Raw genomic sequence first — 144,179 nt, 5'->3', positions numbered from 1 at the left:
CCGGCTCCCGAAAAGCGGCCTACCCGGGAAGTATGCCGTGCCGCGTATCCCCTATCTGCGGCCGTCGCTGGAGGCCCGCCCCACCGGCCAAAGTCCCGATGGCATATTTCTAACATAGTCCCAGCCGTTCGGGAAACTCACGAGGCGGCTGCGGACTCGGTCCACGGCCGCCATGGTTAGGGAGGGCAGGGGGGGCCTCATATGGGACCGGGCTATTTTCATGCGGGCGGTCAGGGTCGGGCGTGTGGCCGATGGGCGGCACTATTTGGGAGGTCCAACTTTGCGGTCTGAGTCCACCATGGAGCACAGCGCGGCCGATGGAGGCCGCCGCCCTGCGCATGTGCGACCTGTGACCCGGATGTGCGGGGACCCGTATCAGCAGCAAAAGCTGGGAGCTTCACGACGGGTCCCTGCTCGCCCCCTGCAGGGCTGTGACCATGTGACCTTTTAACGGCAGCTTTTCTGGCATAAAAGGCCACAGTTGTACGACGGCGTGGGGACATAGTCCCTGAAACGGAGAATCCAGCCCCTGGGTTCAACTCCAGCCTTGGGTGTCTGTGTGAAGTTTTCACGTTCTCCCGGTATCTGCGTGGGTTTCCCCCGGGTGCTCCAGTTTCCTCCAACAGTCCAAATTTGTTAGGTGGATTGCTGAATTCTCCCTGAGTGTCCAAAGATATGTAAGTTAACTGGAGTTACAGACATAAGACGGGGATTTGCGCCGAGGTAGGGGGCTCTTTCAGAGGGTCGGTGCTGAATCGTTGGGCTGAATGGCCTCCTCCTGCACAGTAGGGATTCTACAGACTCTTGCACATGACTGCTGGTCTCACCCGCACCTCTGGGTCAGGGGCCGCGCATGTGCACGCTGATATAATCAGTATCTCGTTACCATAACTATTCTTCTCCCACGACGGCTGCTTGGGATCGGTTTATTGTCTGGTAATGTCCTGACACCAAATGGGGAGAGGAGCTTCTTTGCTGGAGCTTCAGAATTGTGCGTGAAGTTGCTGCACATTTACAACAGGGGTCTATTGTATGTTTAACATTGTAAATCTGATGCATGTTTAATGTTGTAAAGCTGCTGTACATATAACTGTGCAGACATGTGTGTCTAAAATGTGGACCTGCTATACATTCAAAAATGTCAAACTGCTGTACATCGAACAAGGCATGATTAAGGTGGTGCTGCACCGCGGTGATACAGCATTTTAGATAGTTCATTTTTCAGTTTACTTTCTTCAAGTTCTTCATCAGTTTTAATGCGGTTTCTTGTGTGGGACAGTGAGATCAGTACACTCGTGAAGTTGATGGTTTTGTGATGATGCAATTTTTCTTTTCCATTCTTAATTGTTGAGTTGTCTGCGTGTGTGTTTCTTTTAATGAATGATGAGGATGTCAGCAATGAATTTCCAAATGGACAAATAATTTGATCCAAATTGAAGACTCATAAATGAAGCACCAAGGCAGGGTGTGGGCAGCAAGGTTCTCAGACACAGCTCTGCTGGCCTTGGTGCAGGAAGTGGAGAGAACGGAACCCCAATCCTCTATTCAAGCGGTCAGTACACCCTCCTGGCCAACCCATAGAAGACAGCTTGAGCAGATAGCTGTTGATGTGTTATGTACTCTGGGATAACACAGGCTGCAACTCGATGCAGCTTTGACCAAAAGATACTCCAGACTTTGAAGTACGTTCAATGTGATTTATTGAACCATTAGCACAGTTCTCTATGAGTTCGACTCTCCTGCTAATCTTGCTATAGTAACTCAGTCTAACTAACCAGTCTGCTCTAAGCCACGTGGTGGGTGTGATGCATCTGATCTGCCCCTGTCCTACTCTCTAAGTGTTGCCTGTGGAAAGAGCTGGAGTGTGAGTGCCTCATGACTTTTATAGTGAGATACCACCCCTGAGTGTCCTACCTGCTCATTGGTCATGTCCTGTTCTGTGTGTTCATTCGCTGCCTGTCTGTGTATCATTATCTGCATGTCTGCATATCATGACAGCTGTCATTGTCAATGCAAGCAGTCGACCCAAAGGGTTAGATATAATGCTTCAAGTTGTTTCCTGACCTCACACGAATTCAGAATGCCCAATTCACCTCACGTCTTTCGGGACTTGTGGGAGGAAACCGGAGCACCCGGACGAAACCCACGCAGACACGGGGAGAATGTGCAGACTCCGCACAGACAGTGACCCAAGCCAGGAATCGAACCCGGGTCCCTGGAGCTGTGAAGCAACAGTGCTGACCATTATGCTACCGTGCCTCCCTTTAAATGGTGGTATAAAGATTTGTGCCCGTGAATTTTATGTCTCCACGTAAAATTGTATATTCATACTTTGTCTCGAACATAAGATGCGTCGCTTCAATCAATTTGATTTATTCGAGACCTGGCATGTTCAGGTTGCACCAGAGAATACAATAAATGATAAAAACAGCCCTCTTGATCACTAAGATCTATGAAGAGCGCGGGGAAGAGGAATACTTAAAGATTTAGCAGCTGCCACGGAAAATAATGTCTTACGAACATTTTCAATACTTTGAATGTTCAAATATTGCCTTCCTCAAAACTTTAGAATGTAAAGGTTTATGCACTAGCTTCATGGTACTTTGTGCTCATGTGTCTGCTCACCCTTTCCTGTGGGCAGGCTGCTTTCATCTCAACACTGATGTTATGTGAGCTGCCTCGAATTCCACCATCTATTCCCTACGAGGGAATTAAATATTAAATTTGTCAGATGTTTCAACCTCAAGTATCGCTTTTTCATTAAGAGGTTAGGCAGCTCGTGTTAATTCAGTGTTGACCCCGCTATTTATTCAAGAACGCAGAGTAATTACATGCACATTATATGGTATGCATTTCACAGTATGATTTTCCTGTCCTTATATAGCAGTGCTCTCTTCGGCCAGCCACGAGCAGTGTGACAAGAGATTCACTCATTGAGCATTAGAAAGCAAAAGTTGTACAGGGGTGCCTTGAGAGTTCTACGTGACTCAGTCTGCAGGTCAAACCCACTCTGCACTCGGTTGCAATGGGTTCCCATCGACGCTGACAGTTCCCAGTGATCTTTATAAGAAGCCTTGCTTGGCTTCATGCAAGTTGTACCGTGTGGCCCTGTCAAGGTGATCCTCTTTGTCGGGTGATCACACACTTCCCTGACTCAGAACTCATCTATCGCGGGTCCCACTGGGAAGAGGCGGGATAGAGGGGAGGAGGGTTTACTCGGGTGAAGATGACGAGGTCCAAGTATGACACGCTGCCTGCAACCTCAGAGGAAGAGGCTGTGAATTTGAAAATTTGCATCTCCACAATTAGATCCATCGGCTCATAGAAAAATCCGGTGCTTGTTGCAATGGTGCACATTCAGGGACTTCATTAGACACACGAAAGGTATTCATTAATCACAAAAACTGTGCAGAGACCAGCAGCCGCACAGCTGCCCTAGAGCAGCCCTACACCCAGCTGCCTCAGTCCCTTCATGTCTTCTGCCGATGAGTACTCCTCCATCCCTTGGGGTGATTACCTGCCCTCAGTCCCAATTGGTCTCCGGAGACAGGTGACCCTCTTCTGCTATAGTTGCCCTTAAAGGAGCAGTCACCACACTCGTGTTGCCCTGTGTAAGTGCATGGTATGAATGTCAAATAACAAATGGTTTCCCATTTCACACTTTTGTGCAAGGAGGTGTTGGTAATTTGCAAATTGTTCTTGTACCTTTAGCTGCAGTGACTAAATATAAAGTGCAAACATAAAATCCTGAAGATTGATAAACTACTCAGTAATACAAAAGAAATTATTGTAATAATAATATTTATTGTCACAAGTAGGCTTACATTCACGCTGCAATGAAATTACTGTGAAAAGCCCCGAGACGCCACATTCCGGCGCCTGTTCGGGTACACAGAGGGTGAATTCAGAATGTCCAAATTACTTAACAACACGTCTGTCAGGACTTATGGGAGGAAACCGGAGCACCCGGAGGAAACCCACGCAGACACGGGGAGAACGTGTGACTCCGCACAGCCAGTGACCCGAGCCGGGAATCGAACCTGGGACCCTGGACCTGTCAAGCAACAGTGCTAACCACTGTGCTACCGTGCCGCCCTTCCGACTGACTGGTGGCAAGGCCAGTCTCTACTGTCAACACTGGACAGTCCTCAAACCGAACAAACCTGCCACCAAATGCCACATGTAGTCACTGGAGATGTGAATCCATTTCTGTTGTGTGAAGAGGTGGGCTCTTCCCAACACCCACCATCCCACCACCCTGCCCACCACTCCCCCCTCCAAATAAAAGGCCCTTCTGACCTTCCAACATTGTTCTGTTGATGTGGGTGGGAAGCAGAGGAAAGTGGGCACGTGACTTTGCATGTACTGGCCGACATGCCAACACCATCCCACCCCTGAGCAATTTTGTGGAAGTCCGGATTGGGAGGGAGCAGCTATCTGTCTGGAAGTGACTGCCAGCTATTTAAAGTAACTGACAGACTAATTAAGGCCTTGGATCAGAGGCTGACTGAAATTTCCCAGACAGCTGGTTGGCCTCCTGCAGTGTTGGTGGCATTCTGGTGAAAGATCAGGGATGGGGTGGGGCGGCATGGTGGCACAGCGGTTAGCACTGCTGCCTCACAGAGCCAGGGACCGAGGTTCAATTCTGACCTTGGGTGACTGTGTGGAGTTTGCACGTTCTCCCCCATGTGGCTTGGGTTTCCTCCCGGTGCTCTGGTTTCTTCCCAAAGATTTGCAGGTTGGGTGGATTGGCCATGTTAAATTGCTCCTTAGTATCCAAAGGTTAGGTGGGGTTACGGGGATGGGTGGGGGACTGGGCCTAGGTAGGGTGCTCTTTCGGAAGGTCAGTACAGACTCAATGGGCCGAATTACCTCCTTTTGCAATATTGGGATTTTGGGGTAGAATCATAGAATTTACAGTGCAGAAGGAGGCCATTCGGCCCATCGGGTCTGCACCGGCCCCCGGAAAGGACACCCTACCAATGTCCACACCTCCACCCTATCCCCATAACCCAGTAACCCCACCTAACACTAAGGGCAATTTTGGACACTAAGGGCAATTTAGCATGGTCAATCCACCTAACCTGCACATCTTTGGACTGTGGGAGGAAACCGGAGCACCCGGAGGAAACCCACGCAGACACGGGGAGAACGTGCAGACTCTGCACAGACAGTGACCCAAGCCGGAAATCGAACCTGGGACCCTGGAGCTGTATCCACAATGCTACCGCGCTGCCCCACTGTAGCCTGCGACCCTTCCCTCCCCCCGGCTATGTGGACACTAATGTAATCAAGGGTATGGGGATGAGGTGGGCAAGAGGATCTGAGGTGGGAGGGTCAGCCACGATCTTATTAACTGAATGGAGAAGTCTAAAGGGGCAATAAGGCTCACATGCGCTCCATTGTCTGACATCTCAGGGACTGGTGATGGGTCAATCGTGGGAATTAAAAAACACAGATAAGTTGGCAAAATGGGTTAGTATAGTTTAATTGCTGACGTCAAGCCATTGAGAAAATTATTGTTTGTTCAGAAGGTTTGATCTGGATATACTCCCCCCACAAAATATTTCCTATCCCTAATTTTGCCGCAGGCACCGGAGGGGGTTCCTAACTTCAGGCATTTCTGAAAACTGGGCTCCATGTGAGGTGACTGTCAGGACCTGCTCGGAACAGTGAAAACCTACCTGCTGCCAGGGTATTGCTGCTTCCAGGGTGGAGCATGGTTTGTTCAGCTGGAGGAGTTTCAGGACCTTCTATATTATTGGAAACAGGGCAATGGGACGATAGCTGCCTGGGTCATCCACTCATTTCCCTGACTTGGCAGTGGCCACGATATTAAATTTGCAACACATGCTTGGAATGGTGCCTCTGATCTGATGTTCTTCAAGTATTCTGGATAAATGCCTTTGGCTCCTTGCTGTTTCGACTGACTTGATAGTGATCAGGGCCAAAATACCTTGGCATCACTCTTGACCTATTGGCAACTCTCGAGGAGAGGACAGCACAGTGGTTAGCACTGCTGCCTCACAGCGCCAGGGACCTGGGTTCAATTTCGGCCTTGACTGTCTGTGTAGAGTTTGCATTTTCTCCCCGTGTCTGCGTGGGTTTCCTCCGGGTGCTCCGGTTTCCTCCCGCAGTCCAAACATGTGCAGGTTAGGTGGACTGGCCACGCTAAATTGCCCCTCAGTGTCGAAAAGGTTAGGTGGGGTTACTGGGTTATGGGGATAGGGTGGAGGCGTGGGTTTAAGTTGGGTGTTCTTTCCAAGGGCCGGTGTTGACTCGATGGGCCGAATGGCTTCCTTTTGCACTGTAAATTCTATGATTCTATGAACACTGTAACCAAGGTGAGGATGAGGGCGAATCTCATATAGAATCTGGTGGGAACCACGTGAAGCAGCAGAGCCAACACATTACGCCCTGCTTCACCATTCCCGGTTAGCCAATAGCAGAGCATGGCTGTTCAACCTGGCTCAGGAGCTGCCACTCTCCACTGGAGTTTAGAAGAGTAAGAAGCAATTTGATTTCAACATGTAAGGGGCGTGATTCTCCCATCCCGTGGCAGAGTGTCCACGCCATCGTAAACGGCGTCGCGTTTTACGATGGCGTGAACGGGCCGCTCCCAGGACTAACTCTGGCCCCTACAGGGCCTTGACAGGATGGATGTGGAGAGGATGGGGACACTGATTTCGCACTGAGAGAGATTTCCTGCTGGTGAGTTAGACCAGAAGACCACAAGATATAGGAGCAGAATTAGGCCACTCGGCCCATTGAGTCTGCTCCACCATTCAATCATGGCTGATATTTTCTCATCCCCATTCTCCTGCCTTCTCCCTGTAACCCCTGATCCCCATATTAATCAAGAACCTATCTATCTCTGTCTGAAAGACACTCAATGATTTGGCCTCCACAGCCTTCTGCGGCAAAGAGTTCCACAGATTCCCCACCCTCTGGCTGAAGAAATTCTTCCTCATCTCAATTTTAAAGGATCGTTCCTTCAGCTGTGCCCTTGGGCTCCAGTTTCTCCCACCAGTGGAAACAAACTCTCCACGTCCACTCTATCTAGACCTCTCAATATCCTGTAAGATTCAATAATATCCCCCCCCCTCACCCTTCTAAACTCCATCGAGTACAGACCCAGAGTCCTCAACTGCTCCCTATATGACAAGCCCTTCATTCCAGGGATTATTCTTGTGAACCTCCCCTGGACCCTCTCCAAGGCCGCACATCCTTCCTTAGACACAGGGATCCAAAACTGCTTGCAATATTCCAAATGGAGTCTGACCAGAGCCTTATACAGCCTCAGAAGTACATCCCTGCTCTTGTATTCTAGCTCTCTTGACATGAATGCTGTCATTGCATTTGCCTTCCTAACTGCCAAATGAACCTGCATGTTAACCTTAAGAGAATCCTGAACCAAGACTCCAAAGTCCCTTTGTGATTCTGATTTCCTAAGCCTTTCCCCATTTAGAAAATAGTCTATGCCTCCATTCTTCCTACCAAAGTGCAGAACCTCACACTTATCCACGTTGTATTCCATCTGCCACTTCTTTTCCCACTCTCCTAGCCTGTCCAAATCCTTCTGCAGCCTCTCTGCTTCCACAATGTAACCTATTCCTCTACATATCTTTGTGTCATCAGCAAATTTAGCAACAGTGCCTTCAGTTACTTTCTCCCAGATCATTAATGTATATTGTGAAAACCTGTGGTCCCAGCACAGACCCCTGAGGTACACCACTAGTCACCGGCTGCCATCCCGAAAAAGACCCCTTTATCCGCACCCTCTGCCTTCTGCCAGTCAGCCAATCCTCTATCTACCAGTACCTTATCCCTGACATCAGAAGTTCTTATCTTATTTAACAGCCTCCTGTACAGCACCTTGTCAAAGGCCTTCTGGAAATCAAATAGATCACGTCGACTGGTTGTCCGTTGTCTAACTTCCTCGTTACCGCGTCAAAGAACTCTAACAGATTTGTCTCCCATTCAACTCAGCTCCCCCTGTGATTGCGAGCTCTGTGAGCTACTATAGTGATCCTGCATACACACCATGGACACAATAGGCAGGGCGAATATTGAGTCAAGTGACAGCTGTGCCAATCAAATGGACTGTTCTGTCCAGGATAGATATTATTGAATGTCCCACTTGTTGTTATGACTATGCTAATCCAGCCAAGTCATAAGTTTTCAACTGCACTTCTAACTTGAGCCTTGTAAATTATGTGTCTAGTATTCAAACGATGCGAACAACAATGGGTGTGATTTCCCCTTTACACTCTTCTTTCCATGTATGGTTGGGCACATTCTGTGCCTCCAGGCTCTGGCACCAGGAAACAAAGGGATATCGAGCAACGGCAGAGCACGCATGTAAACTCTTTGCCAGCCCTCCCTCCAAATCTGCCAAAGTCAACGCGAGTGGCTTTAAACACAGTGGAAAAGTGCTTATTTTTTAATTTTAACAGGATAAATGTACAAGTGAAGAGCAAGCTGAACCATATGCTGCTCAAATATTTCAGATCTGCTGGAATCCTTTCAGCAACATCTGACTGGGAACTTTAAATAAGTGACATGTAGTGTTGTATTACTGAAATTTGTTATTAAACAGTACTCCCACATGTTGGAAGATTTCTATATTTTACACAATTCATTGCTACAGCTCTGAAGTGCTGGGGCACTTTCTGAGAACGTGACAGTACATTTCAGGGATTGTTAATATGATAATTGTAGTATCAAGGTTGAAGCTGCACAGGTGAAGGACATTGGATCGATTCAATAATTTGAGCACACACAAGGAAATGCTATCACCCGTTGAGGAAAGGGTGGGGTGGGGTGCAGGGTGTTGGGAAGAGGACACCCTCCTGAACCTGCTCCTGGGACTGGACAAGTTCTCCATCAACAGGTCCAAGCAGCGGGCGACGAGGGGGGTCATCCGGCCAACTGTTTGCCCCTCTTCCATGGCAACCTTGGTGGCCAGGTATCCTTGGAGAGGGAGCACGCCGTGTCCGCTGACACAATCAAGACCAGCCATGCACAGTGGGCACCACAGGCACTGGGGTGTTTTATTAACCCCTTTAATCACCTTTTGTTTTCATATTTTAAGTTTCCTTTGAGATTCTTTTTATTTTGACGCAGAATCCCTCCAACGGGCTGGCTTTGATTTGTCCTTTAACTTGTTAATTTAGTTTTACTAACTTGCCCCAAAATAGTAATAGGAAAGACTCCTGGGCCACTCGGTGTTACTAGGTAGGAAACAGTCAAATGCAATGCTGTACTACAGTGTTTTTCAAACTTTTATTCCCGGGTTCTATTTTTACAGTCCACCAACCTTCGGGAACAATGCTGGTTGACCTTCGTGACCCACGCCGGAAGACCTTCTCGACCCACCATTTTCGCTTACCTTAATGCGACCGGTGAGCCTGCTTGGTCCTTACAATCTCACTTGCTTCGTCATTCGATGTTACATTTCTTCCAAGGATTTCAGCTGATGATTTAAGAGCTCACTGCATCCTTTGAGGAAAATCAAGCGGTTTGTCCTTGAACCCACCACGCTTCATCTTCAAATGCCTTTGAAGTTTTGAGGGTTTTAAGCTTTCATTTGCCAGTACTTCCCTGCATATAACACACATGGGCTTTGCATCCTGATTGGCACTGACACAATTAAGAAAGCCATACCTCAAGAAATTATCCCTATACTACTTTGTTCCCGATTTCAGTTTCTTTTGAATGGGTTGTTCAGCAGAGGCGTTGAAGCTCTGCATACAGCTCACACCAGCACGTCTTTGTCCTACCGGGAAGTCACCTGAGAAGCTCTCTCTAGCAGATTCAACTGTGAGTTCCCGGTCTGTTTGTGTCTCTGGCCCTCTCTTCATTGTTACAAAATGATCCACCTTCAGTTCTTCACAGTCCTGTTGCTTGCTTGCTGGTAGCTACAAAATGGAGGAATCTATCCTCCGTGATTTTGTGCCCAAAGCACAGACATACAGGGGGCATGACGTCAGTGTACGTGCCGGGCACGTGACCAGCTCTCTGACGCTGCTCCTCGCAGGAAGACTCCACCATTCGCATTTAAAAGTCGGTCGCGGTCCGCATTTTTAAAAGCAGGTTGCGGCCATTGGGCGCTTCTCCCGTGATCGGGAACACCACGACCGTTTGCTGCGGTACCCTCGAGATTTACGTCTAGTTTCATGTTCCACCATCTGGTTTGGAGTCAAAAGATCAAGAATGAACATTCAGTTCATGTGTGGTACACCTGAAGATTGTATCAAGGTTGATTGAAGCCAGTTGCTGTCTGTTCCAATATGTAAACTTTCGGAGTTGATCTGGTCTTGTTATTGCCAACACTAATTTCACCCACCAGCCAGTTAATGCACCAGCTGATCGAAATGTTACTCTGTTCACGATGCTGGGAGAGCGTGATCAGAAATGTGGGCACCGATATCACTGAGACCAATTTGGAGGGAATGCCAGAAGATGAATAAGGAAGAGGATGCAAACAGAGCTAAATCTCCCTCCTTGCCTTCACCTTGCTAACTGCAGAAGTCCAGCAGTCTCTAAGAGCAGAGGAAACTTTAAAGAAGACAGTGCTGTGTTATCACTGTTAACATTAAAAAAGGTAACAGGTTATTACAATTAACTGATCTCCCTCTTGCACTCTTTGATAGGTGAGCATTTCACTAGTGTCAATATCAATGCACTTGGTGATCAGCATTACAGGCAGGTAATGGATGATAAACATATGTAAGGTGCTTACTATCAAGGGGAAATATTAAGCACCCCCCCCATTTGCCGATGAGTGCTAGTTTGATAGCGTGATTCTGATATTCCGAGCCACTTTTGCAATGAGGACCCGTGTGTTTTGCTGTTTTAGCTGAAGTGGCTGCCTGGTTTGCCTGTCAAGCACGAAAGTAAATAATATCCAACCGTATAATGCAGCGGCTAATTATCTTTATACAGTGCACACAGTATAGCTGACTATTTTGCACCGAATGTATTGCTTGTAGCTCCTGCCTCCCTCTGGCAATCTGGACGGAGTGCACACACAGCAATGGATCTCCTGTCTGTTGAGCAGCGTGCTGAGTTCGGCACAGCAGGTGTTGGCATGTTCCTTTCCCCGACGCTCTAAAAAGCCAAAAGGTGGTTTGCAAAAAAAATTGTACGCTGTGCATCGGTGTTCAAGTATTTTGCATTTCTTGCTGTACAACCCACGTGCAACAGTGGTAAGGGTGGTTTTGAGCAGATTTAGGTGCATTGTTGAGCTGATTTGCTGTCAGCAGAAATTTCTAGCAAGAATGAATGAATATTCCACCATCGAAGCAGATAACAAGAGCAGCAAATTCCAGCCTTCAATAACACAGCTATCCAGAGGAATTATGTGCAACGGGAAAATGAAGACACCGGGCAAAAATAGCGATTAGTTCACTATTAAGCTTTGCAGCTTAATAAATTAGATCAGAGAATTGATTAATGGTTAACTTTTTTTCTCTTTAAATAAAGTACTATGAAATGTTGGAGATGCATCCTTATCTCTGAATTATCCCTGCCAGAATATATTAGAATTCCTGCTAATGAATTGCTGCTAATCACAGAGTCTAGGTTTCCGTTTTAAAAAAAGATGGAGACACAGAGAGCTGATTGTGTACATGCAGCACCAAGAATAATTTTGCTAATTAAAGAAGCGTCTTGCCGGCAGCTGTAGTCACCCCCTCCTCAGTGGGGTTGGCCTGAAGCCATCCACTCACAATGACACTGGTGGGTGGATCAGCATGGTGCACGTTTCAATCCAGCTCCTTACCAACCACTGAGACGAACCTTTGCCGCCTTCTCGCGATTGGCGGGCTGCCACGAGAGCTGGGCTAGACGCTGCAAAAACACCACTTAGAAGCGCTGGAGCAAGCAAGCAAGCCTACCAGCCTGTTACTAAGCAGAGGAGGAATGCAGGCACGGACATAGCAAGGTGGTCACTTTGGTAGTAAACAGATGTGCAAATCCTATCAATTATTGGAAACGTGATGTTTGTTTTTGAGTTGCTCAACTGCAAGTTTTCCTCTTTCTAACCTTGTGCAAAATTCAGAACAGACAATTCCACTTTCAATGTTTTCTTCTCATTGCCCAAAGCTGCAAATTCTCGTCTCACAAACTCTCCCTCCTCTCTGTGGTAAGAACCAAACCAAAGAGGTGGGCACCACGGGAGCAGTGGGCGACACAGTAGCACAGCGGTTAGCCAGGGTCCCAGCTTCCATTCCCGACTTGGGTCACTGTGCGGAGTCTGCAAGTATTAAGAATAATGACAATTGTCACAAGTAGGTTTACACTAACACTGCAATGAAGTTACTGTGAAAAGCCCCTAGTCGCCACACTTTGGCGCCTGTTCAGGTACACAGAGGGAGAATTCAGAATGCCCAGGTTTGATTCCCGGCTTGGGTCACTGTCTGTGCAGAGTCTGCACCTTCTCCCCGTGTCTGCGTGGGTTTCCTCCGGGCGCTCCGGTTTCCTCCCACAAGTCCCGAAAGACGTGCTGTGAGGTGAATTGGACATTCTGAATTCTCCCTCAGCGTACCCGAACGGGCGCCGGAGTGTGGCTCTAGGGGCTTTTCACAGTAACTTCATTGCAGTGTTAATGTAAGCCTACTTGTGACACTAATAAAGAGTATTATTATTAAATGTTTGGTCAATGGCTTGCTGTGACATTAAACCGGCAAGGTGCCTTCCCTTATGCCTTTTGTTAAAACAAGTCAGCCACCTGATTCTGCTCTCTCGTAGATTTTTAACTGGGGAAATAATTACAATGAATATATTTGGCACCATAATTCAAGAAAATTTATTGATACCGTCGGGTGTAGTAGTGTAGCATCACACCAGTGGGAAAGGAGTTTTCATTTCTTGGATATAACTGTACACAGCCATCAATCATCTTTCAACAAAGTAAATGCCATTGAATAACAACACGGCATGTGAAATATATTCAGCGATCCTGGCTAAATTTATTTTCTCGTGAGTCACCAACATTTAAAAATAAATCATAAAGCTGCGAACTTGTTCCCATTATCAGCTGTAGCCATGGCAACGTCTTCACTGACCGCCCCAAACATTCAGGGACATAAACACAATAATGGGAAAATAAAAACCTTGTCGCTACTGCACAGCTGACTCACCAAGTACCCGGGATAAAATGGTAGTAAGGACCAGTCAAATCAACCTGAAACAAAAGTGCACCTCAAGTAAAGAACATGCGATAAATTGCATCTGCAGAGCCCAATGACCACGTGGTAAATGTCCCAAGAAGAGAGGAATTGAACATCGAATTAAGGATGTTATGCTTCAGTTATGCTGGGCATTGGTGAGGCCACGTCTCGAATAGTGTCTTGAAGATTTTGACTCCTTATTTAAGGAAGGATGTAAATGTGTTGGAGGCGGTTCAGAGGTAGTTTACGAGATTGATACCTCGAGTTGTCTTACGAGCACAGGTTCGACAGACTGGACATCTTTCCAGTGGCATTTAGAAGAGTGAGGGGCGACTTAATTGAAGTATCCGAGACCCTCAACGGCACTGACGTGGAAAGGATGTTTACTCTTGTGGGTGTGTCCAGAACCAGGGGGCACTGTTGTAAAATTAGGAGTTGCCCTTTTAGCACAGCGGTGAAGAGAATTTCTTTTCTCTCAGAGGGCTGTGCAATTTTTAAAATCCCGGCTCCAGTTTCAGTGACAATCTGATTTTGAGGGTTGTCGGGAAGGATGCGGTTACAGAGAGAAGGAGGCCTGGCCCAAGTCACAACACTTCAGCACTATGAGGTAAACGTCATTGCCTGGACATTAAGTAATGCCTGCCTGGAATGCCGGAAGGAAATTCTTGCCAGAGGAATAGTGCACTTGTGACAGACCCTGCTGCATGACTTCAGTGACAGTAAAACCAGTCGCGTGTTCTCGCTGTGCATTTTAGACAATCTAGTTTGCAGCTATGGATCAGATCAAGCCTGTAGGGTGGAGGGAACTGTTATAACCTACACGAGACCCAAGGGGCGGGCCGATTAGGCTCCCCGTGATTCCCGTGGAGTACGAGTTCCCCCACTGAGGGACGGAGCCCCCTCATCAGCAGGACAAATTGGAGAGTGAATACCTGTCCGTGTTGGGCTGGGCACGGGGGTAGTCCCTTCTGGGCCCAGTCTTCGTTTTTCTGTGAACTAATCTTTCGTTCCTTACGCTTCCTGTGTGGCAGCCCCTGTGAACTCAACACTGGCGATGAGGATCAAGTCCAACTGCTGACAGCACCATTTTCGCTATACCTGGCTGCCTCTCCAAAGGCCTCTGGAGGCTGTTTCACCTGCCACAGCGATGCCACATTTCAGGAATCTGGAAGCATCTGCTGCAGATATTGAAGATCGGTCACAATATGTGGAGCGGATGTGTTATTTTTTTCGGGCCAACGCCGTTATCGGAGATGAGCGCCAGACCATCATGACCTCGCCGCCCTGGACTGTAAGTTGTTCGCGGATCTGGTCACGCTTGTGGCAGATCACAGCAACACCAAACCATTGGTCAATCTCTACCGCTATCTTTACAAGAATGGATCTCTGGGAAGACTGGAATGGATTTGTTTTGGCGCATCTTCGGAAATGTGCGGAATTCTGCGAATATGGCGCCACCCTGTCTGACGTATTGCGAGACTGGTTGGTCTGCAGCGTCCGTAATGCAGAAATCCAACCGACCCTTGCTGGAACTCAGCTGGATCTCAAGAGGACCGTGGAAATCACCCTGTCACGGGAAAGCGCAGAACAGGGTATACAAGAATTGCAGATGGAAGTCCTCAGCTTAGGCCGCACACCAACCCAGAGTGAGCCGCCGCCTAGACCAGATAAGCCTGGTTCGCCGCCATGAGCGGCAACGCGCCCGAGGTTGGGCCAGTGGCCTAGGACCCCATCAACTGGACGGGACAACTCCCACGATCTAGGCGAGGATGACCCTGGGTGTTGTGGGACGTGTGATAGGAATGGTCGTGGGGAGCGTGGTCCCCGGGATGGTCCATCTGCCCCCCTCGCCTGTTCGACCTGGTCGCCTTTCCCGGTCCTGCACCGTTTTCGTAGAAGTGCCCGCAGATGCTTGCATGCAATTGAACTGCGTTTCCAACCCAAAGTCACCCCCATTAAAGCCATGGTTCAAGCCAATGGTCACCCATTACTAACAGAGTTGGCACAGGTGACGCCATCTCGGATGTCAGTCGGCACACATTTGAGACGCTCCCGATGGGAGTGTAGGTCCTGTCATTGCAGGACACAGAGGCTCGGGTGGCTACCTACACCAGAGAGCCGCTGGCCATACCTGCGACCTGCATGGCCTCGGTGGTCTACGGGCAACAATCTGCTTGTCTACCATTGGTCGTGGTGAAAGGTGACAGCCCCAGTTTGCTCACCTGCGACTGGCTACAACGCCTCCGCATTGACTGGCAGCAGGTTTTCCGAGTGAGCTCGGGTGGCCTCAATGGTATTGGCAAAGTACCCCAAAGCTATTGAGACCGGGATGGGGACGATCGGCGGGGCCATGGCAAAGATCCATGTGGACCCTACGGCACAACTGAGAAATTTTTGCGCTCGCCCAGTTCCTTACGCACTGTTGCCTACGATAGAAATGATAATTCCTGATTAGTAAGTTTGCAGACGACACAAAGGTTGGTGGAATTGCGGATAGCGATGAGGACTGTCAGAGGATACAGCAGGATTTTGATCGTTTGGAGGCTTGGGCGGAGAGATGGAGTTTAATCCGGGCAAATGTGAGGTAATGCATTTTGGAAGGTCTAATGCAGGTAGGGAATATACAGTGAATGGTAGAACCCTCAAGAGCATTGACAGTCAGAGAGATCTAGGTGCACAGGTCCACCAGTCACTGAAAGGGGCAACAGAGGTGGAGAAGATAGTCAAGAAGGCATACTGCATGCTTGCCTTCATTGGCCGGGGCATTGAGGAGAAGAATTGGCAAGTCATGTTGCAGCTGTATAGAACCTTAGTTAGGTCACACATGGAATATAGTGTTCAATTCTGGTCGCCACACTCCCAGAAGGATGTAGAGGCTTTAGAGGGGGTGCAGAAGAGATTTACCAGGATGTTGCCTGGTATGGAGGGCATTAGCTATGAGGAGCGGTTGAATAAACTCGGTTTGTTCTCACTGGAATGACGGAGGTTGAGGGGCGACCTGAAAGAGGTCTACAAAATTATGAGGGGCATAGACAGAGTGGATAGTCAGAGGCTTTTTCCCAGGGTACAGGGGTCAATTACTAGGGGGCATAGGTTTAAGGTGTGAGGGGCAAGGTTTAGAGGAGATGTACGAGACAAGTTTTTTACACAGAGGGTATTGGGTGCCTGGAACTCGCTGCCGGAGGAGGTGGTGGAAGCAGGGACGATAATGACATGTAAGGGATATCTTGACAAATACACGAATAGGATGGGAATAGAGGGTTACGGACCCAGGAAGTGTAGAAGATTTTAGTTTAGACGGGCAGCATGGTCGGCGCAGGCTTGGAGGGCTGAAGGGCCTGTTCCTGTGCTGTACTTTTCTTTGCTCTTTGTTCTTTGTTCTTTGGAGCTCGGTTGGCTAGAAGGCTTCGTTGATCATCCAATCGGTGAAGTTTATGCCGGTCGTACCCGTAATGAAACCCGATGGCACTGTCCGCTTCCGCGGTGACTATAAATTGACGATGAATATGGCCTTCAAGATGGACCGGTGTCCGATGCCACGGATTGAGAACCTATACACCAGGTTGGCTGGGGTTACTCATTCACCAAGCTCGACATGAGCCACGCCTATCTCCAGTTGGTATTAGACCTGGAGTCTCGTTAATATGGAATGATGAACACGCATCGGGGAGCTGTATGAGTATACCAGATTGCCTTTCAGCGTGTCATCTGCCTGCGCCATTTTCCACGCGTGATGGAAAATATATTGAGGGGCCTATCACGCATAATAATTTATCTGGACAACGCGTTGGTCACGTCAATGTCAGTACAGGACCACCTGAGTAACCTAGACGAGGTGCTCCGTCATTTCAGGGAGTCCAGCGTTCACCTTCGTAGAGAAAAATGCATTTTTCATGCCCGCAAGGTGACCGATCAGTCACGCCCAACGGGAGGGCCTCCACCCAATTGAAGACAAGCGGCGTCATTCTCCGACCCCCGCCGGGTCGGAGAATGGCCGTTGGCCGCCGTGAATCCCGCCCCCGCCGAAGTCTCCGCTCCCGGAGATTGGGCGGGGGCGGGAATCCGGCCGCGCCGGTTGGCGGGACCCCCCGCTGGATTCTCCGGCCCGGATGGGCCGAAGTCCCGCCCAGAAATTGCCTGTCCCGCCGGCGTAAATCAAACCTGGTATTTACCGGCGGGACCAGGCGGCGTGGGCGGGCTCCGGGGTCCTGGGGGGGGGGCGCGGGGCGATCTGACCCCGGGGGGTGCCCCCACGGTGGCCTGGCCCGCGATCGGGGCCCACCGATCCGCGGGCGGGCCTGTGCCGTGGGGGCACTCTTTCCCTTCCGCCTCCGCCACGGCCTCCACCATGGCGGAGGCGGAAGAGACTCTCCCCATTGCGCATGCGCGGGAAACTGACAGCGGCCGCTGACGCTCCCGCGCATGCGCTGGGAAACTGACAGCAGCCGCTGACGCTCCCGCGCATGCGCCGCATTTCCGCGCCAGCTGGTGGGGCAACAAACGCCATTTCCGCCAGCTGGCGGGGCGGAAATCCCTCCGGCGCGGCCTAGCCCCTCAATGTTGGGGCTAGGCCGCCAAAGATGCGGAGCCTTCCGCACCTTTGGGCCGGCGCAATGCCCGTCTGATTGGCGCCGTCTTTGGCTCCAGTCGGCGGACATCCCGCCGTTGGGGGAGAATTTCGCCCCAGGTGCGGGACTTCCGACAGGCCCCCCTGCCGGGAGGAGCGACTGAACTCCGCTCATTCCTGGGGCTCAGCAGTTACTATGGGAAATTCATCTCAGGCCTTGCGACTATGTTGGCCCCCCCTGCACAGTCTCCTCAAAAAGAACCAGGTGTGGACATGGGGAAGACCACAGGAGGCGAAGTTCGCTGAGGTAAAACGGCAGCTCACTTCTTCTCAGCTGCTGACCCACTTTGACCCCACAAAGCCGCTGGTGGTCACCGCATGACATCAGCGCTGTATTGTCACATCGGATGAGTGACGCTAAGGAGCGCCCAATAGCTTTCACCTCAAGGACACTAGCCGCGGCTGAGCGCAATAATGCCCATATATAGAAGGAGGGTCTGGCGGTGCGCTTTTACCATTAAATAATTCCACCAATACATCTATGGGCTTCGGTTCACAATATTGACTGATCACAAGCCATTGCTTGGGTTATTACAGGAGGTCAGGACCATCTGTCAGACAGAATTCGATGGTGGGCCCTCTTACTGGCGGCGACTGAATACACACAGGACCATCCCCTGGGGGCGCAGAACGCATTGAGTAGGCTCCCACTCCCGGCGAGGCTAGCGACACCCCCCAGGGCCTACGAGGTCGTCGCTACGATGCATTTGATGGATACATTGCCGGTCACGGCAGCCCAGATACGTGTGTGGACTCAGACTGACCCCCTTTTATCAAAGGTTCATCATATTGCCTTGTGTGGGGCCCAGCATCACGGCCCTCCCAGCGAACTGCAGGCCTTTACCACAAAGATCGCTGAATTCAGTGTGAAAGACGGTATAGTCCTGTGCGGGGCGCACGTGGTGGTTTCACACAAGGGGCAAGACCCCATCTCGGTGGACCTCCATAATGGGCACCCCGACATGTCTAAAATGCAGATGCTCAGCCACAGTGAGGTGTGGTGGCCATGGTTTGGACAGGAATATTGAACGGCTCGCCCAACAATGCGGAATGTGCCAGGGGCAACAGAGGCTCCCGCCTGCAGCAACGCTTCATCCCTGGGAGTGGCCGGGTCACCCGTGGGTACGTCTCCCTGCCGATTTTGCCAGCCTTTTTCAGGGGTCCATGTTCCATCTCCTTATCGACGCACACTGAAAGAGGCTCGACGTCTGCAGGATGTCAAAGCCGATTTTGAGTGTGTCGGCTGAGAAGGTCGGGTCTCTCGTTTAGTACTCACGGCATTCCGAAGGCGCTGGTCTCCGACAAAGGAACACTGTTTACTAGTTTGGAGTTCGGAACTTTCATGAGGAGCAATGGAGTATGTCACATAAGCCCTGCCCCATACCACCCGTTTCCAGCGATTTGGCCGAGCGGGCCGCCCAGATTTTCAAGTGTGGAATGATCAAGCAGACCATGGAGTCCCGTGACATGCATTTGGCGCGCTTCCTTTTCTGCTACCACACACCTCCTCCGGTGTGGCGACGGCGAACCTCTTATAGGTTGTCGGCTTCGGACTCTCCTCAGCCTCAAATTGCCCGATATTGGCGAGAAGGTATACCAGGGACAGGAGCAGCTGGGGCGTTGCCCTGTCGGACAGGCTCCATCTAGACATTTTGCGCCAGGCGACACTGTCCATGTGCGCAATTTCACAGACGGTGCCAAGTGGGTTCAGGGCACTGTGTTCAGTAGACTGGATCGGTGTCATTCTGGGTTCATGTGCGGGACGGGAATCCAATGGGCACCTTGATCATCTCCGTGGTAGGAGCCCCATATTGTGTGATTCCCTTTTGGAGGGCCCGGCAATGCCCCAGGACACCGCGGCGCCGCCGTCGCAGCAGGCAATGTCCCACCAGGGTTTGGACGCGAGATACCGGACACTGAGGATTCAGACTCTGAAATGGAGGTGCCACCGTCGGATGTTTCCAGTGTCGAGTCTCCTGGCGACCACCCGCCGATGGTGATACCACCGCGATGACCGGCGAGGCCACGTCGATGGCCTAACCAGTATGCGCCGCCTGGCCCTACCCCGACGACACCCAAGAGGCAACCACAGGCAAAGAACTGCAGGGCTCCTCCTCCATGCCCTCCTATGTCCGACATGTTTTCGGACTTTAGGGAGGAGGAATGTTGTAACCTAAACCAGATCCATGAGTCTTGAGGAGTACGTGCTTCCCTGCTAAGGGGCGGAGTTCTCTCAACAGCTGGAGAGCAAACCGCAATATAAAAACCTGCCCGGGTGTGGGCTGGGCAGTGGGGGCGGGGGCGGGGGGGGAGGTAGTCCCTTCTGGGACCAGAGCATATAGTGGGGTCTTCATTCTTCTGTGAATAAATCTTGTGTTCCTTACGCTTCCTGCGCGGCCTCAACGGGAACAAAACACTTTTCCATTGTGGATCAGAAACCCTTAACTCATAGAAACCGTGATAAAATAACTGCGCAGTTATTGACTTACAAGTTTACTCCACAAGCACAGTGGATCTTCAGAAGTCCCTCAGGACATACTTTCTGACAATTGCATCAATTAAAAATGATATTATGCAGTACTTTGGAGTTTAAAAGTTGTCTATAATGTGCATTGTGTATGCTAATGATTCTGATTTTAAAAATAACTCAAGTAACTTAAATGGTTGTTACTGTTATGGATAATAATTTATTATTAATAATTTCCACCTTTTCTTGCTGCTCAGCTGACTTCAACAGGGTGTATTTTAGAGAAGGAGTGTTTTAACCCCTTGAGTGCTGTGACTATTAATGGTGCCTTGTAAATTTGAACCAAAATAAAGGACAAATATTTATTTACACGCCAGCTATAAACACAAGACATGCACTTCTCATTCACACCAAATACACACGAGAATTTTTTTTTAATGAAGATTCAGCTTAAAGAATTTTTGAAAATTGTCCCACCTAATCAGTCCGAAACCCGAAGAATTCTCCTTTGATGGGTTGAAGAAAAATAAATGTCGGAGGTTTCTGGTGATGGATTCACACTGGTTCACCTCAGACAACAGTAAGCTTTCCGATCAAATTTGTTTGAGCCTCTGTTCTAAAGGGCCGTAATCTTACAAGTAATGCTAATGAGCCCTAATTCTCCTCCCGAGGTGATTTTCGTGGCAGGGTCATTCCCTGTGTTGGGCAAGAAATGACTTTCCTCTGGTCTTTATATCCCAGACTGGGCTGCCTTCACGGATTAATAGGGTGTTGGTTAACACCAAACAGTTTCAGTCCTGTGACAACAGTATCAATGTATTCCCAAACAAATTATTCAATTTCATAAAGCACTCCTTTTTGAGAGAGAGCTGAACTGGCGGTGATTTAGCCTGAGCGTCACCACTCCTCAGGCGAGGTTGAGAAGGTGGGACTTTCATGGATAACCTCAGCCTCGAGGAGAATTGAACCTGTGCTACTGGCATTGCTCCACACCACGAACCAGCCACCCAGCCACTTTACAGACTTTACAGTTGCACACTCAGACCTGAGTTCATCCTTGAATGTGTGAAAACCACCAAAGAAGTCAGCTGACTCTCCAGGAGTCCATTCGGTTCAGGTGAATTGTCCATTCATGCTCCCAAAACTGCATCCTGCACTCCAATCTGGTCGGCTCCGTTGTGGGGATAGGCATGTCCTAGCCCAACACAATTTTCAAGGAGTCAAGGCAGTTTTTCAAAGTCAGAGGTCATGACACCACAGAGGCATTGTGAGCCATAGTCTGTATGAGGGAATCTCTTGTGCAAATAAACATTGTGAAATTGACAGCATAGCTCAGAGATCCAGAGATGTCAATCAATCAATGTTTTCTTTGGGTCCCATGTATTCCAACAGCTAAATTATTTTCTGGACTCTCAGTCATGTATAATTATATATTTTTATCTGAGGACCCAGAAGTCCAGTGGAGTACTGGAACACTTGTTAACGAGGTTTCAAGTGATTGCAGTTCCTGCTATTAGTATTTTAGAGGATCTGGATGATCAACATTTTTACTGGCCTGCAGTAAACATGAATTTTCTATAAGAAAAAGGAACATTTTTGCCTTGAGGAAGACAATTCAGCTCTCAGAATTGTGAGCAAATGCACTGTGGAGGTGCTTCTTTGAGCTAAATGCATTTGTCAGAAGAACCAAAGATTTCTTCCTGACACAGGTTCCCTCATTCCCAATTTGCAGTTGTTCGGATAGCTGACCAGACCCCAACATTTGTTAGGATACTGGCCAAGAAGCCCAAACAATTATTTTTTACTTTGCAAAACTGAGGAATGGATATTTGACCCCAGGAGTGAGAACCCTGGCCAATAGACATGTATTTTAGGCTAAAACAAACTTTTATTTAAACACAAAATTAACATCAAAGAATAGCTTTACAATTATTAGTTAAACAGTTCTTAAACACAAGGAAAAGCTTAAATTTACTATCTATACCTGCTACTAACTCCAATTAAGCAACCCAATATAGTTCAAATGGCACTCAACAAACTGATTACTTGCTTAGTTGTGTAGAGACGTTTGGAGAAAGAAACTCTTTCAGGAGCAGAATCAATGCATTCCTGCTGAACCGAATAGCTTTTGGCAAAACTGCCGATCAACTTAAACTCCTTCTGTATTGTCAGATTTGAATCCTATGGCAAACTTCAAAACTACAGACAGACTTGGCTCCTCCCATTAATTATATCACCTGTATCCCACTAAGCTCCATGACCTCCTTAGCTAGGATTAAACACCACTCCCGCATAAACCATCTACTCTCCAGCAATCATAACAATGTCCCATTAGCCCTCTATGTGTAAACAAGCAAATGGATAGAATCAATCATGATCTCACCTTTTACGACTTCTTAATTGCAGCTTTAGCAGGCGTACAGTCTGGATACCTTAATCTAGGTTATTTAATAATATTACGGCAATGAATATATGCCTTAACCCAAGCTATTAGTAACATCACAGCCACAAAAATATAATGTATGACAATTTGTCCATTCATCATAGGCCCCTTTGTTAAACGTTCTGCAATGTTAGTCTTTTGAAAATATTTAAGCACATAAGTAATTTGCGAACTGTACTGTAGACTATGCGCCATAAGAAGCCACATCGAGTAATACCTAATATATCTTCATGACGGCAACAAGAGTTACAGTTTTCTGTTGAAAAACCTAAGCCCAGCCTGTTAGTTGAGCTGGGGTACATCTTAATCAGACAAAGCTGTAGACAAGCAGCCTGTTATACCGTTGGTTTTCAATGAACAAATAGAAGACCTGCAGTCTTTGATGCAAGCGATAATGAAGGTAACTGTTGTAACTGATAGAGGTTGACTCATTATTAATGAGTGCACTGTGCACAACAGTAATTATTCATGATCCAACTATCTTGTGCAAAAAAACTAATTCAATGTCTCTAGTTTGCAACCCATCACATTGTATGCAAAGCATTGGGATTCCTTTTTAAGTTATTTGTGGAATCTTTTTGATGCTTTTCTGAGGTATATTTTCATTTACCCAAATGAACCTCTGATGCCTGAAGTCAAATTATCTTTAATGATATGCAGGCAGAAAATTAGGCACCATTCAGACTCTCGTGCCATTACATTTTAGTCTTCAACCATCAATGCATGTTCTGTATAATGCTGCGTTTCAGGTGAAATGCACAGGTTCCATCTCTTGCCCTGATCTGCCTCGCGGCTGTGCAGAAGCTCTGCATCCCGTTCCTTGGTTAAGCCTTGTCTGGGGCATCAGTGCAAGAAACACCCTTCGGCTTCACAGGGCACAGATTTAAGGTCGTTGGCAGGGAAACCTGGAGAAGAAATGAGGTCTAACTATTTTGCGCAGCCAGTTATTCTGATCTGGAATCCACAAGCCGAATGGATGGTGAAAGCAAGTTCAGTAGTAATTTCAAAAAGGGATTTGGATGGAAAAAATTGAAAGCTCATGGGGATGGAAGAGTGAGAATAATTGGATAATTCTTCCAAAGCTGAACAAGATGGGCTGAAAACCTCCTCAGGTTTGCTGCGATTCGATGCCTTCTATGTTTCAGAAGGAGCTGAAAAACTAGATCTCATGACTAAGTTGGAAAAGTTTGGGTGGGATTCTCTGACCCTGAGGCTAAGTGTTGACGCCGCTCCAGCTGCCGATACTGGCGTCAAACGGGCGCCGTGGGTCTTCGCATGCGCCATGCGACCGGTGGATTGCGCGCATGCGCGGTGGCTTCCTTCTCCGCACCGGCCCCGACGGCGTAGAGCTACAGGGGCCGGCGCAGAGCAAAGGTTGGCCCCCAGCCCGAGAGGCCGGCCCACCGATCGGTTGGCCCCGATCGCGGGCCAGGCCACAGCGGAGGCCCCCCCCGGGGTCGGACCCCCCCTCCCCCACCCACCAGGCCGCCCCCGAAAGGATGCACGCCGAGGTCCCTCCGGGTAAGACCACACATGGACGGCGCCAGCGGGACTCGGATTTTTTTGCGGCCACTCGGCCCATCCCGGGCAGAGAATTGCCGGGGGAGGACCTCGTAGAGCGGCCCCCGACCAGCGCTGTGCCGACCGTGCAAGCGCCAATGGCGGCGATTCCTCGCTCACCGGAGAATCGGCGGACTGGCGTCGGTGCGGCGTCGCACGATTCGCGCCCGGACTGGCGATTCTCTGGCCTGGCATGGCCTGAGAGAATCCCGCCCTTTATCGTTTGAAGTCTGCTTCGACTTTTTTTAAATTAATTTACGGGATGTGGGCTTCGCTGGTTAGGCCAGTATTTATTGCCCATCCCTAGTTGCCCTTCAGAAGGTGGTGGTGAGCTGCCTTCTTGAACCGCTGCAGTCCTTCAGGTGTAGGTACACCCACTGTGCTGTTAGGGAGGGAGTTCCAGGTCTTTGTCCCAGCGACAGTGAAGGAACGGCGATATATTTCCAAGTCAGGGTGGTTCGTGACTTGGAGGGGAACTACCAGGTGGTGGGGTTCCCAGGTATCTGCTCCTCCTGTCCTTCTAGCTGGCAGTGGTCATGTTTTGGAAGGTGTTGTCTAAGGAACCTTGGCGAGTTTCTGCAATGCATCTTGTAGATGGTACACAGGCTGCCACTGTTCGTCGGTGGTGGAGGGTTTGGATGTTTGTGGAAGGAGGAGCAATCAAGCGGGGCTGCTTTGTCCTGGATGGTGTCGAGCTTCTTTAGTGATGTTCTAGCTGAACTAATCCAGGCAAGTGGAGAATATTCCATCACACTCCTGACTTGTGCCTTGTAGATGGTGGACAGACTTTGGCGGAATCAGGAGGTGAGTTACTCACCGTAGGATTCCTAGCCTTTGACCTGCACTCGCAGCCGAGATTCAGACAAATGGGCCTGAGGGGAATTTGGGGGGGGAACCCACGCCAATTTTAAAGATGACTTTCACACCTGGGCCACAGATAGCCAGGAGAAAGAGAAGGGAGGTCTCGGATTGATCCTCACATCTCAATTAAATTTATAGCTGAGGAAAGGAAGACACATCATTTATCTAACTACACCGATAAGATGCAGATCATTCAGGTAGACTCTAGCCTTTGTAATATATCTATCCCGTGCTCTGCTACTTAATTCACAGCTGTCTTTGTTTCAGTGTCACATTATTCCCAATTCAGCTATTTGAAGATGTGTTCACTCGTAGATCTAACATGATCAGATTCCAGGTGATCACAAGATAGTGGGCGATAATCTGGAGCTCAAGCAGTAACATTTGGATTTCCACATTTAACCACACATCCGCCCATATCTGAAGGTAATGTGGTATAATTGACAAGGAGCTTCATTAGCCTCACTGTGATTTTGACAGCGGGCTGCGGGCCAATGTGCGGCCTATAGAAAGATGTGAGTTCACTTCAGCCATTATCACGGCGGTCTACATCCCACCCCAGGCAGTAGTGAGGAAGGCGCTGGACGAACTATGCACAGTAATAAACAACTACGAAACAGAACACCCGGAGGCCTTGTTCATCGTGGCCGGAGACTTCAACAAGGCCAACCTCAAGAGTGTACTGCCAAAATTCCACCAGCACATCTCCTGTCCCACCAGGGGCGACAACACTCTTGACCACTGCTACTCAAAAATCAAGGGCGCCTACCGTTCCATCCCCCGACCGCACTTTGGGAAATCAGACCATAAGACAGAACTCAGTTCTGGGTCCTCTGCTGTTTGTGATTTTCATTAATGACTTGGATGAGGGAGTTGAAGGGTGGGTCAGTAAATTTGCAGACGATACGAAGATTGGTGGAGTTGTGGATAGTAAGGAGGGCTGTTGTCGGCTGCAAAGAGACATAGATAGGATGCAGAGCTGGGCTGAGAAGTGGCAGATGGAGTTTAACCCTGAAAAGTGTGAGGTTGTCCATTTTGGAAGGACAAATATGAATGTGGAATACAGGGTTAACGGTAGAGTTCTTGGCATTGTGGAGGAGCAGAGAGACCTTGGGGTCTATGTTCATACATCTTTGAAAGTTGCCACTCAAGTGGATAGAGCTGTGAAGAAGGCCTATGGTGTGCTCGCGTTCATTAACAGAGGGATTGAATTTAAGAGCCATGAGGTAATGATGCAGCTGTACAAAACTTTGGTAAGGCCACATTTGGAGTACTGTGTACAGTTCTGGTCGCCTCATTTTAGGAAGGATGTGGAAGCTCTGGAAAAGGTGCAAAGAAGATTTACCAGGATGTTGCCTGGAATGGAGAGTAGGTCTTACGAGGAAAGGTTGAGGGTGCTAGGCCTTTTCTCATTAGAGCGGAGAAGGATGAGGGGCGACTTGATAGAGGTTTATAAGATGATCAGGGGAATAGATAGAGTAGACAGTCAGAGACTTTTTCCCCAGGTGGAACACACCATTACAAGGGGACATAAATTTAAGGTGAAAGGTGGAAGATATAGGAGGGATATCAGAGGTAGGTTCTTTACCCAGAGAGTAGTGGGGGCATGGAATGCACTGCCTGTGGAAGTAGTTGAGTCGGAAACATTAGGGACCTTCAAGCAGCTGTTGGATAGGTACATGGATTACGGGAAAATGATATAGTGTAGATTTATTTGTTCTTAAGGGCAGCACGGTAGCATTGTGGATAGCACAATTGCTTCACAGATCCATGGTCCCAGGTTCGATTCCAGCTTGGGTCATTGTCTGTGCGGAGTCTGCACGTCCTCCCCGTGTCTGCGTGGGTTTCCTCCGGGTGCTCCGGTTTCCTCCCACAGTCCAAAGATGTGCGGGTTAGGTGAATTGGCCAATGATAAATTGCCCTTAATGTCCAAATTGCCCTTGGTGTTGGGTGGAGGTGTTGTGTTTGGGTAGGGTGCTCTTTCCAAGAGCTGGTGCAGACTCAAAGGGCCGAATGGCCTCCTTCTGCACTGTAAATTCAATGATAATCTATGATTAATCTAGGACAAAGGTTCGGCACAACATCATGGGCCGAAGGGCCTGTTCTGTGCTGTATTTTCTATGTTCTATGTAAGACGGTGCTCCTTCTCCCGGCATACAAGCAGAAACTCAAGCGGGAGAATCCAGCTAAGAAGGTTGTGCAGTGCTGGTCCGAGCAGACAGAAGAGCTCTTATGTGACTGCTTAGAGACAGTGGTCTGGTCCATGTTTAAGAACTCAGCGACCAACTTAAATGAGTATGCCACCACCGTCACAGACTTCATCAGCAAATGTGTGGACGACTGCGTGCCAAAGAAAGCAGCACGTGCGTTCCCCAACCGGAAACCATGGCTCAATCGCGAGATTGACTCCCTCCTGAAGGACAGATCTAAGGCGTTCAAGGCAGACGACCCTGACCTATACAAGAAATCCAGGTACGACCTCCGCAAAGCCATCCGGAATGCCAAGAGAGAATATCAAACCAAGCTAGAGTCACAGACAGACTCTCGGCGGTTGTGGCAAGGACTAAACAACATAACGGGCTACAAAGCGAAGCCGAACAGTATCTCTGGCAGCAGCGCACCCTTCCCCGATGAACTCAATGCATTCTATGCTCGGTTCGAGCAGGTAACCAACAATCCGCTGGCGAGTGCCCCAGCAGCCCATAATTCACCCATACCCACCACCACAGCTTCCGAAGTCAGATTGGCCTTCCTGAAAGTGAACCCTTGGAAGGCGACGGGCCCAGACGGGATCCCTGGTCGTGCACTCAGAGCCTGCGCGGACCAGCTGGCAGAGGTATTCACGGGCATCATTAACCTGTCCCTACTCCACTCCGAGGTCCCCACCTGCTTCAAGAAGACCACCACCATACCGGTACCAAAGAAGAACCAGGCAATGTGCCTCAATGACTACCGACCAGTGGCCCTGACTTCAGTCGTAATGAAGTGCTTCGAGAGGTTGATCATGAAGCGCATCACCTCCATACTCCCAGAACGCCTTGATCCACTGCAATTCGCATACTGCTGCAACCGGTCCACATCAGACACCATTTCCCTGGCCCTACACTCATCCCTAGAGCATCTCGAAAACAAGGACTCCTACATTAGACTCCTATTTATTGACTACAGCTCCACCTTCAACACCATAATCCCAGCCAAGCTCATATCAAAGCTCCAAAACCTAGGACTTGGCTCCCCACTCTACAACTGGATCCTCGATTTTCTGACCAACAGACCGCAATCAGTAAGAATGAACAACAACACCTCCTCCACAATAGTCCTCAACACCGGCGTCCCGCAAGGCTGCGTACTTAGCCCCCTACTCTACTCCCTGTACACACATGACTGCGTGGCAAAACTTGGTTCTAACTCCATCTACAAGTTTGCTGACGATACGACCATAGTGGGCCGGATCTCGAATAACGATGAGTCCGAATACAGGCGGGAGATAGAGAACCTAGTGGAGTGGTGTAGCGACAACAATCTCTCCCTCAATGCCAGCAAAACTAAAGAGCTGGTAATTGACTTCAGGAAGCAAAGTACTGTACACACCCCTGTCAGCATCAACGGAGCCGAGGTGGAGATGGTTAGCAGTTTCAAATTCCTAGGGGTGCACATCTCCAAAAATCTGTCCTGGTCCACCCACGTCGACGCTACCACCAAGAAAGCACAACAGTGCCTATACTTCCTCAGGAAACTAAGGGTCCCAGGTTCAATTCCAGCTTGGGTCACTGTCTGTGCGGAGTCTGCACATCCTCCCCGTGTGTGCGTGGGTTTCCTCCGGGTGCTCCGGTTTCCTCCCACAGTCCAAAGATGTGCAGGTTAGGTGGATTGGCCATGATAAATTGCCTTTAGTGTCCAAAAATTGCCCTTGGTGTTGGGTGGGGTTACTGGGTTATGGGGATAGGGTGGCGGTGTTGACCTTGGGTGGGGTGCTCTTTCCAAGAGCCAGTGCAGACTCGATGGGCCAAATGGCCTCCTTCTGCACTGTAAATTCTATGCAAGAATGCAAAATATCAAAGGGAGCAGCAATTTTTACTGCATGAGCAAAGGGGTATTGATTGGTTGACAGGTTGGCTCTGATTGGTTGAGATGCTGCAAGGGCAAATAAACCATGGAATTATTGCCCCCCCCCCCCCCATACATTTGTAATAGTTGAAATGACTGGACATATCCCTTTTGCCTGCAAAGGACAAGTCCCTGCATATGAATGTATGTCATTCTAGAATGCCCAATGAAACTACATTGTGAACCTGACTAATCTTAAATTGATTGTTAGTGTAATTCTTAGCACACTCGTGATTGTTCAGCAAATGCTGTCCAATCACGAAATCACATCTAAAGTTAGACATTAGGTTATGAGACTTGCAAGCATGGGCGGGTTGAGTATCCTGCCTATTGCAAAACAGCCAAAGGCAGGTGCTGTTGATATGATCTACTTATCAGTGGGATGCATGGCCTATGCACCTGGCATCGCACGGTCATAGAAATGTGGAAAATAGGAGCAGGAGGAGGCCATTCGGCCCTTCGAGCCTGCTCCGCCATTCATCATGATCAGCATCTCCCCCCATATCCTTCAATCCTCTCCATAGAAACATTGCCGTCATTGAAATTCTTCTACCACATTGCTTATTGGTGTGGTGGGCAGAACGTCTGTTTAGTTTGACAGCAACTGTGACTCCCTTTACAGCAATGCTCAAGTATTCGAGGTTTCTGCAATTCTGCAACGTATTAAAATTCACCCCAATTGAATCGTCACTGCACTGATATAACGTAAACTCAACCTGAAGATACCGGGAGGTCTCTTAGCTCGAAAGGTGACACCCCTGCCTCAGAGGCAGAGGTTCGAGGACTTGATGGTCGAGCGGGAACGTTCACGACACCAATCAAGCAGGTTGATAGTCAGCCTGCTCATCCTCCTAAACCCCAAATGGGGGAAAAAAAGTATGTGTGAAGGTGCAAAGCAAAAGCGTGAAGACAGATTCCGAGTTCCAACTTCATATTGTCTCCAAGCAGCAAAACGATCGCACATGGGAAATACAAGGCTGCAATTCAAAATTAATTAGTCTCAGCTGTACTTTAGCTGAACTATAAAGGGATCAGTCGGCCTCCCCAATACAATGAATGCAAGTGAGAGAGTTTTGATTTGAATTCTTCAATGAGTGTTGGAATGTGTTGGGCAGGGCAGTGTTTCAATGGATGAGGTTTGGTTAGCTGGACGGCTGGTTCGTGATGCGGAGCGACGCCAAACCCCATACCAGCTAAGGTTACTTCGAAGGCCTTGCCTTCCCAACCTTGGCCCCCGCCCCCACTTCCTGCCTAAGGTGTGGTGACCCTCAGGTTAAATCACCACCAGTCAGCTCTCTCTCTCTCCCTCTCAAAGCGGGGTGCAACCTCTGTTCCTCTGGCACTGTGGCCACATTCATACGGATGGAAACAGAGGACTGTAGAATGTTGGAAAACGCTGCTTTTGGTACAAGCTGACATGGGGAAAGGAAAAACAGCCAACAAATGTGCAAAATAAATTGCTCAGCGCAGATCCTTTTTATAACTGGGCACTGGCGATTTTGCCATGTGCCACTTTTCTGTGCAGGACGATGGAACTGAGATGACGCAAATCTCTTGTGAGCATCTTTGGTCCAAAGTGGCCTTATTGGCTGGAATTCTCCGGCGTTTCTCTGGTCCCATCGGCAGTGCTCCCCATCCGGGGGTTTCCCGGCGGCGTAGAGTGGCATCAACGGCAATTCCCATCGACAGCGGCAGGGACTGAGAATCCCGCCGCCAGCGAACGGCATGGCCCCTCCCGCCACCGAGCAACACGAGGCTGGGAGGCTGGAGAATCCCGCCCAATTGTCTGCCTTTACTGTTTGAGTAATGGATTTTTAATTTAGAGCGCCCAATTCTTTGTTTCCAATTAAGGGGCAATCTAGCGTGACCAATCCACCTAACCCGCACATCTTTTGGGTTGTGGGGGTGAGATCCATGCAGACACAGGGAGAATATTCACACTTCACACGGACAGTGACCCCGAGCCGGGTCCTCTATGCCGTGAGGCGGCAGTGCTAACCACTGCGCCACCGTGCCGCCCACTGCTTGGGCAATGTAAGCGTGCTGCTTTGAATAAAATGATTGATTGGCAGTTCACGTTGCTGAAATGTGAAAACTTCACAATTTTCACAAAAGCACAACAGTGTTATTTCCAGTGCTTTTGAACTGTGAGTCATAACAAATATATGTATAGCTATGTAATTTTGTCGAATTCAGGTTGCAGTGGTGTAGATCACGTGATCATAAGATTTGGGGAAGAATTAGGCCAGTCAGCCCATCAAGTCCACTCCACCATTCGATCATGGCTGGGGCTGGTTTAGCACACTGGGCTAAATAGCTAGCTTGTAATGCAGAGCAAAGCAGCAGCGCGGGTTCAACTCCCGTACCGGGCTCCCCGAACAGGCGCCGGAATGTGGCGACTAGGGGCTTTTCACAGTAACTTCATTGAAGCCTACTTGTGACAATAAGCAAATATTATATTATTATATTATGATTGTTTCTCATCCCCATTCTCCCACCTTCTCCCCGATAAGACTATAAGATATAGGAGCAGAATTAGACCACTCGGCCCATCGACTCTGTTCTGCCATTCGATCATGTCTTCTTTTGCAGCTTGCCAATAAGGTTCCAGTCCCACCTATCCCCATAGGTTTGATACCTGACCTGTTTTCTCCCAAATAATTTGTTGTCCTTCCATGTAGGAACACCAAGGCCTGGATTTTCCCATCGCGGGACGAGTCCCAAAGTCAGTTAATTGGGAGGCCACTGAAGGGACGCTGCACCAGGACGGTGAGCTGGTTCTCCGTGCTGCTGGCCCAGTCAGACCTGGACGCTATTGAGGCCACAAGGAGAATCGGAAGGCAGCTCCAATTTGAGGCGCCCTCACATTGAAGGTAAAAAAGTAGTTTCTGTTCCTCAACCAGACCGGCTGCCCCACTCATCGGAGGTTCATCCGTCTGACAGCAGTGCTGGGACTTCGGGGGCAGGCTTGGCAAACGGTAGGCCCCTCCTTCAGCCTTGAATGAGATGGTCGCGCTTCTATTATGCTCCTGGCCTCCACATGCAGAGATTGGGGGAGGGGCACGTTGCTGCTTCACGGCCAGCAGTCCTCGAAAATAGGCTTCAATTGACCTGAATTTGTAAGCTGTCTGCCCACCTTTGGTCGGCCAATGAGTGAATAGGAAAGATTCAGAAAAATTACCAGCCACACATAACCAGACGTCAAAGACTTACTAAGAGGAGAAAGGTGAAGATCAAACACTCGAAACTCATTGAAGAAACATACCCCTCCCACATTTTCTCAGTAATTGATATTTTTAATGTTGAAGTAAAATTTGTAACATACAGAAAATACTCCAATTGGCATTGTGTACCGTTTGAGTGGCCTGCGGTAAAATAACATCAGGATGTGATTGGCATCCACAGACCCGAATTTTGGATGTCAATGAGGCCCTAGCCTGCCTGGCTGAAGACTTTCCACACAGTTCAAAATTCCACCTTAATAGTAATAACCTTTATCATTGTCACAAGTAGGCTGACATTAACACTGCAAATAAGTTACTGTGAAAATCCCCTGGTCGCCACATTCCGGCGCCTGTTCGGGTACACAGTGGGAGAATTCAAAATGTCCAATTCACCTAACAAGCACGTCTTTCTGGACTTGTGGGAGGAAAACGGAGCGCCCGGAGGAAACCCACGCAGACAGTTATTGAAAATATGGAAAGATGTGTCATTTGAAACATGGAAGTACCTGGTCTGAGAGAAACATGAGAGAATACAGGGAAAGATCCCACAAAGGGTTATTAGCAGCTGCAAAGAGCAGGATTGTAAAATGCAGATATCCTTGGTCAAGCAGGCTCAGCAAACAAGACAAACAGGGGGCACGATTCTCCGTCCCCCCGCCGGGTCGGAGAATCGCCGGGGGCTGGCGTGGATCTTTCCCCCGCCGTGTCCCGAATTCTCCGGTACCAGAGAATCGGCGGGGGCAGGAATCGCGCCGCGCCAGTCGGCGGGCTCACCCCGGCGATTCTCCGGCCCGCGATGGGCCGAAGTCCCCCCGCTGTCAACCCTCGCCAGCCGCCGTGGATTGAACCACCTACCTTATCGGCGGGAGCAGACGGCGCGGGCGGGCTCCGGGGTCCTGGGGGGGGGGGGGGGGCGATCATACCACGGGGGGTGCCCCCACGTGGCCTGGCCCGCGATCGGGGCCCATCAATCCGCGGGCGGGCCTGTGCCGTGGGGGCAATCTTTTTCTTCCGCCTTCGCCATGGTCTTCACTATGGCGGAGGCGGAAGAGACTCCCTCCACTGCGCATGCGCGGGGATGCCGTGAGCGGCCGTTGACGCTCCCGCACATGCGTCGCCCGGCGAAGTCCTTTTCCGCCAGCCGGCGGGGCCGTATTCACTCCGGCGCGGGCCTTGCCCCTCAAGGTGAGGGCTTGGCCCCTAAAGGTGCGGAGAATTCCGCACCAATGGGGCGGCGCGACGCCGGAGTGGTTCCCGTCACTTCATTACGCCGGATTCCCCCGCCCCGTCGGGTAAGGGAGAATCCCAGCCAGGATTTTGAATGAAGCCAAAAACAATGGCTCACATCTTCATTGAAAGTAACTATCTTAGTCAGCATCTGGAAAAGAAAGGATGTGGTTCAGTTGAATTCTAGGTGTGAAAATTTGCTAATACCAGGTAAATTAAAGAAAACTGGAGACCATCAGTCTACGAGAAACATAATTCAAAGCCAAAATCAAAGTCAAAATTATGAGCTGAGGACACAATTGGAAAATAAAACTATAGAAATGACAGGAACCAAATCAAAATTCACACCTCTTGAAGTCAAAGCATTTTTGAATATTACAAAGGACACAATGTAATCAGATCTATGAAATGAGGTTATGTCAAAATGAATACTTAGTTGGATTAGAATGTTTAGATCAAAGATACTTTTTACAATCAAAGAAAATCAAGAGTTACTTTACAATAAAGTCATAAAAACTAGATAACTGTTAGAAAAATATATAAACCCGAAGGAAGGGAACAGCAACCAGAACCAGAACTCAGGAAGAAGCAGAGAAGCAACAAGAAGCTCAGAGTCAGATTACAGTCAGCTCGGCCATGGGAAAGGCACAGAGCAACGCAGCCGAGCTAAAACAGCTAATACATCGAAGGAAGACTAGAATTTAAAGAGTAGGCAGAGTCAGCTCAGAGTCAGCTCAGAGATAGCCAGCAGAGCCAGCTCTCACAGCTCGGTACATGGGAAAGATAGGACACAGCAACCGAGCTCATCGGCGAATACATCTAAAGAAGACCAGATTTAAAAAAGATTGATTGTCAAGTTGGACCTGAAGGTTCCTTCAACCAACCAGAAGGATCCAGAAGCAAGAACTTTTTCCTTTCTGTAAAGAAAGTATTTGCAACTTTTAAAAGAAAAAATATCACAATAAAATAACTTAATTTAACCTGAAATAGTGGTTATTCCAAAGTCTACTTTACTTACTTAGCAATGCGGGACCCAGGATTGATGCTACTAAGTGGTAAGTAGATGAAATCTTTGGTCAAGGTATGGGTTATACCGGGGAATAACTTGAAAATATAGTTTGACCTGAATAGCACCCACTGAAGCCTGCATCGGAGTCGGGGAGTGAGAATTCCTGATCACCATTTAGAATGTCAGCCCTTTTTGGTATAGGGGGACTTCTAAGAATAGTGGTGAGTTTTCAAAAACAAGACACTGGGAGAACGTGCAGAATCTGCACAGACAGTGACCCAAGCTGGGAATCGAACCTGGGACCCTGGCGCTGTGAAGCAACAGTGCTAACCACTGTCAAAATGGGAGAAATCTGGCCGAGACGAGGTGAAAATATCACACTGCCAGTATTTTAAAATACTTTAAATATAAAAAAATCTATTTTTGTTTTTGTTCCACGTTATAGTATTTCCTTTTGTCTGGTTTTGAGGTTAGTTTGAATATTAACTGGACAACATACTTGAATGGTTTTTCAACTATAGTTTTAAATAAAACTCACCCATTTTGTTATTTCTGCATAAAACACGTCAAACAGGGAGAGAAATACGTTTACACCATCACAGGGTAAAATTCAACTTCGGTTAGGGTGAACATCATGTGGGTGTGTTGGTCATTATATGTTTTGCATCAACTGAATCTCCCCGGTATTTTGTTCTTAAATGGGATGGGGAGAAAAAACAGTGGGCCCTGACGGAGAGGCTGGAGGGTGCAAGGAGTGGATAACCTGCTGAGGAGATAACCTTGGGTGGGAGGGCCTGAAGTGCAATGGGGGTCCTGGAGGTAGGTGCACCCTCCCCCCACTCCACTTCCCGCCTGGGTTGAATATGGCACCTGCTGACCATCACCCACCCCTTCCAAACTCTTCCTGTTAGCCTCAAATTTAAGGCCAGGCAGAAAACAGACTCGACTTGACCTATAATTAGTTACTTCAGGCCTTCAATTGAGATGAGGATGGACTCTAGGCCTTAGCCACCCATGTAAAATGATGAACTGGTCAGGAGCTAGCACGGGGACAGTAGGAAGGCCACCTGGAGAATTTGATGGGCAGAAGTGACTGCAAATCCACTGGCGGGGGTCCGTGAAACTCTTCCCCGTGCGTTTGGGCTCCATCCTCAGGTGTATATTTGTCCATATGCCAGCACAGACTGTCATTCATGTAAAACATAGTCAAACCTGGCAGTGACATCTAAAGAATCTGCTCTTTATCAAAGATGGTGAGGTACACGCTTACGGTCATGGATATGACGGCTCCATTTCCGGAAGCTACACCTTTGAGAAAAATTGCAGCCAAGGTAATAATAGAAAGGTTGATGCAGTTTTTCACATGCAGTGGCCGACCCTTAGAAACACAGGGCGGGATTCTCCCAACGGGCGGCTAAGAGCCGACTCCGGAGTAAAAACAGGAGTGTTTTACTCCGGCACCGGCGCCCGTTCCGGCACCCCATTCTGCGGCCCACAGTGGGGTAGCACAGCACTGGAGCGGCCTCCGTCGCTCCAGCTGCCGATCCCGGCCTGAACCCGGTGCCACGGGGTCCGCGCATGCGCAGTTGGGCCGGCGCCAACTCGTGCATGCGCAGTGGCCTTCTTCCCCGCGCCGGCCCTGACGCCAAATGGCGCAGGGCTACAGGAGCCGGCGTGGAGGAAAGGAGGCCAGGGGGGCAGGGAGGCTGGCCCGCCGATCAGCGGGCCCCGATTGCGGGCCAGGCCACTACGGAGGCCCCCCCCCCGGGCTCAGACAGCCCCTCCCCCCCGCACAGGCCGCCCCCAGACCCTTCAACGCCGAGGTCCCGCCGACTCAGAGGATGTTAGAACGGCACCGACGGGATTCGGCTTTTGGTTGACGGCCACTCAGCCCATCCGGCCCAGGGAATTGGCGCCGGACCATACCGGCCCGGGCCAGAAAGTCGGCACATACCCCGACTGGCGGCGCGCCGACCACGCCGGCGCCAATGGTGCCGATTCTCCGCATTGCGGAGAATTGCGTCCCTGCGTCCGGGCGGCGTGGCGCGATTCACGTGGCACCGCGCCGATTCTCTGACCCGGCAGAGGGCCGGAGAATTCCGCCCCCAATCTCGGCAGCACGTGGCGCAGTGGTAATCACTGCTGTCTACGGTGCTGAGGTCCCGGATTCGAATCCCGGCCCTGGGTCACTGCCCGTGTGGAGTTTGCACATTCTCCCTGTGTCTGCGTGGGTTTCACCCCCACAACCCAAAGATGTGCAGGCTAGGTGGATTGGCCACGCTAAATTGCCCCTTAATTGGAAATAAAATTTGGGTACTCTAAATTAAAAGAAAAGAAATCCAATCTGCATCATGCAGGTATTTTCTCTTTGCTAATTTCAATTGTATTGCGGCTCTGGTTCAAGTGGGTCTGGAATTGACCGCATGCTAGCCCAGGGAGTCGTAACAACACCCACCGATAGGGAGGGATTTCCAGGATTTTGATCCAGCGACAGTGAAGGAACAGCGCTACATTTCCAAGTCAGGGTGGTGAGTGACTTGGAGGGAATCTCCAGATGCTGGGGGACCCAGATGTCTGCTGCTCTTGTCCTTCTCGATGGGAATGGTCATAGTTTTGGAAGTTGCTGCCTGAGGAACTATGAACAAGAGAACAAGTACTCGATAACAACACAACCCATTGCACAAGGTTGTGCCTGATTCGGGACATGAATAAGGACAGGTTTTCATTTTCATTTTCATTTTTTCATTTCAGGTGCAGAATGTACTGCAGACTGCGGGTATAGGGATCTGACTAGGTGGACCCTTGGCAAACTGTACAAAATCTCCAGTGGTGTGAAGTGATGGCCCACTGGGATTACAAGAGCTTATAGCACACTTTGCTGCTCTGGAAAACTTTCAGGGGGGGGGGGGGGGGGGCGGCGGTGACGGGTCCACCGCAGGGGTGAGGGAGGAGGAGGGGGTTGTGCCGGGTTGGGTTAGGTCATGTCTGTTCCAGGAGGCAAGTCGGACTGGAGGGGGCGGCTTGGTCGGATGTTGGGGTGGAGAGGGGGCTTAGAGTCGGGTCCGCAGGTTGGAGGTGGATCGGGGGGAACCCATGGGAGGGGTGGACAGTTGGGTACTTCCCAAAATCTGATGCTGCGGAGCCGGGAAATTATGGGCTAATGTTTGTAGATATCAATCGGCTCGACTTTGACTGTGGGGTCTGGAAAGAATGCTGGGTTATTGGAGTACCTTTATGAAGATCAGTCACTCAGGATATTGAATGGGCCTGGTAGTCCATGATAAAGTTGTCATGATCGGTGGAGTGTGATGTGCCTAGTGCTCCATATCACTTCCCCTGCTGTTTTTCTGAACCGCATAGTTGGTGTACTTAGAGTGAAAAGGAAAGATCCACAGTTTTAACACTTTAACACAACCAAAGGCATATAGATATATCGTTGGAAAACACAGGGTTTGCTGTGTACTCATTGGGCTGGATAGAACACTGAGATACGAGTGCCTGCTGCATACTGCATAATGTGACGAGCCATCACCGAGCTATGATTTTAGACACACATTCTGCGTTTGGCTCACCACAGATTTGAAATGAATTGAAAATTATGGCCGGGATTGTCCGTTGCGAGTCTGTCCCACTACTGCTGCGAGCGCGGACGGAGAATATTGGTGCGCCGATCGCTGGCTGCGGGATTCTTTATTCCCCGATTGTCAATGGGAGCTCCCATTGAAGTCACTCCGGGAACCCTGTGGGTGGGGGTGCAACGCTGGCGGGGTCAGAGAATCTTGCGACAGCAAACAGCTGGAGAATTCTGCCCCTGAATTTGCAATGATGTTAATTTTGGAAAATCCCGGAACCCCCTTCCTGACAGCACCGTGGATGTACCTACACCCCAGGGACTACAAAAAAGCGGCTCACCACCTTCTCAAGGGCAATAACGGACGGGCAGCAGGTTAACCACTGACATACACATCCTGTTAAAAAATAAAGGAACACAATCTACCGCTCAGGGTTAGATATTAGGTGGGACCCATTTGGGAACTTTATCTACGCTGAAAATGCCAGATAAATGCAGCTGGTTTTCAGATAACCATGAAACCTCCCTTTGCGGCAGAAACATCAATATGCTCATAAACACGTGATTGCCTTCTCGAATGACATCAGCTCACTGTTCTCCAGATTGGGACAAGCCCAAATCCACTGGCACACTCAGCGCTCATTTAAAATGTACAGCACGGCAGCATGGGAGCACAAGTGGATAGCATTGTGGCTTCACAGCGCCGGGGTCCCAGGTTCGATTCCCCGCTGGGTCACTGGCTGTGCGGATTCTGCACGTTCTCCCCGTGTCTGTGTGGGTTTCCTCCGGGTGCTCCGGTTTCCTCCCACAGTCCAAAGACGTGCAGGTTAGGTGGATTGGCCGTGCTAAATTGCCCTTAGTGAGCAAAAAGGTTAGGAGGGATTATTGGGTTACGGGGATAGGGTGGAAGTGAGGGCTGAAGTGGGTCGGTGCAGACTCGATGGGCCGAATGGCCTCCTTCGGCACTGTTTGTGCTATGTTCTAAAAAGGAAGACGTTGTGAGGAGCGGTTGGACAGGTGAGGAGTGTATCCATTGGAGATTCGAAGAGTAAGAGGGGACATGATTGAAACATATAAGATTCTGAGGGGTATTGACATCGAGAGGATGCTTCCTCTTGCTGGAGAATCTGAAACTAGGGGGCTCACTGTTTACAATTAAGGGATTTCCCATCTGGGACAGAGATAAGGAATGTTTTTTTTCTCTGAGAGGGAGTCTTTCCAACTCACTTCCACAAAATGTGGTGGAAGCAGAGGGTGAAATTTTCTTCCTGGTGAGAAACTTGTGGGTGGAAACCGGAGCGCCCGGAAGAAACCAACGCAGACACAGTGAGAACGTGCAGACGCCGCACAGACAGTGACCCAAGCTGGCAAACCTGGCACCCTGCCGCTGTGACGCAACAGTGCTAACCACTGTGTTACCGCGCTGCCCAATATATAATGTTTTCTATTCATTGTGGGTTCACTTTCGACCCTTTCAAGAAACAGCTATTAAAATACTGTGAATTCACCTACCAGTGATTGTCGGGGCAGTGACAGGGATGTTGCAGACATTTGACACAGCAACGACCAAGGAGACAAAGGCTTCCCGCTGAGCGAAATAAGTCGTTCACTGACTGATCACATGCAGACTTCCGCTGCTGGAAATCATGTGTGAACTCCTGACTTTGGAAGAAACCATCCAGTGGATTGTGGATATCGAGGCCAAGTGCTGTGAACATGGAATGAGCTTCTGCTGGCTGCTTTTTTGCAAAGAAGTTCTTGTGGCTTTTGTGTGAAACAGGGCAGAGCCAAACCCATAAATTACTGTCAAGATTACTGGCAACAGAGATTCTCTCACGGCCCTGAAACTGAGGAAGCAAGTAATCTGGCAAAGGTCTTCATTACCTCCAATGGATGGGCCATCAGGAATATTTCACTGCTGCAACGCTGCTGGAAGCCAGATGCGCACTGTCTGTATCAAGTGGATAATATGGATAAAAGCAAATTACTGCAGATTCTGGAATCTGAAACGAAAGGAATAATGGATGGTTGAAACAATAACAGATAAGTGGATTTCCCACGATTGTGTGGGTTTGATTGCCAGTTCTCTGCCCAGGAGCATGTGCTACTTTTCAAAGGAAGGGAGTAGGAACATGGGAACAGAAGTAGGCCATTTAGCTCGATCAGAGCTGATCTATATCAGGCATTTGGTGTTCTTTCGGGTCGCTCCTGTTAACTGTATTACATTGTTGCAGTGAGATGGAATTCTAAGGTGTGCGTCAATTAAAAATCTCATTGCCAATAACTTTTGAAACTCTTGAAACGGGTGGCACAGTGGTTAGCGCTGCTGCCTCCCAGCTCCAGGGTCCCAGGTTCAGTTCCGGCCTCGGGTGTCGGTGGAGTTTGCACTTCCACCCCGGTTTCCTCCCACAGTCCAAAGATGTGCAGGTTAGGTGGATTGGCCATGCTAAATTGCCCTTGGTGTCCAAAAAAGGTTAGGTGGGGTTACTGATTTACGGGGATAGGGTGGAGATGTGGGCTTAAGTAGGGTTCTCTTTCCAAAGGCCAGTGCAGACTCGATGGGCCAAATGGCCTCCTTCTGCACTGTAAATTCAGTGCTTTCCAGATCAACTTTCAAAATTGTGTGCTTTTTGCCTCTGGAAGCAAGATACTGATCTAAATTAAACAATATATGATGTGTTTGAATAGTTTACTTCTGGGCATATTTCATTCTTGAATGCATTTCCTTCTGATCTCAGCCCAGCTGATATGGTCTGATATTGTGGTGTGTTTTCCCACCTAGTGAAGGGATCATTATGATAGGGTGTGTGTTCCCCTTTAGCTCCTAACACAACAGGCAGTGGTACAGGGAATGTTGTTACTGCTGATACAACGGGCAGAGTACTCGAGTCTCTTCCATGGTGGGACCTGTCACGGGCGAGAATGGAAGACTTGGAGTTCCAGCCAAAACTCTATGAACTTCCAACGCACCGGAAAATCTCAGCCGCGAACAAGGATGGAGGATTTTGGCCAACATGTCCTGAATTCACAGACAATACGGGTTCATCTACGGGTCAACTGCAACCTGCCATGAATAGGCATAAAGAGACTTAGAGAGAGGCCAACTTACAGTACTATGTTGACGTAATAAAATACATGGGAAAGAGAAGAGATGCGCCAGAAGAAATTTTATATGGGACTGAACTTAAAAAGGCAAGGCCAGTTATTACGATTCCGGATCAGACCCCAACATTTACTAGGAAACCAGACAGAAGTCCCAAACTTCATTATTATCACAGTATAATACCACCGTTGTCATATGGGAGTACCTTTAAGAAATTGGTGTTTATCAAATAGCTGTAGTGGGTGTACCTTTAAGAAATGTGTGTTTGTCAAATAGCTGCAGCGATGTCAGAGTGTGGGTGGAGCTGGGCTGTCTGTCTGCTTTTACTTTCACTTTGAAGAAAAGCTGGTGTGTGTCTGTGAGTTTTAGTTTTGTTTTGAGAGTGAAGAGCCGTAGTGAAAGCAGCTGATGTGCACGGATATCTCTGCAAGTTAAAGAGTGTTCATTTGGATGATTGCAAAGTGATAACTGCTCTCAGTTAGAGAATTTAAACCTGATCTCTGTGTTAAAGAGGGTATTTGTCTTATGGATGTTGTAAGCAAAGATTAAGGGTTACTTATAAAGTACTTATAAAGTTTGGGGGGAGTATTTTAGTTGATGGTTGCTAAGATGTTTACTGTGTGTGTTTAAAAATGTTAATGGGATTCATAGAAGAAACATTGTTTTTTGTTTAAAAAATACTTTTAGCTCTCTGTTGCACCACACCTGTAAAGTGGGCCCTTGTGCTCCCCATAACCAAAATCTATTCAAAGTTATGGGTCATGTGAACCCCATGATACATTTTGGGGTTCTCTAAACCCTGGCCCATAATACCTTTAACAGCACAGCCATATAGCTTACAATTACCAATTAAACAATGATTAATAATAAAATTAAACACTTTAAACTCTACCAGCCTAAAGGGCTGGTTTAGCACATGGCTAAATCCCCGGCTTTGAAAGAAGACCAAGGCAGGCCAGCAGCATGGTTCAATTCCCGTACCAGCCTCCCCGAACAGTAGCCTGAATGTGGCGACTAGGGGCATTTCACAGTAACTTCATTTGAAGCCTACTTGTGACGATAAGCGATTTTCATTTCATTTCATTTTTTCTTTATCTCCATCGAGCAAAACCCATAATAGGTCAAAACCCACTTTTGAGTAACGTTAGCAAACATGGAATCACTTGCCAGCCTCTGGATAAAGAATTTGTTTGAATGACTGCTTGGAGAGAGAGAGATCCTGTCAGGAAACAGCCTGCATATTCTTGTCCGTGTCAGACCACTGCTCAACCTGACGGCCTTTTGCAGAAGCGGTTGTTCAGCTTGCAACGTCCAGCGAACTGACTCTCATCTGACTGCTTCAGCCCTGCTGCAGACCTGGTACAGACCTGGCTCATCCCATTAAATATATCATCTTTACCCCACTCAAATCCCATGACCTAGTGACTTGAGGTTAAATATACCGGGCACGATTTAGCATCCTCAGCATGCCTGACTTGATATCAGGACGAGGTCATGGAATCTCAAGTTAATCAAGTTTGAACTGGATGGAGATCTTCCAAATATGGGAAGAAGGAATTCCTGAGTTCATGAAGAAGTATAAGAATGTTTTTCGCGAGGAGTTAGGTAACATAAAGGGCCTCCACGATCTGTGTAGATCCAGAGGCAACCCCTCATTTATTTAGATGGAGACTAGTACCAAATGCCTTGTGAGAAAACATTTGGACATGACATTGAAGATATTGGAAGAACTGGGTATTATCCAGCCAGTTCAATTTGCAAAGTGGGCAGCACCCATAGTTCCTGTGATAAAACCTGGCAAGACTGTCTGAAAGAAGCAAATTACTGTGGATGCTGGAATCTGAAACGAAAGAGAAAATGCTGGAAAGTCTCAGCAGGTCTGGCAGCATCTGTAAGGAGAGAAAAAAGAGCTAACGTTTCGAGTCCGATGACTCTTTGTCAAACAAGGCTGTCTGATTCTGTGAAGACTACAAATTAACAGTTAATCAGGCTGCCAAGTTAGATAAGTATCTAATCCCCCAAGAGTTAAGACTTTTACGCAAAGCTGGCTGGAGGTCAGTGTTATACAAACCTAGATATGAGCCATGCATATCAGCAACTTGATTTAGATGAGGCTAAAATAGTCTACTCTCTGATTGGAAAAGAAGGCTTTTCAATAGAACATGGGGTAAAGATCCCCCAGTATGTATATGGGAGGCACTTCACCACAAACCACTCTTGGTTCTTTTTAAAGAAGATATGGGGCTGGTTAATAACCGAGTAGGAACGGTGGCGTTTTATGAAAGACAACATCGCGTAAAACGGCCACCGATCCTCCGTTTGGCTGGGGGCTAGCATCAAGGCAGCGTAGAGTACCCGGCTCTAGCTGCTGATACGGCCCGGAGAATTGCCGGGTCCATGGCCGCACATGCGCTTGTGCTGAGGACATGCAAGGATCGCTTCAAGCTTACACCCATTCTTGAATAGCAGCTTCGATGCTCTACGTTTTGGGCTTGTCCAGCAGAACTTTCTGGAAGCCTTCCATGGAAGTGGATGCGGTCACCAACTCAACCATTCTGTATGTTAGTTCTACATTTTGAAAATCGCCGTACATACCCTTTTCCCTGCCCCTGCTGATAAAGTGGTTTATGGATTCTGTAGGCTGTTGTCGAAAGGACATGAACCCTGGTGGATGAATATGAAAGTTTAACCTGATCCTGAACAAGTCTTCCAATGTATTCCATAGAGGATCCTTTAGCTCGTCTACTATTGATCCTGACATGTTCAGCCTCTGTAGATGAATTTTTATGGTTTGATTGCCTGGCTCAAACAAAGGAATCGAGAAACCAGAGTTCTGTCGGCTGTTCAAACATTTTGCGGTCGGTTAGATGGTCAGCTCCACGCCAATTCAGATTGGAGAATTTTGTGGGTATATCGCTTTGGCCTTCCTTCTCCAATAGTACCTGGCGATGAATGCCACAGCATCCCCTTTCCCACACTTTTCCGAAGCTACACCCATTCTAATCACAATCTTCCCTGGCCCGACTTTTATGACAGATTCCTTTTGCTTGACCAGCTATCAGTCCAGCCCACACCCTGGTCACTCGCCTGTCCTGACTGAACTAACCCGGTTCTGTTCCACTCGATGTGATGGCCCACTCCTGAACTGACAGGTGCAATTTCACCACGAGGGATCCGTCTGCTTACCTTCTCTTTATCTGAGCACAGTCTCTGCACTGTTTCATCAAATCTATACAGTACACGGCACTTTCAATACTCACCAATGCTGTGAGTCCACTGTGCTCTGACCAAAACGTTGAGGGTCATATCATGGCAGCACGGTAGCATAGTGGTTAGCATTGTGGCTTCACAGCTCCAGGGTCCCAGGTTCGATTCCCAGCTTGGGTCACTGTCTGCGCGTCCTCCCCGTGTCTGCGTGGGCTTCCTCCGGGTGCTCTGGGTTCCTCCCACAGTCCAAAGATGTGCAGGTTAGGTGGATTGGCCATGTTAAATTGCCCTTAGGTTATATTGAGTTACTGGGTTATAGGGATAGGGTAGAGGTGTGGGCTTAAGTAGGGTGTTCTTTCCAAGAGCTGGTGCAGACTTGATGGGCCGAATGGCCTCTTTCTGCACTGTAAATTCTATGATGTAGCATGATCTAAGTCTGTTCACCATGTCATACCATAGCTGCACTTAATCTTCCGGCCAGGCTGTTTGCCCACTGCTGATCACCATGCCGTGTTTAAACAATGATATAAAGGCACCAATCACTCAAAAGGGATTGCATGAATGTGTTGTGCGTCATTTATTTAGACTAGGTGCATGAGAACAGTATACCTGGGTAGAAAGTTTGAATACATTAGCAAAAGAGCTGTGAGTGCTGTGTTCTTCTCATAGGCCAAAGTGAAACCAAGACTGGATCAATGACACACTGCCCTTCTAGTGATGGCACACTGTTATCTCTTGAAGATATGTTGCAACAGGACAAAGCAGAACGCAATTAATACTTATCAGCCCTGCTCGCTGGACTCCCAAAACATAATCTGACACTCAACAAGGAGAAATGCACATTTGTGCCACCTGAGATTGACTTTCTAGGGTACAGAGTGACAGTAGCTGGAGTAAAGCCTCTGCACGATAATGGCATTCATCTGTGCTCCCTACCCATCAAACATGAAAGAGTTGGCATAATTCCTCACTATTACCAACATTGATCACAAATTTGTTCCGAAGCACAGAGATTGCGGAGCCACTTCAGAAGCTACTGCGCAAAGATGTACAATGGGAATGGATAATCACACAGGTGAAGATGAAAATAACCTCTCAGCCAGCCCTCACTCATTTCAACCTGCATGTATATCACAACAGATGTGTCAGGAAATGCAGTTGGAGCGATGGGCGTACCGGACCCGACCCCAACATTTTTTAGGGTACCAGGCAAGAAGCCCAAATAATGTTTTTACATTTGTAAAACTGTGTGGAAAGGATGCCTCACCCCAGGAGTGATGACTCTGACCAATAGTAATCTTTTATGTTAAAACAGACTTTAATTAAAGCACAGAATTAACTATGTTACCATCAAAGAATATCTTTACAATTATCAGTTGAACAGTTCTTAAACACAAGGAAAAACTTAAACTTACTATTTATACCTGCTACTAACTCCAGTTATGCCACCCAATACAGTTCAAATGCTATTTATAAGTAAAGTTAACAGATTACTTGCATTTTTGTGTAGACCTTTGGAGAGAGTTCCATTCAAGAGCAGATTCAGTACATTTCTGTTCAACCCAGCAGCCTGCTGTTCAACTTAAAATCCTTCTGTCTTGTCAGACTCAAATCCTATGGTAAACTGCAAAACTACAGACAGACATGGATCCTCCCAGTACTTACATCATCTGTATCTCGCTAAGATGTCACATGATGGTTGGAATCAATCATGACCCCACATTTTACCACTTCTTAATTATAGTTTTAGCAGACACGGTCTGGATATCTTAACCTAGGTTCTTTAAAGAATATTACTGCAACAAATATATACCTTAACCCAGGCTTTTAAAACCCTTACTGCAACAGATATAAAGTACAATATATATAACAATTTCTTGCATTCATCACAGAGCTGTATTCTTACAGATAATTGAAGGAATTAAATAATTAATCACTTATGCATCATACCCATTGGCAGCAACTGAATACAAATACTTTCCTGGAGAGCAGGAAGCACTAGCCAAACATTGGCACATGAATCTCTGTGGTAGAAAGTTCATTTTCCTCACCAATCACCAAGCTTTAATTACATTGGTAGCTACATCAGGCTGACCACTATGTATCCACAGATGGTCAGGTCACTTTCATCAGTACAACTTCAAAGTTGAGTACCTTGCAGGTTCACCCAACTGAGTAGCTGACATGCTTAGACATATTGCTATCATCGATCATGTTAATGATGGTGAAACAACCTCTGACATGGACAGTGGTTTCACATGCGACTGAGAACTGTGTTACGAGAGAGGTTGAAGACGGAATTGGCAGCAGACAGCATACTGCAGAAAGTTAGCCTGTACCTAAAAACTGAGTCGTTTCTCAGAAGAGAGGAAAAACTGGTCCCGTACTACAGAGTGCACCTTGCGTTGTTTGATGACACAACTGTGTCACACGTGGAAATTGAGCGGTTATCCCAAAGTGCTACAGCACCGTGTATTCCATCTTGCCCATGTTGGATATTCAGCACAAGGAGGCCACATCCGGGTACCGTTTGGGCCAATGGTGGCAGGTTAGCCGCTGGTCCTTGTGTGGTTTAGGAATGTGGATGGCCGTAATTGAGGCTGACCCATCGAGATCCAAGGGGAGGGGTGGGCATGAAGAGATGGGCAGTGGGTTAGCTGAAAGTTTCCTGGCAGGATTAGGAACAGCATGCTTACTCCTCCTGACCTACAAGGTGTTTCCATAAAGCAGCACTTAAACTTGTGGAGCTGGTAGCTTTTGTGACCCTTTACAACTTCAATGAAGCTCCCAGTTGTGCTGAGAGAGGCTGGTTGGAATATATCAAATGTTTCCCACCTCTTCCTGGTGGGGAACTCAATTGGCATGAAAGACACCACTGTCAGCATTACAAAAGTGTAAGGGTCCTTCCTGTTTGTTCCCTGTCCTTCCCTTACTTCCTTTCTTTTATTTTTTGCCGTTACATTTTTGATTCATGGACGATTAATGGACATGTGTCTTTGAGGCAAGTGGCCTGTGCCTTTAAATCAAGCAGAGGGTTTCAGCATCAGGAGAGTTCACTGTGCTGGTCTGCGTTGGTTCAAACCGGAGCCGTGGACCGGCCGGCACCAATGCCAGAGATTGGCTGTGATTCGGTTTGATTGATTGGGCTAATGGGCAATAAATTGTTCCAAAAGGCTGTGCTCTGCTCAGTAACAGGAGGTGATTGGATCTGATCCCACTGAAATGTTTTCGGAGTCAAGGGGCTTCCAGTTTGGTTTACATTTCGATTCTGAGAGCCTGGATGAAGAGATCTAACTAACCCTCTTCCAAAAAGTCCCAGCTCAACTCTCTTCAGAAGGCCACTGTGAGGACCGACTCTCTCTCCAGCAAATCTTTGCGTCGTTTACTTGAGACTGCAGAGGCCGGGAGTCAAACCACGAGCTGGAAGCAAGGTTTGATGTGAAATTAAGTGTTTCTCCAGAAAGGTGTAGGCCTGGAGGTCAACCTCGAGCTGAGGGCCCAGTTTGATAAGAACCAAAGTGTCAATCCAGAGAGCCTCCAGCCTGTGAGTGCTGCATTTTTCTAAAATATAAGGACTCTGGATGAATAACTCTGCAAAGAAGACCACTACCCAATGTAAATCAGAGGCTTTAATCAGCAAGTGTGCTGTGAGGAAATTGTGTTAAAGAACCACCATTCGAAATAAAGACTCTTATCGGTTGACTTTAATCCTTACTATTTTCCCCCTTCCCCCTCCTCCCCTCTGTATTTGTCTGTCTTGCGAGTGTGGGCAGAGGGTGGGACAGTTAAAGTGGGTGCAGGGCGATAGTTTGCCATTATCCAGCTGCATTTACTGCATATTTCATGAGGGTTCTTGGTATGAATAAAAAGTAATTGGGCGCGATTCTCCACTCCCACGCCGGTTGGAAGAATCGCCTGGGCTGCCAAAATTTCCGGGGCCGCCGAAATTTCCAGGGACGCCGGTCCGACGCCCTCCCGCGATTCTCCCAAGCGGCGGGAACAGGCCAGTCGAGTTTCGCGGGCCGCAGGCCGGAGAATCGCCGGAGATACCCAAAATGGCGATTCTTCGGCACCCCAGCGATTCTGAGGCCCGGATGGGCCGAGCGGCCAGGCCAAAACGGCAGGTTCCCCCCAGCGCCGTCCACACCTGGTCGCTGCAGTCGTGGGCGGTGCGTGAACGCTGGGGGGGCGGCCTGTGGGGGGTCGAGGGGGAATCCTGCACCGGGGGGTACCTTGAATGTGGGGTGGCCCACGATCGGTGCCCACCGATCGTCGGGCCGTCCTCTCTGAAGGAGGACCTCCTTCCTTCCGCGGCCCCGCAAGATCCGTCCCCCATCTTCTTGCGGGGCAGATTTGGACAGGACGGCAACGACGCATGCGCGGGTTGGCGCCGGCCAGCCCGCGCATGCGTGGATGACGTCCGTTATGCGGCGCCGGCCGCGTCATCTATTCGGCGCCGCTTTTACGCGGGCGACAAGGCCTGGCGCGGATAGATGACACGGCCCCAATACTGGCCCGTTGTCAGGGCCTGAATCGGTCGGGACCGGGGCCGTTCCGCGCTGTCGTGAACCTCGACGGCGTTCACGACGGCGCGGCCACTTCGGCGTGGGGGTGGAGAATCGCGCCCATTGTGTTCCAACTTACAAACCTGGTGGTTACATTATTGGGCAGACACGGGCCCAAGACTTTGGGAATTTTCTAATAGTTATTGGTTGATTCACTTGTCCATCTGGGATGGGTGGGGCTGGAATTGACCGCACACTTACCCAGGGCATCGTCACAACAGGCACATACGGGAAAGTTTGGGGCTGCGTTCCTGTTTTGTTTGGCAATTTTAGCACCACTGTCCCTTTCTCATAGAATCATAGAATTTACAGTGCCGAAGGAGGCCATTCAGCCCATCGTGTCTGCACCGGCCCTTGGAAAGAGCACCCTACCCAAGTCCACACCTCCACCCCATCCCCGCAACCCAGCAACCCCACCTAACAGTTTTGGTCACTAAGGGCAATTTAGCTCGGCCAATTCACCTAACCTGCACATCTTTGGACTGTGGGAGGAAACCGGAGCACCCGGAGGAAACCCACGCAGACACGGGGAGAACTGCAGACTCCACACAACCAGTGACCTAAGCCGGGAATCGAACTTGGGGCCCTGGAGCTGTGAAGCAACTGCTAACCACTGTGCTACCACCCCTCTCTCAACCCTCCCTGCCCACTTACACTATCCCATCCATCAAGAATGTTCTAGTATTGAGGCTATTATTTTAAATCGCTCACGGTTAAATCACACTCATCTGGAAGGCTAATTATTGTATAAGAGTATGAAGATACTTGATTTCTGGCACTGTGGAGAGCTGCTTTTTTACATATCCCCCAATTGTCCTCTGCCACCCAGTGTAATTGTGAGGGAACTGCATGCTAATACAGATGTTGATGCTTCAGATCAATAGTGGATTCTGGGTTCGCAGGATATGACAAGACTTTATTCTTTGCAACTCTGGTCATTGCCTTCTACTTTCAAGGACACGACATAGTCGTAGATCCTAAGTGCTCCTTAGCCACAACAGGAATCAAAGTTGCACTGTTGGCATTTGAACGAAGGACATGTTGCCAAAGCTTTTCATCCGACGCTCATTAGGCACAGACGTAAGAATGTCACATTTCAAAGGATCACAACAATTTAGATCACAAGGGTAATTAGTGTTGAGTGGTTGGCAAGCCAAATCTGATTGGCTGAGTTGTTGCCATGGAGAAAGCTCCTGGGTTAGTCAAGTAAGGTGCAAAGAATGAACACATTTCCATTTTCATCAGAGGACTGGTCCCTGCCTATGAAGGTATACCATTTCTAGCAAGTGTAAATAAGCCACAATACCAGCTCGACTGACTATCTTAAATTGGTTGTTAGTGTAACTATTAGCGCACTCAGCATTATTTACCAAGTGCCGCCCAATCGTGGAATCACATCTAACAGTAGACATTTTGTTTTAGGTTTTTCAAGTGTGGGCTTGTTGAGTACAATGTGTACTCTGCCTGTTCGGAACAACTGAGGGAAAATTCTCTTTGATTCGATCAGCTACTCGGCATCGTACCAGCACCCTTGGTATTGAGTTAGCTGGACAGCTGGTTCGTGAAGCCGAGCAAGGCCAACAACGCGGGTTCAGTTCTGTACCGGCTGAGGTTATTCATGAAGGCCCCGTCTTCTCGACCTCGCCCCTCGCCTGAGCTGTGGTGACCCTCAGAATAAATCACCACCATTCAGCTCTATCCCTCCAAGGAAAAAGCAGCCTGTGATCATCTGGAACTATGGCGACTTTACTTTATTGTTCTAAGCAACTTGGTGGCCTTCTGGGATATCCATCCCCTGCATAACATGTACTGCAGATAAATGTTAATACTTTTAAAATGGGATTTCCCAATGACAAGCCTCACATAAGAAGTTTCAATACATTTTGAAAGTCAATGTTTTCACCCATTAAACAAGTTTACATATGATAGGTAGAGGAAACAACAAAATACAAGATTGATTTTTATTGTTTGCCTTGACAGTTAACTGATTCTGGAGTTGAATAATTAGCTAGAACTGACAAGGAACATACAAACCTACGAATGAGGAACAGAAGTGGGCCATTTGGCCCCGTCAAGCCTGCTCCACGCTGTAATAAGATCATGGCTGATCTGACTGTGTTTCGAATTCCACATTTCCGTCTACACCCTATGATCTTTGATTCCCTTGCCTGACACAAATCTATCTACCCCCGCATTCAATGACCCCCACCTCCATTGTCTTCTGAGGCAGAGAGTTCCAAAGCTGTGCAACCCTCTGAGACAAAATAATACTCCCCATCTCGGTCCTGAAAGGGCGACTTCTAATTATAAAACAGTCCTCTCTATTTCTGGACTGGCACGGCGCTGACGTCATCCGCGCATGCGCGGTTGCCGTCCTCCCCACGGCCACCCCGCAAGAAGGTGTCGGGTGGATCTTGCGGGGCGGCGGAGGAAGGGAGGTCATCCTTCAGAGAGGCTGGCCCGCCGATCAGTGGGCACCTTTACAATTTCCCGGATCCTGTTCAAAATATTCCCCTTGACCTGAACTCCTTGATGGGGTGTTAAGGTGTTTTTATTCCCTGCTCTGGGCTGGACAATGGATCTCTTACAGACAGGCTGGAGCCACGGTTTCTGTGACATGGGTCCACATTCTTAGTCTAATGCTCTACAGGATGATTGAATTATTCCGAGTGCAGGTGACTTTTCTTCAAGGTTCAACATTTTAACCCCTTGCCTACTGGTTATCCCCTTGCCATGTGCTGCTATAAACCTGGAACATCTTTATTATTTCTTATATCAATTCTTTAATACATATAGCGATTTCTTCCGCTAACACCAAGCATTACTGCCGACTCACTGGGCCATCTGGCTTGTCACCAATCAAAGTGGAGGAAAGTTCTTCCGGGAAGGCACCCAGCACATTGAGAGACTTCATCGGGAACATGTAGGATCGAAGTTGAAGAAGGAGCGCACAAATATCCAAGTAACTCAGCAACTCGATCTTCAAACACACCAGCCCTGCAAGTCTGCAGATAGCACATTGGATTCATTCGCCATCGCAGAACCCATTGAACCGGAATGGAAGAACGTCATCCTCAATCCCGAGAGACTGGCTCAGAAGAACTCTCTTTCGTGTTTAAAAATCCTTGGTCTTATCCTGATATACCATCAATTATGAGACGACAGAGAGATCAAGTGAATGAAAATGAAAAATGAAAATCGCTTATCGTCACAAGTAGGCTTCAAATGAAGTTACTGTGAAAAGCCCCTAGTCTCCACAATCCGGCTGCTGGCCTGTCTTGGTCTGCTTTCAAAGCCAGCGATTTAGCCCTGTGCTAAACAACCCCTAATGAAGGCTTTAATACGCAAAGAACTTAGCTAGCCAGAGACTTCAGTACAAACTGAGCGCCACCCACTGGACGCTACATTATATACAGCCCCGGGGAGGCGGAGCCAGAGGCGGAGTCCACCGGGGTTCCAACCCAAGCCTTAAAGGCATAGCACAACAAACGTTAAAGGCATATCACCTATCTGGTGAATACACTCACCACATTCACCCCTTGTTTAAAAAACCACAAAGCCCGTCGGGAGTGACGTGGGATCAAACGTTCAGTCTATCAGGAGGCCTGATCATCCTCTTTGACCTCCTCAGCTCAGGCGGAGGTGCGGTGGGCACAGACATCATCGATGATGGTAAATCCGGGAGCACGGCGGCCGGAGCTTCCGTCTGGCCTGTCGAAGAAGGTTGGGGAGCAGGACCCGGGTGGATGGCTGGGGGCGACAGTGCAGGTGCGGGGGGGGTGGGGAATGGAGAGGCGGGAGGGGCGCGGTTGGTGGCGACTGGTGACACGGGGATGCAGGGAGAAATATTGGCGGGGAAACCAGCGAGCGCCAGATCCCGTAGGGAAACCGTATCTTGCCATCCATCAGAATGAGTGACGTAGGCGCACTGGGGGTTAGCATGTAGCAGCTGGACCCTCTCGACTAGGGGATCCGTCTTATGGCTCCTCACATGCCTCCGGAGAAGAACAGGTCCCGGAGTTGTCAGCCAGGGTGGAAGTGAGACCCCGGAGATGGACCTCCTAGGGAAAACAAACAAACGGTCATGAGGGGTCTCGTTCGTGGCTGTGCAGAGGAGTGATCTAATGGAATGGAGGGTGTCAGGGAGGACCTCCTGCCAGCGGGGGATTGGGAGACTTCTACACCACAGGGCCAGAAGGATGGCCTTCCAAACCATCGCGTTCTCCCTCTCCACCTGCCCGTTTCCCTGCGGGTTGTAGCTGGTCGTTCTGCTTGAGGCAATGCCCTTGCCAAGCAGGTGCTGACGCAGCTCATCGCTCATGAACGATGTACCCCGGTCGCTGTGGATGTAAGCGGGGAAAGCGAACAGAGTGAAGATGCTGTGCAGTGCCTTGATCACAGTGGCCGAGTACATGTCGTGACAGGGGACAGCGAATGGGAAGCGGGAGTACTCATCAATGACGGTTAAGAAATAGGCATTGCGGTTGGTGGACGGAAGGGGCCCTTTGAAGTCGATACTTAAGCGCTCAAAGGGCCTGGAGGCCTTCACCAGGCGAACCTTGCCTGGCCGATAGAAGTGCGGTTTGCACTCCGCGCAGACTTGGCAATCCTTGGTCATGGCCCTGACCTGCTCGGTGGAGTCGGGCAGATTGTGGGCCTTAAGAAAGTGGGCAAGCCGGGTGTCCCCTGGGTGACAGAGGTCATTGTGGATAGCTTGCAGTCGATCCTCTTGCGCGCTGGTGCATGTACCGCGGGACAGGACATCTGGGGGCTCATTGAGCTCCCCCGGACGATATTTAATATCGTAAGTGCAGGGGAGAGTTTGATTCTCCACCTCAAGATCTTATCATTCTTGATCTTGCCCCGCTGTGCGTTGTCGAACATAAAGCCGACCATTGGTCGGTGACGAGGGTGAACCTCCTACCGGCTAGGTAGTGCCTCCAATGCCGCACAGCTTCCACAATAGCTTGCGCCTCCTTCTCGACAGCGGAGCGTCGGATCTCGGAAGCATTGAGGGTTCTAGAAAAAAAAAGCAACTGGCCTACCCGCCTGGTTGAGGGTAGCAGCCAGGGCGACGTCTGACGCATCGCTCTTGACCTGGAAGGGAATGATCTCGTCCACCGCGTGCGTAGCGGCCTTAGTGATATCGGCCTTGATACGGCTGAAGGCTGAACGGGCCTCAGCCGTCAGGGGAATTGTCGTGGTTTTAATAAGTGGGCGGGCTTTGTCCGCATAGTTAGGGAACCACTGGACATAGTAGGAGAATAGCCCCAAGCACCATTTGAGGGCCTTGAGGCTGAGGGGAAGAGGGCGTTCCGGGAGGGGACGCATGCGGTCGGAGTCGGGCCCGAGGACCCCATTTTCCATGACGTAGCCGAGGATGGCTAGCTGGGTTGTGCGGAAAATGCATTTTTCTTTGTTGTAAGTTAAGGTGAGGACCCGGGCAGTCTGGAGGAACTTCTCAAGGTTGGCGTCATGGTCCTGCTGATCATAGCCGCAGATGGTGACATTGTCCAAGAATGGGTAAGTAGCCCGCAGCCCGTACTGGTCCACCATTCGGTCCATTGTTCTCTGGAAGACCGAGACCCCATTAGTAACGCCAAAAGGGACCCTAAGGAAGTGGAAGAGCTGGCCAGCTGCTTCAAAAGCCATGTAGTGACGATCTTCCGGGCGGATTGGGAACTGGTGGGAGGCGGACTTCAGATCGACCGTGGAGAAAACCCGGTATTGTGCGGTCTGATTAACCATCTCCGCTGTGCGGGGAAGGGGGTACGCATCAAGCTGCGTGAACCGGTTTATGGTCTGGCTGTAATCCACGACCATCCGGTTCTTTCCTCCGGACCGGACTACCACCACCACCAGGGGCTGTTGCTGGCCTCGATGACCCCCTCGCACAAGAGTCGCTGAACCTCTGGCTTGATGAAAGTCATATCTTGGGCACTGTACCGCCGACTCCTGGTGGCGATGGGCTTACATTCGGGGGTGAGGTTCGCGAAGAGTGAGGGGGGGGGGGGGGGAACCTTCAGAGTCGTGAGGCTACAGACCGTGAGGGGGGGTTAAGGGTCCACCGAACTTCATGGTCAGGCTTCGGTGACTACATTGAAAATCCAGACCAAGCAGTAGGGGGGCGCAGAGGTGAGGGAGGACACAGAGTTTAAAGCGGGAGTATTCAGCGCCCTGGATCGCGAGGTTCACAATACAGTACCCCCGAATTCGGACCGAATTGGACCAAGAGGCGAGGGACATTGTGTGGGAGGCAGTGAAGGTGCGCAGGGAGCAGCTCCTTACCATTTCTGGATGCACGAAACTCTCCGTGCTCCCGGAGTCAAAGAGGCAGGGGGTCTCGTGCCCGTTGACCTGGACCCCTCACCATGGAGCTCCGTAGGTTCTTCGGCCGCGACTGGTCGAGGGTGACTGCTCCAAGCTATTGGTAGTCTGTGTCATCCGGGGAATCGGAGTCACAAAATGGCCGCCCTCATTGGTCACACTTGTCAGGTTGAGCAGAAGATGGTGGGCAAGATGACCTCCCCCACGAATTGCATGAGGCCGATGACTCGTCGAAAAAGGGCGTGGCCGGCAAGCACGCAGCCATGTTGCGGGGCCTGCGAGCCTGTGAGTCCGTTGGACGGGCCTGGTGAGTTTTCTGCCTTTGGGCCTTCGGTCTGGCCAGGCAGACTCTAGTAGCGAGATTCCCCTTCTTGCCGCAGTCGCTACATGTCGCGGAGCGGGCTGGGCAACGCTGTCTTGGATGTTGGCCCTGACCACAGATGTAGCACGACGGTCCCCCGGTCTCGGCGGGCAGCCACGTGGCACAGGCCTGTTGCCGGGTCGGGTCTGGTGAAGTCCGCGTGGGGCTCGCAGGGTCCGCGGGGTACGTGCCGAGGTTCTGGTAGGCCACCTCTAACGACGTGGCTAATTTAACCGTTTCCTGCAGGTTGTTTGCCCTGTTTTCTAGGTGTCGCTGCCTGACGTAGTTCGAGCGGATTCCAGCCACGTAGGCGTCCCAGCTCTGCAGCTTCATGTGGTCCTCCGCCGACACGGCTTGGTAATCGCAGTTTCTGGCGAGTATGGTGAGCTTTTCCAAATACTCGTCCAGCGATTCCCTGGAGCGCTGCCGGCGGGTAGTGAGTAGATGCCGCGCAAACACCTCATTGATGGGCTTGACAAAGCGCTTCTTTAGAATCTCGGCCGCAGCGTCATACGAGACCGCCTTCTCGATTAAAATGGAGATTCTGTGGCTCACCCGGGCGTGGAGGAGGTGCAGCTTGCGCGTTTCTGGGATAGGTGCTTCTGAGGAGCCGATATATGCCTTGAAGCAGCGAAGCCAGTGCGAGAAGACCTCCTTGGCTTCTGGAGCGCGGGCATCTAGATCGAGTTTCTCTGGCTTGAGAGCGGGGTCCATAGTGTCGTTGTTTGCGTATTAAATTGATATACCATCAATTATGACACGGGAGAGAGATCAAGTGAATGAAGGCTTTAATACGCGAAGAACATAGCTAGCCAGAGACATCAGTACAAACTGAGCGCTACCCACTGGATGCAACATTATATACCGCCCCGGGGAGGCGGAGCCAGAGGTGGAGTCCACTGGGGTTCCAACCCAAGCCTTAAAGGCATATCACACCAAACCTTAAAGGCATATCACCTATCTGGTGAATACATTCACCACATATACTCTGGCTGATTTCACCTGTATTGAACAGGTATTAGTCACTGAAATGAGTGGAAACTCTACCGACAGTTGTCACAAACGAACCTTTGCTCTGAGGGCTGATTAACAACCTCACAGGTGAGCAGACCAGGAAATTGCACCTTAAAGAGGTGTGAAGAGCTGATTAAACATCTGCTGGAAAACCTGACTTTGCCTGAAGTAACCGGAGCATTTTGTATGCAGTGATCTTTGTAATTAAAAGGTAAAGTCGCCATAGTCCCAGATGACCATAGGCTGCTTTCCCCTTTGAGGGGGGAGAGCTGACTGGTGGTGATTTAACCTGAGGGTCACCCCACCTCAGACGAGGGGCAAGGTTGAGAAGGTAGGCCATCACGAATGACCTCTTTTATCTCAATGGGAATGGCAAATTGGGACCACTTGTTACCTATTATAAATGATCGTTTACAATTAATTAGTGGATTAAGCGGTGGGGATTTATTTATACAGTGGTTTAAATAGACGTATGGAATGATACTAGTTCCAAGTGCAAACATGTTACCCAATGAAGTGTGGGTGTTTTTGTATTGAACACCGTGATGGGCCAATCAGAAAATGGATGATGAATTCTTTAGTGTTTGAGAAAGGTTAGAGAATAAGGAAAGATTTGTTTCATGAAAAACTTGACTCAGATAAAATATTTTGCAATCAATTTTGGCTAAATTGTCCCTTGGGGGCACTGTTACAACAGTCTCATTAGCTTGAATTAAAGCGACTTCATTGCAATTTTGAAAGAACTATTAATGAATCATGCTTGCGACATCACACCTGAATAAAGAGGCAAGCGCCCTGGCAGCAATGAGGTCTCCGGGATAACTTCAACGGCATATTTGCAGTCAGAGTTCATGTCATGCCACACGTCTGTCTGATTTTGGAACATTTGGTCTTTGGTCAGTGCGATGAGGCGAGACTGTTTCGTGCTTTGACTTGTGCTCCTGGAAACAAAGGGGAATTGAACTTTGTTTGAGCACAGATCATTTCCAAGCTGAGCCTGTCAGAAGAAGAAGAAAGCTGAATCAATAGCTGGGTTTTGGACACCAGGGAAGAACTCAAGAGGATTATTGGATTTTTTGAGATCAGAAGACTATTTATGCTGAAAAAAAGATTGAGAGCTAAGAGCTCCCTGGGAGAGAACCTTTCTCTGCTGCATGGGTGAGCCAATATTGCTCTACTTTCATAGAACCTTTCATGTAATCCTTAAAGCTTTTAACAAATCCTCACCTGGTGCTACCAAAATTGAGGGACCATGTCCGGAATTTTTCCCACAGACTGGTGAAAGAATTCGGGTGTGGAAAGTAAACTGACCTTCAAAAGTAGTTTACAAATCGCATCAAGGTTTCAGTGGGGTATGTTGGATTTGATTTATTGCCACATGTACTGAGGTACAGTGAAAAGTATTGTTCTGCATAGAGTCCAGACAGATCATCCCATACATGAAAAAAAAACATAGGACAAACATAAATACACAATGTAAATACATAGACACAGGCATCGGGTAAAGCATACAGGAGTGCAGTACTACCCAGAACAGAAGATGTGTGAAATGATCGGTTAAGTCCATAAAACGTCAACCAGGAGTCTGGTAACAGCGGGGAAGAAGTTGTTTTTCAAACTGTTAGTGCGTGTTCCCAGACTTTTGTCTCCCCTGCCCGATGGAAGAGGTCGGAAGAGAGAATAACCCAGGTGTGGGGTCTTTGATTATGCTGCCCGCTTTCCCAAGGCGGCGGGAGGTGTAGACAGAGTCAATGTAAGGGAGGCAGGTTTGTGTGATGGACTGGTTGGTGGTGACAACGCTCTGTAGTTTCTTCCAGTCTTGAGCTGAGCAGTTGCCATACCAGGCTGTGACGCAGCCAGATAGGATGATTTCATATGGTGTATCTGTAAAAGTTGGTAAGAGTCAACGTGGACATGTGAATTTCCTTAGTTTTCTGAGAAAGTATAGGCGCTGTTGTGCTTTCTTGATTGTAGCGTCGATGTGGGTGGACCAGGACAGATTGTTGATGATGTGCACACCTAGGAATTTGAAGCTGTCAACCATCTCCACCTCGGCACCATAATTTTGTAATACTTGTGGTGAACCACTATAATAGGAGATGTAAGGTAGGACCTGCACTACAGGTTCGCCGGTAGCTCCTGCCGGCTGGCTCTGCCCAGGGAGAACTGTATAAATATGCATGACCTCCATTGCCCTGCCATTTCGCCAGCTGCAGCAGGAGGCCACGCATCTGACTGTAATAAAGCCACAGTTGTACCCAACTTTAGTCTTTGTGCAACTGATCTTGCATCAATTTATTACAGTCAGATTTTCCACAGAATGGATATCCGAATTAAGCCCGATCGCTTGCAGCTGGATCCGCACTCGCCCGACGCCAGGAAAGACTTTACTCACTGGCTAGCATGTTTCGAGGCTTACATCAATGCGTCGGACCCCGCACCAACGGAGACTCAGATGATAAACGTCCTGGACTCCAGACTGAGCTCCAGCGTGTTCCTGTTGATCCAAGACGCCACGACTTACACAAAAGCAATGGTACCCCTCAAAGAACATTACACGCAGAAGGCGAATACGCTCTTCGCCAGGCACGTACTTGTCACCTGCTCGCAACTACCTGGTGAGTCCACCGAAGACTTCTGGCGGGCCCTAATTCCACTCGTCCGGGACTGTGACTGTCAGGCCGTCACGGCCGCCGAACATGCGAATCTCCTCATGCGCGATGCCTTCGTGACGGGGATTGCGTCGGACCGCATCCGAGAATGATTACTGGAAGGGGCCACGCTCGAACTGGCGGAGACGAAAACCTTGGCGCTCTCCATGACGGTCGCATCCCGTAAGGTACAATCGTACCTCTCCCGCCGTACTGCCCACCCTTCTACCCCTTCCTACCCCTCCTGGACCCCGCCGACGACCTCCTCAGCCGGGGCCCTGCCTTCGCAATACGCCTGCGCCGCACGCCAATCTGCGCACCCCGGGGATCCCCGCTGCTACTTCTGCGGTCAGCAGAAGCACCCCAGACAACACTGCCCGGCCCGCACTGCAGTTTGTAAAGCCTGCAGTAAAAAGGGCCACTTTGCGGCTGTGTGCCAGGCCCGCGTCGTCGTTGCGATCGGGCCCGCTATCGCCATCTCCCCCACGCCAGACGCACAATGGGAGCTGCCATCTTCTCCTCCCGGGTCCATGTGCGACCAATGGGCGTCACCATCTTGTCCCCCTTCGGCCACGTGCGCCCCATGGGGGCCACCATCTTGTCCCGACCCCGCAATGTGCACACCATGGGTGCCGCCATCTTGTCCCGACCCCGCAATGTGCGCACCATGGTCTCCGCCACCTTGTCCCGACCCCGCAATGTGTGCACCATGGGCTCCGCCATCTTGTTCCCCACAGGGTCCCCGGACATCCCGACATCGGAACCGCACACGCTCGCCACCCGAAGCATCCAATGGCTACCCGCAGCTCACTTCGATGACGCTGGACCAATCTCGCCCGCACAACCTGGCCACCGCGTCGACGACGGTTAAAATCAACGCCCACGCGACCTCGTGCCTGCTGGACTCTGGGAGCACCGAAAGCTTCGTTCACCCAGATACTGTAAGGCGCTGCTCCCTCGCGGTCCACCCTGCCAATCAAAGGATTTCCCTAGCATCCGGATCCCACTCCGTCCCGATCCGAGGCTTTTGTACAGTCACCCTCACGGTCCAGGGCGTAGAATGTAGTAACTTCCGCCTCTATGTCCCTCCTAATCTCTGCGCTGCATTCCTGTTGGGCCTGGACTTCCAGTGGAACCTCCAGAGCCTCACCCTCAAATTCTGCGGGCCCTTACCCCCCCCTTACCGTTAGCGGCCTCGCGACCCTAAAGGTCGATCCCCCCTCCCTTTTTGCAAATCTAACTGCGGATTGCAAGCCCGTTGCCACTAGGAGCAGACGGTACAGTACCCAGGACAAGCCCTTCATCAGGTCCGAAGACCAGCGGCTGCTTAAGGTGGGTATTATCGAGGCCAGCAACAGCCCCTGGAGAGCCCAAGTGGTAGTGGTTAAAACTGGGGAGAAACACAGGATGGTCGTGGACTACAGTCAGACCATCAATCGGTACACGCAGCTCGACGCGTACCCCCTCCCACGCATATCTGATATGGTCAATCAGATTGCGCAGTAGCGGGTCTTCTCAACAATTGACCTGAAATCCGCTTACCACCAGCTCCCCATCCGGAAGTCGGACTGGCCATACACTGCCTTCGAGGCGGACGGTCACCTCTACCACTTCCTTAGGGTCTCTTTCGGTGTCACAAATGGGGTCTCGGTCTTCCAAAGAGAGATGGACCGAATGGTCGACCAGTACGGTTTGCGGGCCACCTTCCCGTACTTAGATAATGTCACCAGCTGTGGCCATGACCAGCAGAACCACGATGCCAACCTCGATAAATTCCTCCGCACTGCCACTCTTCTCAACCTGACCTACAACAAAGAGAAGTGTGTGTTCAGCACGACCCGGTTAGCCATTCTCGGCTATATAGTCCAAAACAGACTTCTCGGGCCCGACCCCGACCGCATGCGCCCCCTCATAGATCTTCCCCTCTCCACTGCCCCAAGGCCCTCAAACGCTGACTGGGGTTCTTTTCCTACTACGCTCAGTGGGTCCCAAACTATGCGGACAAGGCCCGCCCACTCATCCAGTCCACCCAATTCCCCCTCGCGGCCGAGGCACAACACGCTTTCTCCCGCATCAGAGCAGATATCGCCAAGGCTGGGATGCGCACAGTGGACGAGTCACTGCCTTTCCAAGTAGAAAGCGACGCTTCAGACGTTGCCCTTGCCGCCACTCTAAACCAGGCAGGCAGACCCGTGGCATTCTTTTCCCGCACCCTTCATGCCTCTGAAATTCGACACTCATCCGTTGAAAAGGAGGCCCAAGCTATCGTTGAAGCTGTGCGGCATTGGAGGAATTACCTGGCCGGTAAGAGATTCACTCTCCTTACGGATCAACGGTCGGTAGCCTTCATGTTCAATAACACACAGCGGGGCAAGATCAAAAATTATAAAATCCTGCGGTGGAGAATCGAGCTCTCCACCGATAATTACGAGATCTTGTATCGCCCCGGTAAACTCAACGAGCCCCCAGACGCCCTCTCCTGAGGTACATATGCCAGCGCACAAGTGGACCATCTCCGGGCCCTACACAACAGCCTTTGTCACCCAGGGGTCACTCGATTGTACCATCTGGTCAAAGCTCTCAATCTGCCCTACTCCGTCGAGGAAGTAAGGACAGTCACCAGGGACTGCCAGGTCTGTGCGGAGTGCAAGCCGCACTTCTACCGACCAGACCGTGCGCGCCTGGTGAAGGCTTCCCGCCCCTTTGAACGCCTCAGCGTGGATTTCAAAGGGCCCCTCCCCTCCACTGACTGTAACATGTACATTCTCAGTGTGGTCGATGAGTACTCCAGATTCCCCTTCGCCATCCCATGCCCCGTTATGACGTCTGCGACCGTCATCAAGGCCCTCAGCACCATCTTCGCTCTGTTCAGTTTCCCCGCCTACATCCACAGTGACAGGGGATCCTCATTCATGAGTGATGAGCTGCGTCAGTTCCTGCTCAGCAGGGGTATAGCCTCCAGCAGGACGACCAACTTCAACCCCCGGGGGAACGTGCAAGTAGAACGGGAGAATGGTACGGTTTGGAGGGCCGTCCAGCTGGCCCTATGGTCCAGGAACCTCCCAGCCTCTCGCTGGCAGGAAGTCCTCCCTGACGCTCTACACTCCATCCGGTCACTATTGTGCTCCGTCACTAATAACACACCCCATGAACGTGTTTTTACCTCCCCCAGGAAGTCCACATCCGGGGTGTCGCTCCCGACTTGGCTCGCTGCTCCAGGACCGGTCCTTCTCCGTAGGCACGTCCGACTCCACAAGGCAGATCCCTTGGTGGACAGGGTTCACCTGCTCCACGCCAACCCTCAATATGCCTACGTGGAGTTCCCCGACGGCCGCCAAGATACTGTATCACTCAGGGACCTGGCTCCGTCAGTTTCCACCCCAACACACACCCCCCCACCTCCCACCATGCCGCCTATAGTGACCCCACCAGAGCACCCCCCTCCCTTCCCTTTTCCGCACAAGAGGACGAAGAGGATTTCTGCACGCTCCCGGAGTTCCCCGATGACTGGCCAGCATCAGCACCGCCACCACCGCCATCGGTGCCACCTCCACCACCGCCAGCACCAACTTTGCGCCACCGTTATGCCGCTCCCAACGAAGCACCAAAGCACCGGACCGGCTGAACCTTTGACGGACTCCGGACCGTCAACATGGACTTTTCTTTTCCCTACCACTGTACATAATTGCACTAATTGTATATAGTTTCACGTCACCCCCGCCGGACTCATTTTTAACAGGGGGTGAATGTGGTGATCCACTGTAATAGGAGATGTAAGGTAGGACCTGCACTACTGGTTCGCCGGTAGCTCCTGCCGGCTGGCTCCGCCCACAGAGAACTGTACAAATATGCATGACCTCCAGTGCCCTGCCATTTCGCCAGCTGCAGCAGGAGGCCACGCATCTGACTGTAATAAAGCCACAGTTGTACCCAACTTTAGTCTTTGTGCAATTGATCGTGCATCAATACTAAACTGTTAAAATGTCCACATTCGATGTTAATGCTTTCAAAAAACAGGATGACATAACTGGCGAGACCTTGGAAGAATTAAAATGGAGAGCTCGGTACTTAGAGGTGGAGTGCCACCGAAGAGCCAGAAAAATGGAAATTTTTAAACGGGTGGCGAAACTTCTAGTGATGGAGATTGAAGACAGCGAAACAGTTAAATTAGCAGCAGAGGAATTAAGATTTGAGCAATGGTCATGGGAAGTGAAATCAAAACAGTTTGTGCTGTGAAGGAAGGATTCCATTGTTCCCATTGAAGACAACCCTGGTGAGGTAGCCGCCACAAGCAAATTCTACTGCTGGGAAATGATATTTTCACCAGAGTGTGCAGTAAGTGCCATGATGCTGGCAAAGGGTATTGAAGGAGGGTACATGTATAATGTTCTTTGATTGGGCTGATGTGGAATCTCGACATTGCTGTGTGAATAAATTAGACTTTGTTTAATAAACAAAGCTATTTATTGCTAACACTACACTAACGAATAACTAAAATGTCTAAGATGAATACAGTTGGAAATAAATGTCTAACACTAACTTACACTAAGATACTACAAGCTACTCTAAAATGCGACTGCTATCAACTCCTTGCAAACATCTTCTGATGTAACACGTGGTGCATCCGGGTACCGGGACTGCATATTCACCCCACCTACTGGCCAGATGCTAGAACTACAACAGCAAAACATATAACTTATAATACACATGCAGATGATGATGAACTACTCATATTATATACAGATGATAGGCTACCTATTATCACAACATGTTTGTCCCCCTTATAAGCCAGATTGCACTACTTTAGCTTGGTGGGATGACGATGTGGGAGTGGCCCCTCACCTCATGCAACTTCCCTAGTGTCTAGATCCAGGAAAGCTGGCCCAGGTTTGGGATATTACCTACATGCTGGAGCACAAACTAATAGAGCCCAACAGCCGTCACTGGGGCTCCCCAGCTGTTCTTGTGTCTAAGCCGGACGGCGCCACCAAGCTCTGCATTGACTCCCGAAACGTTAATGCAATGACCCGAGCTGACTCCTACCCAATTCTCTAGCTGGAAGACCTCATGGATAGGGTAGTTAATGTGATATACTTTACAAAGATAGATTTATCAAGACATCCTGGCAGGTTCACCTTGATGGAAGGAAACTTCCACCTTTGTAACTCTGGATGGGTTGTGCCAGTGTTGAGCCATGCCACTTGGACTCAGAAATGCCCCCGCCACCTTTTGAAGGCGGAGGAACCAGTTAGTGGAGAGCTTATCCAACTTAGTGTACCTAGATGGCCCAGTGTACAGTGACATCTGGGATACTCACTTAGAACAACCTGGTTGTCCTCTTCCAGGAATTACAGTGGTCAATCATGGTCAATCTCACAAAGACCAAGTTCGCTACGGCTCAGGAGTCCACAGCCTCTACCAACCACAACCTTCTGTCCTTTGTGGGCAAATTCAAAACTCAGGTTGTCACCATGGGATTTGCTTCCTCAGCCATATCGCCTAAAAATCCCCCACAATGCAGGGACATTGAATGTGACCATTCTGTGGGCACACTGTCCAGAATCTAGAAAGGGATGAAGATGGAGCTGATGAGATAATCCAGGCCAACGCTAAGGGAGTGAATGGAAGTGGACATGCTGTCTTTGTGTTTCTCTTCACCTTGCAATGAAATGCGAGTGAATCACATTTCATTTTTATTTGTGAGGGGGAGGTGCCAGGAGGCTGTACCCATTCCCTTTTGAAAGGTTATTTCTCAACTGTCAAATGACTGAAAATTCTGCAATTTGAACAAAGGCAGAGCAAACTGCTTAAAAGTACAAGGCTACATTTCAAATTGTGGGTGAGAAACAAACAAATCACAGTCAGGGAAATGTGAAGAGAGAGAGACATTTCCTAAATTCAGACACCCACTGAAACCTGTAACTGAGGTAGAGACATTAAAAATGCCCAAGTGCTGAATGTTGAAACAATGGCTGCCACAGGCAGACACACCCAAAGCCCCTTGGGAATACACAATGGGTGTAGTATTTCAAGGTAAGGATACTCAGCTACTTGAGAGAGATTGCAAGTGAGATGGGGGAACCATGAACGTCTTTAGCAAGGGAACAGGCTGAGGGCTGTGCTCGCTCTCTTTAATTATCCGTTCTTGTTTGGGCCAGCATTTAGTGCCCATCCCTTTGGACAATTAAGAGGCAACAACATTGCTGTGGATTTAGAGCCACATGTAGGACAGACAAGATAAAGGTGACAGGTATCCTTCCCTGACTGACCAGATGTATTTTTAATGAAAATTGACAATGGTTCCATGGTCATCATTAGACTTTTCATTGAATTACAATTTCACCATCTGCCATGGTGGGATTTGAACCAGGGTCCCCAGAGCATGACCCTTGGTCTCTAGATTACTAGTCCAGCGGCAATACCACTACGTCACTGCCTCTCCTTCAGAATAAGAGTGTCACCCAGTTCAGGAAGCCAACTCGACCGAAAACCTACCAGCGAATCAAGATCTTGTAATTGTTGCAACACCTTCTACCAAATTAGCCACAGCATTTAAAATCTGTATCTCAAGGACAATTAAGGGATGCTTAGCCGCACATTCTTTTATCCTTTTTTATTGGACTCTAACTCCCTTCATTTTTGATACCTGTGTATGTGTGTGTGTGCGTGTGTCCAGATGACTGCATGGGGGCAAATACATTCTAATTTGCAAAAGGCATATCTTGGTGGAACATAAATTAAAGCCCACCGTGGAATTTGAATAGAGGGGAACCAGCTCATCCCTTCACACTTGGTCATCACAAAGACTATTCGTATATCATTGAAATTGGAAAAACCATGAAATAGATCGAATAGGCTGGACATTGCTATTCCACATGGATCTGCATTCATCACACACTGGCCTTGGTAACTGAAGTATTGTCTGAGGACATCTCGAGATATTGTTTTGTTAGCTTCGATGACTGGGTAAAACCTGGCCCTGGGGAAAGTCTTAGAATACTCACCCAAGCTTGAACAGCAGAAATCTCCATTTGAAATGGCCTCACTGAATTGAAGGCATTTAAATTCTCTCGGAGCTTTCGCCTGCCAGTTTAGTCAGCCTAATTTAAGGCTGGAATCAGTTTGCGCTAATGAGGATTTTCAAAGCCCAGAGCTTCAGTTGTCTTACGTAAGAATAGTGTGAGGCCATCCTGGACATTGAAGTAAAATTGTTGAATCAGAGAATGGTTACAGGACAGAAGGAGGCTATTTCACACAACATGTTCACAGAGTCTCTCTTGAAGAGCAGCCTAGCTAGTGCCACTACCCTTCCCATTCCCCGGCGTGCTGCAAGTTTGTTCGCTTCAGTTGTTCATCCAATTCGCTTTTTGAAGCGATGATTGAATTTCCTTCCACTGCAATCTCTGGCAGTGAATCCTCGGTCCTAACAACTTACTGAGCAAAAATGTGTCTCCCCATGTCGTCTTTGGTTCTTTTGCCACTCTCCTTAAATTCTCTGGTTCTTGACCCTTCGCCCTATCTATGCTGTCCAGACCCTTCATGATTTTGAACAGCTCCATCAATTCTCCTCCTCAGCCTTCCCTTCCGAGGAGAACACGGCTTGATTCTCCAATCCACCACCCAACTGAAGTCTCACACCCCTACCATGTAGTTAACAAGCCAAACTTTGCCTGTAGCCTTAAAAGCCCTGCCTCTGGGGTCTTTGAACTTTGCTGCAGCGCTCATGTTAAACAGATTTTTTGTGTTTGGTCGTTATCTGCAATGCCTTCTTTATTGATTTGGGGCCTGCTGCAGAGCTGTGTGAGTTAAAGTTTGCATTTGCACTGATGGGGGATGGAGGTGTGAATGTTAGACGTTGGATCTTCTTTTTGATTTCTTTGTGTTTCTTTCGGGCAATTGGGTCGGGATTGTTTTTCTTTTGCATATGTGTGTCCGAGCGAGGGGGGGGGGGGGGGGAACAATAGGTGGGAAAATAGTGTCTGGCGCCATGGGCAGGGGCCACCAAGCTAGCTGGGCGAGCTAGCTCACAGAAGCGCAGTGGGGGGTGAGCAGATGTTAAGCTTGTTGAAGGGGGTGGTTTGCATAGCGCTGTTACTGGGGGGAGACAGGGGGAAATGTTCTGCTGACGAGGAAGGGACTTTTGCTGTGGGACAAAAAGGAGGTCGGGGGCGGAGGCTGCCTGGGGGCGGGCCTGCGGATGCGTGGGGCGCGGGCTGGAGACTGGGCCAAGAAAGGTGATGGCTGATCGGTGGAGGGGGGGAGGGGGCGAGAAGCCCCCCAACCAGGCTGATCACATGGAATGTAAGAGGGCTAAATGGGCCGGTTAAGAGAGCACGCGTGTTCGCGCATTTGAGGGGACTGAAGGCGGACGTGGAAATGTTACAGGAGACGCACCTTAGAGTAACTGACCAGATTAGATTAAGGAAGGGACGGGTCGGGCAGGTTTTCCACTCGGGGCTGGACTCTAAGACTAGAGGGACCGCGATCCTGATTGACAAGCGAATGTCATTCGAGGCGGGAAGAATAGTTACGGATGTGGGAGGCCATTACATTATGGTTAGTGGGAAGCTGGAGGGGCTGCCGGTGGTGCTCGTGAATGTGTACGCGCCAAACTGGGATGATGTGGAGTTCATAAAGAGGATGTTGGGGAAGATCCTGGACCTGGATTCGCATAGTTGGTCATGGGGGGGACTTTAACACAGTCATTGACCCAGGGCTAGACCGGTCGAGCTCAAGGACAAGCAGGGTGGCAGCAATGGCAAAGGAGCTAAAGTGGTTTATGGAGCAGATGGGGGGGGAGGTGGACCCATGGAGATTTGGGCGGCTGAGAGTGAAGGGTTTCTTCTACTCGGATGTGCATAAAGTGTACTCCCGGATTAACTTTTATTATCCTGAATATGGCTTTACAGACGGGGGTAGTGGACACTGAATATTCAGCGATCACGATCTCGGATCAGGCCCCGCACTGAGTTGACCTACAGGTGAGCAAGGAGGCTGGCCAACGCCTGCACTGGAGACTGGACGTTGGACTTTTAGCGGATGAGGAGGTGTGTGGGCGACTGAGGAAATGTATCCAGAACTATCTGGAAGTTAATGACACAGGGGAAGTCTTGGCTGCAATGGTCTGGGAGGCGCTGAAGGCAGTTTCCTGATTATTAAAAGCACAAGTGAACCACGAGGTCGGGAACTCGGCCCATCGGAGGCGGAGAATCGCGGAGGCCCCGGAGAATACCGGGTCGGGTCCGCTAATGATATGCGAACGGTGTTTACTGTACGTGCGTTCCGGACCACATTGAGGCTGTCGAGCTTACGGAGAATTGCGATTTGTAAATTTCTCTTTGAAGCCATGTGTGCTGATAGGTGTTATTGTTGCCTTTTGCTTCCCAGATGTTGTCAAAACTTACAGTTTAACTTTGTAAAGATCAGAAACTCCTCGGCGGGATTCTCTGGCATCCCCGTGGCGTGTTCTGGCAGGGGGAGGCAGCACGCCGTTGCCCGGCGGTGGAGCCTTCTGATCCCGCCCCTATCAATGGGATTTCCCATTGACTCCACCCCATTCAGCCGGGAAACCCATGGCGGGGTTGTGCCGTTGGCAGCAGCACAGGATCCAGCCGACGTGAAGGGCCGGAAGAGCTTGCCCTTTATGTTTCATTTTGCCACACTCGTGCAGTTGAGAAATGTAGTCCCCTGGAATACTTACGCAGAACAACGTTAGTTCCGAGCCAAGTAGCTATTTACAGATGATACAACAATATATAGCATGTTCTTTTAGCTGATAATAATGAACACATTATTTGGACTTATAGGAACAAAAAAAATCAATGGTTGACCGTGGAGCCATGGCAACTAGCCCTGCTGCAACTGATTCACATTTTGTCTCTTATTAATGCCTGCTCGGTACTTTCCTGAGAATTCCAGCAGGTTGTGCTAGCTATGTGGCGAGACTAAATAGACTCGGAATGTTTTCATTCGAAAGACGGGGGTTGAGGGGTGATCTGATAGAGGTCTATAAGATTGTGAGGGGCATGGATAGAGTGGATGGGCACGCACTCTTTCCCAGGGTGGAGGGGTCAGTCACCAGGGGGCAGAGGTTTAAGGTCCGTGGGCAAAGTTTAGAGGAGATGTGCGAGGCAGGTGTTTTTACGCAGAGGATGGTGAGGGCCTGGAATGCGTTGCCAAGGGAGGCTGTGGAAGCAGATACATTAGCGACGTTCAAAAGGCATCTTTCCAAACACATGGGTAGGATGGGTATAGAGGGATATGGCGCAGGGAAGTGATGAGGGTTTTGGCAAAGGTTGGTATCGTGGTCGGTGCGGGCTTGGAGGGCCGAAGGGCCTGTCCCTGTGCGGTATTGTTCTTTGGGAGAGTGGAGAGTGTAGGAAAGAGGAGAGTACAGTTTAAGACAGAGTGCACAAGACAACTATTAGTATCGTGTAGATTGTAGTTTAATAGATTATTGCTTGCTATAGGAGTAGGTGGGCTTGGAGGGCCGAAGGGCCTGTTCCTGTGCTGTACATTTCTTTGTTCTTTGTTTATTAAGTAGTGTAATAAATGTTAGCTGTGATACTGAACTTAGCTTGTGTGGTCTTTGTGAACGCTACGACATCCATCCTGTGTATAAAAAACACAAAAGAACACCACAGTAACTGGAGCCTAGAAAATATTTCCCTTCAATCTCCTCTGGCTATTGAAGTGAGCCCAGTTAGGATGTGGGTGCCACCTACAAGGAAAATGTTTTTGCCCATCCCCCAGTTGCCCTTAAACTGAGCAGCATTCTCGGCCAGTTAAGAGTCAGCCGCATTGCTGTGCGTCTGGAGTCACACGTAGGCCAGACCAAGAAAGGATGGCAGATTTCTTTCAGTAAAAGTCATCAGTGAGCCAAATCGGTGTTTATGACAATCCATGATAGTCCCATGGTCGCCTTTACTGAGGTTAGCTTTCATTCCTAGTTATTGATTAATTAATTGAAATCCCACCAGCTGCCATGGTGGGATTTGAACCCATGTCACCAGATCATTTGCCATAGCCTCAGCATTACTAGTCTAATGATAAGGCCGCTCTGCCACCATCTCCCCAGGACCGCATCCAGTCTTGATCACCAAGAAAAAAGGGAGATATTTGAGTGCTCGACGCAGCGCCAAATAGTATCAAGATGTTATCCTGAGAAATGAGCAAACTTTGACTTTTTGTCGCTGAGAAAGGAGGTGTATTGGGAGACAATTTTAACAACCTATAAATATTGGGAAGGGAATTCTAAAGGAAAATCAGCAATGTTAAAATGTGGGGATAGAATGGGGGAACTCGACGACATTGATTACTCACTTCACATTACAAGCATCTAAAACAGTGTTCAATGGACTCTGTGTGGAAAAGAATTTCCTGACTTTTGCACTAAAATGATATTACACGTTGGGTACTCACACAGGACAGATGTTCCAACACCAATGCAACTTCTGAGACTGGTTTTGCAAAGTAAGGACCTCTACCAGTGAAAACCAGCAAGGTGAACTTCTTCTCTGACAATTACAGGCCTCTGCTGCTGCGCAATAGTCCATCTTGTGGCCCAGCTGGGAACTGAACTCACTCACCAGTTTCAATGACAATCGAGCCTGCTTTTTGAACTCAGCCGGCTGGAATAGACCCTCATACGATCTATTATTAGTCACCAGGTCACCGACGATCATTTTAATTTAAAACAAATTCTATTTCGCTTATCTCTACAGCTTTTAATTGTTGAACACTACAACCATATCTAAACACTTACAGGAATGAGATCCTTATGGTCATGCGGTGTTTCACGGTAGTTAATTTCTCAAGTGCCACATGTCAAGTGCAACAGGCTTATTATTACTTATGTTATCACTCTCTGATGGAACTACGTGTTCATCATTGTTGAACTAAGCTGGTAGACTTTGAATATATATGTTTGCAATGTGGCACCATTGAAGTGTATCGATGTCATTTGATATTATCCCACCTCCCATGGCCAATGGTATTTCATCATGAGTACACCATGTGATGCCTGACACATGTTATTTCTATTGGGATTAAGGGAACAGTTTCAGCAGTGACAAAGTCTCCGCTGCCAATGAAAAGATAAATGGCAAAGCATTCCTTTTTTGGATATTCGGAAAATAAAGGTCCCTAATTTGATTTCTCCATAGCCTTTTTAACAGCCAGCTTGTCCTGCCTTCTTTCAGCTTAATGGCCACCTGTACAACAAACAAAGAACAATACAGCACAGGAACAGGCCCTTCGACCCTCCAAGCCTGTACCGGACATGATACCAACCTTGGCCAAAACCCTCAGCACTTCCTTGTGCTGTACCCCTCTATACCCGTCCTATCCATGTGTTTGTCAAGATGTCTTTTGAACGCCGTTAATGTATCTGCTTCCACAACCTCCCCTGGCAACGCGTTCCAGGCACTCACCACCCTCTGTGTAAAAAACCTGCCTCGCACATCTCCTCTAAACTTTGTCCCACGGACCTTAAACCTCTGCCCCCTGGTGACTGACCCCTCCACCCTGGGAAAGAGTGCGTGCCCATCCACTCTATCCATGCTCCTCACAATCTTATAGACCTCTATCAGATCACCCCTCAACCTCCGTCTTTCGAATGAAAACATTCCGAGTCTATTTAGTCTCGCCACATAGCTAGCACAACCTGCTGGAATTCTCAGGAAAGTATTGATTTAGGTAGTCAGTGTTCCCCCTAAACCAGGCAGGGTCCACACTACTGCATGCAAATCGGGGTCCAATGTTGGAACCGTGATGCCATGTCAATTCACATCAACAAGGTACCAACTTGATGTCAACCCACCCATTTAATATGAGCAGTCAGGACAGGAAATGGCAAGGAGGTAAGCCTCATAGTGTTGATAATTCAGTGTTGATAGCTTAAAGCTAACAACGTCAGCTCGATTATTTTCCACGTGTCTTCTTCCAAGGTCTCAACCCCTTTAATCTTGCCTTCGTTCCACACCCGTGATCCCACCCCTCACTGTGCCATATCCCGGCCTTTCTCTTTTCTGGGAATGCTGCATGCCCATCACTGTGTGGCTCCCCGCTACAGACGTCGCAGCCTCCCAAAATGGTGAGCTGTCTACCAGAGCTCGAAATGCAAGAATGACTCGTGAATTCAGGAAGAAACTGAGTCCCGACCATCAAGTGGTTCAGGCGAAGGTTGTGCAGGCTGAACAGCAAGAGTAATGTTTTTTCAGCTCAATTGTACCTCAGGTACATTATCTCATCGGAAGGTGAAGGAATGGTCATTTATTTCCAATGGTCTCCAAGGAAATTTCAGATGTTCATTGTGGGTTTAGACAATGGCAATGTCAGCATTGGACAAGTCTGTTAATTGGGGAGAAAGGATGAAATGAAATGAAATGAAATGAAAATCGCTTATTGTCACAAGTAGGCTTCAATGAAGTTACTGTGAAAAGCCCCTAGTCGCCACATTCCAGCGCCTGTTCGGGGAGGCTGTTACGGGAATTGAGCCGTGCTGCTGGCCTGCTTTCAAAGCCAGCAATTTAGCCCAGTGAGAATTGGGCCTATCAGCCCTTATTCACAATACAGCCAAAGCTCTTCTCGCTGTGGACATTTCAGATATCTATTTCAGACCAAGTTTACACCAAAGGATATTTCCCAGAGGATTTTGCATAGCTGTTTCATTCGCTGCAGCTCTTAAAACATCATCCATCCATTATTAACCTTTGAGGATTTGAGGCAGTGTGATCTCCTACACCAGCAAACAATACAAGGTCAGAATTTTCCTTTTTTTTTAGCATTTTGTTTCCTGACTAAATGTTTCACGTTTTGTATTCAATGTGACAGAAGCACAGTGGGGGAGCATCACAATGTTTCAACTGTTTATTGCTTCTGGAAAAAAACTAACATTAAATCAGTCCAAGTCAGATACACAGAAGGAAAAGCACTTTCACAGTTCAATGCGAGAGATGTTATTTTTGTTGCGAGTATAATCTATGTGATTAGAACTACAGGCCAGCGCAATCTTTCACCCCATACATACATCCGTGAGAACAAATCCAATTAAATCTTCCTTCACAAGAGTGCTTCACATTGTGTTTTAACCTATGCCACACTGTTTACTACATGGCTTCCCTGAACATTTTCTCACTGTGACCCCATTTCAATGCTTGAGAAGTGATGCCACCCCAGAGTGAGATTGGGGTTGGGAGGGTGGTTGGATGTAGAGTTGTTGAGCGGGCGATGGGAGGGGAGAGGGAGGAGATGCTATCGGAAAGGGGTTATTGATTGGGGGGGGGGGGGGTTATTTATTGGGAAGGAGGTGTTAAGCAGGCATCCACAATAGTTTGGATGGCTCTAATGTGGCCATGGAGCCGATAATCATGGGCTCTTGTAATGGACCCCCATTGCTTATCCCAAGAGTACATGGAGTACTTAGAACATACAGTGCAGAAGGAGGCCATTCGGCCCATCGTGTCTGCACCGACCCACTTAAGCCCTCACTTCCACCCTATCGCTGTAACCCAATAATCCCTCCTAACCTTTTTTGGGCAATTTAGCATGGCCAATCCACCTAACCTGCACGCCTCTGGACTGTGGGAAGAAACCGGAGCAACTGGAGGAAACCCACGCAGACACGGCGAGAACGTGCAGACTCCGCACAGACAGTGACCCAGCGGGGAATCGAACCTGGGACCCTGGTGCTGTGAAGCCGCAGTGCTAACCCCTGTGCTACCGTGATGCCCATCATTCACTGAAGCGCGCGTTCGAAGTAAATCCTCTATTGCGAGAATAGTGAAAAGGAAGTCTTCAATAGCCAAGCAGAGAAGTGAACTGATTGACCAATCAGGGCACTTAAAGATTGACCAATGAGGCAGGGAAAAGCTGTCCCATGGGCAAGCCATTTGGAGCTGAAGTCTTGACCAATGGGATTTTGAAAGTGCAGGGGCAAATACAGAAAGAGATAGAATTGGGGCATGGATGGGTCTTTCACTGGAGTTTGATACAAGGAAGTGATGAGAGATGCTCTTGTCCCTTATTGTTACGGTGGGAGTAGAAAGATCAAGATCAAGCCTTTAAATATAAGTTTATATAGAGGGGGAGATTTCAGGAGGATAGCGGGATGATCAACCCAGAGCACCAGGAACTGAGATGAAGGTTGAAAACACTAGGTTTTTTGGAGCAGAGGCTGAGGGAGGAAAAGAAATTGAGATATTTTAGTGAGAACATTTTTATCGGCTTTGTAATGAACTGGGGAGGGTGATAGAGAATGATCAATTATAGTCTGAGGCAAGAGATGGAACAAGGTGAGATGCTTAAAGGAGGAGACAGAGAAAGGGGTCAGGGCCAAGGTGCTATCTGGTGATCACTGCTTCACTGACGTGGCGGGAGAGGGAGCTGTGGTGAGGCTTTATTAGAGCAAAAGTGGCAACACCCCTCAACCAAGCTTCCATTAAGGCCATGATGAAAATGCAATTATATCCAATAAGTGCAGAGAGTGCAAAGGCCTTGCTCACAAAGGAGCGAGCTTTCTAGAGGGAGATTGTGGAGAGGCAGTGACAGCTGATCTACTGGCAGAGTCCACAGGGTCAACAGTGGGAGAGATAGGTTGGGCAGGAGGGAGAGCGGCAAGATTAACCCCCGACAGGAAGTTTGACGAGAGAGTAGGATGAGGAAATTTGGGTTGTTGCTAATAATGAGCCAGTGCCGAATGTCTTGATGACGCCTTTGGTAGGATGCCAAGAGAGGGACAGAGGGAAGAATGAGCCAAGCATCAGTTCAAGAGAGGAGGAAGGTCGCGGAGTACTTAAGGTTTGGGTAGATAATTGAGAGGACAGAATAGCTCAGGAGTGAAAGGAGGCAGAACAAGAGAAGAGAGTACCCGATTGCCTTTAAATCAGTTTACTCTATTCTTTGTCATTCCCATGTTTCTTTCTTCATCTTTCAATCGCTGTTTGTCCCATCATGCACCAAGGTTTTTGATGTGTTATTATCATCACACTCCCAGTTACTAGCTGGGAATTCTACTTCTGATCTGAAGGGCGAGGGAAGCAATCTAATGGGGAATGTCAAGAGAGGCCTCATGCTAGCATATTCTGGGCCAGTATCTCTCTGGTCTTCCATTGAAAACAAACCTGCCATTCGGCTTGTATGTAATCAATACATTTGCAGATAACATTGCTTTAAATGACATTTAAATCTGGACTCATCCTTCGTTCTTGCCCTCATGTACCTTGGTGATGTGCCAAAATTTGGTCAATTGAGATGCTTCTTTCGCCAAAGGCCAAACCAGAGCGACTCGTCTACTGCATTTACTTCCCTCTGGGGAGACAGCTGGCCTCGGCTGACGAATGGCCAATATTAGTCTCTTTTTTAAATTAGTACAGCTTATTTAAAAAAATGCGAAAGATAAAAATAAAGCCGAAATTAATATTTCCCCGATGAGTTTTGGAGACACAACTAAATCAGACCAACATGTGTTCAGTATTCTTGCAAAGGGGGTCAATGTACAGTGTTTATCAAATGGGAGAATCCTTATGCTCAAACTGTTAATTGAAATGAATGCATGCAATACAATGTTGCTGTTAAGGAAGGGACACTTCTTGGCCCTGGTATGTTTTGGTACAAACTCGCCTCTTCATCTTCCCTGGCTCTGCGTGCTGCCTGGTCACTCTCGATTACCAAGTAATATGTAGCGTCTGAGAACGTAACTTACATGAAACAAATAAAATCTGAGAAAGAAAAACAAAGGAAATGTGAAAAGTCATAGGTGTGTGACATAAATCTGTTGTATCCTTTCTGGCAGTTTATTGTGATCGTTAGTTGTCAACTGCTCCATGATATGCACCCCCCCCCCCCCCCCCCCACACCTCCTTTCCCTTGGTCTAAGCTATCATCGCACCAAATTTAGTTGAAATTGGCCCAAGGACATCAGAGGAATATGCCACCAAACAGGTAGACAGACATTTCACTTTTTTACAACAAAATATATTTTCGGGTAGCTTATCAGTGAATGCAATCTCTTCTCCTTTTAATTTCTGAACATCATATCCAAATATGTTTAGAAATTGAATGGTACAGTGTTTCCTATTTTAAAAACACACGCTGTATTCCTATTATACACGGATTTGCCATTTTTGTCACAATGTCTACTTGCTGGTGACAGTACATTTGTAAGGGATCAAGCACTTACCCCAGGCAACTCCTCTCCATCTGCTTTACCTTGAGTTGGACGTACAGTGGATACTCTGTACAGAAGTGTCTGGCCAAACTACACTGATTAATTTGCTCTGTCTCTTTCCATCTTACTGAAATTTGTTCATTCCCAACAACGTTATCTTTCCTGTTTTCTTTTCAATTGGTTTTCAATAGAAACCTAATTAGCTTATCTCACAAACATTGATGGATCGTCTACTCACTTGTGCTGCTTTTTTAGAATGTCAGCGATTGCTGCAGTTTATAAGTTCATAAGATGTGGGAGCAGAATGAGGCCATTTGGCCCATCGAGTCTGCTCCGCCATTCGATCATGGCTTATCTCATCTTGGCCTTAACTCGACCGCCTTGCCCGTTCTCTATAACCCTTCAACCCATTACCAATTAAAAATCTGTCTAACTACTCCTTAGCTTTACTCACTGTCTCAGCATCCACCGCATTCTGAGGTAGCGAATTCCATAGATTCACAGCCCTTTCGGAGAAGTAGTTTCTCCTCAATGTTGTTTTAAATTTGCTGCCCCTTGTCCCAAGATAATGACCCCTCGTTCCTGCTGGATTTGCAACCATTCACCAATGAAACAATATTTGATATTCTAGGAACTCTCCACTACAAGACCTGCATATGTTTGTTTCATCTTAGTCGATCGAGGCTAGCTAGAGTTCCTCATTATTCAAACACAGTTGCAACTGCAAATCCTCAAAAATATGCCCCGATACATTTTCATAGAATATCATAGAATTTACAGTGCAGAAGGAGGCCATTCGGCCCATCGAGTCTGCACCGGCTCTTGAAAAGAACACCCTACCCAAGCCCACACCACCCGATCCCCATAACCCAGTAATCCCACTCAACCAACACTAAGGGCAATTTTGGACACTAAGGGCAATTTAGCAAGGCCAATCCACCTAACCTGCACATCTTTGGACTGTGGGAGGAAACCGGAGCACCCGGAGGAAACCCACGCAGACACGGGGAGAACATGCAGACTCCGTTCTCCGTGCGGACACAAGTAGGCTTACATTGCATTGAAGTTACTGTTAAAAGCTCCTTACCGCCATGTACCAGCACCTGTTCGGGTGCACGGAGGGAGAATTCAAAATATCCAAATTACCGAACAGCACATCTTTCGGGACGAGTGGGAGGAAACCGGAGCACCCGGAGGAAACCCACGCAGACATGGGGAGAACATGCAGACTCCACACAGACAGTGACCCAGCCAGAAATCGAACCTGGGATCCAGGCAAAACTGCCAGTGTGTGGAATCCTCTGGTCCCATCACCAACAGGAATCATGGTGCACGGGGACACTTAATTTGGTGGAGGTAAAAAATCTGGCGGGGGTTTTGGGGACCGGGCACCAGTGGGAATCGTTGTGGGCGGGACGGGGTCATTCAGAGTGCCGTTAACAGCGCTCCAGATTTTCCCATCCCACTTGCGATGATGGCGTCCGGTGCCATGGCTTGAAGATCCCGCCTCTCTTTTCTGGCGGCAGGATACATTGTTTGAATTTTGTTATCCCAACTTCCAAGGCGGGTCGAGCTACCCCACGAACAATGTCGGGAAACTCCATTTTCAGACGTTAGCATCTCACGCGTGATCATTAAAAGGTCACCCCGCCAGAATTAGGTTTGCCCTCCCATTTAGAACATGCAGTTTTATGACTGTCTGAAAGTGGCCTGAACCTGGTACAGTCAACATCTTCCACCTCTTTGAAGCCAGTAGATGCTACTTTTGCCTCCTTGGGGACCGCGCATACCTTCGCTCTAATCTACAGCCCGTGGCAAAAAACTGTGCTGTGGCTATATCTATCAGGGGGGCAGGCTAAGCGGGAAATGGGGGAGCGTGTCCAGGGAAGAGGGGGGCAGAGAGAGTCTGCGGAAATTGGGGCGGGACTTTCTTAGAGGGTGGAATCGGTGGTGTCGACAGTGAGGGGTGGGGGTGGCCTTAGGATTCTGCCGATAGGAGGGGACGGTCGCAGTCAGAGATCGTAATGGAATGTGATAGGGTGGCAGGTCCAGGGTCAGAGTATGGTAGGTGAAGGTCTCATGGTGGTTGTGGGGACATGGAGAGGACTAGATAGTTGGCTGGGATAACGGGAGGGGGACAGGGGCAGAGTGGGCATGAAGACGGTAATGGGTGTCGGCTCTGAAGGGAGGTAAGGCATGTGGAGGTGGATCGTGAAAGGGTCCAGGATAATGGAGGCTGTTTCACGAGTGGCAGAGGGTAAAGGGATGGTGCATCCCTTCTTGCACATGGCTCTCATTAACAAGCCAGCACTTTCCATGTATGAATGGGAGGAACACCCATCTCTTGTCCTCCAGGATGTCTTTTACCTAGAAAGGATAAGGTGGGGATGTCATGTCTAGATGGAGTCTAGGCTAAGGGCGTAGCACTGGCCTGCTAGCTTTGAGATGGAGGGACACCTATAATGGACATGCTCACTAAATGTATCACTTCAATTTGGTCAAAGATTCACTGAGGCACTGATGATGCAGACTCCAGGAAACCCAGCCTTACTAATGGCTTTCATCCAGATGCTGAAAAGCAGGGTCCACTGCAGGTTGGCACAGGGCCAGCAGGAGCAAGGGCCTGAGCAGCAAGGGGCAGTGGGGCCTCAATTAGGTCAGGTGCTGGTGAACATGCTCCACTGCAATGGGGAGAATTAATCCCACCATGGGTACATGGGTGATGGTGTTCTTATCTAGAAACGAGCAAAAGGCAATGCCTTTGTGTGTACAGGGATATGATTGTTCAGATCTGCCAATTTCTCCGGGATGAGCTGTGGCTGCAAGGACTCTGCGGGAGTAATGCAGAGCTCCTGGCCTGCAGTGAGTGAACGGCTGTCCAGATAGCATTAAAATATGGTGCCAAAACGTACAACCCCATGAGGTAACGGCTTGGTGGGTGAATTCTTGCCTGCCTCACCATGGTATCAGCCATGTTTCTTGCTGGTGCATTAGGGCGGCATGTAGAACAGCAGCACAGTGGTTACCATTGTTGCTTCACAGCTCCAGTGTCCCAACACAAAGGAAAATATCTGAAAACGATGAGATGCCACTCGCCTTCCGATTCTCTTTCCTCTCCAGGTCAAACGTACTCAGCCTTTCCCTCCATGCAAACAAAATCCCTAATTTCCTCAGTTTGAGTGCCAGAGGAGTATAATGGATTCTAACAATTTCCCCAAAACAAATGTTAATCGAACTGGTCTATCGTTTCCTACACTCTGCCTCCCTCCCTTTTTGAATAAGGACATTATATTAGAATTTTTCCAATCCACTGGAACCATTCCTGTATCCAGGGAATTTTGGAATATTATAACTAATGGATCCACTATTTCCGCTGCCACTTCTTTCAATGCCCAATAAGGTAGGCCGTTACGCCCTGGGAACCTGTTTACCCTCAATCACAATAGTTTTCTCAGTACTTTTGCCCTATTGGTTATGTTTGCTCTAAGTTCCTCCCTTTCTATTACCTCTGCATTACCTGTTACCATTATGGGCAGCACGGTAGCACAAGTGGATAGCACTGTGGCTTCACAGTGCCAGGGTCCCAGGTTCGATTCCCCGCTGGGTCACTGTCTGTGTGGAGTCTGCACGTTCTCCCCGTGTCTGCGTGGGCTTCCTCCGAGTGCTCCGGTTTCCTCTCACAGTCCAAAGATGTGCAGGCTAGGTGGATTGGCCATGCACAATTGCCCTTAGTGACCAAAAAGGTTAGGAGTGGTTATTGGGTTACGGGGATAGGGTGGAAGTGAGGGTTTAAGTGGGTCGGTGCAGACTCGATGGGCCGAATGGCCTCCTTCTGCACACTATGTTCTATTAGGATGTTACTCATGTCCTCCACTGTGTAAACTGAGGCCAAATATCGATTTATTGTCGCCGCCATTTCTGTGCTGCCCATTATTAACTCCCCAGTCTCATCCTCCCAGAGACCAACATTCACTTTAGCTACTCTCTTCCTTTTAGATACTTACAAAATCTTTTGCTATCTTTTTACGTTTTGCGCTAGTTTCTTTCATAATTTACCTTTGTTGTTTTGATTACTTTGCTACTAGCCCTTTGTTGATCTTTAGATGTTTCCCAATCCCCCAACCTGGCACTGGCCTTCGCAGTACATTATGCCTTAGTTTTCGTCTTTATGGTATCTTTAACTTCCTTGCTTCGCCGTGGATGATTTCTGCCCCCCTTACAATCTTTCGTTCTCTCTGGAATATATTTCAGTTGGGAGGAATTGAATGTCTTCTTAAACATCTGCCACTGCTCATCAACTGTCCTACTTTTAGTCTCCCTGCCCTGTCCACTTGGCCAAATCAGTCCTGATGCAGACGTGATTACCTTTGTTTAGCTCCCTAGGTACCCAACTTCCATTCCAGGGATGTGACATCTGCGAAGGTGATAAAGTGTGAATGATATGATTAAACCAAAGCAGTTCTTCACTCCCATTCTTTGAAGTGACATATCGATGACTTTTCAGTTGCTTGTGGTCAATGAGTGGGCTCCATTTGGCCATTCATTGTTAACCCATGCCAGCCCTTCATTGATGTGATGGCAGATGTGATGCATGTGTACCCCTTCACGATTGCCTTCACTCTCCAAGGCTGTTTTCCGACCTTATACTCTGTCAACGTTGGGACTTTGATGTAAAGCCAGTGAGTTCTGTTAATCCCTTTAACAGCACAGAGTGAGATTAGTGGCTTCCTGGGCAATGAGGTCTCTCTCCTTTTTGTACCTGACCTGGATTCTGTCCACTGTGGTGGCACCAACAAGTGAGTGTGCGTCCCAAGAGGAAACCCCATAGCTCAGCTAAGTGGTCCTCCCACAATGCCTCGTACCCCTCCCAGACAGAAACAATAATACTTTTGCTTTTTGCACTATGTCATTGTTCGGGGAGCTCAGGATGGTACAGCTGTCCTTCAGGACCTGAGGGAGGAGCTCTTCAGCCACTGGAAGGAGTCAATTGAGGAGGATTCTTGCGTTGATCTTTCCCGTGGTGGAGAGTAGGGAAAACTTTCTGAAATTTCCGCAGTCTCCTGTCTTGAAGATGATCACAGTTAAGGGACCTCTGAGATCACCCAGGATGCTCTCCTCCTTCCAGACTAGAGTGATAAGGTTGTTGATTCTTGCCAAGAGTGCTTTTCCGCCACATTTTAATACTTATAGAATATAGAATATAGAACATACAGTGCAGAAGGAGGCCATTCGGCCCATCGAGCCTGCACCAGCTCTTGGAAAGAGCACCCCACCAAGGTCAACACCTCCACCCTATCCCCTCAGCCCAGCAATCCCACCCAACACCAAGGGCAATTTTGGACACTAAGGGCAATTTATCATGGCCAATCCGCCTAACCTGTACGTCTTTGGTCTGTGGGAGGAAACCGGAGCACCCGGAGGAAACTCACGCAGACACGGGGAATACATGCAGACTCCTCACAGACAGTGACCCAGCTGGGAATCGAACCTGGGACCCTGGTGCTGTGAAGCCACAGTGCTATCCTCTTGTGCTACCCGTGCTGCCCCTTCTGTGGGGATTCTATCTGCACCAGAGGCCCTGTTGTTTATCAGCTGTCGGATGGCTTTTTTGATCTCACGGAGAGCTGGGGTTGCGCTGAGATATTGGTGGGTAGTGTGTAGCGGGATGGTGTTGAGGGCACTTACGTCAAAGGCATGTGTATTGGTTGAGGAGGTCCTCGAAGTTCTCTCTCTAGTGGTCGTTGACTCTCTGTCATTGATGGATGCCTCTCCGTTTTTGGCTCTCAGTGGAGTGGGTCCTTGGGTAGTCAGGCCGGCGATGGTTTTAATTGCGTGGTGAAGCCGTGCACATCGAGGTTGACGACGAGTCGCTGAGTCTCCTGCGTCTTTCCACCCGTTAATGACATAGAATTAAACTACTGTCCAAACCAGAGTTTTCCTCCCTCATTGGATGTAGTTGTTATTTCTGATATGAACATATGAATTAGGAGCAGGATGTCCTTCAACCCCTCAAGTCATTCAATAAGATCATGTTTGATCTGATTGTGGCCTCTACTCCACTTTCCTGTATACCCCCCATATACCCTTTGATTCACTTGTCAGTCAATTGATCAGTGAAAAGCACTATAAACGGTGACTCAAAATATTCTGGCCGTGCCAAGGAATGTCCAGCACTGGGGCCTCGAGTCCTGTCTGTGGGTTAATTAATGGACAAATCTCTGCAGGTTCAGATTCGGCCCATACATCAACTGAACCAAGTGAATGAAGATATCGTTGATTAACTTATTATTACAGTGACCGGTGGCACAGTGGTTAGCTCTGCTGCCTCACAGTGCCAGGGACCCAGGTTCGATTCCGGCCTCGGGTGACTATCTGTGCGGAGCCTGTACGTTCCCCCGTGTCTGCGCGGGTTTCCTCCGGATGCTCCGGTTTCCGCCCACAGTCCAAAGATGCGCAGATTAGGTGGATTGGCCGTGCTAAATTGCCCCTTAATGTCCAGGGATATGCAGGTTAGATTATGAGGTTATGCGTGGTAGGGCTGGTTGGGTGAGCGAAGGGGCCTAGCTAGGGTGCTCTTCCAGAGCGTTGGTGCAGATTCGATGGGGCGAGTGACCCCCTTCTGCACTCGAGGGATTCTATTTCCATCACTTTAGCAAGAGTGTCTAATCGGTTATGAAAAGTGTAAAATGCCTGCTCCCACATTATCGGGGGACAGTGGAGGGTCAAGGCTGACTAACGTGATTTACGTGTGTAAAATTGCAAAATAGTAGAACTGCAGCAAGGTATTGGAACTAAGGCACAGATTTTCATTCTCCAATAATGATGGAACAAAAAATGATATGCTGCTCATTTTGGTTGGGGCAATAAATAATGGAGCAATATAGCAGCTGATGTCTTGACATGTACAAAACATTACCATGTGCCAGAGTTCTTTCATTAAACAGTCACCAATCTTGCAGCTGTGCAGTCAAGCTGCTTGTAACCAGCTTTGGCAGTCAGGCAGCCAACTGCAAGCGACAGAAATTCTTGATGATCAGACAAGGAGGTGAGGCAAGTGTGTTGTGTGTCGAAAGATTGCTCGACGTGACACGCTTGTCAGTAAATGTATGCAAAAAATGCGTGAAAAACCCAGATATCAAAGAGAAGATAAGCGTATGGCTTGCCTATCCCGGCAACAGATGCATTGCCGAAACAGATTAGAGAATGGCACTGTTCGTCCGACTATATCAGATCACAGCTGTGTGCTCATGCAGAAGAAGAATATCAAATTCAAGACTTGAAAGTTATTTGTTTTGAAAAACGTCTTTTGTTTGCATGTATTGTGTGTGCTGAAGCTAAATGACTCCAGACCAGAATGAGTATTTGGGTTTCATGTTGTGATATTCCAATAAGTGAGCCTGGGCTCACATTTAACATCAATTTACGAAGCAGTGCCTGACCAATTCAGACCCAGGAAGTGAACTGTTGAGGTATCTGTTGTGTTATGCTGCTTCGGATAACACAGGCTGCTACTTGATGCAGTCTTAACTGAAGGATGCTCCAGACTCTGAAATGAGTTCAATGTGTTTATTGAACTATTAACACAGTTCTCAAATGAGTTTGACTCTCTGCTAATCTAACTGTAGTAACTCAGTCTAACTGTACCAGCTTGCTCTAAGCTACGTGCTGGGGTGTGATGCTGCTGATCAACTCTGTCTAACTCTCTAGACGTCTGTCTGTGGAAAGAGGCAGGGTGTGAGTGCCTCATCCCTTTTATAGTGTGTATGTCATGCCCCCTTGTGGTGATGCCACCTCTGAGTGTCCTGACTGCCCATTGGTTGTGTCCTATTCTGAGTGTTCATTGCTTGTTTGCATATCATGACATCTCCCCCCCCTTTTTTTTGTTTTTTTTTAGATGTATTTACATGTGAATGTGTCTGTTTAATGTGACTGACTGAGGAATACAGAACAGAACAAACAAAACAGATGCTTCTAAGTCCAGTCTCTGAGGCTTGCGTCTGATCCACGTCGACCGCCGGAGAGGTGGTGGAGGGGATGACAGTGTCTTGACAGGCGAGTGGGAGGCGCGACTGGTGGCCTTGTGGTTCGAGGTGTCTGGAGGTGGCAATTCGACATGTGGAAATGGAGGGGAAAGTGGTTGTGGGCAAGCAACTTTTTGCAGTGCCCTTCGATTCCTTCGCAGAATGGAGCCATCAGCCATACGTATGACATAGGATCTGGGGGCGGCCTGTTGAACAACGACAGCCGGAGCAGACCACCCACCATCCGGTATCTTGATTTTGACCGTGTCTGCCGGGGACAGCACGTCCAGATCGGTGGCATGTGCGTCATAGCCCTGCTTCTGGCTGTCGCAGAGCTGCTGCATCTTCTGCAGCACCGGGAGGTGATCAAGGTTGGGCAGGTGTATGGCTGGAAGCGTCGTCCGCAGGTCCCTGTTCATCAGCAGTTGAGCTGGCGACATGCCAGTGGACAAGGGAGTTGCCCGGTACGCAATAGTGCAAGGTGTATGTCGGAAGCGGAGTCAGAGGCCTTGCGGATGAGCTGCTTAACGACGGGCACCCCTTTTTCAACTTTGCCATTGGACTGCGGCTAGTGCGGACTGGAGGTGACATGCATGAAATTGTAGCTCTTGGCAAACGTGGACCAGTCTCGCCAGCGGAAGCACGGGCCATTGTTGCTCATGACGGTGTTCGGGATGCCATGCCGTGAGAATGTCTCTTTACTCGCTTTGATGACGGTCCGTGAGGTGAGGTCTGGCAGCTTCAGCACCTCCGGATAGTTCGAAAAGTAATCGATGATTAAGATATAGTCGCGACCATTCGCGTGGAATAGTTCAATGCCAACCTTGGACCACGGAGTGGTCTCTAGGTCATGTGGTTGGAGCATCTCCTTGCTCTTCGCTGGTTGGAACCTCTGACAGGTTTCGCAGTTCAGGACCATGTCCGTGATGTCCTGGTTGATGCCGGGCCAGTAGACAGCTTGCCGGGCCCTGCGTCTGCACTTTTCTACGCCCAGGTGTCTCTCATGAATGTGCCGCAGCACCGTGCTCTGGAGATGTAGCGGGATGACTATCCTGTCCAGCTTGAGCAGGATGCCGTCGATCAGCGTCAGGTCGTCCTTGACGTTATAGATTTGAGGGCATTGCCCTTTCTGCCAGCCATTGCTGAGGTTGTGGATGACTCGCTGCAACAGGGGGTCTTTGGCCGTCTCTTCTCGGATGAGAACGATCTTCTCATCTCTTGCCGGACGAGTGCTTGCACACAGTTGTACCTGCAATTCAATGTGCTGGATGATCTCCAGTGGTTCACTGGGTGAGATGACGGAGCGGGACAATGCATCAGCGATGATGAGCCCCTTGCCAGGTGTGTACACCAAATTGAAATCATACCTCCGGAGTTTGAGCAGAATTCTCTGCAAACGAGGCGTCATGTCGTTCAGGTCCTTTTGGATGATGTGGACCAGAGGCAAATGATCCGTCTCAACAGTAAATGTTGGCAAGCTATAGACATAATCATGAATTTGAAAATGCCGGTGCGAAGACCTGAACACTCCTTCTCAATCTGCACATATCTTGTCTCAGTGGGTGTCATTGCCCGTGACGCGTATGCTACTGGTACACAGGATTACGTGTGGTCTCTTTGAAGCAACACCGCCCCAATGCCATCCTGACTCGCATCAGTCGGTATCTTGGTCTCTCGGTCTGGCACAAAGAATGCAAGGACGGGTGTAGTGGTGAGCTTGGCTTTCAGCTCCAGCCACTCTGTTCGATGCTCCGCCTTCCACTCAAAGGCGGTTGATTTTTTTCACCAGGTTGCGTAGGGCCGTGGTGTGTGTGTGGCCATATTCTGGATGAACTTGCAAAGGAAATTGACCATTCCCAGAAAGCGCAGTACTACCTTCTTGTCCTCGGGGACTTTCATTGCCTCGATGGCTTTAATTTTGTCTGTGTCCGGGCGCACACCGTGTTGCGAAATCTGATTGCCCAGGAGCTTCAGCGTGGATGTCCCAAAACAGCACCTGGACCTGTTTAGCTTGAGGCCATGTTCATGTATGCGTCGGAATACTTTCTTGAGTCGCGACACATATTCCTTTCGGGTTGTGGACCACATTATGATATTGTCAACGTAGACACGAACCCCTTCTATTCCCTCCATCATTTGTTCCATGATGCGATGGAAAATCTCTGATGCCGAGATAATGCCAAATGGCATTCGGCTGTAGCAGAATCTGCCAAAAGGCGTGTTGAAGGTGCAGAGCCTTCTGCTGGATTCTTCAAGTTGGATTTGCCAAAATCCTTGGGATGTGTCCAATTTTGTGAAGAAGCGCACGTGTGCCATCTCACTCATGACTTCTTCCCTCTTCGGGATGGGGTAATGTTCCCGCATAATGTTTTGTTTAGATCCTTGGGGTCAATGCAGATGCGTAGGTCCCCCGAAGGCTTCTTTACGCACACCATCGAGCTGACCCAGTCGGTTGGTTCAGGGCCCGATGGTCCTTGGAGATGATGCCTTTTTGTTGTAGACTCGTGAACTCTGCCTTCAGGCACTCTCTCAGTGGAGCAGGGACACGTTGTGGTGCGTGGACCACTGGCTTGGAATCAGGCCGCAGTAGAATCTTGTACTCGTACAGCAGCGTGCCCATCCCGCTAAATACATCTGGGTACTGGGTTAGGATGTCATCGATGCTGGCTTGAAGATTAATGGGATGACGTTATGGTGTAGACACTTTGGATGAGGTTCAGTTGCTTGCAGGCGTGCGCACCTCGCAGGGACGCCCTGTCTGGTTTAACAATCTCGAAGCGTAAGCTTCCATGTGTGTGTCGGCTGGACACCTGCAGATGGCAGGACCCCAGTGCCTTGATTGTGTTTCCATGTACCCCAGGAGTTTGCAGGCAGCTGGGAGGATTGTGGGGGCTTCTTGATTCTCTTGAAGCCCACCTGCAAAATCAGGTTGGCGGAGGCACCTGTGTCCAGTTTGAACTGGATGGGGCAGTGGTTGATCTTCATTACTGCGTGCCATTCGTCCTCGGAATTCACGGCCAGGATTGATTGGACTTGCGATGTGTCCGGTGTGGCGTATTCGCACTTCGTAATAATGCCCACTTGGTAAGTGTTGTCCAGGTTTTCATCATCTGGATCCGTCGCACTGCCTGGATCAGAGTCATGCATTCAGTGTTGCACACATCCGATGCGCCGCTGTCGGAATTGGGAGCGCTGGCTCCTGACTGGTGGTGCAGATCTGCACAGGGCTGCATAGTGGTTTGGTTTCCCACAGTTTAAACAGCGTTAGCCTATTGCAGGGCATTTTTTTTTTAAAATGGGCGGTGCCGCAGTTCGCACACGTCATGACGTCGGCGCCATGACGCTCAGTGCGTCGATGCTCATGCGCAGTGTGGTTCTCGGACGTCTGCACCTGCGCAGTGCGGTTTTCGGCTGCTTCGTGTTCCCAATTGCATTGCGCATGCATCGGGACCTGGGAAGAGCGCTCAAAATGGCCACTTTCGGCAATGTGGAGGCGCTGCATCAGGGAGATGACCTGAAAACTCTCCACCTCATTGGAGGCTTGTTCTTCACTTTCTGGTACCATGTTGTGTTATGCTGCTTCGGATAACACAGGCTGCTCCTTGATGCAGTCTTAACTAAAGGATGCTCCAGACTCTGAAATTAGTTCCACATGTTTATTGAACTATTAACACAGTTCTCAAATGAGTTTGACTCTCTGCTAATCTAACTGTAGTAACTCAGTCTAACTGTACCAGCTTGCTCTAAGCTACGTGCTGGGGTGTGATGCTGCTGATCAACTCTGTCTAACTCTCCAGATGTCTGTCTGTGGAAAGAGGCAGGGTGTGAGTGCCTCATTCCTTTTATAGTGTTTATGTTATGCCCCCTTGTGGTGATGCCACCTCTGAGTGCCCTGACTGCCCATTGGTTGTGTCCTATTCTGAGTGTTCATTGGTTGCATGTTTGCATATCATGACAGTATCCATTATATATACTGAGGGTGATTTTCATCCTTCAACCTGCCTGCTTATGGTGGAAAGCAGGATTGAGTTGTGTAGTGCACAAAGACTCCGTGAGACGAATAGAGTGAAGTCGATGAGGCTTTATTAAGCGTGTCTGTTCCCCCGCAGCTCGATAGTAGAATGGCCTGCGGGGGAGGACTCCGGCTTCTTATACTCCGCCTTCAGGGGCGGAGCTAGAGGTCAACGGCCAACCAAGACCCAGGATCTGTCAGCCAATGACATTAGGGCTTCCAGTCCCACATGACCCCCAATACATACGACCACAAGTGGCAAATTGAAAACTGAAATAAAAATTGATTGGTGAAGGTCTACCAGTTGCGATTTCCTGGTGAGCCTCACACAGGCTCCTGCTGTAAGTTGGGAACAGCGTTGATGCCTTTCAATATCTTACACTGGGAGGATTGAAGGGCAATATTTGCTGAACAGCAGAAAAAGGTTTGACAGGACTTCGCTAGGAAACTCTTGAATCCTATTTTCTACTGCTGCTATTTCTTGCCACAAACACACAAAAGTAATTGTGCAATGGAATGAAGGAGAAAAGGCATCATATGCTGCTCAAAGATACATGGAACGAATAGACAATGAAATAGCTTAATCCCCTACTTTACAAAACTCATCAATAGTCTGCAAGCGACTGAGAATCTAGTGAATTCAACTTCACACTCTGGACTAACATCGAGTACAGTAGATCTTTCATTTTTATTTTGTAAGTTAAGGAGACGTGCATTTTGAAAAGTATCGTCATTATTTGTATACTTAAATAATTATAACTGTGCAATCCTTTTATCATTTTATATATAATTTGTCTTCTGCCACCTTGATGATTTTTCAACAAAACAATTAGCGTATCGATGAAGGAAAGAAGTGTTGTACAAACTATTACCATATTATCATTGTCGCCGGGGGGGTGGGGGGTGAGTTGTCGCCATTGGTAGGATCGGAAAATCTCACCAGTGGGAATTACTGGAAAATTCCACCCCGGATTTTTTTGCAACGATTTTGCTCATGTTCCTCCATCGCTCAGAAACTATTGGACAACGAGCACAGCATTTGAGCCATTATGTCCTGGAAATGTCTCAAGTTCGACCCCAGACTGTATTGACCCCACAATGTATTTCAGACCCACTGCTCAACCCTTCGCCCCTGCCTCTCTCCTCGTAGGGTTGATTCCTGTCTCAGGCCCGTCTTTTTGTTACAATCCCAGCTGCTAAGACTGGACAAGTCAGATCCCAGAGTGAAACCTGGCTTGACAGATCAAAATTTTTATTCAGGGGCCATGGAGGAAAGTTACTGAACAAATGCGCAGAAGCCTGCTGATGAGCTTCTAACACAAAGAATGAAACATTGATCCAACAAGAAAAGTTAACTATATAATGCCAGACAAAAAAGGTTGGAAAGATCTCAGTGCAAGGTGGTTGAAATTACCACTATTCCTTTATCCAAGCAATATTTTCACAGCTGCATAAACCAGTGAAGAGGTACCACTAGCTTGGAAGCTTAGGCCTGGCACAGTTCCAGACAGTCTTCTTCCAGTGAATTTCTGAGCTTTCACTTAATGCTTTTCACATGACTCTTAACTCGCCCAGGACACCCAAGCACTGGGCAGGATTTACGGACCACCTTGCTGCATGTTTTCCGGCGTTGGAAGCGACTCGTCAACGGGATCTACCATTCCCGCCGTTGTCAACGGGATTTCCAGTTGACTGCACCCCTCGTCGCCGGGGGAACCGTGCGCCGGCATGGGACTAGAGTTGCCTGCTGGTGTGAACAGCGGTAAACCCCGTCCAATGATTCTTCAACTGAAGAGCAAGTAAACAAGTTCCCTAAACTCAATCTGCCAGTAGCACCTTTGCTGAGCCCCATAACTGGTTATTCAAACAAAGAATAAAGAGCAAAGAAAAGTACAGCACAGGAACAGGCCCTTCGGCCCTCCAAGCCTGTACTGACCATGCTGCCCGTCCAAACTAAAATCTTCTGCACTTCCGGGGTCCGTATCCCTCTATTCCCATCCTATTCATGTATTTGTCAAGATGCCCCTTAAACGTCACTATCGTCCCTGCTTCCACTACCTACTCCGGCAGCAAGTTCCAGATGCCCACTAGCCTCTGTGTAAAAAACGTGCCTCGTACATCTCCTCTAGACCTTGCCCCTCGCACCTTAAACCTATGCCTCCTAGTAATTCACCCCTCTACCCTGGGGAAAAGCCTCTGACTATCCACTCTGTCTATGCCCCTCATAATTCTGTAGACCTCTATGGTCGCCCCTCAACCTCCGTCGTTCCAGTGAGAACAAACCGCTCCTCATAGCTAATGCCCTCCATAACAGGCGACATCCTGGTAAATCTCTTCTGCACCCTCTCTAAAGCCTCCACATCCTTCTGGTCTGTCCCACTAGCCTTGCCGTTATTCTCTTCTCAGAGAGCTTAAAATCCCTGTCTTCCTCCTCTGACACACTGGAACACATTTTGGAATTTTTAACCATCTCTTTAACTTTGGGGATTATAAGATCTCATTAAAGTATACATGTACAAACAAACTCAAAAGAGCTGACAGTTTTTTGTTGCAAATTTATCCAGACTCCCAGACAAAAAACCCAAATGAAACTGAACTGGTTTTCCCCTTCTCAACGCACAGATAGATATAAATTCAATTTAAAATTATAAAAACATAGAACCACAGAAAATAGGAGCAGGAGGAGCCTGCTCTGCCATTCAATAAGTTGATAGTAGATCATCCAACTGTTCCCACAGTATTTGATCCCTTTGCCCCAAGTGCGGTATCTAACTCCTTCTTGAAAAATTAAGGCGGCATTGTCCGCCAGCCGACGCCGGAATTGGGAAACACAATTGGGCAGAGATTCGGTTTTGACACCAAAATCATGGCGTGCGCCGGTTTCACGCCAAATCACAATTTTTCGGTGCCTTGACTGCGGCGACAATGCATTCCACTCCACAGGTGCAGTAAACGCCGTTTGCATATCAATAGCGGGCCTGACCCGATATTCTCCGGGGCCTCCGCTATTCTCTGCCTCCACTAGGGGGAACTCCCGACGGCGAGGATCACTTAGATTATCATAGAATTTACAGTGCAGAAGGAGACCATTCGGCCCATCGAGTCTGCACCGGCTCTTGGAAAGAGCACCCTATCCAAGCCCACACCTCCACCCTATCCCCATAACCCAGCAACCCCACCCAACACTAAGGGCAATTTTGGACACTAAGGGCAATTTATCATGGCCAATCCACCTAACCTGCACATCTTTGGACTGTGGGAGGAAACCGGAGCACCCGGAGGAAACCCACGCACACACGGGGAGGATGTGCAGACTCCGCACAGACAGTGACTCAAGCCGGAATCGAACCTGGGTCCCTGGAGCTGTGAAGCAATTGCGCTATCCACAATGCTACCGTGCTGCCCGTTATGCTTTCAAAAGTCATAAAGCAGACACCGTAGCGGCTGAGGGAGAGAGGGGGGGTGGGGTGCGGTTTACGGAGTGTTCAACATTGCCATAGTGTGCTGACAGTTGTGCCTGGCTTTTGCCAGGGCCGGGGGAGTAGCGGGGGGTGGGGGGGGGGGGGCGGTGGCCAGGAGGTGAGCTGTGGGGTCGGGGTGGACAAGCACGGAACATCATTGCCGCAGCCGGTAAGGAGGCCATGTGGCTGCGCATGCTGCTGACTGTCCACTGTGAACTTAGGGCAATAGGTCGTATGGGTGTCCCCCCAGGCCACCCCCCTGGGTGCCCTCTGGCCTCAGCCAACCCATCAGTTGAATAGGCGGGCTCCTGAGCAGCCAGTGCCACCTTGTTGGCTGGGATGAGAGTACGCCGGGTGTAAAATGTGTACGTGCGGCCGGTGAGAATCCTGAGCGTCAATCTGCACCGTTTTCCACGGGAGTCGGGCGTGGTCCACGTGACGCCAGTGTCATGACTTACCCCTTTAAATTCTTTGGAAGATACTTAAAACAAGCTAATATCAATTACTCTTCTTCCCTGGTCCTCATTACTACATTACAAACTGTAGACCAAAAACTAAAAAATTTACAAAATAAACGCGATGGAAGTAGTAAATACTTATGCGACCTCACTCACCCAATCAGCTGCTTCCACTTACCCCACATCACGTTTGAATCCTAACATCACCTCAGGAGCTCCAAACTCCTCGCTTTCAGTCTCGCTCTTTCTTGCGTCCTTTTACCCTCCTGTCTCTGTTCTCACTCTCGCTCCTTCTCCCGCTCCTTTATCCTCCTGGATCTGCTCTCAGACTCGCTCTTTCTCATCCCGGCTCCTTCTCCCGCTCCTTCGGCATCCCCGGCTCCTTCCGGCAACATTATACATTGTTCAAAATGATTTGTCTTCCCTGACTCGGCTCCTCAGACAAGCCACCAGATTGCTACTCCCTGGTAACCTCACCAACCCCTAGCCTCCTGTGTACACTCACTGAGCGTTGACACCCTGCCCAAAATGTTTAGATGAAGCCAAATCCTGAAAATGGCTCGAACGTCTTGCTGGAGCATTTTTAGCGCATGCCCTAACCCACTGTGTACAATCACCCCCCACCCCCCATTGAGTCTTCTTACCATTGATGATTAAATTTCATGAGAGGAGTTGCTGAACTGTACACTGTCATTGCAGTGTTTGAATTTATTTTGTTTCTGATAGGTGGAAGTGATGGGACCTGAGGTCCAGTTCACCACCAGCCACTGCGTTATATTCCAGCATATTTCTCACTCGTCAGCTTTGAGAAACAACCTTTGAAACATCACAATGAAATATGTTGCCTATTATAGTCTACCTGTCAGTACCAACAAACATGAAGCAAATTACCTGCTGCTCAGTATTATAAACAACTGTATATGCGTTTTGGGAAAAAAAGCAGTTATAATGCCAAACAGCCAAGCTCATTATAGGAAGAAGGGAAGTCATTTACCCCAATTTTAATTCATCCATCAATAAAACTCAGCTTCCTTCACAGTAGATCGAGGAGGTCTTGGTTTTAATTATTTCATGGAATGTGGATGTCGTTGGCGAGGACAGTATTTTTAACCCATCTCTTGCTTCCCATAAGAAGGTGATGGTGAGCTGCCTTCTTTTACCGCTGCAGCACACGTGTTTTAGGTACACCCACAGTGCTGTTAGGAAGGGACTTCCAGGATTTTGACCTAGATGTTCTTGTGGCACAGCACGTTCCATCCCTGCCTCTGAGCCAGATGTTTTGGGTTCGAGTTCCACTTCAGGATTTGACGACCATGGAATGTGCTACATAACGTGGCCAAACAAACCTGTAAATTCGGTCTGTGCGCATTCAGGACCCTGACCTTCCTGCTGCTTGCCATTTTAACAAAAGGCCCTGCTCCCATGCCCACATGTCTGTTCTTGGCCTGCTGCAATGTTCCAGTGAAGCTCAACGCAAACTGGAGGAACAACATCTCATCTTCCGGTTAGGCACGCTGCAGCCTTCCGGCCTAAACATCGAATTCAACAACTTCAGATGATCAGCTCTACCCCACCTCGACCCATTTGTTTTCATCCCATTTTGTTTTAACTGTCTTTTACCATTTCTTTCTTAATATATATTTAATTCCCCCCCTCAATCTTATCCACCTTTCCTTCATCTTTCTCCTCTTTGCTTCCCCCTTCCCCTCCCCCTACATCTACAGTTCATCCTCTGATGTTAGTTTCCCTGCTGTTTGACCTTTCACATCTTTTGTTCTCTCTGGGGACTGCCATTAACACTCTTTCCCCGTGCTTTCTGTGGCCATTAGCACCCGGTTTCCCTGGGTTTCTGTGGCTATGACTCATCTTTCATTCTCACTCCACAGTATAAATATTTCCCACTTTCTCTGCCTGTTAGCTTTCACCTGAGGAAGGAGCAGCGCTCCGAAAGCTAGTGATATCGAAACAAACCTGTTGGACTTTAAACTGGTGTTGTAAGACTTCTTACCGTGCTCACCCCAGCCCGATGCCGGCATCTCCACATCATGTTAGCTTTGACAAAGAGTCACCGGACTCGAAACGTTAGCTCTTTTCTCTCCTTACAGATGCTGCCAGACCTGCTGAGATTTACCAGCATTTTCGCTGCAAATTCTTCCAAAGTGTCTGTGGCAGGTGGTCAGGCATGCTGAATGCAGAGTGGTGCACCTCAAGGTACATTCTCTGGTTTCTACTCGAGACCTGTTGCAAGGAAGAACAAGCTGCAGAAAACAGCGTGCTTCACGCATCATTAGATATGGGAGGTCTTCCATTATAGAATCCCTAAAGTGCAGAAAGAGGCCATTCGGCCTATCGAGTCTGCACTGACCCTCCGAAAGAGTACTCTGCGAAGGCCCACTCCCCCGCCCTATCTCCGTAACACTACCGGACCATTGGGCACTTAAGCATGGCCAATCCACCTCACCTGCGCATCGTTGGACTGTGGGAGAAAACTGGAGCACCCAGAGGAAACCCACGCAGACACGGGGAGAACGTGCAGACAGTCACCCGCGGCTGGAATTGAACCCGGGTGCCTGGCGCAGTGAGGCAGCAGTGCTAACCACTGTGCCACCATGCCGTCCAATTGCTCCCCCATTGTATTGAATTGCAAATGACAACAAACATTTTTTTTCATTTGACCGATTCAAACTCGTGAAATATCATTTTAGTGCAAAAGTCAGGAAATTCTTTTCCACACAGAGTCCATTGAACACTGTTTTAGATGCTTGTAATGTGAAGTGAGTAATCAATGTCGTCGAGTTCCCCCATTCTATCCCCACATTTTAACATTGCTGATTTTCCTTTAGAATTCCCTTCCCAATATTTATAGGTTGTTAAAATTGTCTCCCAATACACCTCCTTTCTCAGCGACAAAAAGTCAAAGTTTGCTCATTTCTCAGGATAACATCTTGATACTATTTGGCGCTGCGTCGAGCACTCAAATATCTCCCTTTTTTCTTGGTGATCAAGACTGGATGCGGTCCTGGGGAGATGGTGGCAGAGCGGCCTTATCATTAGATTAGTAATGCTGAGGCTACGGCAAATGATCTGGTGACATGGGTTCAAATCCCACCATGGCAGCTGGTGGGATTTCAATTAATTAATCAATAACTAGGAATGAAAGCTAACCTCAGTAAAGGCGACCATGGGACTATCATGGATTGTCATAAACACCGATTTGGCTCACTGATGACTTTTACTGAAAGAAATCGGCCATCCTTTCTTGGTCTGGCCTACGTGTGACTCCAGACGCACAGCAATGCGGCTGACTCTTAACTGGCCGAGAATGCTGCTCAGTTTAAGGGCAACTGGGGGATGGGCAAAAACATTTTCCTTGTAGGTGGCACCCACATCCTAACTGGCCTCACTTCAATAGCCAGAGGAGATTGAAGGGAAATATTTTCTAGGCTCCAGTTACTGTGGTGTTCTTTGTGTTTTTTATACACAGGATGGATGTCGTAGCGTTCACAAAGACCACACAAGCTAAGTTCAGTATCACAGCTAACATTTATTACACTACTTAATAAACAAAGAACAAAGAAATGTACAGCACAGGAACAGGCCCTTCGGCCCTCCAAGCCCACCTACTCCTATAGCAAGCAATAATCTATTAAACTACAATCTACACGATACTAATAGTTGTCTTGTGCACTCTGTCTTAAACTGTACTCTCCTCTTTCCTACACTCTCCACTCTCTCAAAGAGCAATACTGCACAGGGACAGGCCCTTCGGTCCTCCAAGCCCGCACCGACCACGATACCAACCTTTGCCAAAACCCTCATCACTTTCCTGCGCCATATCCCTCTATACCCATCCTACCCATGTGTTTGGAAAGATGCCTTTTGAACGTCGCTAATGTATCTGCTTCCACAACCTCCCCTGGCAACGCATTCCAGGCCCTCACCATCCTCTGCGTAAAAACACCTGCCTCGCACATCTCCTCTAAACTTTGCCCACGGACCTTAAACCTCTGCCCCCTGGTGACTGACCCCTCCACCCTGGGAAAGAGTGCCTGCCCTACCAATCTCACGGTGCTGCCCAGACTGCTGGAGCTGCCGGACAATCTGATTGGCCGGCGGTTCCCGAGGGTGAGACATGCTCCCCGGTGAGGGGTGGAAGACCCACTGTTAAGTTAGCCCACCCGCAGAGTATGGTGGCTGTGGGGCGGGCTTGCACACAATGAGTCAGTCCCTGTAATTCTGAATTGTGCCTTCCCGTTCACTGCCCATACCCTAGTTTGGTAGAACCCATGGATTTAGCCAGATAATAACATAAAACGTCTTGGAAACTAAGCTGTATTCAAATGAACTCCTCTTCAATAAAGAAATGGGAGTGGAGGTGTTAGAACGCTGGCGTTATACATTTCTGTCACCGATTGCTCCTTTAACCTGAGGAAGTTTTGTTCTATCCAGAGAGTAGTGGGGGCATGGAATGCACTGCCTGTGGAAGTAGTTGAGTCGGAAACATTAGGGACCTTCAAGCAGCTGTTGGATAGGTACATGGATTACGGGAAAATGATATAGTGTAGATTTATTTGTTCTTAAGGGCAGCACGGTAGCATTGTGGATAGCACAATTGCTTCACAGATCCATGGTCCCAGGTTCGATTCCGGCTTGGGTCATTGTCTGTGCGGAGTCTGCACGTCCTCCCCGTGTCTGCGTGGGTTTCCTCCGGGTGCTCCGGTTTCCTCCCACAGTCCAAAGATGTGCGGGTTAGGTGAATTGGCCAATGATAAATTGCCCTTAATGTCCAAATTGCCCTTGGTGTTGGGTGGAGGTGTTGAGTTTGGGTAGGGTGCTCTTTCCAAGAGCTGGTGCAGACTCGGGGGGCCGAATGGCCTCCTTCTGCACTGTAAATTCAATGATAATCTATGATTAATCTAGGACAAAGGTTCGGCACAACATCGTGGGCCGAAGGGCCTGTTCTGTGCTGTATTTTCTATGTTCTATGTTCTATGTCAGGAGGAATGCACCAATCTCGGAGAAAAATGGACAAATCAGGTGAGTTATTTTGGAATGGTTTCAGAAGATGTATGTTTTTCTTTCAGATGTGGAGATGCTGGCGTTGGGATGGGGTGAGCACAGTAAGAAGTCTTACAACATCAGGTTAAAGTCCAACAGGTTTGTTTCAAACACTAGCTTTCGGAGCACTGCTCCTTCCTCAGGTGAATGAAGAGGTCGGCTCCAGAAACTTATATATAGACAAAGTCAAAGATGAAAGATGATACTTTGAATGCGAGCACTTGCAGGTATTTAAGTCCTTACAGATCCAGAAAGAGGGGTAACCCCAGGTTAAAAGAGGTGTGAATTGTCTCAAGCCAGGACAGTTGGTCGGATTTCGCAAGCCAGGCCAGATGGTGGGGGATGAATGTAATGTGACATGAATCCAAGGTCCCGGTTGAGGCCGCACTCATGTGTGCGGAACTTGGCTATAAGTTTCTGCTCGGCGATTCTGCGTTGTCGCGCGTCCTGAAGGCCGCCTTGGAGAACGCTTACCCGAAAATCAGAGGCTGAATGCCCTTGACTGCTGAAGTGTTCCCCGACTGGAAGGGAACATTCCTGCCTGGTGATTGTCACGCGATGTCGTTCATTCGTTGTCGCAGCGTCTGCATGGTCTCGCCAATGTACCACGCTTCGGGACATCCTTTCCTGCAGCGTATGAGGTAGACAACGTTGGCCGAGTCTCACGAGTATGTACCGTGCACCTGGTGGGTGGTGTTCTCACGTGTAATGGTGGTATCCATGCCGATGATCTGGCAAGTCTTGCAGAGATTGCCAATGGCAGGGGTGTGTGGCGTCGTGGTCGCTGTTCTGAAGGCTGGGTAGTTTGCTGCAAACAATGGTTTGTTTGAGGTTGCGCAGTTGTTTGAAGGCAAGTAGTGGGGGTGTGGGGATGATTTGGCAAGATGTTCATTTTCATCGATGACGTGTTGAAGGCTGCGAAGAAGATGTCGTAGTTTCTCCGCTCTGGGAAAGTACTGGACGACGAAGGGTACTCTGTCGGTTGTGTCCCGTGTTTACCTTCTGAGGAGGTCGGTGCGGTTGTTTGCTGTGGCTCGTTGGAACTGTCGATCGATGAGTCGAGCGCCATATCCCGTTCGTACGAGGGCATCTTTCAGTGTCTGTAGATATCTGTTACGCTCCTCCTCGTCTGAGCAGATCCTGCGTATACGGAGGGCTTGTCCATTGGGGATGGCTTCTTTAACGTGTTTAGGGTGGAAGCTGGAGAAGTGGAACATCGTGAGGTTATCCGTGGGCTTGCGGTAAAGCAAAGTGCTGAGGTGACCGTCCTTGATGGAGATGAGTGTGTCCAAGAATGGAACTGATTTTGGAGAGTAGTCCATGGTGAGTCTGATGGTGGGATGGAACTTGTTGATGTCATCGTGTAGTCATTTCAGTGATTCTTCGCCGTGGGTCCAAGGGAAAACAATTTCATCGATGTATCTGGTGTATAACGTCGGTTGAAGGTCCTGTGCGGTGAGGAGGTCTTGTTCAAACTTGTGCATGAAGATGTTGGCATATTGAGGTGTGAATTTGATCCCCATGGCTGTTCCGTGCGTCTGGATGAAGAACTTGTTGTCGAAGGTGAAGACGTTGTGATCCAGTATGAAGCGGATGAGTTGCAGAATTGCATCTGGAGATTGGCAGTTATCGGTGTTGAGTACTGAGGCTGTTGCAGCAATGCCGTCGTCATGGGGGATGCTGGTGTAGAGTGCCGAGACGTCCATTGTGACGAGGAATGTTCCTGGTTCAACTGGTCCATGGGTGCTGAGTTTCTGTAGGAAGTGTCGTGTCGCGACAGAAGCTGGGCGTACCTTGTACAATGGATTTCAAGATGCCCTCGATGTAGCCAGAGAGGTTCTCACACAGGGTCCCATTGTCTGAAATGATAGGACGGCCTGGTGTGTTGGCCTTGTGTATTTTTGGGAGGCAGTAGAGATCTCCAATGGGGCGAGTACGTGGGATGAGAGCACGTAGGGTGCTCTGAAGGTCTGGATCCAAGGTCTTGATCAGTCTGTTGAGTTGGCGGATGTGTTCCTTGGTCGGATCTGGGGGTAACTGCCTGTAGTGTTCCTGGTTGTTGAGTTGTCGGTATACTTCTTTGCAGTAGTCCGTTCTGTTCAGTATGGCGGTCGCCCCTCCTTTGTCTGCTGGTTTGATGACGATGTTGCGGTTGGTCTTGAGAGCGTGGATGGCATTGCGTTGTGCTTGGCTGACGTTCGGGGTTGTCTTGTGAATGCGACTGATGAATCTGGCATTGATGCGACTCCTGACGACCTGAGCACACATTTCGAGTCTAGGGCAGCGGCCTTCCGGAGGGGTCCAATTCGACTCTTTCCTCTTCGGTTGCCGCACCGCAGATCTCTCGGTCTGCTATTCCGGTTCATTGGTAGTCTCCTTGGGTTCGCTGTCGGTCTCTTGGGGTCTGTAGAAGAATTCCCGGAGCCTCATTCGCCTGATGAATTCCTCCGTGTCTGCGACGAGACTGATGGGGTCTATTTTGGTGGTGGTGCAGAAATTGAGCCCTCTGCTGAGGATTTCCATTTCGTCTGGTTGAAGGGTGTAGTCTGACAAGTTGACAATAGATTTCCCTGTATTGTTTTCTACTGTGGTACCGGGGGAGGCTTGGTTGCTGCTGGTGGTGATGCCGAGTTTCTCAAGCTTCCTTTTCTTGGTATGCATGTAGGTGGCATAGTACCATTGTCTCATCTGTTTGGCGGTGTTCCACAGCTGGTCTGCTGCGTCCTGAGCGCAAGTTAAGAATATGGCCACTATCTTGGTTTCCAGGTTGCGTCGTCTGCTGTAGAGCTGGCGGCCGAGGTGGTTGAGGAGTGTGAGAGAGGTGCGACGGCAGAGTCTCTCAGCGTAGTCTGTGTTGTAGGTCAACTTGAATGGGTTTGTGATCTGTAGCCCTTTCGGGATCTTGTCTGCTTTCTTGCACCTTTGTAGAAACTTAATGTCAGTGTCTATATGCGCGATCTTCCTGGAGATCCTCTCCACTTTGAGCCGGCAGTTTGCGGTGTCGATGGTAGCCATGATGTGGAGATGCCGGCGTTGGACTGGGGTGAGCACAGTAAGAACAGTAAGAATGCCCGCATTCTAAGCATTGTCTGGCATCTTTGAATTTGTCTATATATATGTTTCTGGAACATACCTCACCTGAGGAAGGAGCAGTGCTCCGAAAGCCAGTGTTTGAAACAAACCTGTTGGACTTTAACCTGTTTTAAAAAAAATTTAGAGTGTCCAATTCATTTTTTCCGATTTAGCGGCAATTTAGCGTGGCTGCACCCTGCACATCTTTGGGTTGTGGGGGTTGTTGTGTTATGTACTCTGGGATAACACAGGCTGCAACTCGATGCAGCTTTGACCAAAAGACGCTCCAGACTTTGAAGTAAGTTCAATGTGATTTATTGAACCATTAACACAGTTCTCTATGAGTTTGACTCTCCTGCTAATCTTGCTATAGTAACTCAGTCTAACTAACCAGTCTGCTCTAAGCCATGTGGTGGGTGTGATGCTTCTGCTCTGCCCCTGCCCTGCTCTCTAAGTGTCGCCTGTGGAAAGAGACAGAGTACGTGTGCCCTGTCCTTATATATGGGTTGTGTAATGCCCCCTTGTGGTACTGTCACCTCTGGGTGTCTTGACTGCCCATTGGTCGTGTCCCATTCTATGTGTTCATTAGCTGTATATCTGCATGTCATGATGTCTCTGGTGCTCCCTCTAGTGTTTACTTAGTCATAGTGTATTTACATGAACCCCTTGTGTATTTACAGTGATGCATATCACCACAGGGGTGAAACGCTCGGAAACACGGGGAGAATGTGCAAACTCCACACGGACAGTGACCCAGGGCCGGGATAGAACCTGGGACCTCAGCGCCGTGAGGCAAAAATGCTAACCACTGCACCACCGTGCTGCCCTAAAGGATGCATGTTTAGCGACTTTTGTTTTCCAACCGGATCAAATACCCATTGCCAATAAAAGATACAAGTGATTTAAAAGCTGCTGGGAAAATGTAGTCTTTAAGCAGTTAAGTAGAAATTACAGAGCTTTAATGTGTGGCTTTTGGCAGGATTTACATTCCAGCAAGATTAAAAATAATTGCTGAAGTATTGTAATTGCCATTTAAGCTGATGGTTGAAAAATAAAGTAAGCATAAGCATTTTTTAAAAATATCATTTAAATGATTTAACTACTGACTATGTTTGAACTGCAAAGTGTAGCTAGTCGAACATCCAAGAGAAACCTGATGAAAGTTCCATTGTGGAAAATAGGAGAATTGGGGCTTGGTTACAGCCACTGCCAAATTTTATTGGAATTTGAAAGAATTGCGGAGTCAAAGGAGGATTCCTTCATTTGCTTGACATTGGAGACGGAGATGTTCGAGGAATGAGCGCCTCAACATTAGGTCTATAATGGAAATAATCGACTGGATTTGACAGATCCTCGGGGGCAGGTTGGCAGATGTGGGGGTGGTGTAACACTAACATGGGTGCTATTCTACCCACCCGCCCCTGCCCCCACTGCCATGGAAGTCATGGGAGAGGGGCCGGGTGGCTCGCTCTCCGGAGGGCCAATGGAAGCCCTTAAGTGGCTACTTTATGGCCTCGTTCTGCTGCTGCCGTGATTTAACCCACGGTGGGAGTGATCAACGCTAAGTGTGAAGCCCAGCAGCTCTCGCCATGAGGACTGGTGGCTTCTCACAGTTGGTAGGGAGTGTGATCATATGTATAAGGTAAATTTGTACAGAATGTTATGCATGGCCTCCGACCACTAGGTGGCATTGTAAACCCATCACGTGACCCTGGGATCTGAGAGTCGGGAGTAGGTCGTGCTGAGAGATAGACATATTTGCAGTAGTTCCACAATAGTTGTTGAGTATTAGTCGTTCGTTATTTAATTTGTCTTAGTTATCTTATCGCGCAGTTTGTTCAACAATAAATTATTTTAAACTGTTGCTCGTCATTCACTTCGGCCAGTTTATAGAAGATGACAGGGGGTAGGATGCTTCCTTTACCGCTCCCGTGCCCACCGGAGACCTGTGCCCACCCCTGCGCATCCCCACTCCCCTGCCCTATCAAACCTGAGCACCCACCCCCCTTCTCCTTCCACCTGGCCCCAGCAATAGAATCCCCCACTTACCTTCCCATCCGGCTCCGTTGATGATCACCAATGGGGAGTGGAGGATGTGTTGGCTGCAGTCTCAGCGTGGCCACCATTCCCCCTGGTGGTCCTTGAGAATTCTAGGAGAATTGGGTCTTGGTTATAACCACTGACAAATTTTATTGCACACTTACGTTGATCACTCCCATCGTGGGTTAAATCACACCAACAGCAGAACAAGGCCATTAAGTATCCACTTAAGGGCTTCCATTGGCCCTCTGGTGAGCGAGTCACCCAATATTTCTCCCATGACTCTCATGGCAGTGGGGGCAGGGGCGGGTGGGTGGAATAGCATCCATGGCAAGGTGCCTAATGTTACGTCACCCCCCCCCCCCCCGCCCACCTGCCCCTAGGATCTGTCAAATCCAGTCGATTATTTCCATTATGGACACAATGATGAGGTGCTCATTTCTCAATCATTTGTCAGTGACAACACTCCTATTTATCTCTAGTTTTCAACACTTACGCTACAACAAAATAGATAAATACAATGGATGGGAATGTTACAAGGCGATACCGCATTTTGTGAATTCAATGTATCAAATTGCGAAAGTAAGGTTTGAATTATTTATGCATAGTTAGTCAAACTCCAGTTGTGCTTTACAACAATCTCAGCCAACTTTTATTTTAATTTTGGAAATGTAGACAGTCCCCTCCCCTGCAAAATTCTGATTATCATCTGGTCAATGTGACTGCTATCTGCCACCATCACTGCAGAGTGCATCAAACCCGCTCAACATTCTCCTCAATTAGATAAAGTCTTCAAGTCATTCTCCAGTAATAAAACCAGAAGATACAGGAGCAGAATTAGGTCACTCGGCCCATCGAGTCTGCTCTGCCATTCAATTGTGGCTGATATTGTTCTCATCCCCATTCTCCTGCCTTCTCCCCATAACCCCTGATTCCCTTATTGATCAAGAACCTACCTATCTCTGTCTTAAAGACACTCAGTGACTTGGACGCCAAAGCTTTCTGCGGCAAAGAGTTCCACAGATTCACCACCCTCCTCATCTTAGTTTTAAAGAATCATCCTTTCATTCCGAGGCTATGTCCTCTGGTTCTAGTTTCTCCTATTAGTGGAAACATCCTTTCCACATCCACTCTATCTGGGCCTCTCAGTAATCTGTAAGTTTCAATAAGATCCCCCCTCATCCATTTAAACTCCAACGAGATTGTAAGCTCCAGAATCAATTATTGCTGTTTTGAACTCTCCCGCTCCACGGTAACTTATAGATAAGCATCTGACACGTATGCAGATTTCTCTAAATCCGGCTGTGCTAATAAATTAAACAGGCTCGCCCCATTTTTTACTTTTTTCAATTTATTTTAATTTTTTCCACCGATCCTTTTTTCTCTCACCATTGTTTCTCCTCCCATACCCCTACCCCATCTCACTAGGGCCATGTGTTCCCTGTTCCAGATTGTCCTTCGACACACTGCTTACTTCAGTTCTTCCCTTAACATATTCTGATCTCTTAATGTGCGACTATCAGCGCCCTCCTTCGCCATTATCACCACCATTTACATTCCCTTTGTCTTTCTGTCCAGGATATCTTTGTCTATCTCCACCTATGGCTGGACCTCTATACCACCCTTGCAACATACCCATCCTTGCACTCCCCATCCCACAACAATATAAATCTCATCCTATTTCATAGAATCATCGAATCCCTACAGTGCAGATGGAGGCCATTGGGCCCATCGAGTCTACACCGACCCTCTTAAAGAACACCCCACCCAGGCAATTTATCATGGTCAATCCACCTAACCTGCACATCTTTGGACTGTGGGAAGAAACCGGAGCACCCGGAGGAAACTCAGGCAGATACAGGGGAGAACGCGCAGACTCCGCACAGACAAGTCACCCGAGGCCGGAATTGAACCCGGGTGCCTGGCGCTGTGAGGCGGCAGTGCTAGCCACTGCGCCACTGGGCCACCCAAATTTCCAGTTCTCTTTGAGCAAGAGTCATCTAGACTCGAAACGTTTGCTCCATCTCTCTCAGATCTGCTGAGATTGCTCAGCGTTTTCTGTTTTTGTTTCAGATTCCAGCATCCGCAGTAATTTGCTTTTAAACAATATTCAGTTTTGATTTATTATTAAATGCCCTCGGATGCTTGCCAGTGGCTCACAAAGCTGGTTGGTCACATTAAACTGGGCACTTTAATCGAATGACTCATCACCCTACACATATCTAAGTTCACCTTTGCCACTCGAAGCGGCTCCGTGTGTATAATGTCAAGCAAACATATGTCCAATCAACATGTTTTATCTCCCCTTGTCTTTATCAGCGACACTTTGCTCAGGTGAAATCCTTTCAACACAAACAAACTGCAGAAAATGCAATCACATCAGAAATTTGCAGGAGGATTTTTCCATTGCTGAAGTTACATTTTCTCCATCACAATGAAGCTGACAAACTGGCAACTGTTTGAACAAAAGTTAGTACCAGTCTGTTTTCCTGTCAGAATCTTTTTTTTCGAACATTGCTCCAAGTGTTCAAAACAAATAGGTTTTAGTTGCTGATGTTTTGGGCGGGATTTAACAGCTGCGTCGCGCTTGAGCGAGCGGGTGATGCGGGACCACGCTAGGGGCCCATCGGTTTGCGTGCTGACCGTCCCGTCCCCCTTGGTGAGAACCCAACGTGGCAAAAGCTAATAATCACCAATTAAAGCCAATCTCCATTCTATTAACGGAAATGACCCGTTTTCTAATGGCCGCCCGTGATCCCCAGCAAAAGGCCGCGCGGGCGCCGATTGGTACATCTTTTTTAAAACGCCACCATCTCCCCCCAGGCTGAGTGTGGACAAGAGTGTGGGTTTTCTAACATTTTTTTATTATGTCTTGGAAAAATAATTAAAAAGTAATAAAAACGTTTCTCTTCATCTCTTCACTTTGCTTGTGTTTTGCCATTTATTGTCTATCCCCTTGGAATGTTTTCTCTCTTCAAATCCATTCCCTCAAACTACTCTGGCTTCAACTGCATTTGCCACTCTTCTGCCCACTTGACTGGTCCATTGACGTCTTCCTGCAACATACAGCTTTCATCCTCATTCTCATTTTTATTGTTGGCGATCCCTTGCGAGCGAGGATGATTGACTCTATGAGTCTGAAGAATGCTGATGAGGTCGATTTGGGATTTCCAGACTGCGTGACATGTGGGATGTCAGATTGCGTGTCGTCAGTTCAGGCCTCGCCGTGTTCTTTTCCTCGCTGATGCCTTCCCTCTTCTTTCTGTCACCATTGGGACTCGAAATGCTGGGACCCTTCCGACAGACTCTGCCCCCAATAGGTCCAGCCCAAGGCAACCACATGGCCAATTCACCTCCTCTGTATTTGATATAAATCATTGATAGATACCATGAGGGGCACAGAACTTGCTGTTGAGCCCCATTAAACACCAATGGAAACGGCATCCTGAAGTGAGTCACCACCAACCGTTAGCATTTGTTTCCTGCAACTAAGTCAGGGGCTGGTTTAGCACAGGGCTAAATCACTGGCTTTTAAAGCAGACCAAGGCAGGCCAGCAGCACAGTTCAATTCCCGTACTAGCCTCCCCGACAGGTGTCGGAATGTGGCGACTAGGGGCTTTTCACAGTAACTTCATTTGAAGCCTACTTGTGACAATAAGCAATTTTAATTTCATTTTTTTTTTTCATTTTTGGATCAACCTGCCACCTAGACTTAGAGTCCACGGACTTTTACTTTTCTGTCCAGTCCTCTTTGTAAAAAGACTTGTTAAAGCCTTGTAGATTACTTAAAGATACCTTATCAACCCTCCTTGCTACCTCCCCAAAAAATGCAATGAAGTCAGTCAATCCATCCTGGCTGTCTTTGTTTAACCATTCTCTTTCGAAATTATGGGGCTGGATTCTCCGTAGCCCGATGCCGAAATCGGGTTCGGCGATTGGGCGGAGAATGGATTCCCACACCAAAATCGGAGCCGGCACTGGTTTGAGACAGGTCCGCCATGCTCCGCTCCCTCCACACTGGCGTCATCGTGACGTGCGGCGCGCACCATTTCAACAGCGTTGGCGCATCATCCGCCGGCCCATTCGTGATACTCCGTCCCCGATGGGTCGAGTTCCCGACGGCGCGGGCCACGTGTGGTCCCAACCGTGCGGGAACCTGGTATGTCAGCTGTGTCCAGCGGCGCCACGCTCGGCCGGGATCCGTGCCGCTGGCTGGGGCTGGGCTCTGCTAGGGGGTGGCCCGGGGCGGGCTGTGGGGTTGCGGTTGACGGGTTTGGGCGGCCTCTGGCCGGGCACCCCACCCCACCTTTTATTTCCTGCAGTCAGGAATGTTGAGGTGCCATTCTGCCCTTTGAGACTTGCTTCAGCAATAACTATGACCTCCTTTTCTTCTCTATTAGACTTTGTGCTTTGAAGTATGTACCCTTAAACACTCTTTTGTTGTCTACCTTCCAGCCTTTTTCAATGCCCTCCACTCTTGCTTTTCACTTCTCCTTTCTAACTCCAGCTTTGGCTCTCACCCTTCTGGGGCGGCACGGCGGCACAGTGGTTAGCACTGCTGCCTCACAGCACCAGGGACTCAGGTTCGATTCCGACCTCGGGTGACTCTCTGGGTGTGGAGTTTGCTCGTTCTCCCCGTGTGTGCGTGGGTTTCCTTCGGGTGCTCCAATTTCCACCCACACTCCAAAGATGTGCGGGTTGGGTGGATTGACCATGCTAAATTGCCGCTTCGTGTCCAAACTTTAGGTGGGGTTACTGGGATCGGGCGGGGGGATTGGGCCAAGGTAGGGTGGTCTTCCGGAGGGTCAGTGCAGACTCGATAGGCTGAAAAGCCTTCTTCTGCACTGTAGCGATTCTATGATTCTGAATCTGCATTCAGGTTCCCAACCCCCTGCTAAGCTAGTTTAAACCCTCCCCAAAAGCACTCACAAACTTCCTTACCAAGAGACAAAAGCAAATTACTACGGATGCTGGAATCTGAAACGAAAGAGAAAATGCCGGAAAATCTCAGCAGGTCTGGCAGCATCTGTAGGGAGAGAAAAGAGCTAACGTTTCGAGTCCGATGACTCTTTGTCAAAGCTAACAGACAGAATGTGGGGAGTATTTATACTGTGGAGTGAGAATGAAAGATGATTCTTCAGATGATTAGCTCTACCCCACTAGACCCATTTGTTTTCATCCCATTTCATTTCAACTGTCTCTTACCATTTCTTTCTTTCCTGTCTTTCTTAATATATATTTAAACCCCCCCAATCTTATCCACCTTTCCCTACCCTTTTTCCTCTTTGCTTCCCCCTTCCCCTCCCCCACATCTCCATCTGTCACAGTTTAGCCTCTGATATTAGTTTCTCTGCTGTTTTACCTCTCACACCTTTTGTTCTCTCTGTCGACTGCCATTAGCACACTTTTCCCTTGGTTTCTGTGGCTATTAGCACCCGGTTTCCCTGGGTTTCTGTGGCTATGACTCATCGTTCATTCTCTCACTCCACAGTATAAATATTCCCCACATTCTCTGATTGTTAGCTTTGACAAAGAGTCATCGGACCCGAAACGTTAGCTCTTTTCTCCCCCTACAGATGCTGCCAGACCCGCTGAGATTTTCCAGCATTTTCTCTTTCATTCCTTACCAAGAGATTGGTCCCAGCACTGTTGAGGTGTAAACTACCAACTTATGTAGGTTCCATCTCCGCACCGGACCCTGTGCCAATCATGCCCCAGGAATCTAAAGCCTTTCCTCCTGTACGATCTCTCCAGCGACACATTCACCAGTACGTGGCACCAAAAGTATCCCCTTATCTCAGGAGCTTAATGCTACTCACCACATGACAAGTGTTCCATAGTCTTAAGCAAACAGTTTATCTCTTACAAATTGGCAATGATATGATGCACAGATAAAAATGTTCAGCATTTCCACATTGCCCTTAACTTTTGACAGCTTTACAGATTTCATCATCAGGTTCTAGCAGTGCTTTTGTACATTTGGATAAAACATGATGCGATAATTATATTTTCTTTTCATCAATGAAGAAAACACCATTTCAATAGTTATTCTGTGATCTCAACAAGGAGGAAAATGGAAGTGATAGCATGAAATGACATTTCAATTACGCTAAAAGGTTTTTCACTGGTGTTCAACATTGCACAAATTGCAATTTGCCCCGAGAGAACAAGCTTTATAATCCTCGGCTAATATGAGAAAATATATCAAGCCTTCTGAGAAAGATGGTTCTGTACCCTGAATGGTGTCACTGGCGAAAGCACTGATTAACGTGGAACTGATCAATCCAGAGCAGTGCTGAATATTTTAGCGTGGAGTTTGGTGGTGGTGGGAACATGTAATCAAGGTGATTGTGGTGGATGAAGTCTTTGTCACGTTCCTCCGATTTAAGTCCATGGAGGCTGCGGTGGCTCGAGACAGACACACAGGAGGCTTTCAGTGTAAACCAAAGGGGTTTATTGTAGAAGGCAAAAGACTAGTGTGATTGGCACGGAGCAACGATTTGCTGGTTTTAATGCCCCAGCTCTGGGTTTCCCTCCGCCCCGGCCCCAGCTTCTGGGCCCCGCGCTGATGCGCCATTGGCCGGGCTACACACTCTCCTGCGCAATTGACCTCGGACTGGTCACATGGGTCACCGAATCCACCTCCTTAAAGGGACCACGCTACCACATCCCTCCCCCCCCCCCCTTAAGTCCCTTACAACACAACACGTAACTTTTTACAAAATTATGTACATAGTGAAAAATCTCAGGGGGGAAAAGACAGAGTCCATCAGCGAGTCACTCTGGGAACATCCTATTCTGACCGAATCTTTTTAACACCACCACTGACTCAGCAGTCTAGGAGGCAGTGGAATTGTCATGAGTAGGACCACAGATCTCACAAGCTTCCACCAGCCCAGCTGGCTGGGCCACCTCCAGAGCACTCGACTCCCCCTGCACAGGGACACGAACTGGGATCTCGATGATACTGGAAGGATCCATCTGTTCGGGACTGGTGGGGGGTGGGGTGGCGGTCACTGCTCTTAGACTCCTCAGGTAGTCGACATTGTTCTTCAGAGTGCTGCCATTCACCTCAACCATGTAGGACACAGGCCCTGACTAGCGACAATGTAGCCAGCTCACCATGTTGGCCCTGAGGTAAAATTGCAAACCACAATCAGGTCCCCTAACTACAAAGAAAATTACAGCACAGGAACAGGCCCTTCGGCCCTCCCAGCCTGTGCCGATCCAGATCCTTTATCTAAACCTGGCGCCTATTTTCCAAGGGTCTACTTCCCTCTGTTCCCCGCCCGTTCATATATCTGTCTAGATGCATCTTAAATGAGGCTATCGTTCCCGCCTTTACCACCTCCGCTGGCAAAGCATTCCAGGCACCCACCACCCTCTGCGTAAAAAACTTTCCACGCACATCTCCCCTAAACTTTCCCCCTCTCACCTTGAAATCGTGACCCCTTGTAATTGACACCCCCACTCTTGGAAAAAGCTTGTTGCTATCCACCCTGTCCATACCTCTCATAATTTTGCAGACCTCAATTAGGTCCCCCCTCAACCTCCGTCTTTCCAAAGAAAACAATCCTAATCTACTCAACCTTTCTTCATAGCTAGCACCCTCCATACCAGGCAACATCCTGGTGAACCTCCTCTGCACCTCTCTCAAGCATCCACATCCTTCTGGTAATGTGGCGACCAGAACTGCACGCAGTATTCCAAATGTGGCCTAACCAAAGTCCTATACAACTGTAACATGTCCTGCCGACTCTTGTACTCAATACCAGGTCCGATGAAGGCAAGCATGCTGTATGCCTTCTTGACCACTCTATTGACCTGCGTTGCCACCTTCAGGGTACAATGGACCTGAACTCACAGATCTCTCTGTACATCAATATTCCCAAGGACTCTTCCATTGACCGTATAGTCCGCTCTTGAATTGGATCTTCCAAAATGCATCACCTCACATTTGCCTGGATTGAACTCCATCTGCCATTTCTCTGCCCAACTCTCCAATCTATCTATATTTTGCTGTATTCTCTGACAGTCCCCCTCGCTATCTGCAACTCCACCAATCTTAGTATCATCTGCAAACTTGCTAATCAGACCACCTATACCTTCGTCCAGATCATTTATGTATATCACAAACAACAGCGGTCCGAGCACGGATCCCTGTGGACACCACTACTCACCTTTCTCCATTTTAAGTCACTCCCTTCCACCACTACTTTCTGTCTCCTGTTGCCCAGCCAGTTCTTTATCCATCTAGCTAGTACGCCCTGAACCCCATGCAACTTCACTTTTTCCATCAACCTGCCATGGGAAACTTTATCAAACGCCTTACTGGAGTCCATGTATATGACATCTACAGCCCTTCCCTCATCAATTAACTTTGTCACTTCCTCAAAGAATTTTATTAGGTTTGTAAGACATGACCTTCCCTGCACAAAACCATGCTGCCTGTCACTGATAAGTCTATTTTCTTCCACATGTGAATAGATCCTATCCCTCAGTATCTTTTCCAACAGTTTGCCTACCACTGACGTCAAGCTCACAGCTCTATAATTCCTTGGATTATCCCTGCTACCCTTCTTAAACAAAGGGACAACATTAGCAATTTTCCAGCCCTCCGGGACCTCACCCGTGCTCAGGGATGCTGCAAAGATATCTGTTATGGCCCCAGCTATTTCATCCCCCACTTCCCTCAGTAACCTGGGATAGATCCCATCCGGACCTGGGGACCTGTCCACCTTAATGCCTTTTAGAATACCCAAAACTTTCCCCTTCCTTATGCCGACTTGACCTAGAGTATTTAAACATCCATCCCTAGCCTCAACATCCATCATGTCCCTCTCCTTGGTGAATACTGATGCAAAGTACTCATTAAGAATCTCACCCATTTCCTCTGACTCCATGCATAAATTCCCTCTTTTGTCTTTGAGTGGGCCAATCCTTTCTCTAGTTACCCTCTTGCTCCTTATATACGAATAAAAGGCTTTGGGATTTTCCTTAACTCTGTTAGCCAAAGATATTTCATGACCCCGTTTAGCCCTCTTTATTGCGCGTTTGAGATTTGTCCTACTTTCCCGATATTCCTCCAAAGCTTCATCAGTTTTAAGTCGCCTAGATCTTATGTATGCTTCCTTTTTCATCTTAGCTCGTCTCACAATTCCACCCGTCATCCATGGTTCCCTAATCTTGCCATTTCTATCCTTCATTTTCACAGGGGCATGTCTGTCCTGCACTCTAATCAACCTTTCCTTAAAAGACTCCCATATTTCAAATGTGGATTTACCCTTAACCAGCTGCTCCCAACCCACATTCCCTAGCTCCTGCCGAATTTTGTTATACTTGGCCTTTCCCCGATTTAGCACTCTTCCTTTTGGACCACTCTCGTCTTTGTCCATGAGTGTTCTAAAACTTACGGAATAGTGATCGTTATTCCCAAAGTAATCACCGACTGAAACTTCAACCACCTGGCCGGGATCATTCCCCAATACCAGGTCCAGTATCGCCCCTTCACGAGTTGGACTATTTACATACTACTCTAAAAAAACTCTCCTGGATGCTCTTTACAAATTCTGCTCCATCTACGCCTCCAACACTACATGAGACCCATTCAATGTTGGGGAAGTTAAAATCTCCCATCACGACCACCATATTGCTCCTACATTTTTCTATAATCTGTCTACATATTTGTACGTCTACTTCACGCTCGCTTTTGGGAGGCCTGTAGTAAAGTCCCAATAATGTTACTGCACCCTTCCTATTTCTTAGCTCTACCCATATTGCCTCAGTGCTCGAATCCTCCATAGTGCCCTCCTTAATCACAGCTGTGATATCATCTCTGACCAGTGATGCAACTCCTCCACCCCTTTTACCTCCCTCTCTATCCCTCCTGAAGCATCTATACCCTGGGATATTTAGTTGCATATATTGTCCTTCCCTCAACCAAGTCTCAGTAATACCAATAACATCATATTCCCAGGTACTAATCCAAGCCCTAAGTTCATCTGCCTTACCTGCTACACTTCTCGCATTAAAACAAATGCACCTCAGACCACCTGTCCCTTTGTGTTCATCATCTCTTCCCTGTCTACTCTTCCCCTTAGTCACAATGAGTTTATTATCTAGTACCTTACTGGCTTTAGTTGCTGCCTCTTTACTGACCTCTAACTTCCTAATCTGGTTCCCATCCCCCTGCCACATTAGTTTAAAACCTCCCCAACAGTGTTAGCAAATCACCGCCTAGGACATTGGTTCTAGTCCTGCCCAGGTGTAGACCATCCGATTTGTAATGGTCCCAACCCCCCAGAACCAGTTCCAATGTCCCAAAAATCTGAACCCCTCTCTCCTGCACCATCTCTCAAGCCACGTATTCATTCTTACTATTCTTGAATTTCTACTCTGACTGTCTCGTGGCACTGGTAGCAATCCTGAGATTACTACCTTTGAGGTCCTATTTTCTAACTTATCTCCTAACTCCCTAAATTCCGATTGTAGGACCTCATCCCGTTTTTTACCTGTGTCGTTGGTGCCTATATGCACCATGACAACTGGCTGTTCACCCTCCCCCTTCAGTATGTCCTGCAGCCGATCTGAGACATCCCTGACCAATGCACCCGGGAGGCAACAAACCATTCGGGAGTCTCGTTTTCGACCACAGAAACGTCTGTCTACTCCCCTTACCATTGAATCCCCTATGATTATAGCCCTGCCAGTCTTTTTCCCGTCCTTCTGTGCAGCAGAGCCAGCCACGGTGCCAGGAGTCTGGCTACTATTGCCTTCCCCTGGTGAGTCATCTCCCCCAACAGTATCCAAAATGATATACCTGTTTTGGAGGGAGATGACCGCAGGGGACACCTGCACTGCCTTTCTGCTCTTTCTCTGCCTTTTGGTCACCCATTCCCTGTCTCCCTCACCAATCCTAATCTGCGGTGTGACTAACTCACTGAACGTGCTAGCCACGACCTCCTCAGCATCGCGGATGTTCCAAAGTGAGTCCATCCACAGGTCCAGAGCCGTCATGCGGTCTAACAGGAGCTGCAGCTGGACACACTTCCCGCACATGAAGGAGTCAGGGGCATCGGCCGCATCCCTGAACTCCCACATTGAGCACGAGGAGCATAACACGGGTCTGGGATCTCCTGCCATTTTGACACTTTACCTTCACTGATTACAAGTATAATATCAAATAATGAATAAGTGAAAGGAATAAAGATTTTACTTACCAATCACAATACTTACCAACACACGAAGTGTTAAATTTCTCCCAGCTACTGCTAATTGGAGCACTTTCCTTTCCAGCCAATCAGGTCACTGCTTTGCTGTGATGTCACTCTTCAAATGTATCCCCAAAGACCCTGTAGCCGCTGTTCAAGCAGCGAAGCAGCTAGTTTAAATACTCACCGCTCGACTCTGTAGCTCCGCCCACTCCAATCGCTGAATTCCTGCCAAAAAGACTCGAATCCGCGAAGCAGCTAGTTTAAATACTCACCGCTCGACTCTGTAGCTCCGCCCACTCCAACAGCTGAATTCCCGCCGAAAAGCAGGAATGACTGGAATGACTTGCCGTCCTTCATCGCGGAGCGTTGGTTTTTCTGGGAGGACTGATGCGCCTTCACCAGCCAAGTTCGGAGTCACCAAATCCAGATGGGTCCTAAGGCAACAACCCATCAGTAACTCGGCAGGTGTTAACCCTGTAGTTGAGTGGGGCGCTGTGTTGGAAGACAACTAGCAAGCCACTGCCACAGCGGTCAGTCAGATTGTTTCTGCATGGCGTTTTTGGAGGTTTATACTGACCTCTTGGCCAGGCCTTTGGACACAGGTTAGTACAGGGCCGTCCTTGTGTGGCGAACTCCATTCTCATCAACAAAGTTCTGGAAGTCATCCCCTCTAAAAGGGATGCCGTTATCAGATGCAATGGAGTTTGCCAGTCCAGGTATGGTGAACACTCGGCGTAAACTGAGGCAGTGGTGCCCATCTTCTGTACTGATAACCACTTAGAGTGGGCATCCACTATGACTAAGAACATTTGGCCCAAAAATACGGCCTGCATAGTCAACGTGGACCTTGGTCCAAGAGTGACCTGACCATTCTCAGGAGTGGATGCTAGCCGATGGAGGCAAACACTGTTGGGTCTGACAAAGGGCACATTGATGTACCGAGTCCTCAAATGCTTTATCAATCCCTGCCCACCATGTATAGCTGCGTGCCACCTTAGTTTGCCTTGGCTGGGTGCTATGCAGCTCTTGTAGAAGGTGTCATCTGGCCCATCCTCACATGTTAACTCTTCACAGCGAGTTATGTAAGTCTTAATGCTTTCGCTCTTGTCATGGTGCCAGCCGGCATGTATGATCCTCTTTACTTTTGATTGGACAGGATCCCATTGGGTCTCATTCTGGATATGACCAGCTGACACCGGCAGTGTGTCCAAAACTTTTAATGCTAATATAATCTCCTGGGCACCGGTGGAGGTGGTTCCAGAGGTGGTTCTGGACTCTTTGGAAGGGGACCTTACTCATTGCATCAGCGTTTGCAACCTGTGTACATGGCCTGCGCTGAAATGTGTAGAGGTACGCCCTGAGCAGCAAGGCCCAATGTTGTACTCTTGCTGAGGCTATCGGGCGAATTGCTTTATCCTCTCTCAAGAGGCCCAAGATTTACTTGTGGTCAGTAATTAGAACAAACCGGCGTCCGTGGACATACTGGTGTAATTTCTTCACACCATTTATATAACTGCTAACACTCCCTTCTCAATCTGAGCATAATTTAACACTGCGTCCAACAGGGTCCTCGAGGCAAAAGGACTCTCGGAACCATCGTCCACCTTGTGGGACAACGCTGTCCCTATCCCATAAGGAGAAGCATCGCACGTGAGGACAATCGGTTTTCCAGATTCAAAATGGACTAAAAGGTTCGAGGACTGTACCAAATTGAAGGATTATTCCTGTGGCTCCCTCCACTGCCACCTTTGCTGTTTCTTCAGGGGTTGATGCAACGGAGCCGCTGTTGTGACCCGATTCGGAACGAACCTGCCATAATAATTCATCATGCCGAGGAAAGATTTTCACTTGTAGACGTTCTATGGAGCTGGAACCTGACAAGTGGCCTTGACCGTCTCCTCGAGGGGATGTAGGCTGGTTGAGTCTACTCTGACACCTAAATACGTTAGTTCCCTGGCCTGGAACGTACATTTTTCAAGTTTAAGTCAGACATCTACATCTTGGAAACATTCCAATACCCCCCCCCCCCCCCCCCCCTCCCTGGCAGGATATGTTATTTGGCAGTGGTGGTATTGGTGTTTCAGATGTTGTGAGGCACACCATGACCTTTGGAATACCTTGGGGAAGATTTTCCATCATACTCTGGAAAATAGCGCAGACTGACGCTATTCCAAATGACATTCTTGTATATTAATATAGTCCCTTGTGGGTATTTATTGTAGAATAATCCTGGGACTTCTCGTCCAACTCCAACTGGAGGTAGGTGTGGCTGAGTAGGTAAGGCCTCTCACCAGCTTGGCGTAAAAGTCTTCAATCCTGGGGATTGGGTACCCAACCACCTGGGAGGCCTGATTTATATTTAACTTGCGATCCCCGCATATTCTTATCCGGCTTGAGAACAGGGACAGTGGGAGCTGCCCACTCGGAGAACTGGAGTGGTCTGATTATGCCCAGCTTCAATTCAGCTTCTATTTCCTGATGCAAGGCATGGGGAACTAGTCTGGCTCTAAAAGGCCTGGGTGTTGAATCAGGATTTACCTCGACTTTGGTCTTCACTCCTTTGATCCGGACAGGCTCACACCCAAAAACGTCCTTGTCTCTTTGTCGGACATCATGTAGGACACAAGCAGAAATTTTAAAACTCTCCAGCCAGTGAAGTTTAATTTGCTGTAACCAGTCCCTTCCCAAGAGGCTGGGTCGTGCCTTTTTATAACAACTAAGGGCAGATTGGCCTCTTCCTCCTTATAAGCCGTTGTTGCTTGGGCAGCTCTGAGGATTTTAAGGGCCTCCCCCATACAAGTCGATCGCTTGGCCTTGGTGCTGCTCAAACCTAGGAGCTGGGTTCCTGCACGGATGTCGCTGAAGGTTTGCCCACTCACCACTGTCACCGAGACCTCGGTATCGACCTCCATTTTTAACGGTTTGCCGTTTACATTCAGGATGATTTCAATAGGGGGCCGTCTTGTTCACCTGGACAGCATTCAGGTGGTGTATTGCATGCTGCTCCTCAGAGTTCTTCCCCGCTTGGTAAAGTGACTGTGTGGACTGCTGCTCCTGCGGCTGTTTTTATTTTTGCATTTCGCACCTCACCCAGCAACGTGATTGAATATGCCTTCTGCGATTACATTGGAAGCACACAAACCCACGGCAGTGGCACGTCTCTTGGCGATGGTCCCCTCCACAACAATAGTAGTCCAGCTCAATCTTGGGTTGACGACCCAATCTATTCCCAAGTTTTTGACTTCGGTCTGGCCCCGAGAACCATACCTCTTGATCCTGCCACCGGCCTTGCGGCCATACCACCACATACTAGGGTGACTTCCCCTTCTGGAAGGTTTTGGAGCTCGCTGGTGCTTTTTTCAACACACTCCATTGCCTGAGTGATTTCAATCAACTTCTCCAGCGTGATCGTGGTCTCAGCCAGGAGCTTCTTTTGGATATTGAGATTCTGGATCCCACAAACCAAACGGTCGCGAAGCGTGTTGCTAAGCGCAGCGAGCTGGCAAAGCCTTGCTAATAATAATAATAATAATCACTTATTGTCACAAGTAGGCTTCAATGAAGATACTGCGAAAAAACCCTAGTCTCCACATTCCGGAGCCTGTTCAGGGAGGCTGGTACGGGATTGAACCCACGCTGCATTACAAGCCAGCTATTTAGCCCAGTGTGCTAAACCAGCATGAATGTGGAATGACTCTTCAGGGTCCCTGACAGTGGAATTGAATTTATATCATTGAAGGTGATTGAGGGCCTGGGGTTCCTTAACCAGCTTGACCAGCTGGTCAAAGATCTTGGATGAGGAGGTGTCAGATGTTTTATTAAATTGTACCTTTCCCCCCCAATTTTTTAAAAATGAAAAAAAAAAAAAATTTAGTGCACCCAATTAATTTTTTCCAATTAAGGAACAATTTAGCATGGCCAATCCACCTACCGTGCACATCTTTTGGGTTGTGGGGGCGAAGGGTTGTAGGGCAGCATGGTAGCATTGTGGATAGCACAATTGCTTCACAGCTCCAGGGTCCCAGGTTCGATTCCGGCTTGGGTCTCTGTCTGTGCGGAGTCTGTACGTCCTCCCCGTGTCTGCGTAGGTTTCCTCCGGGTGCTCCGGTTTCCTCCCACAGTCCAAAGATGTGCAGGTTAGGTGGATCGGCCATGATAAATTGTCCTTAGTGTCCAACATTGCCCTTAGTGTTGGGTTGGGTTGCTGGGTTGTGGGGATAGGGTGGAGGTGTGGACCTTGGGTGGGGTGCTCTTTCCAAGAGCCGGTGCAGACTCGTTGGGCCGAATGGCCTCCTTCTGCACTGTAAATTCTATGCTATGTTAAAACACGGGGAGAATGTGCAAACTCCACACGACAGTGACCCAGAGCCGGGATCGAACCTGGGACCTCAGCGCCGTGAGGCAGCAGGGCTAACCCACTGCGCCACCGTGCAGCCCTTGGTTTCCCCCCAATTGTCTCAAAATCTACAACTGTGTGGGGAAGAGAGCTCCTAATTTTTTCCATACTTTGTGTGAGATGAGAGAATGATTGCAAAGTCAATATTGATGCCAGTCAGGTGAAGAGTACATTGCCAGCAGAATCCCATTGAATGCTATTCAATTGTACAGAAGTACATGCCCAGATTACCAGTTAACTGCTGTGTGCCGCACAAAAGATGAATAAAAACTGTAATCAGGCAATGTTGAATGAATGGAGGAAAGAATATCATTGAGTTACTCATCATTCGAAATAGCTTAACGAAGAACTGGAGAGTCACACACCTGGGATTTCATTAACACTGAAACACAATACTCAACGAAACGTTCAATTCACTGCTCGAGCAACGGGCTCCCTGGTGTCCGAATTATTGAACGTTTTAGTCAACTGAAGCTGCTGCAACAGATTATAAAACACAACCCAGAAAAAATGGACGCAAAGAAATACTGGCAGCGCGAAACTAACTGCCCCTCAACATCTTCTGAAGAACTCCTCCCTCAATCGCTCATTCAGATTTCCCACTTGCTACATCAAAGCTCCGCGTTAAACTGAGCTGGCCCTCCACCACCACAGCTTACGCTGCACTCCATGTTTGTTTTCCTCAATCATCTCCGCTCTGCGCGATGTCGACACCGTAAAATGTAAACAACAATTATCAACATGCCATAAAAACAGCTGCTAGAAACCAAATGCAGACAACTGTGGGGAGTTGAAAAAAAAATTAACGTCAAGATTCAGCTGTGACTCACTTGTTTACAAATGTACATGCGGATATATGAATGAGGAGCATGAGTAGGCCTATCGGCCTCTGGAGCCTGCTCCGGCATTCAATAAGATCATGCCTGATCTGTGTCCTTAGTTCAACATTCGGTAACCTTCACTAACTCGGCAACCTTTGACTTGCTTGTTCGTCAAGACTGCCTACCTCCGCCCTGAGGAATATTCACTGATCCTGCCTCCACCATTCTCTGGGGAAGAATTCCAAAGACTCACGGCCTTCTGAGAGAGAAGAAAGTCTTCTCGACTCCGTCTTGAGGAGATCCCTTAAACTGTTGCCCCCGGTTACTCGTCTTTCTCACAAGGGAAATATCCTTTCAGGGTCGACCCTGTCAGATCCCCTCAGGATTTTAGATGATTCAATCAGAGGACATTTCAGACTTCTAGGCCCAACTCGCCCAACCTTTAGTCGCAAGGTCTGGGTATTGAGCCTTCTTCTGGAGCTTGAGTGCAAAGGCCTAGGCTGAAACTTCAGTGGGGCACTGAGAGAGTGCAGCACTGCCAGCGATCCTGCTTTTCAGTTGAGACCCCGTTGTCCTCTCATGTGTATCGAAAAGGTCCCATGCCATTATTTCGAAGATCCCTGGTGTTCTGGCAAACATTGGTCCCTCAATCAGCCTTAATCAACATCACAAAAAATGGTAAACTGGCCATCATCACACTGATGCGTGTGGGAGCTTGCTGTGCACAAATTAGCTGCCGTGTTTCCTACATTGATTGCAGTTCAAAAGTACTTCATCGGCTGCAGGACTGCCTGTGATTAAGAAGAGGCCCGATATATATGCCAGCCCTTCTTTCTGTCCATCACGCAACGCCTGAACTGCCACCCAATTGGGAAGTTTTCTTGTCATTCGGCTTTCAGAACCCCGTGCTCGTAATACTAACGGAGGCCGGAATGTTCTAGTCTCCTCCCCGCCCCGAGCAGCAGGGTTTTCCCGAGGTGCCTCGTCATTGGCTGCCAGCAGGATGCTCCAGTTCCGCCTAAGCCGATGACAATTTGCATGGCGTGCCTGCCCCCCGCAGCTGGAGAGATCAGCGGCAGGGACCGACTTTGATGGGACTGGAATACCCTGCCGGCAGGAAGGGCCGGAAAATGACTGTTGGCGAATATTGTCTTCCCGGTGTTTATTTTGGAAGACGGATTTCTAGTTGGACAGAAGCTACTTTCAGGAAACCTGGTGTTAAAAACAAGTGCAAAAAAGCAGGGCAGACGTGATTTAAACATTCTGCTGGAGATGTCGAGAAGATAAAAGAACAAACACAGAATGTTCTCCCTTTGACGCTGTCAATTTAGTGTTCGGATAGTCAAGTTACACAGAAGCAACCATTTCTATTGTTAAAAATGTGACACTATGTTAATGAATAAACTCATGGCCCTATATTAAAAACAAAATCAGACTTAACAGGTTTAGCTGACACAGCTTGTTCCGCAGGTTCAATTATCAAGACACGGTAGCACAGTGGTTAGCGCTGTTGCTTCACAGCTCCTTGGATCCAGGTTCGATTCCCGGCTTGGGTCACTGTCTGTGTGGAGTTTGCACGTTCTCCCCGTGTCTGCATTGGTTTCCTCCGGGCGCTCCGGTTTCCTCCCAGAGTCCAAAGCTGTGCGGGTTAGGTGGATTGGCCGTGTTAAATTGCCCATAGTGCCCAAAGATCAGGTGGGGTTACTGGGTTACAGGGAGAGGGTGGAGGCGTGGGCTTAAGTAGGGCTCTCTTTCAAGGCCCGGTGTAGACTCGATGGGCCGAATGCCCTCCTTCTACACTGTAAAATCTATGATCTATTACTCTGTGAATGGAAATGGATTCTACAGGGTAAAATTAACCAAATTTCCTATTCCCAGCATGGAGCTGCAATTTTAGAGTCACAGTGAATGATTCTCCCGATTGCAGACTCAGTGCTCCCACCAGTGGGAAAACCGGAGTGATTCCCGTTGGCATTAGGAGCGATGCTGACATGCCATTCCATGGCACTCAGAAATTTATTTTCACAGGACCAGTTTTCATGTTGGCCCTGAGAAGGGGCAGGACCTACAGACGCTGACATGTACTGCTCAGCAGAGATCAGGGTGCCCTTTTAAAGGGCATTCTGATCTCAGAATACTGCTGCAGCCTTCTACTCCGCCCCCACCCACTGAATCCCTGGCAAGGGTCCCCATCCGCCCCCTCTTTCCGTCTCACCCCTTGGTATTGCTAACCTGGCACCTTGTTCTCCGATGGAAGGCAAAGAGGTGACTACCATCTCAACACTTGTCTCCAGGGTGGCGAATGGGGGAGGTGGGAGGCGGTGGGCTTGGACTGGCTTGAGGGACTCAATTAGGGGGTCTTTCTGAGGATGGAGGATATTTGGCTTACATTCTGCTGCCTTTAAATCCTTTGAACTGCCTGTCAGCATGTCAAAATGAAATATTTGTGAGATGAAGGTAAAAATCCTTCCTTTAATATGGTGGAAACCGTTGATATGTTTTTTTCACTGTCAATTTCATTGCCCTTTATCTTTTTCAAACCAGTGTGCATGCCTAGAAGCCGAGAAGATTTGAACTGCATTGTTTACATTCAATTTTACAGGCCATTGCATTTTAAGAACTTCTTGATTGCCAGGTTCAGTCAGTTTCAAAGGTAGGATTAATGTTGTTTCTTTATAGAGCTCTGAAGGAGGCAATTAACTCTGGAGGTATTCTGTTTTTTTTGCTTGCTTTTCAATATCTGACAGGGCAGCAAGGTAGCACAAGTGGATAGCACTGTGGCTTCACAGCGCCAGGGTCCCAGGTTCAATTCCCCGCTGGGTCACTGTCTGTGCGGAGTCTGCACATTCTCCCCGTGTCTGTGTGGGTTTTCTCTGGGTGCTCCGGTTTCCTCCCACAGTCTAAAGACTTGCAGGTTAGGTGGATTGGCCATGATAAATTGCCCTTAGTGAAGGAAAAAGGTTAGGAGGAGTTATTAAGTTACGGGGATAGGGTGGAAGTGGGGGTTTAAGTGGGTCGGTGCAGACTCGATGGGCCGAATGGCCTCCTTCTGCACTGTATGTTCTCTGTTCTTTTGAGCAGGTGCTCTTTCTAGCTGCAGTATTTTTAATGAGGCTGTCTCTTTGTTCTGAAGGGCTTCCTAGAAAGACCAGTAAAAATTTCCAAGTCAGGATGGAGGACGGAATTTTCCGTAAAATGTCAAAGTGTCATTTTTGGTGTGAAAATCGCTGCAAATCCAGCTGGGCCCCGTGGCGCGATCCGATCACAATCTTCAGACACTTAGAAAAAATCATTCTCTTTCCACTTGGAAAACATCCAAGGAGGCGTGAAAGGTCAGACTCCCACACCCCAGGGTCACCTGGGGGTCCCGGGGTCATCTGCTCCACAGCACTTGATCTCATTCGAATCAAGGGGATGGGAGCTGGAAAACCATCTCCCAGATTTTCAGAGGGGGCCCTCTCTCGATTGTCCGATGCCGTGGAGGAGAGGTGGGCCACAATTTACCTACGGGTTGGCAGGAGGCAGTCGAGCAAAGTCACCAATCCCGCCCGGGACACGGTGGCAGCACTGGTCAGCGACAGCAGACTGACAAAGAGGACGAAGGTTTGATGTAGGAAACAAAATGAATGGCCTACTCTGATCTGCAAGGTTCAGTGCCCCCGTCTGCCCTTGGCACTCCACCCTCCTGTCAAACTACAAAATGGCACCTTGAACCCACATGCTGCCACCTCGCAGATTCCCAGCACCCGACCTCCCAGCAGCATCCTCAAACCCCACGCGCGACACTCATCAGAACCCCTCCCTGCTTCAACGCAGTGCCCACACATGCCCTCAACCTCTGACCCGCCAGGCATGCGGCTCACAATATCCCCTCATATGTCCTTGCAGGGGAAGATTGTCCACAACCGTAGAGAGAGAGAGAGAGGGAAGACGCGCGGTGCAATGTCCAAACTAAGAATCTTGACTCCTTCGAAGAAAGAGTCATGGAGCTCACACAGAGCGTGGTTGGCCTGTGACAGAAAAGTGAGGAGCCACTGCACCTTCATCCAGATGACCAGTATGATTTTTCTTGTCCAAACCCTTGACCAGACCCTGTACCAACACCCCGTCCCTTACCTGGCAGAGGCATCAACCGATGGGCGTCAGCTATCGATCAACAGTGCCGCCCCAGCCACCCTCGGCAGCACCTCGGAGGAGATCTCCGAGGAGGACACGAATGACGTGTCACAGATACCACCTGCACCGTCCACCATCGCAGACACAAGCACCTCGGTGAGCAAACGTAGCAGACAGACTTCAAACTCACTATCTGCTGAGCACGACACTGCTTCTGATACACATCAGGTGGAGACAGGAGCATCCCAGGGATCGGACAGACAGACGTCTGCTAGATCCCAGAACACAGATGAACCCCTGCCACATGCCGTGCCACTGGGCGTGTTCACCCCTCAGATACTGGAGATGCAAAGGTAGAGCCGGGAATTCCAGGAGGGATTGTCAGCGACATTCCTGCACCTACAAGGCTGAATGGAGGAGTCCCAAAAGCTTCAGGCGCAGGAGGTGGTGCCGGTCATGCGTGGCACCCAGGCCAACACTGCAAGGGTGGTGTCCGCAGTGGAAAGCCTGGGGCAAGACATCAGAGCTCTGACCGCAGAACTCCAAAGCATGGCTCAGTCCATGAGGACCATGGTTGAGGGTTTCAACACAATGGTGCAGACACCTGGTGGTCCTCCAGCACCAGTGCCAATGCATGGTTACAGAACTGGTTAGGTCATAGAAGGCAGAGAAATGGAAGGGTGCTTTTCCGATTGGAGGGCTGTGACTAGTGGTGTCCCGCAGGGATCAGTGCTGGGACCTTTGCTGTTTGTAGTATATATAAATGATTTGGAGGAAAATGTAACTGGTCGGATTAGTAAGTTTGCGGACGACACAAAGGTTGGTGGAATTGCGGATATCGATGAGGACTGTCAGAGGATACAGCAGGATTTAGATTGTTTGGAGACTTGGGCGGAGAGATGGCAGATGGAGTTTAATCTGGACAAATGTGAGGTAATGCATTTTGGAAGGCCTAATGCAGGAGGGAATATACAGTGAATGGTAGAACCCTCAAGAGTATTGAAAGTCAGAGAGATCGAGGTGTGCAGGTCCACAGGTCATTGAAAGGGGCAACACAGGTGGAGAAGGTAGTCAAGAAGGCATACGGAATACATATATAGATACATAGAAGATAGGAAGGAGCAGGAGGAGGCCTTCTGGCCCTTCGAGCCTGCTCCGGCATTCATCACGATCATGGCTGATCATCCAACTCAACAGCCTAATCCTGCTTTCTCCCCATAGCCTTTGATCCCATTCTCCCCAAGTGCTATATCCAGCCACCTCTTGAATATATTCAATGTTTTAGCATCAACTACTTCCTGTGATAATGAATTCCACAGGCTCACACTCTTTGTGTGAAGAAATGTCTCCTTATCTCTGTCCGAAATGGTTTACCCTGAATCCTCAGGCTGTGACCCCTGGTACTGGACACACCTATCATTGGTAACATCATCCCTGCATCTACCCTGTCTAGTCCTGTTAGAATTTTATAAGTCTCTCTGAGATCCCCCCTCATTCTTCTGAACTCCAGCGAGAACAATCCCAAGCTAGTCAAACTCTCCTCATATGACAGTCCCGCCATCCCTGGAATCAGCCTGGTAAACCTTCGCTGCACTCCCTCGGGGCTGGTTTAGCACAGGGCTAAATAGCTGGCTTTTAAAGCAGACCAAGGCAGGCCAGCAGCGCGGTTCAATTCCCGTACCAGCCTCCCCGAACAGGTGCCGAAATGTGGCGACTAGGGGCTTTTCACAGTAACTTCATTTGAAGCCAACTTGTGACAATAAGCGATTTTCATTTCATTTTTCATTTCATTTCATTTCATTTCGAGAGCAAGAACATCCTTCCTCAGAGAAGGAGACCAAAACTGCACACAATATTCCAAGTGTGGCCTCACCAAGGCCCTGTACAATTGCAGCAACACATCCCTGCTCAAAACCTCTTGCAATGAAGGCCAACATGCCATTAGCCTTCTTTACCGTCTGCTGCACCTGCATGCTTACCTTCAGCGAATGGTGCACAAGGACACCCAGGTCCCGCTGCACACTCCCCTCTCCCAATTTACAACCATTCAGGTAGTAATCTGGCGTCCTGTTTTTGCTTCCAAAATGAATAACCTCACACTCATCCAAATTATACTGCATCTGCCATTGGTTTGCCCACTCGCCCAGCCTGTCCAGATCTTGCTGTGGGATCCCTGCATCCTCGTCACAATTCACCCTCCTTACATGCTTGCCTTCATTGGCCGGGGCATTGAGTATAAAAATTGGCAAGTCATGTTGCAGCTGTATAGAACCTTAGGTAGGCCACACTTAGTATAGTGTTCAATTCTGGTAGCCACACTACCAGAAGGATGTGGAGACTTTAGAGAGGGTGCAGAAGAGATTTACCAGGATGTTGCCTGGTATGGAGGGCATTAGCTAAGAGGAGAGGTTGAATAAACTCGGTTTATTCTCACTGGAACGACGGAGGTTGAGGGGTGACCTGATAGAGGTCTACAAAATTATGAGGGGCATAGACAGAGTGGATAGTCAGAGGCTATTCCCCAGGGTAGAGGGGTCAATTACTAGGGGGCATAGGTTTAAGGTGCGAGGGACAAGGTTTAGAGGAGATGTACGAGGCAAGTGTTTTACGCAGAGGGTGATGGGTGCCTGGAACTCGCTGCCGGAGGAGGTGGTGGAAGACGGGACGATAGTGACATTTAAGGGGCATCTTGACAAATACATGAATAGGATGGGAATAGAGGGATACGGACCCCAGAAGTGTAGAAGATTTTAGTTTAGTCGGGCAGCGTTATCGGCGCAGGCTTGGAGGGCCGAAGGGCCTGTTCTTGTGCTGTACTTTTCTTTGTTCTTTATTGTTTTGGAGCTCGCTCCGGATGCCCCTCTGTCCCGTAGGGTAACCCAGGTGCCTCCGGAGGGAGGAGGGAGCGATGGAGCATTTCCTTAGGCCTTCCACCCAGTAGAGCCTGGGAGTGACCAGCCCTTCTGAATCCCCCCCTTCCTGACAGCAGCAAGACAGGTAGATAAGGTGGTTACTCAGACATATGGGATTCTAGCCTTTATCAGCCGAGGCATAGAACATAAGAGCAGATGAGGTTATGATGGAGATATATAAAACGCTTGCCAGCTTCCTCAACGCTACTTGTCCCTCACCATATCTTTGTATCACCTGCAAGTTTAGCATCAATGCCCTCAGACTCTTTTTCTAGCTGGAATCCTGTGTGCAGTTCTGGTCGCCACACTAGAGGAAGGGAGTGATTGCACCAGGAAGTGTGCAGAGGAGATTCACCAGGACGTTGCCTGGGCTGGAGCGTTTCAGCTACGAAGTGATGCTGGTTAGGCTGGGGTTGTTTGCTTTAGAGCAGAGGAGGCTGAGGGGGGACCTGATTGATGTGTGTAAGATTAGGAGAGACACAGATAGGATAGATAAGAAGAAACGCTTCCCCTTAGTAGACGGGTTAATAACCATGGGGCATAGATTTAAGGTCAGGGGCAGAGGGGATTTGAGGAAAAGCCTTTGCACCCAGAGGCTGGACGGAATCTGGAACTCGCTGTCTGGTAGAGGCGGGAAATGCCAAAGCATACAATGCAATGGACAAAGTGCTGGAAAGTGGGTTAGAAGAGACAGATGCCTGATGGCTGATGCAGACGTGATGGGCCAAAGAGCCTTTTCCTGCACTGTAAAACTCGATGACTCTAACTTCCTGTTCTGGAACATCATTTGGGTCTAAGTGCTGAATGATTAGGAAATGTGCCCTGAGCCACTGTCCTGACAAAGCAGCTGCATTGACCATAATCACCAGTGGCTCAGACTTTCGGTTGGCCGCAATTTCTAGGCAACACTTCTCGCACAAATATATTGCTACCTGTAAAATAGTCATGTATCTGAACTATATTGTCAGTTGAAATGGTATTAGAGGTTCTTGGAAATCATTCATATTCATAAGCTTATATTACTGACTAGGATGTGGTAATAGGTTATCCTGGAGTTCAGTAAAAACTGGCTACCTCGTGTTTTCAGATTTGATATTTGTAATGACGAGCTATTTGTCTTCTCCACTAACTGAAATTTTCATAAGCCAATGTAGACTTAAAAACACATGATGCACAGTAATAACCAAGAAGAACTGGGATTTAAAGCTTATGACATTTGTTGTGACAACTTGCATGTATATTGTACCATTAATGTTCAAAGTAATCCCAAAGCACTTCACAGAGGTATAATTGCTGAGAAACAGGTGTGAACTTCATACAGGAGACCAAATGTTTTGTTAAAGAAGCCAGGGCCGGAATTCTCCAGCTATTCCTGATAGTCCGGCTTTTCCCATTGGCAGAGTTACCCCGCCCGCGGGTTTCCCTAGGCGTGGGGTGGCTTCAATGGGAAACCCCATTGACAAGAGGAGGGAGCAGTGATTCCCGGGACCAGCCCCTAAAATTAGAAAAAAAAATAATTGGGTACTCTAAATTTATAAAACAAAACTCCTTTTTTGATAGTTTGTCCATTTACAGAATGAAGCATTAAATATATTTTCCTCCTATCTATTAATTCAGACAGTGTCCCTGCAGTCCCTCTTTATAATCTTTTTAAGAAAACAATGATTATTAAACTAAACAAAAATGACAGGGGTAAACAGCATTGTAACTAAAATAAAACATTAAATAGATCAATCAAAGTGTCATTCCTGGGGGTGATTTTTTTTTTTGGAAATATTTTTATTCAAATGTTTACATATTTTCAACAACCCCCCCCCCCCCCCCCCCACCGCCCCCCCCCCCCGCCCCCTTACAGAAAAAAGAAAAACAAAGAACACATAAATAAACATCTTACAACTACATAACAAATTCCCCCAATATACAAATACAAGCAATAATAAACACAGTAGAAAACACAAAGTACACACCCCCCCCTCCCTCTGGGTTGCTGCTGCTGCTGACCACCTCCTAACGCTCCGCTAGAAAGTCTAGGAATGGTTGCCATCGCCTGAAAAACCCTTGCACAGACCCTCTCAAGGCAAATTTTACCCTCTCCAATTTAATGAATCCTGCCATGTTGCTGATCCAGGCTTCCACGCTTGGGGGCCTTGCATCCTTCCACTGTAGCAGAATCCTCCGCCGGGCTACCAGGGACGCAAAGGCCAGAATACCGGCCTCTTTCGCCTCCTGCACTCCCGGCTCGTCCGAAACCCCAAATAGTGCTAACCCCCAGCTCGGCTTAACCTGGGTGTTCACCACCTTAGACATCGTCCTCGCAATACCCCTTCCAGAATCCTTCCAGCTCCGGGCATGCCCAGAACATATGGGCGTGATTTGCCGGGCTCCCCGAGCACCTCACACACCTGCCTTCCACCGCAAAGAACCTGCTCAGCCTCGCCCCTGTCATATGCGCTCTGTGAAGAACCTTAAATTGTATCAGGCAAGCCTGGCGCAAGAGGAGGAAGAATTAACCCTACCCAGGGCGTCCGCCCACGCACCCTCGTCTATCTCCTCCCCAAGCTCCTCCTCCCATTTACCCTTTAGCTCCTCCACCGAGGTCTCCTCCTCCTCCTGCATCTCCTGGTAGATCGCCGAGACCCTGCCCTCTCCAACCCACACCCCCGAGAGCACCCTATCCTGGATCCTGAGTGCTGGAAGCAGTGGGAACTCCCTCACCTGCCATCTTACAAACGCCCTTACCTGCATGTACCTGAAGGCATTTCTGGGGGGAAGCCCGAATTTTTCCTCCAGCGCCCCAAGGCTCGCAAACATCCCATCTAAAATCAGGTCCCCTATCCTTCTAATTCCTGCCCTGTGCCAGCTCAGGAACCCTCCATCCATTCTCCCCGGGACGAACCGATGGTTCTCCCGGATCGGGGACCAAACCGAAGCCTCTACCTCACCCCTGTGGCATCTCCACTGCCCCAAATTTTCAAAGTCGCCGCCACCACCGGACTCGTGGTGTATCTTGTCGGCGGGAGTGGCAGTGGTGCTGTCACTAGCGCTCCCAGACTCGTGCCCACACAGGACACCATCTCCAGCCTCTTCCACGCCGCCCCCTTCCCATCCATTACCCACTTGCGTATCATCGCCACATTGGCAGCCCAGTAATACCCACACAGATTAGGTAACGCTAACCCTCCTCTGTCCCTACTCCGCTCCAAAAACACCCTTCTCACCCTCGGGGCCTTTTTCGCCCACACGAATCCCATGATGCTCCTGCTGACCCGCTTAAAAAAGGCCTCAGGGGAGGCACTGGAATCCAAAAAGGAACCTCGGGAGCACCGTCATTTTCACCGACTGCACCCTACCCGTCAGGGAGAGTGGCAGCATATCCCACCTTTTAAACTCCTCCTCCATCTGCTCCACCAGCCTCGTCAAGTTGAGCTTGTGTAGGGCCCCCCAGCTCCTGGCCACCTGGATCCCCAGGTACCGAAAACTCCTTTCCGCCCTCTTAAATGGAAGCTCGTCTATCCCCTTCCCTGGTCCCCTGGGTGTACCACGAAGAGCTCACTCTTCCCCACATTGAGCTTATACCCGGAAAAGTCCCCACACTCCCTGAGGATCCGCATCACCTCCGGCATCCCCCCCACTGGGTCTGCCACATACAGTAACAGGTCATCGGCATACAACGATACCCGGTGTTCCTCTCCCCCCGGACCAGCCCCCTCCAGTTCCTGGACTCCCTTAGAGCCATAGCCAAAGGCTCAATTGCCAATGCAAATAGCAAGGGGGATAGGGGGCATCCCTGTCTCGTCCCCCGGTACAGCCAAAAGTATTCCGACCTCCTCCGATTCGTGGCCACACTCGCCACCGGGGCTTCGTAAAGTAGCCTAACCCAACTAATGAACCCCTCCCTGACCCCAAACCTCCTTGTGGTGAACCACTGTAATCGGTGATGTAAGGTAGGACCTGCACCACAGGTTCGCCGGTAGCTCCTGCCGGCTGGCTCCGCCCACGGAGAACTGTATAAATATGCATGACCTCCAGTGCCCTGCCATTTCGCCAGCTGCAGCAGGAGGCCATGCATCTAACTGTAATAAAGCCACAGTTGTACCCAACTTTAGTCTTTGTGCAACTGATCGTGCATCAATTTATTGCAGTCAGATTTTCCACAGAATGGATATCAGAATTAAGCCCGATCGCCTGCAGCTGGATCCGCACTCGCCCGACGCCAGGAAAGACTTTACTCACTGGCTAGCATGTTTTGAGGCCTACATCAAGGCTGCGGACCCCGAGCCAACGGAGGCTCAGAAGATAAACGTCCTGTACTCCAGACTGAGCTCCAGCGTGTTCCCGTTGATCCAAGACGCCACGGATTACACAAAAGCAATGGAACTCCTTAAGGAGCACGACGCGCAGAAGGCGAACACGCTCTTCGCCAGGCATGTACTCGCCACCCGCTCGCAACTACCTGGTGACTTCTGAAGACATCGAAGACTTCTGGTGGGCCCTAATTCCACTCGTCCGGGACTGTGACTGTCAGGCCGTTACGGCCGCCGAACACGCGAATCTCCTCATGCGCGATGCCTTCGTGACGGAGATTGCGTCGGACCGCATCCGAGAACGATTATTGGAAGGGGCCACGCACAAACTGGCGGAGATGAAAACCTTGGCGCTCTCCATGACGGTCGCATCCCGTAACGTACAATCGTACCCCTCCCGCCGCGCTGTCCACCCTTCTACTCCTTCCTACCCCTCCGGGACCCCGCCGACGACCTTCAGCCGGGGCCCTGCTTTCCCAATACGCCTGCGCTGCACGCCGATCTGCGTACCCCGGGGGTCCCCGCTGCTACTTCTGCGGTCAGCAGAAGCACCCCCACCAACACTGCCCGGCCCGCGCTGCAGTTTGTAAAGCCTGCAGTAAAAAGGGCCACTTCGTGGCGATGTGCCAGGCCCGCGCAGTCGCTGCAATCGTGCCCGCTATCGCCCCCTCCCCCATGCCAGACGCACAATGGGAGCCGCCATCTTCTCCTCCCAGGTCCATGTGCGACCAATGGGCGACGCCATCTTGCCCCCCTTCAGCCACGTGCGCCCCATGGGTGCCGCCATCTTGTCCCGACCTCGCAATGTGCACACCATGGGCGCCGCCATCTTGTCCCCCACAGGGTCTCCGGACATCCAGACATCGGAACCGCACACGCTCGCCCCCAAAGCATCCGATGGCTACCTGCAGCTCACTTCGATGACGCTGGACCAATCTCGCCCGCACAACCTGGCCACCGCGTCGACGACGGTTAAAATCAACGGCCACGCGACCTCGCGCCTGCTGGACTCTGGGAGCACCGAAAGCTTTGTTCACCCAGATACGGTAAGGCGCTGCTCCCTCACGGTCCACCCTGCCAATCAAAGGATCTCCCTAGCCTCCGGATCCCACTCCGTGGCGTTCCGAGGCTTTTGTACAGGCTCCCTCACGGTTTAGGGCGTAGAATGTAGTAACTTCCGCCTCTAACTCCTTCCAAATCTCTGCGCTGCACTCCTGTTGGGCCTGGACTTCCAGTGCAACCTTCAGAGCCTCACCCTCAAATTCGGTGGGCCCTTACCCCCCCTTACCGTTTGCTGCCTTGCGACCCTCAAGGTCGACCCCCCCTCCCTTTTTGCCAATCTAACTGCGGATTGCAAGCCCGTTGCCACTAGGAGCAGACGGTACAGCACCCAGGACAAGACCTGCATCAGGTCTGAAGTCCAGCGGCTGCTTAAGGAGGGTGTTATCGAGGCCAGCAACAGCCCCTGGAGAGCCCAAGTGGTAGTGGTTAAAACTGGGGAAAAACACAGGATGGTCGTGGACTACAGCCAGACCATCAATCGGTACACGCAGCTCGACGCGTACCCCCTCCCACGCATATCTGATATGGTCAATCAGATTGCGCAGTACCGGGTCTTCTCAACAATTGACCTAAAATTCACCTACCACCAGCTCCCCATCCGGAAGTCGGACCGGCCATACACTGCCTTCGAGGCGGACGGTCACCTCTACCACTTCCTTAGGGTCTCTTTCGGTGTCACAAATGGCGTCTCGGTCTTCCAAAGAGAGATGGACCGAATGGTCGACCAGTACGGTTTGCGGGCCATCTTTCCGTACTTAGACAATGTCACCATCTGCGGCCATGACCAGCAGGACCACGATGCCAACCTCGATAAATTCCTCCACACTGCCACTCTTCTCAACCTGACCCACAACAAAGAGAAGTGTGTGTTCAACACGACCCGGTTAGCCATTCTCGGCTATATAGTCCAAAACGGACTTCTCGGGCCCGACCCCGACCGCATGCGCCCCCTCATAGATCTTCCCCTCCCCTCCCCAGCCCTCAAACGCTGCCTGGGGTTTGTTTCCTACTACGCTCAGTGGGTCCCAAACTATGCGGACAAGGCCCGCCCACTCATCCAGTCCACCCAATTACCCCTTGCGGCCGAGGCACAACACACTTTCGCCCGCATCAGAGCAGACATCGCCAAGGCCGGGATGCGCGCAGTGGGCGAATCACTGCCTTTCCAAGTAGAAAGCGACGCTTCAGACGTCGCCCTTGCTGCCACTCTAAATCAGGCAGGCAGACCCGTGGCATTCTTTTCCCGCACCCTTCATGCCCCGGAAATTCGACACTCATCCGTCGAAAAGGAGGCCCAAGCTATCGTTGAAGTTGTGCGGCATTGGAGGCATTACCTGGCCGGTAAGAGATTCACTCTCCTTACGGACCAACGGTCGGTAGCCTTCATGTTCAATAACACACAGCGGGGCAAGATCAAAAATGATAAAATCGTGCGGTGGAGAATCGAGCTCTCCACCTATAATTAGGAGATCTTGTATCGCCCCGGTAAACTCAATGAGCCCCCAGACGCCCTCTCCCGAGGTACATGTGCCAGCGCACAAGTGGACCAACTCCGGGCCCTACACGACAGCCTTTGTCACCCGGGGGTCACTCGATTGTGCCATGTGGTCAAAGCTCGCAATCTGCCCTACTCCGTCGAGGAAGTAAGTACAGTCACCAGGTACTGCCAGGTCTGTGCGGAGTGCAAGCCGCACTTCTACCGGCCAGACCGTGCGCGCCTGGTGAAGGCTTCCCGCCCCTTTGAACGCCTCAGCGTGGACTTCAAAGATCCCCTCCCCTCCACCGACCGTAACACATACATTCTCAGTGTGGTCGATGAGTACTCCAGATTCCCCTTCGCTATCCCATGCCCCGATATGACATCTGCCACCGTCATCAAAGCCCTCAGCACCATCTTCGCTCTGTTCAGTTTCCCCGCCTACATCCACAGTGACCGGGGATCCTCATTCATGAGCGATGAGCTGCGTCAGTTCCTGCTCAGCAGGGGTATAGCCTCCAGCAGGACGACCAGCTACAACCCCCGGGGAAACGGATAAGTAGAACAGGAGAATGGGACGGTTTGGAGGGCAGTCCAGCTGGCCCTACGGTCCAGGAACCTCCCAGTCTCTTGCAGACAGGAGGTACTCCCTGACGCTCTGCACTCCATCCGGTCACTATTGTGCTCCGTCACTAATAATACACCCCACAAACGTGTTTTTACCTTCCCCAGGAAGTACACATCCGGGGTGTCGCTCCCGGCTTGGTTCGCTGCTCCAGGACCGGTCCTTCTCCGTAGGCATGTCCGACTCCACAAGGCGGACCCCTTGGTGGACAGGGTTCACCTGCTCCACGCCAACCCTCAATATGCCTACGTGGAGTTCCCCGACGGCCGCCAAGATACTGTCTCACTCAGGGACCTGGCACCGTCAGGTTTCACCCCAACACATCCCTCCACCATTTCCCCCCCCCCCCCCCCCCACCTCCCACCGCGCTGCCAATATTGACCCCACCAGAGCACCCCCCTCTCTCCCTTTCCGCACAAGAGGACGAAGAGGGCTTCTGCATACTCCCGGAGTTCCCAGATGACTGGCCAGCATCAGCACCGCCGCCACCGCCATCGGTGCCACCTCCACCACCGCCAGCACCGACTTCGCCGCCACCGTTACGCCGCTCCCAATGAAGCACCAAAGCACCGGACCGGCTGAACCTTTGACGGACCCCGGACCGTCAACATGGACTTTTCTTTCCCTACCACTGTACATAATTCCACTAATTGTATATAGTTTCACGTCACCCCCGCCGGACACATGTTTAACAGGGGGTGAATGTGGTGAACCACTGTAATAGGAGATGTAAGGTAGGACCTGCACTACAGGTTCGCCGGTAGCTCCTGCCGGCTGGCTCCACCCACGGAGAACTTTATAAATATGCATGACCTCCAGTGCCCTGCCATTTCACCAGCTGCAGCCGGAGGCCACGCATCTGACTGTAATAAAGCCACAGTTGTACCCAACTTTATTCTTTGTGCAATTGATCGTGCATCACTCCTCAATACTTCCCAAAGATACCCCCACTCTACCCTATCGAAGGCTGTCTCCACGTCCATCGCTGCCACTATCTCCGCTTCCCCTTCCACTGGAGGCATCATGATTACGTTAAGGAGCCTCCGTACATTGGTATTCAACTGCCTTCCCTTAACAAAACCCGTCTGGTCCTCGTGAATCACCCCCGGGACACAGTCCTCAATTCTGGTAGCCAACACCTTCGCTAACAGCTTCGCGTCCACGTTGAGGAGCGAGATTGGCCTGTACGACCCACACTGTAAAGGGTCCTTGTCCCGCTTCAAGATCAGCAAGATCAGCGCCCTGGACATCGTCGGGGGAGGGCCCCCCTCTCCCTCGCCTCATTGAAAGTCCTCACTAATAGAGGGCCCAGCAGGTCCATGTACCTCCGGTAAAATTCCACCGGGAACCCATCTGGCCCAAGTGCCAAACCCCGCCTGCATACTCCCCAGCCCCTTAGTCAGCTCCTCCAGCCCTACCGGTGCCCCAAGCCCAGCCACCTGCTCCTCCTCCACCCTCGTGAACCTCAGTCGATCCAAAAATTGATGCATCCCCCCCTCCTCCGTCGGGGGCTCATACCTATACAGCCCCTCACAAAAGTCTCTAAATACCCCATTTATTCCCACCGCACTCCGCACCGTGTTCCCCCCTTTATCCCTAACTCCCCCAATCTCCCTCGCCGCCTCCCGCTTCCGAAGCTGGTGTGCCAACATCCGGCTAGCCTTCTCCCCGTACTCATGCACCGCCCCTTGCGCTTTCCTCCACTGCACCTCTGCCTTCTTGGTGGTCAACAGGTCGAACTCGACCTGGAGGCTTCGTCGCTCCTTGAGTAGTCCCTCCTCGTGGGACCTCTGCATACCTCCTATCCACCCTTAAAATCTCCCCCACCAATTTCTCCCTCTCTCTCCTCTCCTTCTTCTCCTTGTGGGCCCTAGTGGAGATTAGCTCTCCCCTAATCACCACATTCAGTGCCCCCCAGACCACCCCCACCTGCACCTCCCCATTATTGTTAGCCTCTAGATAGCTTTCAATGCACCCCCGGACCTGCCCGCTCACCTCCTCATCCGCCAGCAAGCCCACATCCAGGCGCCACAGCGGGCGCTGGTCCCTCTCCTCCCCTAACTCCAGCTCCACCCAATGCGGGGCATGGTCTGAGATGGCTATGGCCGAATACTCCGTGCTCTCCATCCTCGGAATTAGTGCCCTGCTCATAACGAAGAAGTCTATCCGGGAGTAGGCTTTATGGACGTGGGAAAAAAAGAAAATTCCCTGGTCCCCGGCCTGACAAACCTCCATGGGTCCACTCCTCCCATCTGGTCCATAAACCCCCTCAGCACCTTGGCCACCGCCGGCCTCTTCCCCGTCCTGGACCTGGAGCGGTCCAATGCCAGATCCAGTACCGTGTTGAAGTCCCCCCCCCATTATCAAGCTCTCTGCCTCCAGGTCCGGAATCCGGCCCAACATGCGCCGCATAAATCCGGCATCATCCCAATTCGGGGCATATACATTCACTAATACCACCCACACCCCCTGCAGCTGACCACTCACCATCACATACCTACCTCAATTGTCTGCCACGATGTTCAGCGCCTCAAACGACACCCGCTTCCCCACGAAAATCGCCACCCCTCGATCCTTTGCGTCCAACCCCGAGTGGAAAACCTGCCCTACCCACCCCTTTCTCAGCCTAACCTGATCTGCCACCCTCAAATGCGTCTCCTGGAGCATAAACACCACATCTGCCTTCAGTCCCTTCAGGTGCGCAAACACACGGGCCCTCTTGACCGGACGTTCGGGCCTCTCACATTCCAAGTTATCAGCTGGATCATGGGGTCCCCCCCCCCACCCCCCCCGCACCCCGCTGATTAGCCATTCCCTTTTCTAGGCCAGCCACGTGCCCGCGCCTCCCGCTCTCTCCATTCCCCCCAGCGGCAGACCCCCGCCCCAACTCTCTCCCCGAGTTCCAGCTCCCCTTTGGCCAATGCAGCAGCAACCCAGTTCCCCCCTCCCACCCCCCAGCTAGGTCCCCCCCCTATCTGCGTTGCTCCCCCCATAGCACTCCCGTAAGTCAGCTGACTCCTGCTGACCCTGGCCACTCCCGCCACTCCATCGACCCCCCAGTGTGGTAGTCTCCCCCCTCTCCTGTCCATCAGCGGGCGCTCCTCTCCAACACCGCCCTTCCCCCCTGGCCCCACCCCCTTCCTTCCCTAGCGTGGGAAAAAGCCCGCACTTTCCATCAAACCGGCCCCGCCCTCTCTGGCACAGCACCCTTTTGTGGCCTAATCCCAGCTCCCCCACCTCGGGCCTCCCATCTCCCCTCCCCCCCAACGGGGCCCCGTCCTTCCACCCACCGACACCCACGCTCTCACAAAACCCCCCCTTCGAACCAATTCACCCTACCCCACCCAGCACCCAAGGAAACAATGCAGAACAGAACACAACATCCCCCAAAGCACAGTAACCACAGAAGCCCCCCCCCCCCCCCCCCCCCGACCTCCCCTCACAACTGATCCTCAGTCCGTGTCCAACTTTTCAGCCTGAATAAAGGTCCACGCCTCCTCCGGCATCTCAAAGTAATGGTGCCGGTCCTTAAACATGACCCACAGTCGCGCCGGCTGCAGCATCCCAAATTTCACCCCCTTCCGATGCAGAACCGCCTTAGCCCGATTGTACCCGGCCCTCTTCTTGGCCAGCCCCGCGCTCCAGTCCTGGTATATACGGACCTCTGCATTCTCCCACCTGCTGCTCCGCTCCTTTTTTGCCCATCTTAGGACACACGCCCTGTCCACCAATACCGCCCGCGGCGGCTCGTTAGACTTGGGCCTCCTTACCAGGACTCGGTAGGCCCCATGCAGCTCCAGGGGCCTCGGGAAGGCACCCGCGCCCATCAACGTGTTCAGCATCGTGACCACATATGCTCCGACCCCTCCACTCCCTCCGGGAGACCCAGAATCCGCAGGTTCTTCCACCTCGACCGATTCTCCATGTCCTCGAACTTCTCCTGCCATTTCTTATGCAGCGCCTCGTGCGCATCCACCTTCACCGCCAGGTCCAATATCTCGTCCTCATTCTCCGAGGCCTTCTACTGCACCTCCCGGATCGCCGCCCCTTGGGCCTTCTGGGTCTCGACCAGCTTTATCGATCGAAGCCTTCATCGGCTCCAGCAGCTCTGCTTTCAATTCCGTGAAGCAGCGCTTGAGAAACTCCTGCTGCTCTTGCGACCACTGCGCCCACGCTGCCTGGTCTCCACCCGCCGCCATCTTGGCTTTCCTCCCTCGCACTTTTCGCTGCACCAGAATTACTTTTTTCACCGCTCCACTCCTGGTCCAATCCATACAGTGCCGGGGAAATCGTACTGTCACCTCCCCACACTGGGAACCGTCGAACAAATGCCGCTGGGGCCCCTCAAAATAGCCCAAAAGTCCGTTTCTGGCTGGAGCTGCCGAACGTGCGGCTTAGCTCAGCATAACCGCAACCGGAAGTGACATTCCTGGGGGTGATGATGTACCACAGTCCCCACTATACCCGCCAGTCACAGAAGGCCTGAAGCCTGCCGGTGGACATCGTGTGCCCCCTCTCCAAGGCCCACTCCCCGCTGTGCACCGGGTGCCTGAAGATTAGGGAACGTGGGTCAGAAATGCAATCAAACAGTGAGGAGCAGCCCCTTCGTAAACTAAAAAGGGGCTACAATCTTGGGCAAGCTACATATATGTGGAACGCAGATATGCGTCCCCCCCCCCCTTTGGCTGCAGAAACGGCATGTGACCTGGGAGTCCGCGAACCACCGTAATCATTGATTGCATGGCACTGCCGCATACAACACCCTCCAAGCCAGATCCTCCATGGAAAAATGGAGGACTCCCACATAGAAAATCCTCCACTGGGTAGTCCCTTTTAGCATGTGTTCAAGATACTGAATCAATCAATACCTCCATGTGTTTATCCATAACTTCACCAATACAATGAACATTAACACATTTTACCTTTATGGACCCATGTTTGCCATTTATTTTTATTCAATTAATCTAAGTGTGTGTGTTTATGTGTGTATATATAGGTGAAAATGGAAGCGATAAACTAAAACAGTTATCCAGCTCAAAATTGGTCTCAGATGATGGATAGAATGGGAGGAATCAGATTACAGAGAGGTGGACTGGATTCTCCATTTCAGGGACTATGTCCCACGCCGTCGTGAAAACTGTGGCCTTTTACGGCAGGAAAACTGGCGTCAAAAGGCCACAGATCCACAGATTCACAGCCCTGCAGGGGGCGAGCAGGCAGCCATCATGGAGTTCGCAGCTCCAGCTGCCGACACGGTCCCCCGCACTTCCGGGTCAGAGGCCGCGCATGCGCATGGCGGCGGCCTCCAGTGGCCACGCCGTGCTCCATGGCGGATTCAGACCACGGACCTGGACGGCGGAAATAGTGCCCCCCATCGGCCATGCGCCCGGCCCGGACCGCTCGCACAATAAAAGCGCCGTCCCGAATGAGGCCCCCCCCCACCTGCTCTCCGATCAGCTCGCCCCCGACTGTGGCGGCCGCGGACTGAGTCCGCAGCCGCCTCGCGAGATTACCGAATGGCTGGGACCATATTACAAATACACCGTCGGGAATTCGGCCGGTCAGGGCGAAGAATAGCGGGGCGGGCCTCAAGCAGTGGCCTCAGGTGGTGGATACTCAGCGTGGTATATTCCCCAAGCACGACGCTTTTCGGGGTGGCAGACCCCGATTTCATGCATGAAACTGGATTCTCCGCCCAGTCGCCGAACATGATTTTGGGGCAGGGATGCGGACAATCCAGCCCATGGTTACAAGGTGACCAAGACTAGGACCTTAATATTGAAAAGTATTTCACATTTCAAAAGGTTAAAAAAAGGGCCTGCAATCTTGCACGTGCTACATAAATGTGGAATACAGACCCCCCCACCCCCACCCCCCAGGCTGCACTTTAATCTACAAGGAGATCAGGCAAATTAAATTGGAAGAAGTAACCTGGAAAATGATGATCTGGAGATGCCTGCGTTGGACTGGGGTGAGCACAGTAAGAAGTCTTACAACACCAGGTTAAAGTCCAACAGGTTTGTTTCGAATCACTAGCTTTTGGAGCGCTGCTCCTTCCTCAGGTGACTCAGGATTTACCTGAGGAAGGAGCAGTGCTCCGAAAGCTAGTGATTCGAAACAAACCTGTTGGACTTTAACCTGGTGTTGTAAGACTTCTTACTGGAAAATTATATTCATGGACTGTACTCAGGAATATTTCCTAATGAAATACATTCTGGAGACAACCAGGGAGTAGACTATTTTAGACCCGGCAATGAGTAATAAGACAGGATTAATCAATAATGTCATGGTATCAGGGCTCTTAGCTGCAGTGAGCATAACATGATTGAATTTCATGCTCAGTTTGAAGGGACGAAGTGTGGGTCTAAGACTAGCGTTTTAAACCTAAGTAAAGATAACTATGATTGCATGAAGGCAGAGCTCGTCAAAATGGACCAGGTAGCTAGGGTTAAATGGTAGGACATTGGACAGGCAGCGGCAGACTTTTAAGGAGATATTTAATAGCTCTCAGCAAAGGTTTATCCCAATGAGAAAGAAAGACACTTTGAGAAGGATGCATTATCCATGGCAAAATAAGGATTGCATCAAATTGAAAGATGCATTGTACTAATTTACAAAGATTACTGGTAGGCCAGAAGATTGGTCAGATGTTAAGAACCAGCAAAGAATGGCAAAATAATTAATAAAGAGGGAGAAAGTAGAGTATGTGGGAAAGTGAGTATGAAATAAAGTTAGCTAGTAATATAAAAAACTGATAGAAAGTGTTTCTGCAAGTATTTATGTAGAAAAAGAGTAACTAAAGCTAGGGTTGGTCCTCTTGAGAGTGAGTTTAGATAATTGATAGTTGAAAACAAGGAAATGGCAGAGGCATTGAACAGGTATCTGTGTCTGCCCTCACTGTAGAAGACTTAGGTCTGAACTTTTTGAATGGTGAACACTTGGCATCAGCCATCCTGAGATTCAGTGGGGAACGCATCCCTACAAAATCCACTCGGCCTGCTGCCGTTTTACACGCACTTGAGCATTTATTGGCAGCAAGGCGAGACCTTCGTCCAGCCTTGGACGCAAGTCCCACCTTGGAGAGCTGTCAGCCAATCAGATAGGCCAGCAGCTCTCCAGCCCTGCCAGTCACAGTGCTGAAGTGGCTGGAAGAGGTACTGCAGTGTCATGCTTGGGCGTAAGTCCCAGGATTACACTTCAGTTACGTACCTGGGGTGGGGAGGGTAGGGAATGCCCTGGGTGTCGGGAGGAGGGCAATCTGAATGTCGGGAATAGGCTGGAGGAAGAGGGGGGTAAGAGACGACTATAGCTCCCAGGTCCCTGACGGGAGATGCCCCCATTCTAAAAGGGCCTTCCATTTGAGGTACCCACCCCACTTCGCGACAAAGATCGAGGGTGAAAACCTTTTCAGTTTCGCACCCTGATTCAACCACCACTCCCAAGCCTAAAAAAAATAGTCTGGGCAGCAAACCGGAGCACCCGGAGGAAACCCACACAGACACATGGACAAAGTGCAACTCCACACAGAGAGTGACCCGAGGCCTGAATTGAACCCAGACCCTTGGCGCTGTGAGGAAGCAGTGCTAACCGTTGTGCCACCGTGCTGGCTCATATTAGTTTGGATAAAGTATTAGTTAGCCAACAGAGCGTAGAAATAAATGGGTTTTTATTGGGCTAGCAAGCTGTAACTAGTGCAGTGCTACAGGGATCAATGTTAGGGCCTCAACTATGTACAATCTATATCAATGACTTCTATATCAAAGGACAGAATGTACGGGAGCTAAATTTTCCGTTGACACCAAGTTAGGAGGAGAGGAGGCAGGGAGTCTGAAAAGGGAGAGATAGGGTTAAGTGAATGGGTAAAAAATTTGCAGACGGAGTATAATGTGGGAAAATGTGAACTTGTCCACTTTGGCAGGAAGAATAGAAAAGCAGTGCATTATCTAAATGTAGAGATTGCTGAACTCTGAGGTACAGAGGGACCTGGGTGGCCTGGTACATGAATCACAAATTGTTAGTATGCACAGCAAGTGATTAGGAAGACAAATGGAATGTTGCCACTTATTACAATGGGAATGGAATACAAAAGTAATGAAGTTTTACTTCAGTTGCGCAAGGCCTTGGTGAGACCACATCTGGTGTACTGAGTGCAGCTTTGGTCTCCTGGTTTGGAAAAAACTTTAATTGTGTTAGCAGCAGCGCAGAGAAGGTCCACGTGACCCATTTCTGGGATGAAGGGCTCATCTTGAGAAGACAGGTTGGGCTTATACCCAGGGGAGTTGAAGGCCGCGATTCTCCGAGCCTCCGCACCGCAATCGCACTCGGCGCGGGGATGGAGAATGGGCGTTAGACCCGCGATCGGTCCGATGGCGCGCCCACAGAATCGCCGCCAATCGCGCGCGCGGTTGACACGGCGCCAGTCAGGGGCCATTGAAAGAGGCCCCCGTGGCGATTCTCTGCCGACAACTGGCCGAGTTCCCGCCGGCGTGGTTCACTCATGGTTCCACCTGGCGGGAGCTCGGAGTGGCGACTGCGGACTCAATCCTGGTGGGGGGGGGGGGGGGGTGCGGGGGGGGGGGGGGGGGGGGATCAGTCACCGGAGTGGGGAGAGGGGGGCAGCCAGACTCATGATCGAGGGCAAACCGATCGGCGGCTGCGCGCGATCTCGGGGGGGGGGGGCCTATATTATCAGGGCCGGCCCGCAGTGTGGGTCCGCCATGTTGCGCGGGGCCGCCGCTGGAGATGCAGTGCCCCGTATCGGCAGCCGGAGCTGCGAGGAGCACTCCGGGGCCCTGCTAGCCCCCTGCACAACGGAGAATCACTCCGGATTTTCTCCAGGAAAGTCCAGAGTGCTTTGCGCCCGATTTCCCTGCGGGCGTGGGGACATAGCCCCATTATCAGACAATTCCGTCCCAGAAGAATGAGAGGTGATGTTACTGAAACATGGAAGATCCTGAGAGGACTTAATAGGGTTGAAATGGGCAGGATGTTCCTTCTTCTGGAGGGGACCAGAACTCGGGGACACTATTTTAGAATACGACCACAAAGACAGAGGAGCAGAAGTAGGCCAGCCGGCTTTTAAGTTGGAGGTGAGAAGCTTTTCTTTTCTCTCAGAAAGTCAGGAGTGCTGGGAATTCTGCTACCCAGAGAACAGTGGAGGCTGCGCCGGTAGGTGGGTCTGCACGGTTGACCGTTCCGGGTCGCTGTCGGGCTGCGGTTTGTCTTCACAGGTCGCTGGATGTCCAGACCACGCTCCGGCGTGGATGGGGTGAAGGCCGGTAAGTGGACGACGTCTCTGGGTTCGCGGATGAGGCGATGGCCGGGTACGTGGGTTGGGGTCCGCAGGGTCCTTTCCAGATCGCGGTCTTCCTTCAGAGGACGGAGGATCTCTAGACCTGCAAGTAAATTTAAAAGAGCAGTGTTAGTGATAGTTAGGCTGTGGGAGTTGATTTTCTGGAGTGTGGGGTGACTGAAGAGGGGGGGAGTGGAGGGAGAGCTTGGGGCCTGCAGGGGGTCGCAGCTCTCCGGGTCAGTGGGGTTGGGAGCTGGGGGGGGGGGGGGGATTAGAGGGTATGCTGGCACAACTTGCAAGAAGTCGTCTCGCTCCGGCGCCATCTTTTTCAAGATTCTTGCCATCAAAGAGTCGTTTTGTTAGACAGTACTTTTCACAGTAACTTCATTTGAAGCATACTTGTGACAATAAGCGATTTTCATTTCACATATCTGGGCCAGTTAAAAAGTCTTAAACTACTGCCACCTCCTGGCTGTTTTAACAAATGCTCCACACTCACTTGCTGCTTAGTTACCAGTGGTTTGCAAAGTATTTATTGCAAAGAATGTTTTTAAAAAATCTTTTTGCCAGACCCTGCAGTGCCAATCTGTTTAGAGAGTAAGGAAATTGGAAGTAATGTGTCAAGAGATTCAATGCCGAATGCCTCACAGATTGCTATTACACTTGCTGTCCAGGATTTTAGTGTCTTGGTTCCATCATCCATTATCCATATCCTTCGTCCGGCATTGTTTAATTCTATTTTTCAATTTAACTATATGTTTCAGTCTTTAGATCAGTAGCAAATCCCAGTTGAGCAGTTACATTTTCCAATTCCAAAAGTGGTTACATAAAACATTGCGGTTGGAGGGACCAATGGAAGGGATTCAGTTTCCTTACTATAGTTGACAGGATTTTGTGCCCTGTATGGAAAAAAACTTGTAGGAATAAGATACAAGCTCCAAAAATGTAGGGTAGTGTTTTGGTCATCCTTGCGTGTATATTTAAATAAATGCAGCCTGCTCTGTGGTACAATTTCCAAGTTAGAGACGTGTTTACTTGAATGCTCTTCAAACCAACTGCAACAAGATAATCTGTGGTTATAAACAACATTGCACTGGAGAATTGATTCACAAGGTCATAAAACCACTGCCAAACGCTCGTCCTAACTTTCACCAATTATATCCTCAAAGTTGT

At 49.4% G+C, this 144,179-nt stretch overlaps 1 long non-coding RNA gene across 1 annotated transcript; it reads left to right on the top strand.

Annotated features, from left to right (window-relative positions):
- Nucleotides 1-57,863: 57,863 nt before the first annotated feature.
- On the top strand, nt 57,864-101,656 carry LOC140384939 (uncharacterized). Its single transcript, XR_011933233.1, has 2 exons — nt 57,864-58,006; nt 101,429-101,656. It is a non-coding gene; the product is annotated as an uncharacterized lncRNA (long non-coding RNA).
- The last annotated feature ends 42,523 nt before the right edge of the window (nt 101,657-144,179 follow it).

The sequence above is a fragment of the Scyliorhinus torazame genome, chromosome 10 (genome assembly GCF_047496885.1).
Source record: "Scyliorhinus torazame isolate Kashiwa2021f chromosome 10, sScyTor2.1, whole genome shotgun sequence".
NCBI classification, from domain to species: domain Eukaryota; kingdom Metazoa; phylum Chordata; class Chondrichthyes; order Carcharhiniformes; family Scyliorhinidae; genus Scyliorhinus; species Scyliorhinus torazame.
Note: the sequence above shows the minus strand (reverse complement) of the source record. Positions and strands in the feature narration are given on the sequence as shown.